Source organism: Schistocerca cancellata, chromosome 6, assembly GCF_023864275.1.
Source record: "Schistocerca cancellata isolate TAMUIC-IGC-003103 chromosome 6, iqSchCanc2.1, whole genome shotgun sequence".
Lineage (NCBI taxonomy): Eukaryota > Metazoa > Arthropoda > Insecta > Orthoptera > Acrididae > Schistocerca > Schistocerca cancellata.
In genome coordinates this window covers 242,781,961-242,903,856 of record NC_064631.1, presented here as the reverse complement: position 1 = coordinate 242,903,856, position 121,896 = coordinate 242,781,961, and the positions used below count along the sequence as shown (strand labels likewise).

General features: G+C 42.0%; 1 protein-coding gene across 1 annotated transcript; it reads left to right on the top strand.

The window, feature by feature from the left end:
* Positions 1-5,027: 5,027 nt before the first annotated feature.
* On the top strand, positions 5,028-63,394 carry LOC126191474 (cytochrome P450 6k1-like). Its single transcript, XM_049932356.1, has 4 exons — positions 5,028-5,922; positions 12,952-13,188; positions 58,462-58,713; positions 63,114-63,394. Exons 1-4 carry the CDS (start codon positions 5,031-5,033, stop codon positions 63,290-63,292), a joined length of 1,560 nt encoding a protein of 519 aa, XP_049788313.1. The 5' UTR covers positions 5,028-5,030; the 3' UTR covers positions 63,293-63,394.
* The last annotated feature ends 58,502 nt before the right edge of the window (positions 63,395-121,896 follow it).

The following is a 121,896-nucleotide window of genomic DNA, read 5'->3' as shown; positions in this document are numbered from 1 at the left end:
TTAATTGTGTCCATCCCAAACCCTGTATTATGTCCGTGACACTCTTCCCGCTATTGCGCGATAGTACAAAACGTGCTGCTCTTCTTTAAACTTTCTCGATGTAGTCCGTAAATGCTATCTGGTAAGGATCCCAAACCGAGCAGCAGTGCTCCAAAAAAGACGGACAAGCATAGTGTTGGCAGTCTCTTTAGTAGATCTTTTACTTTTTCTAAGTGTTCTCCCAATAAAAGCCAGTAACTGGTTTGCCTTCCCCACAACGTTTTCTATGTGTTTTTCCAACATAATTGTTCGTAATTGTAATTCCTAGGTATTTAGTTGAATTTACGGGCTTAACATTAGACTGATTTATCGAGTAACCGAAGCTTAACGGTTTCCTTTTAGCACTCATGTGGGTGACCTTACATTTTTCATTATTCAGGGTCAATTGCCAATTTTCGCGCCATTCAGATATCTTTTCTAAATCGTTTTGCAATGTGCGTTGTTGTGTACAAAATAAAATCGAATGTCATGAATAATTCTGAAAGGTTCATTATTTTATCTTGTATGTACAATCATTCCTAATGTACAGGGTGACACACAAGGTCGTTAACATTTGAAAATGCAGTGATTCAAATAATGTAGGTGGACAGGTAAAAATTGACGCACATACCTGAAATGACATGAAGTTTTATTGAAACCACGAGTGCAAAAACTGGCCAGCAGATAACTCTGGACACCAACATGTCAGTGGGGCCCCATGAGAATCGCGTAGCCGGCCGTTGTGGCCGAGCGGTAGCAGGCGCGTCAGTCCGGAACCGCGCAGCTGCTACGGTCGCAGGTTCGAATCCTGCCTCGGGCATGGATGTGTGTGCTGTCCTTAGGTTGGTTAGGTTTAAGTAGTTCTAAGTCTAGGGGACTGATGACCTGAGATGTTAAGTCCCATAGTGCTCAGAGCCATTTGAACCATTTGAATAGAATCGCGTATAAAATGAGCTGTAGTGAGAGAGGGAGTCAGATGCGCCAGCAATCGCGGCGTGTTGACTGTGCCAGAAAAGACACCGTTAGTGAAGGTTCACTATCACAACTGCAGCTTGACGACCCTGTCGCCATGAGAAGGGTATGAAGAGGTTGAAGGTCCTGTGGCAAGTGTCGCTGTGAAGAAGATGATCACGAAGTTCGAAGCCACGGGTTGTTTAGACGATCGGCCCTGTAGCGGGCCACCAGACACCAAGTCCTACTACTGCTCGAACAGTTCAGGAAGAAATGGAGAGCTTAGCGGTTTCATTTTCGCATGGTGAAATCAGCTCGTTAAGTCGCCCGTCGCACTGGCATTCCAAACCCTACTGTCTGGAGAGCAGTATGGCGTACCCTCCAAAACAACACGTAGAAAATCCAGTTTCACCATGAACTGTTGGCCACCGAATCTGTGAGGCGGCCTAGGCACTTCAAAAGACGGGCGAAGATGACGATTGGTTACCTAACGTATTCTGGATCGACGAAGCCCATTTCACACTCCGAGGGTGTGTCATACCCCACAATTGCAGAATTTGAGCTGCCGAAAACACTAGAACTGTCGTGAAAACCCACTGAATGACAAAAAAATCACGGTATGGTGTGGAATTACCACGTCAGTCGTGTTCAGGCCCTTTTTTTTTTTTCGAGGAAATGCGGGGAGCTGAGCTGCTTTTCACTCTGTCAGCGTGAAGTGTGCGAGGTACGCCGATATGTTACAGACTCGCATCATCCATAGCCAGACAGAAAAACACCTGCTCGAACGTACGACTTTTATGCAGCATGGCGCTCCACCTCGTATTGCTACATTTGTCAAAGTTCTCTTGTGCACATTGTTTGGTGAAGGTCGCATCCCAAGGCGCCACTTACGCCGTGCTTGGCCTCCCAGATCCCCAGACCTCAATCCGTGGGATTTTTGGTTGTGCGTTTACCTGAAGTCACAAGTCTACCGCATACGGTAAGAAAAAAGGAATAAAAGTGAGATAGTGTTAAAACTTTCATCCTTCTTTACCTCCTCTGCATTACTGCAGATGACGTGTCACTGAGCACATTTGTACTGTGCATGTAGTATACGTGAGGTGCCTAGTTGTTTCCACTGCCCTGTGTGGAATACATAAGTTCTTGTACACTTCACTAACCTGCTGTCTTCATGATGATGATGTCCCCAGTGCAGAAAACAGCACGCAGCTCGTGGATTCTTTTTCTTGAGGTTGAAATTAACTTCGCAAGGAACTGCTGCTACGAATAAACTATAACTCATTTGGGATGCCACTCGCGTTTTTATTGATATAGACACGAGAAACTATTCTTGATCACAACGTATTGAACATATGTTTCCACATTCATTATAACTGGCTAAAATAACATGAAATACATCCTGCCACAGACAACATGTCTGTGTACTGGAACCGTCAGAACTGGAGAATAAAATTACATGAATCAAATACTACTATTACAGACAACATGTCTGTACCTAGCGACGGTCGGAACTGTAGTAAATAAAATTGCATGAAACAAATACTGCTATAACAGAAAACATGTCTGTCTACTGGAACGGTCAGAAATGGAGAGCCGGACTGCCCGAGACACTTCGCGCGCCAAGCCAGCAAGGCGTGACCCGAACGCCACCGAAGTACATCGGCAGTAATATCGTCAGTCTTTTGTTTTAGTAATACTTTGATTTTAATAATTTTGAAATGACTGATTGATAGCTGGATGTTGAGAGATGTTTATTTAAAAAAAATGAAGTAATTTGGATGACAGGTTTAATTAATAATAGCAACTAAAGTTTAACGTTTTGGCGCCCTACCGCCGAACACAGCAGCCAATCACAGAGCAGCAGCATCATGCAGGCGGTGTTTCTCAATGGAATGGTACCGAATCTAACATCTGTCACCGGTACCTCATCCCGCATTGCGTCATCTCTATGCTTCTTGCATCTTCACTGCTCTGGGAATAGCTTCCTGGAGCCTAATATGATGGCTGAATAAGCCAGAAATATTACACGCGACCTGCCTCATTAGGGATTCTAAAAGACAACATCTGAGGCAGTTTATCACCGTACATGCCCATATGATGTACACTCCTGTTCACAACATTGTCTCTCGACTACATGTGCTGTTGATGAATTACGCCCGAAGTGCTGACCATAAGTTGTAAAGAATATCGTCTTTGCTAAAAATCAATTGTTATGGTAATTAATGCTTATGTATCATATGAAGCACTATCTGTTGGTAATTTGTGCACTTTTTTGGTATCAGTAAGATCCTGTGTCATTTCAAGTATGTGCGTCAATATTTCGCTCTCCACCTTGATTATTTCGTCAAGTATTAAATTTTCAAATGTTAGCGTACTTCTGGGTCATTTTTTATGTCAAGGAATAGACTCACTAAAGGGGCCACAAGTAAAATATATTTTAAATTAGTAGGTACAAATCAATATGGTTGTTCAGTCACTGGAATACAACTAAAGTCCTCTTTACTGTTACTACTAATAAGGAAACGTCACCAACTCGACCTCACATGTTAAGGAGGAAAAAAGCACGCTTTCATCGGCCTCAGCAATCAATTCCGCCCGAAGATTTGGGGGCATAATTTTAACAATACGCAGTTAAGAACTTCTGGAAGTACAACTTTTAAACTTTCACGTGGACCGGTTGTTTGTCACTCGCTCCGCCCCACTGCAACCGCCTAATGCCTGAACAAGAAGTTCTGTACAGTGGAGTGAGTAACAGGTGTGCTTTGACTTTGGTAACATTGTTCATTGTATCAAAGTGCACGGTGTCTAACCCGCAGCTGGTGCCAGAGATCTCTTTGCTTTGAACATTTTTATGTTGCGACTCACAAGCACAGTGTAAATGAATTAAACGCATTAGAGTGTCATTAAAAGAGTGGGGTAACGCTATTTCATTATTAACCTAGCTGTTGTGCGTCATTTTCTTAGGATTTTAAAGATGGTTCTCAGAAAGTGAAGCACATTGCGGGAGATGTGCTGTTCATAAACGTGATTTGTATGACTAAACTGTAAATCTAAAAACATTAACTCCGTTTCATAGTAATTCTTCATTTGCTTAGGTTAATTCATTTTGATTTTGAGGCGTATTTATAGCTGCAGAATATCGGTACGAGAACAATGTTAAACTAATATTGAGCATATACTGTATAGGCGTGAGGTTGATATATTGTCTACACATATAACTTACTGTTTTTCGCATAGAACAAGACTTCAAATCAGGTTGGGCAGGTGGCTCACCTGCCCTTATCGCATCCCTCACCGTCAACAGCCCGTGAACAGGACTCCGGTTGTCACTCTGCTGCACAACACTTCGTGCGCGGGCATTAGGCGTCTGCAGCGGGGCGGAGCGAGTGACACTCAAGTAATGCTCCCAAAAGTTTAAAAGCTGTACTTTCAGAAGATCATAACTACATACTGTCAGAATTGTGGCCCAAATGTCCGCGCAGGATCGAGTGCTGGGACTGATATCTTGCAATTATGCTTTTTTTTCTCCTTACAGTATCAGGTCAATTTCGTAATGTTTCCTTGTAAGTTGTGGTAGTCAAGTGCTTGAACACACTGGCTGGCTTATAAATGGTAATAGATTGTGATGGATATAGTCCAGTTATACTAATTTTGAAATTAATTATAAAACAATCTGGATCGCAAGGACGTTTGATAAGAGGCGACCGGTTTCGAACGCCTAATGATCATCTTCAGACCTTCAACTGTATTTACAATGTCTGTGCATGGAACAGGTACTGCTAAATGACGACTGCAAATTGCAGGAGCATAGAGTAGTTGACTATCATCATTCAGCGGTTGCTGTTCCATGCAGAGCCACTGTCCTTCAATATGGTTGAAGGTTTCGAGATGACCATAACAGATTGAAAGTCGGTCACCTTTTAATAAACGTGCCTTGCAAGTTAGACTGTTTTACAATTAATTTCAATTATTACATTGTGATCACTCATTTCCTCCAACAATGTTTTCAAAACAGTTATACTAATTTTCCATTCCTCCTTTTTGTTTCCTTAGGAACCAAAATGGCTATCTTCTTTGACTCGTGGGTGACTGAAATGTTGGCACCCCTATCAACAGTATTAGCGATACTATACGTTACATTTAAAATCAATTACTCTTACTGGAAGAAGAAAGGTCTACCATATATGGAGCCGTCTTTTCCGTTGGGAAATGTCTGGAACACGACACTAATGAGGAAATGCCTTGGCGAGGATATGAAGGACATATATTTTGCAGCAGAAGGCAAGGATGTCGTCGGTATTTACTCGCTAAACAATCCGCTTCTCGTCCTACGGGATCCAGAGCTGATCAAAATGATCATGGTGAAGGATTTCAACTACTTTCCCGACCGGGGGATCTATGTAGACGAGGAGAACGATTACCTGTCGGCTCACCTCTTCTTACTTGGAGGCAGCAAGTGGAAGTCTCTGCGCCAGAAGCTGACGCCCACGTTCACATCGGGAAAAATGCGCGCAATGTTCGGCATAGTGCGCGACTGCGCGCGCATTCTGGCTGACGTCACTCCTGCGGGCAGTGTCGTCGAAGTCCGCGAGCTGGTTGCCCGCTACTCCACTGACGTCATCGCTTCCTGCGCCTTCGGCATCGACGTGGACAGCCAGCACAACCCTGACGCGGAGTTTCGCCAGTGGAGGCGGCGCTTCTTCAAGTCGTCGCTGCGCACTTATCTTACTCAAGCTCTGGGGTTCTCTAATCCGAAACTGCGCACCCTGCTGCCGGTAGCCTTCACGCCAAAGGACTTCACAGAGTACTTCACACGTGTCGTCGACGAGACAGTCAAACACCGAGAGGAAACAGGCGTCATTAGGAAGGACTTCCTGCAGCTGATGATTCAGCTGAAGAACAATGGATACGTCGATGACAGCTTCTCAATCACTGGCCAGCCGAAAACTGAACGTAAGCAATGTTCCTCACTGTATATGATTTTTACAAAAGCATCAAAGGAGAAAAGAATAAAATTTTCAGTCTGCAGTGGAGTGTGTGCTGATATGAAATTTCCTGGCAGATTAAAAGTATGTGGCGGATCGAGACTCGAACGGGGCACCTTTGATTTTGACAAACAAGTGCTCTACCGATTAAGCTCCCACGGAAGACTCACGACCTGCCCTCATAGCTTTACTCCCGCCATTACCATGTGTCCTATCCTCCAAATTTCAGGCAAGTTTCACTCTGCAAGGAAGTCTGCTCTGATATGTTTGGATAGTTCAGTCGGTAGAGCACTTGTTCTGAAAACATCCCCCAGACTGTGGTTAAGCTACGTGTTCGCAATAGCCTTTCTTCCAAGAGTGTTAGTCTTGTAAGTTTCACAGGAGAGCTTCTGTGAAGTTTGGAAGGTGGGAGACGAGGATGTCAAGAGAGAGGGCGAGTCATGAATCGTGCTTGGGTAGCTCAGTTGGTAGTTCACTTGCCTGGGAAAGCCAGATGTCCCAAGTTCGAGTGTTAGTCCAGTACATAGTTTTAATCTGTCAGAAAATTTCGTAGAAGTTCAAATGTTAAATGGTTCAAATGGCTCTTAGCACTATGGGACTTAACATCTCAGGTCATCAGTCCCCTAGAACTTAGAACTACTTAAACTAACCTAAGGACATCACACACATCCATGCCCGAGGCAGGATTCGAACCTGCGGCCGTAGCGGTGGCGCGGTTCCAGACTGAAGCGCCTCGAACCGCTCGTCCACCAGCGGCCGGCTCTCTCCTTTGGGCAGGAGTGCCTGTGGTTCGGAATAATCCCCATGCACGTGAAACAATACTGTCAGCAAAGCCAAACTATTGGATTACACTCGTCATACCTCATCCAGCTTCCCGATGATTCTTCTCCTTATGGAGCCATCAAAATGTCGTTTCTGGGTCATCTTCTGATGAAGAATACCACAACAGTGCACTGTAATCACTCGCCGATTGACAAACACTGTCTTTTCCCGGTCCTTCAGCGACCTCATGTTGCTGGGCCAGTCCCATTGGGCGCAACAATCGCGCTGACCTCATGCCACGTGACGTCCAGTTTTCTGCGCTAGAGTCACACTCGCCTATTGTCATGTGACATTCAGCTTTCTGTGCACGATTGGGAGATCTCTGGCTACATACTCTCCCACTTTCACTCATTTGTACCCAGTCATTACTTTATCTATCTTGTCCTCAAGTTTTACAGAGCAGTGTAGTTTGAGAGAACATTCGTTTCTGAAATCGTCTACCAATAATCCATACTTTGAGGGCGATTTTAATACCAGTTGGTTGTCTTCAAGTTGTCAGGTACATCTTCACTTATCCACCCCTACACTTTCCAGTAGAAGTAAGCAGTAGGACAAATAAAATTCTTTGATAATCTCCATGTATAATCTTTTTTCATTGTCAGCTGTTGTGTGAGAAACCGGCCGCTGTGAACGAGCAATTCTAGACGCTTCAGTCCGGAACTGCGCTGCTGCTACGGTCGCAGGTTCGAATCCTGCCTCGGGCATCGATGTGTGTGATGTCCTTAGGTTAGTTAGGTTTAAGTAGTTCTAAGTCTAGGGGACTGATGACCTCAGATATTATGTCCCATAGTGCTTAGAGCCATTTGAACCATTTTTGTTGTGTGAGATGTCGGGCATCATGAAGCAAAGTTTTTTCCACTTATCAGTAGCTGGCATGTTATTTCCTAGGGAACGTTGTCTTTGGAAAAAAGATTTACAGCGTCATCCATCTAACTGGTTTTGTTGCACCATTAACAGTGTCTCTTGTCTCATTCCACGCCATAATATGGGGAGATTTTGAGATGTTACGCAGAACAGTGACACTAGCACTGTTGATAAGAGTCTTTCCAGTACCCTTGTTGATGAATTAATAGTAATCACAATTTCTGCAGTCACTAACACTAACCAAGCTCTCTCCAGGTCGAGAGTCCACATGTAAATATATCCATTAGTGACCTCAGAAATGCAGGAAGATAAAGCGTATCTTGTGAATTGTACAATGATGTTCGCAAAAGGTAATCCAAAGAGCGCACTTTGTAGTGTATGCATATGAACATTAATAGTGGTGCGGTGGCGCATTTAGCAACTATTATCACCTCTTCTTACGGGCTGGGGCGTGGACCAAGCCTACCTATTTGACTACAGTTCTGTAACTTTTGCATCAAATGTCTTAAGTATTACTGTGTTACTAAACAAGACAGTAATGGGAGACTGGTGCCTGCAAGTTTGTGTTTGTATTACTGATGCTCATGAGAGTGGAAACATTGAACCTCAGCATGTTGAAGAGACAGTGCAATCACCTGATCTTAAAACGGCGCTCAATGTGTTTACTACTCACCCTTACCCATCCCTCAGCACACCTTCTCAAAGACTGATGTGCTCAGGAGAACAAATTGGCATGCCGTCGGATTTTGTCACGTTGTTGTTAGGTCAATTCATTTGTCTCCAAAGCCACAAATCTGCAGGATAAAAGTCTGGAGCAAACCATTGTTCGTATGTATGTATGTCTTAAACCGGGGACCAAGAAACGACGGAGAGGCTTCGTCCCGCCGTACCCGTCAGTGGTTGACAACCCCACAACAGGCCACAGCAGTCCTCCCACCTCACAGACGCCCCACACCGAACCCAGAGTTATTGTGCGGTTCGGCTCCCAGTGGAAACCCCCCCCCCCCCCCCCCCCCCAGAACGTCTCATATGAGACGAGTGTAGCTCCATTGTTTGCATGGTAGAGTAATTATGGTGTACGCGCATACGCGGAGACAGTGTTTGCACAGCAATCGCCGACATAGTGTAACTGAGGCGAAATGGGGGGAACCAGCCAGCATTCGTCGGGGCAGATGGAAAAGCGCCTAAAAAATCATCCACAGGCTGGCCGGCACACCGGACCTCGACACTAAACCGCCGGGCGGATTCATGGCGGGGCCCGACACGCCATCCCGCTGGACCGCGCGGCAGGCCGGGCGGGTGACCAAACCATTGCTCATTAAACGTTTCTGTTGCGTGCTGTCACACGAGATACAGAAAACTGGGCGGTACCCCGTACGTTGTCTTGTGAAAGGCAAATGTTCTCCAACAGCGTGGGTACTTCGTCGCGCAAAAATACGCTGGTGTACATAACTTAAGGACGGAAGTAACTTTCGCAGGGTATGCCACTTACAAGTAGCAAAGCTCGCTGAAAACCGAACCATACGTAGAAAGAACAGTTACAGCGTAGTACGGGAAGAAACGGAAAAAATGAGATGCACAGAAATGACACTTTCATTCAAAGACAGTACTTACACGGAAGTTACCAAGATTCATGAAGCCTCCTGGACGTTACAAATGGCGGGATAAGATTCTTAATAGGGTTTGTGATCACAAGAGACAACAATGCACGCTTTGCACGTGCTACTTTGCTGGCCACAAGCACAATAGGTTCGAATGGCTCTGAGCACTATGGGACTTAACTTCTGAGGTCATCAGTCCTCTAGAACTTAGAACTACTTAAGCCTGACTAACCTAAGGACATCACACACATCCGTGCCCGAGGCAGGATTCGAACCTGCGACCGTAGCGGTCGCGCGGCTCCAGACTGTAGCGCCTAGAACCGCTCGGTCACCAGGCCGGCGCACAATAGGAAGTAACTACGGTAGGGCGCTCCATTCCCTCACTAGTGCAGGTGACATCTGCTGGACGATCGTTGGTGAATGTGAACGTGCTACAATACGTCTCTCCAACGCGTCCCACATGTCTGCAATGGGACTGAAGTAGGAGGAAGAGGCAGGTCAGTCCATTCGCCTAATATTCGTTCCGACAGCTTCTCTACCTGTGTTGTGATCGGCCGCTCATTGTCATGTTGGACGTACCCTCGTGCGGCGAGAAGTGAGAACGCGTAATGCACCTATGAACGATGTCTAACATAACAATTTTTGTGCTCCGGATGTTACAGTGTGGGGAAGCATAATAATGCACGGGCATACTTACCTCCAGTTCTTTGAAAACAGTACACTCACCGGTCAGTGTTATTGTGACACTGTATTCCTTCCCCATCTGTGTCTTCTCAGAGATACATTCGCCCCTGACTTAATTTTTGTGGATGACAATGCGCGAGAACATCGAACGGCGAAAATTGCAAATTGAGGAGCTCTTGGCGCGAGAGGATTTTCGGCGAATGATCTGGCCTGCCCGTTCACCCGATTTAAATCCCACGACAATGTTTGGGATTCGCTGGGGAGTCGTACTACAGCACGTCCTCAGGCTTCAAGGACCACCCAGCTGGTGTCAACAGCGCTGGTGGAGGTTTGGAAATCCCTGCCACAAGAACTCCTTATGAACCTTGTTGCCAGCATGGGAGGACGCTGTAGATCGTGCACCGACGCCCGTGGTATTAAGAACAACGTCCCCCCTTTTGTAATATCCGCAGGAAAGTCGTAAATCGCAGTGTAATTACTGACTTTGAATAAAAGTATCATTTCTTTTCATCTCATTGCGTATTTCTTTCAGTTACAAAAAAATGTTCAAATGTGTGTGGAATATTATGGGACTTAACTGCTAAGGTCATCAGTCCCTAAGCTTACACACTACTTAACCTAAATTATCCTAAGGACAAACACACACACCCATGCCCGAGGGAGGACTCGAACCTCCACCGGGACCAGCCGCAATCTTTCAGTTACATTCTGTACTATAATGTAGCAGTTCTTTCTATGAATGATCAAGTTTCATTTTGCTGTGTTACTTGGCAGTGATGCATCATGCAGTAGTTACTTTAGTCCTTAAGATCTGTACACCAGTCTAGGCGATAAGCACCACTTGAAAATTGCTCTGGTATAGTTATGGCCTTGTGAGCCTAGTCACTCACTCCTTGTGGACACACACTGGTACTAAATTGAATGTGACGCTCTGATTCCAAGATTAGACGAAGTTATCACCTGACCACACACGGTGATTGTGGTAGTTTATCAAACAATTCTGTGTGAAACCCGACTGATCTATAAATAATAAGAAATCACTCAACTGCAGATATTCAGTACTTCGCTTCACTACTTAGTCATTCTCAACATCTGGCCATAACTGACATTAACAACACAGAGGACTACATACAGACACAATCAGCTGTAAGAAATAACCAATGAACGTCATTTTTGAAACAATTAAAATTGTCCATAACTTAACAAGAGTTTGTTTCCAGGCACAAATTTGCAGGTCTTTTTTTTTTGTTTACTCTAACCCTACCTCCTACAAGGATTTCTGACACAATGTTTTAAACAAGCTGTATAAACGAACGTGTATCAGCTTTAAGAGTATGAAACATTTTTTCCATAATTATTATGAATTTATGGATAGTATGAGTTAGAGGTATGTTTTTTTGCAATTATTTTTGCTATTCAGTTCTTGGTAATATAAGAACATTTTGAAAGCTTATCTTTCTCCTCTTTACTATGACAGAGTGGAAATTATTAGAAACACTAATTTCCCACAACTCACAGCAAGAAGATAGCTCGTAACCTTAAGCTGATTCGTTTTATAAGGTACACTCCTGGAAATTGAAATAAGAACACCGTGAATTCATTGTCCCAGGAAGGGGAAACTTTATTGACACATTCCTGGGGTCAGATACATCACGTGATCACACTGACAGAACCACAGGCACATAGACACAGGCAACAGAGCATGCACAATGTCGGCACTAGTACAGTGTATATCCACCTTTCGCAGCAATGCAGGCTGCTATTCTCCCATGGAGACGATCGTAGAGATGCTGGATGTAGTCCTGTGGAACGGCTTGCTATGCCATTTCCACCTGGCGCCTCAGTTGGACCAGCGTTCGTGCTAGACGTGCAGACCGCGTGAGACGACGCTTCATCCAGTCCCAAACATGCTCAATGGGTGACAGGTCCGGAGATCTTGCTGGCCAGGGTAGCTGACTTACACCTTCTAGAGCACGTTGGGTGGCACGGGATACATGCGGACGTGCATTGTCCTGTTGGAACAGCAAGTTCCCTTGCCGGTCTAGGAATGGTAGAACGATGGGTTCGATGACGGTTTGGATGTACCGTGCACTATTCAGTGTCCCCTCGACGATCACCAGTGGTGTACGGCCAGTGTAGGAGATCGCTCCCCACACCATGATGCCGGGTGTTGGCCCTGTGTGCCTCGGTCGTATGCAGTCCTGATTGTGGCGCTCACCTGCACGGCGCCAAACACGTATACGACCATCATTGGCACCAAGGCAGAAGCGACTCTCATCGCTGAAGACGACACGTCTCCATTCGTCCCTCCATTCACGCCTGTCGCGACACCACTGGAGGCGGGCTGCACGATGTTGGGGCGTGAGCGGAAGACGGCCTAACGGTGTGCGCGACCGTAGCCCAGCTTCATGGAAACGGTTGCGAATGGTCCTCGCCGATACCCCAGGAGCAACAGTGTCCCTAATTTGCTGGGAAGTGGCGGTGCGGTCCCCTACGGCACTGCGTAGGATCCTACGGTCTTGGCGTGCATCCGTGCGTCGCTGCGGTCCGGTCCCAGGTCGACGGGCACGTGCACCTTCCGCCGACCACTGTCGACAACATCGATGTACTGTGGAGACCTCACGCCCCACGTGTTGAGCAATTCGGCGGTACGTCCACCCGGCCTCCCGCATGCCCACTATACGCCCTCGCTCAAAGTCCGTCAACTGCACATACGGTTCACGTCCACGCTGTCGCGGCATGCTACCAGTGTTAAAGACTGCGATGGAGCTCCGTATGCCACGGCAAACTGGCTGACACTGACGGCGGCGGTGCACAAATGCTGCGCAGCTAGCGCCATTCGACGGCCAACACCCCGGTTCCTGGTGTGTCCGCTGTGCCGTGCGTGTGATCATTGCTTGTACAGCCCTCTCGCAGTGTCCGGAGCAAGTATGGTGGGTCTGACACACCAGTGTCAATGTGTTCTTTTTTCCATTTCCAGGAGTGTATATTACAATTTGCTTAAAAACATATTTTGTCCCTGCTAGAAAAAAGCAAGACTCTGACGACCAAGGAGGTGGCAGCACTGGCGTGGATGTTTTTCATCGCTGGGTTCGAAACTTCCTCTACCACCGTAAGCTTCTGCCTGTATGAGCTTGTTAGACACCCGGATATCCAGAAGAAAGTACAAGAAGAAATCGACGACGTACTGAAAAAGACCAACGGTGATGTGACATATGATGTCATTATGACCCAGATGCCATACTTGGAAAAGGTGGTGAACGGTATGTTGTTTGCCTCTGATTGTTATTTTTCATACATTATGATAATCGAAGGTTGGTTCAGAATGCATTAACAATCATTAAGACAAGAGAACTTAATTTACTACAAAGAGTGATTGTGAGCTTTTAATTATTGCCTCATAAAATTATAATCTCATAACAGTAGTACTTTTCAGACTATATATATACTGTATCGTATCCATGCCACACCCACAAAATCACAAGTGCAGATTGTGCAGGAGAGTTGTGAGATGAATTGTAAGCAGCAACCTGACACTTTCATCTGCAAAAATTCTGCCTCATCAGTAGCTTTCATTTCTCTCTCTCTCTCTCATACACACACACACACACACACACACACACACATACACACACACACACATGCACGCAAACATTTAGATCTCGCAGTCACAGCCCAGTATTTTATCACCCACTAAAATGAAACAGCTGAACAGTATATAGCCCAAGAGCCACTAACTTGGCTATGTTCATAAGTATCTGAACGATCTGCATTGGGTAAATAACGCCACATTCAAAAGTATCCAAACAAGCTGAACTGCGTAAAAGAAACAGCTAGTCAATATGTAGCCCAGAGGGACCATCCTGGCCATATTTAAAAGTGTTCAATCGACATGAATAGCGTAAATTGATGGCATATTCAAAAGTGTTCGATAGACCTGAATTGTTTATAAAAAATACATAAAGATATTGACAATAATGGTGTAACTGTATTTCCAAGTCCAAAGTGTCTGTAATATTTATCAAAAATATGTAAGCTTCATCAACAAAACACACAAGTGTCACAATGCTATTTCCAACTATAAAATATCTGTCCAAAACAAAGATATTTACAATACTAATGTAACTTATAGCAGTTCATCATATAAAATATCTGTATCACTTATCAAACATACATAAGTTTCATTAGCAACATATTTAATGTTTATTTGAATGCCACAATGTTACTTCCATATCTAAAATGTCTGTAACAAATGTGTAAAGAGATTGACTATACTGGTGCAACTTACAGTATATCCACATCTAATTACTTTTGAATACATTATGGGAGTGGCAGTGATCATTGTGTTACAAATACTTACTATTAAAAACAGTCTTGATCACGATTTATATTTATTAAGGTCACGCACTGCTGCGATCATCTTCAGACCTACAAGTAGTATACAAAGCTGTAATTACAGGGCTACATACATTAAAGAAAATACATAAAGTTATAAAGCTATAAAACGATGAATGACCATTGAGTAGGAACCTCTTTCAGCTGGAGGATCACTACTGGAGAAACCAGTGCACGTCTTACTATATATAATGGAGGCTCCGCCCACTTCTGACAGCATGATGTCATTACTAACCAATGAGTTATAAGTCGAATAACAATGTAAAATTTCTTAGTTAAAAGAACATTGTCAAGAATTAAAATAAACACACACTAAACTTAGCTTATTAAACAGCTATTGTCAATTAAGAAGCGTTAAATATTTAAATATGTAAGATAAATGAACTTCGGTTTGGCAGTACATGGGTTGCCCTCTCAAGTCCTGTTAGTGAACCATTTGGAACCACTGCTATTGTCACGCTTGTATTCTTAAATAATTTCTTTATTTTATTTTTAAACCCAAAATTTATTTATTCAAACCAATAACCCACTACATATGAAATTGAAACACACAATTGGTGAATCAAATATATACCAAAAGTCAGGCGTTTACAAAATAATATGTAATGACTGTGAGAAACAATATATATAGTAAATATCCACATCTAAAATGTCCATATTATTTATCAAATAAATATAAGCTTCCAGAATGAGGTGCAGCGGAGTGTGTGCTGATATGAAACATCCTGGCAGATTAAAACTGTGTGCCTTTCGCGGGCAAGTGCTCTACCAACTGAGCTACCAAAGCACGACTCACGCCCAGTCCTCACAGCTTTACTTCTGCCAGTATCTCGTCTCCTACCTTCCAAACTTTACAGAAGCTTTCCTGCGAACCTTGCAGAACTAGCACTCCTGAAAGAAAGGATATTACGGAGACATGGCTTAGCCACAGCCTGGGGGATATTTTCAGAATGAGATATTCACTCTGCAGCGGGGTGTGCGCTGTTATGAAACTTCCTGGCAGATTAAAACTGTGTGCCGGACCGAGACTCGAACTCGGGACCTTTGCCTTTCGCTGGCAAGTGCTCTACCAACTGAGCTACCCAAGCACGACTCACGCCCCGTCCTCACAGCTTTACTTCTGCCAGTATCTCGTCTCCTACCTTCCAAACTTTACAGAAGCTCTCCCCCGAACCTTGCAGAACTAGCACTCCTGAAAGAAAGGATATTGTGGAGACATGTCTTAGCCACAGCCTGGGGGATGTTTCCAGAATTAGATTTTCACTCTGCAGCGGAGCGTGCACTGGTATGAGTAAAGTTGGGGAGGCAGGAGACGAGATACTGGCAGAAGTAAAGCTGTGAGAACGGGGCCTGAGTCGTGCTTGGGTAGCTCAGTTGGCAGTCTGCCTTCGACAGTGACACAGTGCGGACTGTGTTGCCTGCCGGCCGCACTGTGATGCGCGCACCTGTTTGTTTGCGACGGAGCAGCTTCGCGTGTGCGGTGTTGTGAGTCTAGAACAAGATGGCACACTCGTACAGAAAAACGACTTTGAAGTTCAGTTTTGCGACCGACTATACACGACCAAAGGCACACGAGATTGAACGTTTCTTAAGAGAAGAGGTAAAATCGATCCACAGGAAATCGTGGGAATCAGTTTATCGATCGTTTCAAGCGTCGTCTATGTCAAGCTTGTTGACGAGGCTGCTTGCGAAAGACTTCTACAACGATCACCGAACGGGTATCGTTTCTGTCATGCCGACGGGAATGTTGGTGCGGTTACGGACGATCACGCGGGAATGGGGATCCGCACTATACGAGTCTTCGAACTTCAGTTTGAGGTCCCGTCAGAACTTGTTACCGACGCCTTTCGACCATACGGTACAGTTCTATCCCATGTGGCCGAAAAATGGACGAGTTTTACCACGTACCCCGTTTTAAATGGTGCGAGACAAATATGGATAGAACTGCGAAAGCACGTCCCCTCTTATTTGTACATAGGAGATTGTCGAGCGATTATAATCTATGATGGGCAACCTCGCACTTGCTCGGGGTGCGGGAAAGAAGGTCACGTCCGCTCGGAATGCCTCCAGCGACGTTTAGTGCAAACCCCACGGGATGACGTTCAGGCGCCACAACAGATGACTGTCTTACCGTTGACCTTTGTGGATGCCCTGAGAGGGGACGTGAGGGAGATTTCCGATGGGCCCCAGCAGCTGCCTCCTATAGAGAACATGGACACCAACGGACTGGAACTCCGACCACCGGTTCCACCACAGCAGACCCAGGACACCACACAAGAGATGCAGCTGACGGCCTCTCCAGGCTCATCCGTGGTGGCTGCCAGTGCTTCCACCGAGAACGTGATAAGCCAGGCCCAAGACGGAGGATACGCAACCCAAACAGCCGATGCGGAAGCAAGGCAACGGAAACAGCGTTCGCCGAAGAGAAGAAAGAAGCGTCGACTGACTTCTGCTGACGATAGCCATAGTCCCGAGGGGACAGTGGACGACGACGGCAGTGTCGACCTGAGACCAGTGGATTCAACAGATACCGAGATGACGATGCAGGAATTGCACAGCGACGATAACTTGAACTCTCCTTCTGGTGACCGGAAGGCAGAAGTGGAGATGACAATTGTCCAGCATCAGAGCGGTGACAACGTTGCCTCCCATCCTTCGACCAGTTCCGGAAATATACTGGGGGACTGGGCGCAAGAAATGGACCAACAGCAACAGAATGAAAATACGAACGCGACGATTGGGGATAGTCCTGGCCAGAGGCCGGGAGGGGTCGGGAAATGTTGAACAACTTAGTGTGGTGAGGAGCGCCGGGGGTGCAGATAGACGCTTAATGACACCGCCCTACAACTGATGAACACACGCCAGGCGTACCGCTTTGCAACGATAAACATTAATGGCATTCTGACACCGCTTAAAATTCAAATGCTGAAAGATATGTTACGCCCTGCGGACGTGGATATTGTCCTCCTACAAGAAGTGCGTTTCACATCGCCGCCAGAGTATTCCCGGCGGGGTCAGGGATTTTCTCTGCCTCGTGATGACTGGGTGTTGTGTGATGTCCTTAGGTTAGTTAGGTTTAAGTAGTTCTAAGTTCTAGGGGACTGATGACCATAGCTGTTAAGTGCCATAGTGCTCAGAGCCATTTGAACTATTTTTTGAACCGCCAGAGTTCTACGGCTACGAGGCACATTATTCAGTGCACGATGAAAGTGGATGCGGTGTGGCGATTCTCACCAGGGAAGGAATAGGACTGGAGGACGTCATGTCTCTCCCTTCGGCACGTGGCATAGCGATCACTGTCGACGGCGTACGTTTCATCAATTTATACGCGCCATCTGGCTCCACAAAACGAAGAGAAAGGGCGACCTTTTACACCGAAAAGATAGCACCGTTGTTCGCTGGACGCTATGATAACTATACAGTGGGCGGCGACTTTAATTGTGTCGTCGACAAAAAGGACCAAGTACCTCATTATGTGCCATGCATGGAACTGCGTGCGTTGATTACCGAAATGGCGCTTCTGGATACCTGGGAACTGCAGCATGGCGACAGACCGGGTTATATGTTTGTAACGGGACACGTTGTTTTTTGTTGTCGTTGTCTTCAGTCCTGAGACTGGTTTGATGCAGCTCTCCATGCTGCTCTATCCTGTGCAAGCTTCTTCATCTCCCAGTACCTACTGCAACCTACATCCTTCTGAATCTGCTTAGTGTATTCATCTCTTGGTCTCCCCCTACGATTTTTACCCTCCACGCTGCCCTCCAATACTAAATTGGTGATCCCTTGATGCCTCAGAACATGTCCTACCAACCGATCCCTTCTTCTGGTCAAGTTGTGCCACAAACTTCTCTTCTCCCCTATCCTCTTCAATACTTCCTCATTAGTTATGTAATCTACCCATCTAATCTTCAGCATTCTTCTGTAGCACCACATTTCGAAAGCTTCTATTCTCTTCTTGTCCAAACTATTTACCGTCCAGGTTTCACTTCCATACACGGCTACACTCCATACAAATACTTTCAGAAATGACTTCCTGACACTTAAATCTATACTCGATGTTAACAAATTTCTCTTCTTCAGAAACGCTTTCCTTGCCATTGCCAGTCTACATTTTATATCCTCTCTACTTCGACCATCATCAGTTATTTTGCTCCCCAAATAGCAAAACTCCTTTACTACTTTAAGTGTCTCATTTCCTAATCTAATTCCCTCAGCATCACCCGACTTAATTCCATTACATTCCATTACCCTCGTTTTGCTTTTGTTGATGTTCATCTTATATCCTCCTTTCAAGACACTGTTCATTCCGTTCAACTGCTCTTCCAAGTCCTTTGCTGTCTCTGACAGAATTACAATGTCATCAGCGAACCTCAAAGTTTTTATTTCTTCTCCATGGATTTTAATACCTACTCCAAATTTATCTTTTGTTTCCTTTACTGCTTGCTCAATATACAGATTAAATAACATCGGGGAGAGGCTACAGCCCTGTCTTACTCCTTTCCCAACAACTGCTTCCCTTTCATGTCCCTCGACTCTTATAACTGCCATCTGGTTTCTGTACAAATTGTAAATAGCTTTTCGCTCCCTGTATTTTACCCCTGCCACCTTTAGAATTCGAAAGAGAGTATTCCAGTCAACATTGTCAAAAGCTTTCTCTGAGTCTACCAACGCTAAAACGTAGGTTTTCCTTTCCTTAATCTTTCTTCTAAGATAAGTCGTAAGGTCAGTATTGCCTCACGTGTTCCAGTATTTCTACGGAATCCAAACTGATCTTCCCCGAGGTCGGCTTCTACTAGTTTTTCCATTCGTCTGTAAAGAATTCGTGTTAGTATTTTGCAACACTCGGCGAGTAAACTCGATAGAGTGTATGTGATATGAGGTCTACGGACGGCGATACTGGATGCCGAAATCCGGCCAGCGGCTTTTACGGATCATATGGCGTACGTCTGTACGATTTCACTAACGCGTCAGAAGATATGATGGAGTAAGGGTCACTGGAAAATGAATTGTGCACTTTTACGTGACACTGCATGTCGCCGGTCGATAGAGGCGGCCTGGGAGACCTGCGTTCGCCGCCAACGAGCATACACCTCGGTTCTCCAGTGGTGGATCAAATGCGCAAAACCAACGTTACGGAGTACGTTGATACGATACGGGCAGGACAAATCGCAGTGGAACCGCACGACGGCTGATTTTTATTTTACAGCCCTGAGGGAGCTGATGGCCCAACAACCATCACCGGAAAGGCACACGGTCATGCGCAGGATAAAAGCCAAGTTATTACAGCTGACGAGACTAAGAATGGAAGGTATAATGGTCCGGGCGAGATTGGCGGACACAGTTGCTGCCGAAACCCCCTCCATGCACCACGTAGTACGTGAACGCCAACAACGATGCAGGACATTGATCAGGGAACGAATCTCTGAAACTGGCCAGCAAGTTGTGAACCAGCTTGATATTGCGCATGTGTTCACTGACTATTTCCGCCAGTTATATGGACCTGTACAAGTGAACCACGAGACACTACATGATGTCATCTCGGAAATGCCAGATAGAGGACCACCTCTGGATGCAGAGACTTTCATCACAGCGATAACAGACGACGAGCTGACAGATACAATTGCCAGGGGGGGCTCCGAACAAGTCCCCAGGACAGGACGGCTTCCCAATTGAATTTTACCGCGCCTTTGCATACCTCATGGGACGGACCTGGATTCAGATGTACAACGATCTCCTGTTACCGCAGACTGAGATACCTGCCGAATTCATGGAGGGTATCATCATCCAAATACCCAAACCACGCGGTGGCAGAAGGCCAGGAGATTATAGACCACTCACTCTCTTGAACTGCGACTATAAGATTTTCGCGCGCATCCTTGGGGCTCACCTGCGGTGTTCAATTTCTGATAGACTCCTCATAGATCAAACTTGCCTCGGCGGTAAGAGTAACGTACTTACGGTGCTCGGTGACTACCGAGATATCATTGCATTAGCAGCGGCATGCCGAGTGCGTGGGGCACTCGTCGCTATTGACTTCTATCATGCGTTCGACAGAGTGGATCATACCTTTTTGCATGCGGTGATGGGCAGATTGGGAATCCCACAGGCCTTCATTCTAGTGAAAATGCGACTGTTACACGGCGTGCGATCAAAGGTCTCGGTGAATGGACGGGGCACTGACTACATTGTTATTTCAAGGTCAGTTCGTCAAGGTTACCCCCTTTCGATATTTTTGTATGCAATGGCTTTGGAACCCTGTCTATATGGTCTCCGAAGACGGTTGGAGGGAGTGCCGTTGCCACAACTGACCTTTCATTGCCGCGCTTATGCTGACGATGTGATGCTGGTGGCAAGGACAGGCGACGAAGTACGTACGGCGTTGGCATGGATACAGCGATACGGGATGGCGGCAGGAAGCGTGCTTAATGTACAAAAATCACGCTGCTTGAATGTCGGTCGAGGATTACAACCGGGGGAGGAAGGCCCGCTCATGTCTTACGTTCCACACGGATGTGCAGCGGACAGCAGCGGATAACTACCGACGCATATTGAAGCTGATGCGGACAATGGTGCTGTTACAGAAATTAAGAGAGTTGGATATGATTCAGAGAGTGACCTATGTTAACGTATACCCAGCACCGAGACTCACTCACGTAGCGCATGTCCTGCCTTTAACGCGCACAATGGCATCACGGATACAAGCAACTTTCGGAACCTACGTGAGTGTGGGACACCTGTTTAAGATCCAATACACAACGCTTACGCTACCACCTGGAGAGGGTGGACTTGGTCTAGTGAACGTATATGAAAAGGCACGGGCGTTATTCGTCAGTACGATTTTCCGACAGTGGCGCGGTCAATTTCGCAATATTTCGGGTGCGTTGGCCGATGTACTAGCGCCGACTTCAATGCTGCCCCCAGTCAATGTGGGCCATATTTCACCGAAGCTGTCACATTCCAAGTCTTTTTTTTTTTTTTGGAGCTTAGCTATGTCAGAGATTCCTTCCCAACAACACGACTACCGACGACGCGAGATGTATACCAACTCTTACTGCGCCGGTGCCCCAGGAATACCCTGGAAAAGAAGTACCCAGACAAGAACTGGCGACAGATATGGCGCGTTATACGGAACGTTTACCTCCCAACGTCGGTACGCTCAACATGGTATGTGGTGGTAAATAGGAAGTTCGCAACGAATCAACGGCGGCACGCGATTCATTTGGCAGACACTCCACTATGTTTAGGCTGCGCAACAGTGGACACTGATGAACATCGTTTAGCATGTAGTGGGACGGCTCCAGTGTGGCACTTGGCACAACAGATATTGGCGTTCCTGTTACGCTCCGCCCCTCACACAATTTCATCAGACACACTTTTTTTCCCCCAAGAATCTTATTTTCCGGTCCAAAAAACCAACGCAGTGACTTGGGTACGGGGAATGGTGGTGGGCTACATGTATAACGAATCGGAAAAGAACAAAATTGATTTTTGGCACAGCATAAGAAATATGGACAAGACTTCGCTAATTACTTGCGACTTACATTTACCGACCCGCCGGCCAGATGGGGTGTGACGGGTGAGAGATGAGATAGACGAAGAAGCCGAGATAGACATCGATCACACTTACGGATCCTTAGTTAATTTCGAGAAGACGACTCAGTCTTACACCAAAGTCTGGAGAACGAGTCGATAGATGGCTCCCTTGCTCTGTCGAACGTCGGGTCGTGAGCAGGTGTCGCCCCCGACACGAATTTCATTTCATTGCTACAGGAGCATGTTTCTTTTGTATTTGTACTATCCGCAATGTCTTCATGTCTTTCATTTGGGCCTTTTCAGTTTTATTCATTTCCTTAATTAATTAATTTTCTAATTAGCCACTATTTGTCAACATATGGACATTGTAGACACTATTTATGCGGTAGTACAACAAAATGCATGTCAGGAAAGGTGGTAAGCCTGACATTGGGAAAAAAGTGGTAATCGCCGTAAAAAAAAAAAAAGTTGGTAGAGCACTTGTCCGCAAAAGGCAAGGTCCCGAGTTCGAGTCTCGGTCCGGCACACAGTTTTAATCTGACAGGAAGCTTCATATCAGCGCACACTCCGCTGCAGAGTGAAAATCTCATTCTGGAATTTTGAATCGCACCCATCATGGCTGCATTTCAACTGACGGAATGTTTTCCTATTGTATAACTGAGTCTTTCATTTCATTTTCTGCACCCATCGTAAACTTTACGCAAAATTGCCACTTCCTGAACTTCCTCTTCAATATACAGCAGGGTATGTTGTGCTGGAGAACGACTTCTAGTTTTATATACGTGACATAAAAGAATGTGATGAGCACAAATGTAATACAAGACATAGCAAATGTATTTTAATAAAACACTATACAGCCTACAACAGACAATGTTTCCTTTTTTTAGACATTGTTTCATTAGCATGTAAATTACTGCCAGCCACTTTTGAAGCTAGCAAGGAAACTAATAGCTATGCCAATTCATTCAGATTATTCTAGTGGATACAGCCGATATGTGCTGATGATTTGTTGGAGACCATTTTCCAGGCTTCAGTGTCAGCACGTCAGTGTAATTTTCGTTCTTTCCATGCTTATACATTCCCATACTGATATGCACAATGTCTTCTGTCAATAATGATTTGCCACTTTTATATATTATAGGCTTAACGATGTTAATATACACGTAGCATCTGTTGGAAATTGTCTCCAGGAGAGATAGTTTCGTTTATGAGCTCTGATAGTCCTGAGAGTGTCAGCTTAATTTTTAAGATCATATGTTGTCTAACCCTTTTTATTGGTTTTAATTATTTTATATATTCTCTCATTCCTGATTATCTTACATTGTGATTTATTAAATCATCTCAATCAGTATCTACCATTTAACCAACTGTCATCCACACTCTTGCTATCTGATTGAATCTGAGTCCATATACAGTATCATTACTTTTTCTAACGTTTTTTTTAATTATACTGCCGTCTACCCATTCTCTCTTCTATAATTTTCTTCATAACTCTTCATTCTCTTTTTCATCATCATTGTCATAATTTTTATCATCATTGTCTTTCTGGTTATATTCATTTTCTTCTCCTCCAATGTCTCCACCTCCTTCCTTGTTTCTGACTGTAGAAATACATTGTCTTCTTTGGTTTTAACATCTTCATCTTCTTCATATTGGTTTTTCTCCTTTTCCTTTTCAAATAGCTGCCCTTCGTGAATCAATGTCTGTAGGGTTGAGAAATCTGTTTAAATGCTTATTTCAGTACAGACTCTATTTCAGGCTTCCCACTTTTGCAGCAAAGACAGCTTCTTGCAGACGTTTCATCAAGACTTCAACGCATAACTTTTAAGACTAATCTGACATTCAATGAAATTGTGAAGCATGTTGCTGTTGTTCACAAATACAGCTCAATTAGCGTCTGAATTAATTAAAAGCAAGCATCTCAATTTATACCATAAGACATTTCCATGATGTCTTTTCCCTTCTGTTACTCTATTAAATATCAATATACGCATCAAAATTAATATGATAATGCCCTTCATATGATCTTTCTTATCATAGGCAATGTCATCAAAAAAATTGAAAACGGTAGCTGTTAATTGGGTGATATTACATCCTCCTTACGCGAAACTGTGGAACATCCAATATGATTCAATTTCGGATGAGAGCTCACAAAAATGATGTTAGTATATACAGCACTGTGTGTCCTAGTGATGATAGTATTTATCAATTGAGAGAGTTAACATATTTTTCACTTGGTTGTTGTTCTTCTTCGTGTAATTCGTTTTCTTCTCTTCAGACGTAATATTCTGCAAGCGTATGATACCCATTACATTTCCTTACTTTAAATCGAACAATTATTTCTTCATCATCGAAATCCACAAAATTTGCGTTTTCATCTGTGATTGATATACTTAATTGTGAATGGCATGTAAGTGGGCGGATTTGGTGATTCCACAATCTTATATCCAGGTGGTACTGCAGATCAGAACTGATGTACCATGTACCTAGTAGCAGTGTTGTGGAATGAATCGTCAGAAATGTTACAATTAAAGCATAGGACGTTAACTTTCTGAGAAGAGCCGGGCAATATATTACTTTCATCCACATGTGTCTCGCGAAATGATCACTTCGACAAAATTCGAAAAATTAAAGCTAATACGTAGGTTTACCGACAATAATTCATCCCAAGCGCCATTCACAAATGGAACAAAGAAGGGGGGATCAGTTAGAGGTACAAGAAGTACGCTCTGCCATACACTGTTAAGCGGCTGGTGCAGATGTAGAGTTTTTATTGGATGTTATGCCGTCTTTAAGGAACGTTTTGAGTTAAATTTCTTTCAAAACGTAATACTTATCATGTATTATTATCCAGCTTAAAATAAACATATACATTACTCCTCATCTCGCATCGTTTGAGAGTTTTATTGTAACAATGGTTGCGTGTTAGATATTTTTTTTTGTTTTCCCCGCAAAATCTTCCTAATCGTTTTTGACGTTTTATTACCCTGTCGCCTACAACAAGGTGGAATTAATCTTATTACGCTCAAAAGTTCCACGTTTTAAAGTAACTCAGTCCAGAATTTCCATCTCGCCTGATTACAAAAGTAGAAATTATTTTTTCTTGGCATTACATTCGCTATTGAATTATAGGTAAAGAAGTCGGGTACGGAAATTTTTGAACATATGAAAAGACAAATTCAACGTGGTGTTAAACACAGCAGATATTATCGACTTTTTACCTAATGGACTAAAAGTTACATTGTTTTTCAAGAGTATCCATCGTGATGCTGTTAGTACGTTGAGAAAGACCATGTGCCGTGCACCGGCAAGCGCCGAGCCGAGCAGATGCACCAGCGGCGATAGCAGAGCGGCAGTCGCCTGAGGCACAGTAATTTAGTTTAGTTTTAGTTTTTTTTCACGTGCTTCTGCAAAGAAGTGAACTATACTTGTGTACTTTACTTTGTACTGTAGTGGTTAGGAAATTACTGTAAGTGTTTGTTTTTGCGTAAATCTTGGTGCGTGTCCTTGTGTAAGGCGGCTTCCTAATGTAACTTTCCCCCCGTCAGACCGCCACGCCACGCCACGAAGTTCAAATCTCGTACTGTTACATAGTATGTAGTTTAGACCAGTGCATTCTAGTTTGCGTACTTATCTCACGCAGTAACTTTCGGGTAAGCAGAGTTTCTAGTAACAGATAAATGTAGATACATCCACTTCAGTAGAGAAATTCGTCTTTGTTTAAGAGGTTTCCGTCTCTGGGCATAGTGAGAAACCTGTGTAGCAGTTTTTAGTGTTTCCTTATTCTCTTCGTTATATTTTGCGTGTGTTCAAAACTCAATAGCGCCATTTGAAAGCTTATAACTATTTTTACACACTACTATATGGCTAGGGACTGTGCTTGTTGTAAGCAGACACAAGGAGAATTGGCTGCTGTCCGTAAACAGGTGGAAGCAGCGTTGGCTACCGTCGCCTTGCTTCTGGCTAATGCTCAGTGTTGCGGCCACATCTGAGCTCTTAGTGACGAGACACGAGACCTGTTACACCTCTGTGCCGTTGGCATGCCCTGGTGACACGGGTGTCGCTGCATCTTCTGATACATGACATCTGACCGATCCGTCCACAATCGAGAGTAGGTGGCAGACAGTAGTGGGTTCTTGTGGCACTGGGTGGAAGGTGAAAGAGGGAACAGATCGCGCAGCTGGCTCCCTTCGCCTTAGTAACAGGCACGAGGTGTTACCCAGTGTTGATGATAACTCTGAGTCAGCACGGGGTGCCTCTCATGTTGGTCCAGCGGACGATTTTCCTGCCCAGCCCGGACAAGTGCAGAGAGTGGGAATGCTTGTCACTGGGAGATCCAACGTTAGGCGGGTGATGAAGCCGTTCAGGGAAAAAGCCTGCAAGGCGGGAAGAATGCCAATATGTACTCGGAGTGCAGCCGTGGTTTTGAGGTAGCGTCTTCGATTCATAATCAAAACATCTTCCGACCCACGTTCGAATCCCGCCGCTGCTTAAATTTGGATTAATAATCAGCATTGGCAGCGGAAGACTTCCGGCATAAGAAGTCACCCTCATTCTGCCAACGGCCTTGTTAAAGAGGGCGGAGGAGCGGACAGAGGTTCAGGGCACTCTTGTCCGAGGAGTGGGAAACTGCCCCTGAAGGCGGATAGAACCAACAAAGATCAACTGCATGACGATGCAGAAGGCAGTGGAAATCACTGCATTAAAGACACGTAACTTGTATTCACAGGACATGTGGCCTGTAACTGAACAAGTGTCATGATGCTCTCTCCTTTAGCAAAAGATTCCGGAATAGCCCCCCATTCGGATCTCCGGGAGGGGACTCCCAAAGGGGAGGTAACCATGAGAGAAAGATCGAATAATCAACGAAGTAATAACATTCTACGAGTCGGGGCGTGGAGTGTCAGAAGCTTGAACGTGGTAGGTAAATTAGAAAATCTGAAAAGCGAAATGCAAAGGCTCAATCTAGATGTAGTAGGGGTCAGTGAAGTGAAGTGGAAAGAAGACAAGGATTTCTGGTCAGATGAGTATAGGGTAATATCAGCAGCAGCAGAGATTGGTAAACGGGAGTAGGATTCATGAGAGTGTGTTACTGTGAACAGTTCAGTAACAGGGTCGTTCTTATCAGAATTCACAGCAAACCAACACCGACAAGGATAGTTCAGGTATACATGCCGACGTCGCAACCTGAAGATGAAGAGATAGAGAAAGTGTATGAGGATATTGAAAGGGTAACACAGTATGTAAAGGGGGATGAAAATATAACAGTCATGGAGGATTGGAATGCAGTTGTAGGGGAAGGAGCAGAAGAAAAGGTTACAGGAGACTATGGGCTTGCGACAAGGACCGAGAGAGGAAAAGATTAATTGAGTTCTGTAATAAATTTCAACTAGTAATAGCTAATACTCTAATCACAAGAGGAGGAGGGTCGGGTGGTACAGTAAGATTTCAGTTACATCATGGTCAGACACAGATTCCGAAATCAGATACTGGATTGTAAGGCGTACCTAGGAGCAGATATACGAGTAGATTCAGATCACAACACAGTAGTGATGAATAGTAGGCTGAAGTTTAAGACATTAGTCAGGAAGAATCAATATGCAAAAAAGTGGGATACGGAAGTACTAAGGAATGACGAGATACGTTTGAAGTTCTCTAAGGCTATAGATACAGCAATACAGCTCAGTAGGCAGTACAGTTCAAGAGGAATGGATATCCCTAAAAAGGGAAAAACAGAACTTGTGAAGGAGAACAGAGGTAGAAAGAAGATAACTGCAAAGAAACCATGGGTAACAGAAGAAATACTTCAATTGATCGATGAACGGAGGAAGTACAAAAATGTTCCGGGAGTCTCAGGAATACAGAAAGACAAGTCGCTGAGGAACGAAATAAATAGGAAGTGCAGGGAAGCTAAGACGAAATGGCTGCCTGAAAAATATGAAGAAATCGAAAAAGAAATGATTGTCGGTAGGAATGACTCAGCATACAGGAAAGTCAAAACAACCTTCGCTGACTTTAAAAGCAAGGGTGACAAGATTAAGAGTGCAACGGGAATTCCACTGTTAAATGCAGACGAGAGAGCGGATAGGTGGAAAGAATACATTGAAACCCTCTATGAGGGGGAAGATTTGTCTGATGTGATTGAAGAAGAAGCAGGAGTCGATTTAGAAGAGATAGGGGAACCGGTATTAGAATCAGAGGACTTAAGATCAAATAAGGCAGAAGGGATAGATAACATTCCATCAGAATATCTAAAATCGTTGGGGAAGGTGGCAACAAGACGACTATTCACGTTGGTGTGTAGAACGTATGAGTCTGGCGACGTACTATCTGACTTTCAGAGAAACATCATCCACACATTTCCGAAGACGACAAGAGCTGACAAGTGCGAGAAATATCGTATAATCAGCTTAGGAGCTCATGCATCCAAGTTGCTGGCAAGAATAATATACAGAAGAACGGAAAAGAAAATTGAGGATACGCTAGATGACGATGAGTTTGGCTTTAGAAAAGGCAAAGGCACGAGAGAGGCAATTCTGACGTTACGGTTAATAATGGAAGCAAGACTAAAGAAAAATCAAGAGACGTTCATACGATTTGTCGACCTGGAAAAAGCGTTCGACAATGTAAAATGGTGCAAGATGTTCGAAATTCTGAGGAAAATAGGGGTACGCTATAGGGAGAGGCGGGTCATATACAATATGTACAACAGCCAAGGGGGAATAATAAGAGTGGACGACCAAGAACGAAGTGCTCGTATTAAAAAGGGTATAAGACAAAGATGTAGTCTTTCGCCCCTACTGTTCGATCTGTACACCGAGGAAGCAATGACGGAAATAAAAAGAAGGTTCAGGAGTGGAATTAAAATTCAAGATGAAAGGATATCAGTGATACGATTCGCTGATGACATTGCTATCCTGAGTGAAAGTAAAGAATAATTACATGATCTGCTGAATGAAATGGACAGTTTAATGAGTACAGAGTATGGATTGAGAGTAAATCGAAGAAAGACAAAGGTAAAGAGAATTAGTAGAAATGAGAACAGCGAGAAACTTAATATCAGGATCGATGGTCACGAAGTAGATGAAATTAAGGAATTCAGCTACCTAGGCAGTAAACTAACGAGTAACGGAAGGAGCAAAGAGGACATCAAAAGCAGAGTGGCAGTGGCAAAAAGGGCATTCTTGTCTAAGAGAAGTCTACTAATATCAAGAAATTTCTGAGAATTTACGTCTGGACTACAACATTGGATGGTAGTGAAACATGGACTGTGGGAAAACCGGAACAGAAGATAATCGAAGCTTTTGAGATGTGGTGCTACAGATGAAAGTTGAAAATTAGGTAGACTGATAAGGTAAGGAATGAGGAGGTTCTGTGCAGAATCTGAGAGGAACGGAATATGTGGAAAACACTGATAAGGAGAAGGATGATAGGACATCTGTTAAGACAGGAGGGAATGACTTCCATGGTACTAGAGGGCGCGATAGACGGAAAAAACTGTAGAGGAAGACAGAGGTTGGATACATCCAACAAATAAAAAGAGGACATAGGTTGCAAGTGCTACTCTGAGATGAACAGGTTTGCACAGGAGAGGAATTCGTGGCGGACCGTATCAAACCAGTCAGAAGACTGATGACCCAAAAAAAGAAAAAAATGTGTTTGCCGGGGTCTCGTCCGTGATGTGGAAGAGGCCCTGCCGGTGGCTGTCGAGCGCACACAGGGTGCAACCGACTACACATAGTGGCACATGTCAGCACGAATGATACCTGCCGCTTGGGTTCTGAGGGCATCTTCGGTTCCTTTCGGCGGATGGCTGATTTGGTGAAGGCAACTAACATCGCACATGGGCTGGAGGCTAAGCTGTCTATTTGTAGCATCGTACCCAGTGTTGATCGCGGTCCTCTGGTTTGGAGCAGACTGGAAGGTCTAAACCAGAGGCTCAGACGGCTCTGCGACGGTATCGGACGCGAATTTCTGCACCTCCACTATCGGGTACAGAATTGTAGTGTTCCCCTTTATATGTGCACTACACGCAGGAAGCGGCTACTAGGGTACGGAGTATATAGAGCGTGCACATGAGGCTTTTTTAAGTTAGAGAAACCTACCTGGGATCAAAGACGATTTGCCTGATAAATTAGCCACAATATCCTCAGAGAACGTTTGTCGTCGCAGATCACAGATAGAAAAGCTTAATATAATTTTAGTAAACCGCAAGAGCAGCCAAGGAAAATTCCAAGAATTAGTATAGCTTTCTGAAGGTTACAATGCACAGATAGTATTAGGAACAGAAAGCTGGTTGAAACAAGACGTTAATGACAATATATTAAGTTCGTATTGGAATATTTGTCGTAAGGATAGGTTAGCCGCCAATGGTTCAAAAATGGCTCTGAGCACCATGGGACTTAACATCTGAGGTTATCAGTCCCCAGAACTTAGAACTACTTAAACCTAACTCACCTAAGGACAGCACAGACATCCATGCCCGAGGCAGGATTCGAACCTGCGACCGTAGCAGTCGCGCGGTTCCGGACTGAAGCGCCTAGAACCGCTCGGCCACCGCGGCCGGCCCGCCAATGGTGCCGCTGTTGTCAGGGATTCCGATCGTGAATTATGGGTGAAGTTAAGTATCGAAGGTTGGTCAAAAATCGTAATCGGATGCTTTATAGACGGCCTGGGTGAGGAGCTCTAGTGGTAGAGCGCTTCAGACAGAACTTGAAAAATATCGTTAGTAATTTTCACGACCATGCCGTTGTAATAGGGGATGACTTGAGGTTTCCGTTTATAGACTGGGAGTATCATGCTATCAAAACTGGTGCCAAAGACAGGGGTTGCTGCGACATTATTCTGGATGTCTTGTCCGAAAATTACTTTGAGCATAGTTAGGGGACCAGTTCGTGAGGGTAACGTCTTAAACCTCCTGGCAACAAACAGATGTGAATTTATCAAATCAGTTAACGCAGGAGAAGGTATGAGTGATCATAAGGCTGTGATAGCATCTATGACAATGGGTCTGACAAAGAATTTTAAGACAGCTAGGAAGATACTTTTGCTTAGCAAGAGTGACAGAATAGAGTTTTCAGAGTATCTGAGCAGTCAGTGTCAAATATTCAGTGATGAGAACGAAAATGTGGAAAACAAATGGAAAAAATCAAAGGAATCGTGCAGCATGCACTACACATATATGTTCCGCCTTAAGGAATGGGAAAGATCCGCCATGGTTTAACAGCCGTGTTAGAAAACTGCTGCATGACCAAAGGGAACTCCATCTCAGATTCAAGAGAAGTAAGAACTTAGCTGACAAACAAAAGCTGAACGAAGCGAAAATGAGCGTAGGGAGAGCAATGAGAGAAACGTTCAATGGCTTTGAAAGTAAAACTTTGTCAACCGGCCTGAGTTAAATCCCTAAAAGGTTTTGGTCGTATGTAAAATCAGTAAGTGGGTCAAAATCATCTATTCATTCACTCAGCGACCATACTGGCATGGAAATGCAGGTTAACAGAGAGAAGGCCGAAATACTGAATTCGGACTTCCGAAATTATTTCACCGTCGAAAATTTAACACGGTCCCGCCTTTCAATCGTCGTACGAACGTCGAAATGGCAGATAATGAGATAACCGATCGCGGAATAGAAAAACAACTACAAACACTTAGTAGTAGAAAGGCGTCAGTACCACATAAGCTATCTGTAAGATTCTACAAAGATTATGCGAACGAAGTTGCTCCCCTTCTAGCAGTAATTTATCGTAGACAACTTGAACAACGTAGGGTACCTAGCCACTGGAAGAAAGCGCAGGTCATTCCCGTTTTTAAGGAGGGCCGTACGCAGATGCACACAATTATTGATGTCCTCCTCGCCGTGTCCGGCGACAGCGACTCCGTCAGTCGTCTCTGTCCTTGTTGTGGTAGGCTCGGATGTGGCTCGCGAATCCGAATTTCGCTTTGAATATCCTGTTGCATGGAGCACAGTGAAGTTGACCAGCAGAGTTGTAAGAATACGTGTAGACAGGCTTGAGCTGAGATTTTCGGAGCTCTCTATTAACATCCAGTTTCATTAGACGCTTTTGCTCGAATTGCTCGATGCTCTTATGTACAGTTGATCGCCACTCCGATCGGCGCAATGCTAGCTCCTCCCAACGGTTGCTTGGAATGTCACAGGCTGCAAGGTGGCGTTTGATGGTGTCTTTATATCGCAGGTGTTGACCACCTTTCCTCCTCTTCCCGCACGAGAGCTGCGAGTAGAACACCGCTTTAGGTAGCCTACTGTCATCCATGCGTACTATGTGACCACTCCATCTCAGTTGATGTTTCATTATTAAAGCTTCAATACCAGCCAGTTTCACGCGGCGCAAAATCTCCGTGTTTGGGACACGGTCTTCCCATTTGATGCGCAGAATTGATCTCAGACATCGAAGATGAAATTTATCTAGCTTCTTAATGTCAGCTTTGTAACAGCACCAGGTTTCCGAGGCATAGAGTAAGGTGGATAATACTACTGCTTTGTAGACTGCAATTTTTGTTTGTAGTTTGAGATCATGTGATTTCCATACTCGGTCATTAAGCTTACCGAAGGCTGAGGCTGCGCTGGCTATACGCGCTGCGATTTCCGTTGTCAGGCTGTTGTCACTTCTAATTTGGCTTCCCAGGTATTTGAACTTTGACACATTTTGCAAGGGTTTGTTATTTATCTCAATACTAGAGTCATCTGCATTAAGACCTCTAAGTGGCTGTTTGAGAACTTGCGTCTTAGTGATGCTAATGGCTAAGCCAAATCTTCTGCAGGAGGCATTTAGCAGATTTATGTAAGTCTGAAGAGTTTCGCAAGAATTAGCCATCATGCATACATCATCCGCATAGAGAATCTCTAAGATGGATAGTTTGGTTACGCGACTTTTTGTTCTGAGGCGAGAGATGTTGAAGACACTTTTGTCTGTCCTTGTGTCGAGACTAATTTGATTACTACAGGCTTTGGTCGCGTCTCTCATAACAACTGCGAAGTAAAGTGAGAAGAGTGTGGGAGCCAGAACACAGCCTTGTTTTACACCACATGTCACGGGAAACTGTTCTGAGAGCTTGTCCTCATGGCGGATTTTTGCCATCATGTTTTCATGAAACTGCCGAATCAAACTGACAATTTTGTCAGGGCACCCAGTTTTCTTTAGTATGATCCAGAGAGCTTCCCGTGGGACACGATCAAAAGCTTTTTCCAGGTCTACAAAGCACATGAACAAAGGCCGATGTTGCTCTAAGCTTTTCTCTTGCATTTGTTTGACAACAAATATGGCATCCACTGTGCCTCTGTTTGGGCGAAAGCCACTCTGGGTCTCTGGAAGCAGTTTTTCTGCAAAGTGTGTTAACCGGGTGTTAATTATGTGGGCAAGGACTTTTCCCGCTGCTGAGAGAAGAGAAATGCCCCTGTGGGAGCTGCAGTCTGATATGTCACCCTTGCCTTTATAGATCTTGGAAATACAAGCATCTTTCCAGTCTTGTGGAATCATTTCATACTCCCAAATCCTTAAGATCAGAGCAAACAATGGTTTCTTGATGTTTGGCCCCCCATATTTATATAGCTCTGATGGCAAGTTATCTAATCCTGCTGTTTTGTCATTTTTCAGCTTAGCCAGTGCTGAAATGAATTCATCGTAGGAAGGGGCATCCGCAAGTTGTTCCTCAACTGGCAGGTCTTCAAGTGCTTCTATGTATGGAATATCGGTTGTCTGATGGTCGGGATTAAGAACGTCATTAAAATGTTCCGCCCACCGAGACAGGATGTCACTCTGTTGCGTCAGCCGACAACTTTTATCTTTGTTATAGACTGGTGCTATCTTCCCAACTCTTGGACCAAAGATAGTTTTCAGGGACTCAAAGAATCTGCCCGTTTGGTGCGTGTCGGCATATAGCTGTATTTCATTTGCTTTATTTGCCCACCAACTGTCTTTGAGAGCACGTACCTTCACTTTCAGATTGTAATGCGCTGCTCTACGCTTGTTATCATCAGGGGTGCGAAGAGAGGTTCTGAAATCATTAATTAGCTTTCTGATCTCTGGATCTGAGTCGTCAAACCAGTCCTGGTGCTTCTTCTGAGGCTTTCCCAAGACTTCTGAAGCACAGCCACGCAGTCTGCCAGCGTATGCACTCCACTGTTCATCTACAGGGGCAGATTCAGATATCAAAAGGCCATCGACACCAAATTTTTCATCCAGTTTTGCTCTCATAGTCTGATCATTGGCCAAGATTTTGCAGGACAATTTTGTTGGTATTTTGTGTGAAGCTCGGCGTGGTGCCTTCAAAGTTATCTTTAATTTGGACCTCACGAGTCGATGGTCTGTCCATCCCTGAGCGCCTCTCATTGCACGTGTGACCAGTACGTCACCAAGATCTTTTTTCCGTACTATCACATAATCCAGAAGGTGTCAGTGTTTAGATCGCGGATGCATCCATGTCGTTTTACATTTTTCAGGCAGACGAAAATATGTATTTGTCAGACAGAGTTCAAACTCGGCACATAGAGTTAGAAGATCCAAACCATTCGAGTTGCATTTTCCAATCCCATGGCGACCGAGGACTCCATTCCAAGCACTGAAATCATTCCCAACACGAGCATTAAAATCACCAAGTAACAGAAGTTTATCTGCAGAAGGAATATCCCTAAGGACATGTCGGAGGTCTTGGTAGAACTTGTTCTTCTCTTCATCCGGAGATGGCAATGTAGGTGCGTATACATTGATCAAGTGAAGATATTTCTTGGATGCCAGGTGAAGTCTGAGTGTTATTATTCTGTCACTGATACCTTTTGGGAGTTCTATTAGTGAACATGCCAATTTATTGCGTATGGCAAAGCCTACCCCACTTTCCGCCCTTTCAGTGGATGATTTTCCACTCCAGTAGTAGGTATAACCTCCGAGCGGTTCACATAACTGTCCAGAGTCACTAAGATGTGTTTCACTTATGGCAGTAATGTCGATGTTATATTTAGCCAATTCCCTTGCGATAAGTCCTGTCTTTCTCTCTGGGCACTGATTATGCTCGTTATCCTGTAAAGTACGGACGTTCCAGACTCCAATCATTAGATATTTAAGGTAACTGTTTATTTTATTATTTTTTTGACCGCATATGTTAGTGAACAAGTGACCTCAGTTTGCCACTTGTGCTGGTTTGAGACGGACTATGTTTAGGCCACCTTTTCTAGGCCCCTCCCTGGATTAGGGAAAGCAGAGCGATCCTAAATAGGGCTGCTTTGTCGTCTGACGAGCTGCCGAACCAGTCCTCCCGTCTCTCACGAGTACCAGAACGACCATCACCGTCTGACCGCCTAACGTGCAGAGCACCAACTAAGGTTCAGGTACACCAAACCCTTGCCTCACCATCAGTACTCCATCGCCGCAGGACTTTCAATGCTCATAGTCCATTGAAACTTTGCCGGAGTCATCTGCGCGTGAAGGTATTTAAAGTGGACAAGCAGTTGCGCAGATGCAGATCCACTCTCTCGTCCTCTGCTTCTGGTTGGCAGTGGATCGTAGGGCCGATACAACTGGCAAGAGGCAGGGGATGCAGTGAATGGCCATATGTCACTGGAAGTATCCTGACATACGCCCTTAAGGCACATCACAGGTGCCTTGCTTCGTCGGTACAGAAGCCGTGAGTGTTTACCTATCGATATTACCCGCCTCCTACACCGATGAAGAGACTGACAGAAGGGAAGAAGGAAAGGGAAGGGACTGGAAGGGAAAGGGAGGAAAGGACTTATATTGTCGTCAGTCTGTTGTAGAATTATGGAACATGCTTTGAGCTCAAGAATTATGACGTTCTTGGAGAGCAAAGATCTTTTGAATAAAAATCAACATGGATTCCCCAAACAGAGATCCTGCGAAACTCAGTTCGTTCTGTTCCTCCATGAGATGCACAGCGCCGTGAACAACGGCGCTCAGGTTAGATTAGATTAGATGCCGTGTTCCTTGATTTCAATAAGGCACTTGACACCGTCCCGCACTGTCGTTTAGAGAAAAAAATACGAGCTTATCGAGTATCGGAACAGATTTGCGACTTGATTCAAGACTTCCTTGCAGACAGAACTCAACACGTCGCTCTTAACGGAACAAAATCGACAGATGTAAAGGTGATTTCCGGTGTACCCCAAGGAACTGTGATAGGACAAAAATGGTTCAAATGACTCTGAGCACTATGAGACTCAACATCTGAGGTCATCAGTCCCCTAGAACGTGGAACTACTGAAACTAACTAACCTAACGGCATCACACACAGTCATGTCCGAGGCAGGATTCGAACCTGCGACCGTAGTGGACTCATTCTGAATCTGAAAATGCTTAATAACTGCTTCATCAGCTATGATGTAAAGTTGTTGCCCTGATCTCCAGAATACTCTACTTTAAAAACTAATTATTTACCACTGCGCGTGCTACTGCGTCCATCTGCTGGTTTGGAATAGCAATATTTGCAATATAGCAAGAAAAAAGATCTGTAATAGCATACAACAGTTCTCCACTGATGTTCGGCTAAAAGGTACTAAAATATCCTTTCATATCATCTCAATAGGTTTAGTTGCCTCTGACAGTCTCTGTAGTAGCTGCTAATGACTTGAATCTGTTAATGTGCACATGGCACATAGTTTTTCACGTACTTATCTACATCTTACTTTAGTGTTCTCCATCAATAATGTTCATCTACTCTCTGATCTGAGGTTGTATGATCCTCATGTCCAGTTTGTTTGCTTCCCTCACTACTTCCTCTCGCAAAGGGGCAGGCATTGAACATGTAGCTCCTGTCTAATTGTCCTACATAACACCTTTCATGAACTGTGATTGTGTTTTTTTCTCTGCGTCAGCAGCTTGTGCTCTCTACCATTTCATAAGGTTACGACCCAGTGCTGATACTACGGAAATTTTTCTACTAAGCCCATCTTCATTACCATGCTTCCTACTGGGTTTGTTAATCACCTAGAAGTCAAACTCACTGCGTTTTAATGCCCATAGTGTAAATCTATTTGATGGATACTTCAAACGTAACAGAACTTCAATGACGGATGATCTGTCAGTTCCTCAAATTTCTTACCATACAAATAACACTGAAAGAATGTTATGCTATTTGTCAAGCTTAACGTCTCCTTCTCAGTGTAAGAGTAATTTTTCTCAGCTTTGTTCAGTTGTCTTGAAGTGTAAGCAACTGGATGCTCCTTGCCCAGCTCTTCCTGACTTAAGACACAACCTACAGCATTGCTGCTTGCATTGCATGATTAAATAAATTCATTTTCATGATCCAGGTAGATTAACACAACACTAGCTGTTAATAATTCTCTCAGTTTTTCAAACACTTCTTGACATTCTGCTGTCCATTGGAACTTGATGCCCTTCTTCAACAAATGATTGAATGGCTCCGAAATATCCGCAAAACCCATTACAAATTTCGTACAGTAATTAGCTAGTCCCAAAAAGGCTATAATTTCTTACTCCTCGCTGGTATGGGTATAATTTGTACCACATGCATCTATCTCAGATATACTTGAAAAAAGAGACAGCATTGGTCGTATATTTTTTATTATCGCAAAATCGATTTTCTGTCACTGAGTGACCATCTTCAGTGCTAGAAGTTAAAAAAATTTTCACATTACGATCAGAGAGTACAACATAGAAAATCACAATTACATCTGCATATGAACATAACACTTGTTAGAAACAAACCTGTATTGTATAACTTAAATTAGGATGCACTGTTGTCACTAAGCTTACGGCAATGACATAGACTGAGGTCGCTGTTTACCTGCACTTGTACAGCAGACCTCGGTGTGACGGGGCTTGACACGCCCTCTATGTGACATGTGTCACGTGAAGACATAGTATTACTGGTTTTGCGAATTATTAATACTAAATAACTCTTGTACTTTAATGAATGGTGTAGTAATTCAAATTGAAAATGTACGTACAACACATAGCAGACGCAGGGGAATATCTAAAATACATTGGCGTATTGTTTTTAAACAATAAACCATAAAATAAATCGATGATAAGTTGTTAGAGTGCAGAACATATAAAAAGCAAAAGATAATGCAAAAGAATAATAAATGAATAACATAAAAAGAGGCGTAACACAGGTTTTTTAAAAAACATAATACCCACCATCTGACGTGGGAAGTCAGAAGTACAACGTTCGTAATTTATGTAACAAACGTTAATACCAAGGAGTCAAATATATAAAAATAATAACGTTAATACCAAGGAGGCAAATATATAAAAAATAATAACAGTACGAAACTGTCGTTGCTTAATAATTAAAATGCCGTGCAAATATAAGATACGAACAAGTAGTATACATCAATCATCGAGAAACCATCATGAGGAAGGACAAGTAATAGTGTCACTTTAGAGAAATTAAACATAGACTATGCACGATATCCAGCACTTATTCAAATAGCAAAGGAATTGTTAACATACATTAAAATAATTACGTAAAGTGATAACCGGTTTGTATTACTTTGTGTCAACGCCTACGAGATGTCGACTGTAGTAAAATTATGTTCAGTAGGCGTCCATAAGTTCTGCAAATTACAGAACAAAAAAGGAAGAAGCATCTTTTAAAAACCGAAATTAGTAATGTTATTAAAACAAACTGAAAACATGTGTGTCAATGTGTTGAGATAGTTGAAATAGCGGCCATTATACGTGTTCTCGTAGCGACTATGACTGAGGCGTTGTATATAAGGGATAACAAGCAGCTGACTATTAATTGCTAATTGTGATAATTGACCACAAGTTGACTTTATTTCATAGGAAATCGGAGAAGCATTCCCAAAAATGTGTGCTTCTCGATATCGTTTGCTCGTTAAGTAGCGCGATATCTGGAGCTTTATTATGACAAAAGATCTCCATCTCTTCCATAAGGTCGAGGAGGCGACCTTTTTTACCCTTGTGTAACAACTTCAATTGCGATGTCAAATCTGGAGTTGTATGACCAGTTGCTATGACTATCGCAAAATCGATTGTGTATAATGTAGTTAGTAAAGTAAGAGCTAAACATGTCAAAAAAAAAATAGCTAAGCTAATGGGACAAGGGAAAAGACAAATGTTAAATGGCGAACATAAATATAACTTCTATCCTAGAGTTAAAAAAATTTAACGGATATAATATTTAATCAGGAAGAAAAGGAACTTTTGAATAAAGGTTTAAAGTACAACATACATAAACAATTAGATAGGAGGGCAATTAAGAATACACTAGTGCAGGTAAAATTCGGGATGGACAGTTGTAAAATAAATAAGGTAGAACAGAATAAAATGGCTGTAGCGGTAGAAAAGCTATTAAAGAACGAGGTAGAAAAAGAAAATAACCAAAACAGGAGGGACCATTTGACAGTGAAAAGCTTGAATAATAAATTACAAGAAAGTAATGCAATTGTCACAAAGGCAGACAAAGGGAATTCTGTTATTATTGTTACAAAAGAAATGTATGTAGAAAAACTTTACAATTTTTTCAAGAAAACGGTATTACATCAATTGCGAGAGACCCAACGAATGAGATCCAAAGAAAGTTAAATGAAAAACTTAAATCACTTTCAAATATAATAACCCCTCGTGAGTTACAGTATCTCAAGATAATGAATCCAAAAATTCCTAAGCTATGATCACAATTCAAGGTTCATAAGCAATCTAATCCCGTTAGATCGATAGTTGATGGGAGAAGGGGCCCGTTGGTGAATATTGCGAAAAAATGCCTAACTATTTCGAATAAACATTATAAATTTGTGCAACAGTTCTCGATTAAAAATAGTACCCAAGTAGTAGAGAAAATAAAAGATATACCTATTACAGACACTATGACGTTTCTTTCGCTGGACATTGTCAATTTATATACGAATATCCCGATTGATGAAACAATACAAATTATTGACGCTAATCTCAGAAACCACAGTAATATGTCCAGCGTGGAAATAAACGAGTTCATAGAATTATTATCATTCTGCTTAAAATATAACTACTTCACATTTAACGATAAAATTTATGTCCAAAAAGACGGACTCAGCATGGGAAACTCTGTATCAGGGATTATGGCAGACATCTTTATTAATTATCTTGAATTGAAATTACTAAAAGATTTTCCAACATTAGCTAAAAAGATCGTATACTACTATAGATATGTAGACGACACGCTATTGCTTATTAATGGTAGTCAATCTGATATTGACGAAGTCGTCAGTACATTTAATAGCTTACACAACAAAATTGCTTTCACAGTTGAAAAAGAACAGAATGGAGTCATTAATTTTTTAGACCTAACCATTGGAAGGGAAAATGGAAAACGTACATTTGACATTTACAGAAAATCAACATTCACAGATATCATCTTAGATTATCGTTCACTACACCCAGACCAACACAAAAAAGCGTTTTTCCACTTTGCATTTCATCGTATGTTCCGATTACCATTATCTAATGAAAACCATGAGAAAGAGTTAAACATAGTTAAACAAATTGCAAGAAATAATAATTACCCGTTGAAATACGTCATGAACATTTATGAGATGACATCCAAAAAATATAGTAAAGACAATTTAAGGCGGAGTGAGACAAGCGAAACTAAAAATAAAAAATTTATCACATTGCCTTTCTATGGTCCCATTAGCAATAAAATTGCCAGTGTATTCAAGAAGAGAAATATTAATGTAGGTTTCTCGACGGCGAACAGACTGGGCGTGCTTTTAAGGAATAACATTCATGAACGCAAAGTCTTACATGAATCAGGTGTTTACAAACTTATGTGTGCCACGTGTAATGCAGGTTACATAGGGCAAACCGGACGAAAATTAGAAACAAGGTTCCGTGAGCACGTTGCACTTGAGAGGAAAGATATTGCTGAAAAATCGAATTTCGCAGCCCATCTGGTAGCAACTGGTCATACAACTCCAGATTTGACATCGCAATTGAAGTTGTTACACAAGGGTAAAAAACGTCGCCTCCTCGACCTTATGGAAGAGATGGAGATCTTTTGTCATAATAAAGCTCCAGATATCGCGCTACTTAACGAGCAAACGATATCGAGAAGCACACATTTTTGGGAATGCTTCTCCGATTTCCTATGAAATAAAGTCAACTTGTGGTCAATTATCACAATTAGCAATTAATAGTCAGCTGCTTGTTATCCCTTATATACAACGCCTCAGTCATAGTCGCTACGAGAACACGTATAATGGCCGCTATTTCAACTATCTCAACACATTGACACACATGTTTTCAGTTTGTTTTAATAACATTACTAATTTCGGTTTTTAAAAGATGCTTCTTCCTTTTTTGTTCTGTAATTTGCAGAACTTATGGACGCCTACTGAACATAATTTTACTACAGTCGACATCTCGTAGGCGTTGACACAAAGTAATACAAACCGGTTATCACTTTACGTAATTATTTTAATGTATGTTAACAATTCCTTTGCTATTTGAATAAGTGCTGGATATCGTGCATAGTCTATGTTTAATTTCTCTAAAGTACGATGTATATTTTGGTATAAGTGACACTATTACTTGTCCTTCCTCATGATGGTTTCTCGATGATTGATGTATACTACTTGTTCGCACCTTATATTTGCACGGCATTTTAATTATTAAGTAACGGCAGTTTCGTACTGTTATTATTTTTTATATATTTGCCTCCTTGGTATTAACGTTATTATTTTTATATATTTGACTCCTTGGTATTAACGTTTGTTACATAAATTACGAACGTTGTACTTCTGACTTCCCACGTCAGATGGTGGGTATTATGTTTTTTAAAAAACCTGTGTTACGCCTCTTTTTATGTTATTCATTTATTATTCTTTTGCATTATCTTTTGCTTTTTATATGTTCTGCACTCTAACAACTTATCATCGATTTATTTTATGTTTTATTGTTTAAAAACAATACGCCAATGTATTTTAGATATTCCCCTGCGTCTGCTATGTGTTGTACGTACATTTTCAATTTGAATTACTACACCATTCATTAAAGTACAAGAGTTATTTAGTGTTAATAATTCGCAAAACCAGTAATACTATGTCTTCACGTGACACATGTCACATAGAGGGCGTGTCAAGCCCCGTCACACCGAGGTCTGCTGTACAAGTGCAGGTAAACAGCGACCTCAGTCTATGTCATTGCCGTAAGCTTAGTGACAACAGTGCATCCTAATTTAAGTTATACAATACAGGTTTGTTTCTAACAAGTGTTATGTTCATATGCAGATGTAATTGTGATTTTCTATGTTGTACTCTCTGATCGTAATGTGAAAAAATTTTTAACTTCTAGCACTGAAAATGGTCACTCAGTGACAGAAAATCGATTTTGCGATAATAAAAAATATACGACCAATGCTGTCTCTTTTTTCAAGTATACCTGTTATCTGGTCGTAGTGCACAAGACAACATGGAGTCGCCAATCAATAATATCTCAGATATGTTTTTAATCGATCTCGGCTAATCATATATCCTAAGTAATTCACTTCTTTTAATGCAGAAAGGCACTGTTTGATGCTTAGGGTAAGGTATGCAAAATGTAACCCCTAAACAAACCCTTCAGCTATTGCACATATACTTCCCAATCTTTTACAGCTACTACAGTATCATTGAGGTACATCATACACTGTCTCGGTTTCAGCTGCTCTAAACTCTATCCAACAGCTGTTGAAATACGGATGGTACATTTTAAAAATAAAACAGCTTGCCAATACTGGTAATAACATCAAGGAACACTAAATTTAGTTTTTGATTGGCCCTCTGGCACTACTTCTAATTGATGATATCAACTTTTCATATCTACTGTGAACAAGTATCTACACTGTTACAAGTTGTCTGGGGCTTCCATAATATTCTTAATCCCAAATGCATCTGTAACTGCCCTACTATTCAAATAGCGATAGCTAAAGTAGAATCTCTGTTTCTTTGTCCCATCTGAGAATTTTCCTGCAGTGATGACGACAGTTGCACTCCATGGATTAATACTTTCCTCAACGATGCCATTGTTCAATGTTTGGTTAATGAATTCTTCCATAATTGGTTTTTAGTGATAAGATTCCCTATATGGCTTCTGGGACCAGGTGATTTATCTCTGGTTGGAATACTGGTCTGCAATACTGAAGTTACCGGTAATGGGCCAGGAGGATTAAGTAAGTCCTCAAATGCTAACAATAGCTTCTCCATTGGTACTCTCTCCGCCCCTTCCAAATTTTCCACTTTCACGTGTAATGCACTTATTTCTGCGGTTTTCTTATGGCTAATGTCCTAACTTGAGCAATTTATGTCATCCTTGCCTCCAACACCTAAATTGGCAAATGAAAATCCTTGTGACAAATTTATATCATCAGAGTGACAGCCAATACTCGCTGACTGAATGCACAGTACCGTTCACTTACATTAAACAAACTTCCATAATTTCCTGGAACTTTTTTGCTCCAACCTAAACACTTGACATCGCTGAATCTAGCGACTATACAGCATTACCCCTCATTCATGTGACCAAGAGGTCCCAGTTCACCACAGGCATGTGGGCCTCTTTATCTAATAATAACCTGTGCTCTCTACCATCTATTACTTCCATTAAGCAATACTCTGTACCTGCATAAATCTTACTGGGAACGTCATCTGGCGGTTTTGGAGCTCCTGTTGGTGTTTAACCATCGGTTATTCTTACTCTGTCACTCGATGTATACCCTTTACTCCTATAGATCTTTCAGTGCCTGATAACTCCACACTTTTTTCGCTGTGATTGGCAACACTCTGCATGTGACCTGAACGCCAACATCGATAACACATCACATCAGCAGAAAAGACATTCCTTCTGTCCACACTCTTGTTAATATACCTCTCCCTTCAAGTCCTGTGGCCATCCTGCTGGCGGCAACCAGGTCCTTTGAGCATTTTGCCCGCATCCTTCTTAACATATCGGGTGTCACTCTTGTTAGGAATACATGTAGGATCCTGCGTTTTGCCTCCTGTAGAATAATTTCGTTCGCTCCGTCGTTCGCTGTCAGTTCATCGAATCTGGTAATAATCTGTCGCATTCTATCCACAAAATTTTGTTCCGTCTCATTGTGCCTTCACAAAAATACAACAAGGGAACAAACGAAAACAATAACAACAAAGGAAATCGTGACATTAAACACAACTTTGAATTCTTAAATCTAATCATGAGCCATCTTGACTACCCACATTACTTCCCATCTTAGTGTTTTTGGAGATTAAATTCCAGAAGAATGCATATTAACTTCCCATCAGTTCTATTACTGCTTAAAGTGAATTAAAACCACAAATTGCTTAAATGATGATCTATATCTGGTCATTCATTTTCAGGAAAACGAATTTGATAATTAAACTTCTCCTTCATGAAAATAGTCCCAAATTTAAGAACATGTGTGTAAATATTCCAAATCTCTTCAGCAATATACGTATAAATTTCTTGGATAAGTATTTGAAACTTGTATGAGACTAGATACTTCACATTCTGAAGTAATCATAATGTAATATCGCCTGATGAAGGGCTGCTATTTTCTATCTCTATTTTTGATGATATTGACTATGATAAAGATTATCATACGAAACATATTTTTCTGTCTGTCGCCATTATAGTGTAGACAGCTTTTATCGATGTCAGACGCATGACAAAATTCCAAAACAGTTAATTAGAGACAATGACAATGTCCTTTCCAGAAAAGGAGAACGTAATTTCAGGCATACATTCAGCAATCGTGTCAACCCCAAGATGACTTTTAATGCATTCCTCGAAAGTTGTAAATGAGCATGGAGGGAGAATGCATATAGTTTTCTAGTTTTAATCAAAGATGATGATTTAAATAATAGGCATTATCATATTAATTTCGATAACTATAGCCGAATCAGAGATGGGAAAGGGGTGACCCTTCTTCAAATTACGTTTACTTTAGAAACCTTGTCTGGTATAACAAGGGATCATATCCCAACAACAGAAATGCTTGTTAGAGGGCTACTGCGTTAGAAACGAGGTCATCTGCTATCAACAAATGGGAAGACAGAATATACACTCCAGAGGTATATGAAACTTTGACATCTTCATCGTCTCAGAAGCAGAACTGTGGTGTCATAAATGTGGAACCAGAAGACATTCTGGACTTCAAGGTGGTCAAACTCTTAGAAGAGGGATGCTACCTTAGTATGCTCTTATGATACCAAACAAAAATCAAGTTTCAGATATGTACATACAACCACTTCGTGTTCCACAGTGAATCTCCAGCAATAATTGAAACTGATTGAAAGACTCACTGCTATCCAGTTTCCACTGCTCAAAGCAGAATGTAAGGTAGAGATTCCAAATAAATAAGGATATAATGGATCTGTTCCAATAAGAAAGAAGAAATTAGACTATTTAAAGAAAGTTCTACAATACATATCTTATGAACAGAAACCATTTTACAACAGTACCTGCCAGAAGCTAGTGAAGGATGGATAAGATATAGATGATTGAAGCATACCTAAAATTTTCTGCTTAGCTATATTTTCACCGTGAATGTGTTTTGGGTATGTTATGAACAAACCTGTATGCCCATAACACATTCTTTTATTGCTATAAAAAATATGAACAATATAAACTTGTCTAACACAATACTTCTGCTGCAAACAGAACGTTTTTTGCCTCATCAGCATTATCAAGTTCGAAAAACGGTCATCTCTAGTACATTCAGACTGGGTTACTAAACACACTTAATGGCTTAAGTACGTTTTTAGTGGTGTAAATTGTTTCACCTAGGAGCTAATTGGTACATAGTAACTCCACGATATCATGCTCAAACCCATTGTATAACAAAATAGGTTTTTGTGTCTTTTGAAAAACTTACTTTCTGAAACATGACCCCATTACCAAGTCACCGATTCATTTCTATTTATTATAGCAAGAGAACAGGAAAGACATCTGCTACAAATGAGCAGTTTAAAATTATGGTATATATATTATTATCAATTCAGACACTGACTGAGCTGTGGTTATCAACAGCAGCTACATGCTCCCTAATTTCATTGTATGGAAGATCAGTCTTAAAAGTTGGATGTTGAAATTTTGCTGAAATACCCACAAGAAGCCGTCACTGCTGTAAAAATGGGAAGATGAAACAGTCTTTTCTGGGAAAACCATTTAAACCCATTCTTCAACCATTATGGAGATTGAATCAAGAAAGGCAGGTATTCAGAAAGAAGAAATAGACCAAGACAAAAAAGGTGGAGATATTAAAACCAATGAAAAATAATGTGTTTATGAAAGGTGAAACAGAAAAGGAGATGGAGACAATGTAGGAGAAGGAGATAAATGTGATGATGAAGATTATAATGATATTAATGAAAAAGAAAATGAAGAACTGTTGTAATAGAAAATTATAGCAGAGACAGGCTGTACAGCATAATTTTTTAATAAACTGTTACACAAAATATGTGATACATTATTAGATTTGATTGAGTAAAAAGAGTGTGGATGATTGGTGATTTACTGTTAGATGTCGATGTAGATGATTTAATAATTCACAGTGTAGGATGCTGGGAAAGAAAGGACAATATGAAATCCGTTGTTTGAAAGTTAGGCAAACAAAAAGAGTTACACAACATGAGATCTTCGAAACTATTGTAAAATTATCAGGGTTACCAATGCTTATAAACAAAACTATCTCTCCTGCAAGCCACTAAATTCCAGCAGAGGTTACATGTATGTCAATATCGTTAAAAGCCTGTAATAGACGAAAGAGGCAGATCATTATTGATAGAAGATGGTATGCATATCAGCATGGGGATGTATAAACATGGATAGAACGAAAATGAAATTGATGTTCAAGACTGGAAGATGACCTCCAACCAATTTGGGGTGCACATATCGACTATATCCACTCGAATAACTAGAATGAATTGGTACAGTGATTATTTTTACTGTTACCTACGACAGTAGCAGGCAATGATTCACATGGTAATGAAATAACATCCATTGAAGAGGAACCCTGGGAAGTAGCGATTGTTGCTTGAAGTTTATGATGGCTGTGGAAAATGAAGTGAAAGAATCAACTACAGAATGGGAAATTGTGTATGAAAATATTCTGTCAGTCAAAAGACAGCCACAAAAGATGCGACTCAGAAATTTGAAAGATAAGCCAATAGTTCACATAATTAGTACGTAGCTTTTCGTATATCGAACAGCACGCTTTGGATGTTGGTAACAGTTGGCAGCAGACTATATTCGAATTCCAAGGAAGATTGAATATATGTCCAGAATTCTAGTGCCAATTTTACAAGCTCCTCATAGAAGGCGAATGTCTCTGAGAGCTTAGCAGGAGCATATGGGTGTTATCTGCTAGAGTCAGCTATCATGTTACATGTGTGTCTCTTATCTTACCAACAAACGCAATCAAATCTGCAACCTCATCGCATTTGTTGGTCAGCTGTTGTCATCATCACTGGATGAGACTGATATCATGCCTTGTCTTGAAAATGAAGCAATCTGATTGTAGATGTGATGTTAACATACACTCCTGGAAATTGAAATAAGAACACCGTGAATTCATTGTCCCAGGAAGGGGAAACTTTATTGACACATTCCTGGGGTCAGATACATCACATGATCACACTGACAGAACCACAGGCACATAGACACAGGCAACAGAGCACGCACAATGTCGGCACTAGTACAGTGTATATCCACCTTTCGCAGCAATGCAGGCTGCTATTCTCCCATGGAGACGATCGTAGAGATGCTGGATGTAGTCCTGTGGAACGGCTTGCCATGCCATTTCCACCTGGCGCCTCAGTTGGACCAGCGTTCGTGCTGGACGTGCAGACCGCGTGAGACGACGCTTCATCCAGTCCCAAACATGCTCAATGGGGGACAGATCCGGAGATCTTGCTGGCCAGGGTAGTTGACTTACACCTTCTAGAGCACATTGGGTGGCACGGGATACATGCGGACGTGCATTGTCCTGTTGGAACAGCAAGTTCCCTTGCCGGTCTAGGAATGGTAGAACGATGGGTTCGATGACGGTTTGGATGTACCGTGCACTATTCAGTGTCCCCTCGACGATCACCAGTGGTGTACGGCCAGTGTAGGAGATCGCTCCCCACACCATGATGCCGGGTGTTGGCCCTGTGTGCCTCGGTCGTATGCAGTCCTGATTGTGGCGCTCACCTGCACGGCGCCAAACACGCATACGACCATCATTGGCACCAAGGCAGAAGCGACTCTCATCGCTGAAGACGACACGTCTCCATTCGTCCCTCCATTCACGCCTGTCGCGACACCACTGGAGGCGGGCTGCACGATGTTGGGGCGTGAGCGGAAGACGGCCTAACGGTGTGCGGGACCGTAGCCCAGCTTCATGGAGACGGTTGCGAATGGTCCTCGCCGATACCCCAGGAGCAACAGTGTCCCTAATTTGCTGGGAAGCGGCGGTGCGGTCCCCTACGGCACTGCGTAGGATCCTACGGTCTTGGCGTGCATCCGTGCGTCGCTACGGTCCAGTCCCAGGTCGACGGGCACGTGCACCTTCCGCCGACCACTGGCGACAACATCGATGTACTGTGGAGACCTCACGCCCCACGTGTTGAGCAATTCGGCGGTACGTCCACCCGGCCTCCCGCATGCCCACTATACGCCCTCGCTCAAAGTCCGTCAACTGCACATACGGTTCACGTCCACGCTGTCGCGGCATGCTACCAGTGTTAAAGACTGCGATGGAGCTCCGTATGCCACGGCAAACTGGCTGACACTGACGGCGGCGGTGCACAAATGCTGCGCAGCTAGCGTCATTCGACGGCCAACACCGCGGTTCCTGGTGTGTCCGCTGTGCCGTGCGTGTGATCATTGCTTGTACAGCCCTCTCGCAGTGTCCGGAGCAAGTATGGTGGGTCTGACACACCGGTGTCAATGTGTTCTTTTTTCCATTTCCAGGAGTGTATAACTGTATCCTACATGTTGTAGATGGATTATTACAATACGATTGTAACACAGTTGTTGTACATGCATTACGAGAAACATAACGAAGAGCTGCCATAACATGTTATAAGCTACGTAGCTCAGGGTTTTTGTGTGATCTATTCCCATCATGTCCTGTTTTAAGTTCTACAACAGACAGAATATTCTATCTTCTTCTTGGACTGCCTAGATTATATCATGCAACAGCTTTCAGAGTAAGGATTTGGACTGCATGCAGACAGTCACATGCAGGTGCTACACAGTGTGTGTATGTGTGTGTGTGTGTGTGTGTGTGTGTGTGTGTTTCGCTGATGAAGCTTATGTACTTTTAATAAATATACAGATATTTTATATGTGGAAATACTTTGAGTTGCACCAGCATTGTCAATATCTTTACATTTTTAGACATGCGTTTTACACGTGGAAATAACATTGTGATTATTTAAATGAACTTTGGGTGTGCCACTGACGAAGCGTACATATTTTTAGGAAGTAGTACAGACATATTACACGTGAAAATACTTTAAATTTCACCAGTATTGACAAACATTTTCAGATCCACTAGCAGAAAATATGTTTATACATCTAATATTTCAATTACATTTGACCACTTGACCAACAAGGTTAAAAAAATGTAAATGTTTTCAAAAATTTATTGGTTAGATTTCCAAAAAACGATGTCATATATGACACTCTGGTATTCAGGACAAGCAAAGCATGCAGTTATAGTTGGGTAAAAAAATGGTTCAAATGGTTCTGAGCACTATGGGTCTTAACATCTATGGTCATCAGACACCCTAGAACGTAGAACTCCTTAAACCTAACTAACCTAAGGACATCACACACATCCATGCCCGAGGCAGGATTCGAACCTGCGACCGTAGCAGTCGCGCGGCTCCGGACTGAGCGCCTAGAACCGCTAGACCACCGCGGCCGGCTATAGTTGGGTAATATAATGATTTAATATTTTAGAAACTTGTAATGAAAAGGAAACCAGTACATAGAAATCATTTAATTACACCATGATACAAGGAAAAATAGCTATACTTTCTTACAGAAAACGTTGTGTACACTCTAAGATAGCAAATATATGACATCTGAATAGATATTTAAAAAATACCTTTATGTTTTCAGTTGTAGTATTCAGTGACTTGCCAGTACGTATAAATAACATCTGTTTGTACATGTGGAGATCAGTTCAGAATTCTCTGAGGTGATGTATCTTATGAAGTGCTGATGTGTTTGGTTTTGTTTTCGTTCCCAAACTGCTTCTTCAAAATCTGGAGCAGGTGACAAGGGCTCAACACATCTGTACGGCACCGAGGAGGATTACTTCGTCTTTGTGCCAAAAGTAATTGAGGATCCGTCTCGTTTGAGTCGTCATCGGACGACAAAACTATACATCCTGTGTCAGTAGATGGGGCAAAGGTCTCATTGCCCTTACCATCGCTTTACTTTTCATCAAGTTTTGGTAGATTTCCACCAAAGTCAAATGACTTCTCCAGTTCACGACGTATCTCATCTTATGGAATTATCTAAAATTTTTTACTTATTTTACCTATAATCACTTTATTATTCTTTTATTATTATTTTTATTATTTATTGTTGTTATTATGGCTACTTCACATATTATCATTTAAATTAGCGAAATGTGCCAAAAGAGATAGCAAATTACTGCTGAATAGTTACAAACGAACAAGCGTTTCACAAGATACTAATCCATTATGTCATACACGACACATACCTAGAACTACTGCAACAAAATGTTGGAAAGGGATAATATTCCGTTAACAATCTGTTGACAATAAATTAGCATCGACTGAAGGTAGTTAGGAGGTGAAAAAATTATTAAAACCACACACTTACTGGTTCACGGCAGCATTTCGCTGTTTTCCACTGCGGACGTTAGGTAAACGATAGATGACTTCAATAATTACCCACGCAGAAAACGAAACTTGCTGTGCTAGGTCGTGATACCTCGTGGAAGGTACTATCAGGTGTATTTTTGCCGTACACATGGGTTCCGTACGCAGTCAAAAGTTCCCAGTTCCATGTGTCGTATATGAGATGTGGCACATGAAGAGGTTTTCTTTAAATATTTTCAGTAAACTCACTGAAGCGTCAAAGAAACTGGTATAGGTATGCGTATTTAAGTACAGAGATATGTAAGCAGGCAGAATACGGCACTGCGATTGACAACGCTTATATAAAACAACAAGTGTCTGATGCAGTTGTTAGATTGGTTACTGCTGCTACACCGGCAGGTTATCTAGATTTAAGTGATTCTGAACGTGGTGTTGTAATCGGCGCACAAGCGATAGAACACAGCATCTCCGTGGTAGCGATGAAGCGGAGATTTTTCCGTACGACCATTTCACGAGTGTACCGTGAATATCAGGAATCCGGTAAACCATCAAATCTCCGACATCGCTGCGGACGGAAAAACATCCTGCAAGAAGGGGACCAAAGACGACTGAAGAGAATCGTTCAATATGACAGAAGTGCAACCCTTCCGCAAACTGCTGCAGATTTCAATGCTGGACCATGAAAAAGTGAAAGCGTGGGAACCATTCAACGAAATATCATCGATATGGGCTTTCGGAGCCGAAGGCCCACTCGTGTACCCTTGAAGACTGCACGATATAGAGCGTTACGCCTCGCCTCCCGTCAACACCGACATTGGACTGTTGATGACTGTAAACATGTGGCCTGGTCGGACGAGTCTCGTTTGAAATTGTATCGAGCTGATGGACGGGTACAGGTATGGAGACAACCTCATGAATCCATGGACCCTGCATGTCAGCAGGGGTTTGTTCAAGCTGCTGGAGGCTCTGTAACTGCGTGGAGCGTATATAATCGGAGTGAAATGTGATCCCTTGTACGTCTACATACGACTCTGATAGGTGACACGCACGTAAGCATCCTGTCTGATCACATGCATCCATTCATGTCCATTGTGCATTCCAACGGACTTCGCCAATTCCACCTGGACGATGAGACACCCCAAACGTCCAGAATTGCTACAGCATGGCTCCAGGAACACTCTTGCGAGTTTAAACACTTCCAATGGTCACCATATTCCTCAGATATGAGCATTATTGAGCATATCTGGGATGCATTGCAACGTGCTGTTCAGAAGAGATCTCCACCCCCTCGAACCCTTACGGATGTGTGGACAGCTCTGCAGGATTCATGGTGTCAATTCCCTCCAGCACTACTTCAGACATCAGTCGAGTCCACGCCACGTCGTGTCGCGGCACTTCTGCGTGCTCGCGGCGGCCCTACGCGATATTAGACAGATGTACCAGTTTCTTGAATACTTTTGAACATGATGCCAATTTACGCTATTCACGTTATTCGGATACTTTTGAACATGGCGCTAATTTATGCAGTCCAGATCATTCGCGTGCTTTTGAGCATGAGGCCAGTTTACGCAATTCAGGTTATTCAGATACCTTTGAAAATGTCCAAGATGGCAGCTCTACGGCTACATACTGATGGGCTGTTTCAGTTTAATAGTTAGTAAAATGGTGATCTGTTGTTGTGAGATCTAAATGTGTGTATGTGTGTGTGTGTGTGTGTGTGTGTGTGTGTGTGTGAGAGAGAGAGAGAGAGAGAGAGAGAGGAATGAAATTTGCTGATGGGGCAGAAAGTTTTTTGATGAAACAATACCAGGCTGCTGCTGACAATATATCTTCCCGCTCACCTGCTCCTGCACAAGGACGTAGGTAGGATTTTTTCAAAAGGGAGTCCAATTTGTTAAAAAGGACCTTAAAAAGACTCATATTTTTCATTAATTTTGAAAACTTCCATATAGGACGATAACCATTTTATCCGACAATAATCTAGGAGTTTTCACCAAGCAGAAGTATAATCTCGTTACTTGGGAGTGCTGTATTTTGGCAAACCACTAAGAAGCAGTCACGCTCCACTCTCCCTTCGCCCTCCAGGATCATTTTATACTCTTCTTTCAGTCTGGACTTGACCTGAGAAATGATCAGGAATGGACGAACGCTAATTTTTCTGTACACGTGATTATTAGCGACAGGGATTCTGGAATGAGGAGATATCTGTTCGACAGAGCAGGTAGAACTATTTTGGTGGCGAAAATGCAGGGGGTCTGGAATTATTCAAATTTTTTCATTGAAGTATGCATCTGTCGCTTCTTGCAACGTAAGAGAGATCATTTTCAGCATTAAAGAAAGTACCAGCAGACAAATGCATGAGCATAATGAGGGGAATTTGAATTTTTTCTTATTAATCATATGGCTTTTAGTACCTGTAGTCTTGAAGAGATGCTCGGCTCTCTTTCAATGCTTCTCTTTTCACTTAAGCAGAGGGTCTGCATCTTTACAGGAATTGGAAACTGTCATGAAAGAAAGGATATTCGGAAGGAATTGTCTATAGCCTACGGTAAGGGACCAACCCCAGTATTCGCCTAAGCTGAAAATGTGAAACAACAGAAAACCACTTTCAAGGTCGCCAGCGGATGGTTTAAAACTACCTCGCTTCCCAAATCCAGGGATTGTTAGCTCAACAGCTCAACACGCAGACCTACCCCACGTCATTGGCGAATTTGGCAAAACTGGTTGATGTACATTGCTTTAAAATTAAATGGATCACAACAAAAGATAAAATTCCGACATTGCATGTTTTTCCTTTAATTGTGCATGTTTAGTTGTTTGATAGTGCATGAATGCAAGCAAATTTTAACATTTAATTGTGCATGGAATTGTTGGCTTCAGTTCTTATAATATTACAAGAGCGTAAATAGATTTTGAACGAAAGGGGAAGTGAGGGATGCAGGGCGCAGTCGGCTTGGACTAATTCAAGCAGCCCGCTGAAAAAGTCTTTTAGAAACGAACGAATTAATAAATGTGATGTCATCACATTCCCCGTCCGCTCTCCGCAAACTTCTCCCCATCGTTCTGTATCGGAACTGATTTTCATAACTGAGTACTGCCCAGGTGACTCAGAACGGGCGATGTTTTCCCATTTGGGTTACTAATGATAGCATACTGAGTAAATTTTTTAAACAAATGCAACCATCACTGTTTGGGCAATATTGTTGTTGATAAACGCGATTTTGGGGTTACACAGGCAGTATTTTTATGCACTCATTATAATTTAATATTATTTGTAATGATATTTACCGCTCCACTGCCTTGTGAATTACTGAAATATTGCAACCCGTAAGTACTACCAGACTCCAACAACAATTCCAGTGCTAACATTAAACTGCTATAGATATGTAATTAGGCTATTATAGAAGTGTGTGTGCTTTTAACTTACCACAACACTAGCGGACGAATCAGAATCGATTTTCCTCTTCTTTCTTCTTACAAACTTATCCGTAATTATAAACTATCACAGTAGCACACAACACAAAAAAACAATTAACGGTAATACATTAAATTCAGCTGCAAGTAAGAACTGAGTTCATTAACAAACAACAACTGAGCTCAAGCAAGGACAACAACCGGTCTCGGCTAAAATAGGGATGGGCGATAGCCGATAGTGCTATGGATGTGTAGATAGTTTAAATCCATGGTTGGTCTTGCTGACTATCGATAGTTTGTATCCCGTTTTCGTCGTATGACTAAAAATCAAAACATCTTAAGTTTCCCTACACGGCGACTAGATCGTGCGTAACTTCATTTGGGTGATATGGGGCTCCGGACCCCCTGGACTCTCCTCTGTCTACATCGTTGTACTGCATGCAGGCAACCTGTGCCTCTGACGTCATGGGTGCGGTATGTTTACGGTACGACACGTCCGAGAAACTGGTAGAAGCCGATCTCAGGGTAGATCAGCTTGGATTCCGTAGAAATATTGGAACACGTGAAGCAACACTGACCTTACAACTTATCATAGAAGAAAGATTAAGGAAAGGCAAACCTACGTTTCTAGCATTTGTAGACTTAGAGAAAGCTTTTGACAATGTTGACTGGAATACTCTCTTTCAAATTCTAAGGGTGGCAGGGGTAAAATACAGGGAGTGAAAGGCTATTTACAATTTGTACAGAAACCAGGTGGCAGTTATAAGAGTGGAGGGGCATGAAAGGGAAGCAGTGGTTGGGAAGGGAGTGAGACAGGGTTGTAGCCTCTCCCCGATGTTATTCAATCTGTATATTGAGCAAGCAGTAAAGGAATCAAAAGAAAAATTCGGAGTAGGAATTAAAATCCATGGAGAAGAAATAAAAACTTTGAGGTTCGCCAATGACACTGTAATTCTTTCAGAGACAGCAAAGGACCTGGAAGAGCAGTTGAACGGAATGGGCAGTGTCTTGAAAGGAGGATATAAGATGAACATTAACAAATGCAAAACGAGGTAATTGAATGCAGTCGAATTAAGTCAGGTGATGCTGAGGGAATTAGATTAGGAAATGAGAACTTAAAGTAGTAAAGGAGTTTTGCTATTTGGGGAGCAAAATAACTGATGATGGTCGAAGTAGAGAGGATATAAAATGTAGACTGGCAATGGCAAGGAAAGCGTTTCTGAAGAAGAGAAATTTGTTAACATCGAGTATAGATTTAAGAGTCAGGAAGTCGTTTCTGAAAGTATTTGTATGGAGTGTAGCCATGTAATGAAGCGAAACATGAACGACAAATAGTTTGGACAAGAAGAGGAAAGAAGCTTTCGAAATGTGGTGCTACAGAAGAATGCTGAAGATTAGATGGGTAGATCACGTAACTAATGAGGAGGTATTGAACAGAATTGGGGAGAAGAGGAGTTTGTGGTATAACTTGACAAGAAGAAGGGACCGGTTGGTAGGATATGTTCTGAGGCATCAAGGGGTCACAAATTTAGCATTGAAGGGCAGCGTGGATGGTAAAAATCGTAGAGGGAGACCAAGAGATGAATACACTGAGCAGATTCAGAAGGATGTGGGTTGCAGTAGGTACTGGGAGATGAAGAAGCTTGCAAGGGATAGAGTAGCATGGAGAGCTGCATCAAACCAGTCTCAGGACTGAAGATCACAACAACAACGTCCGAAAAGTGGACCAGAGGCTTACAGCTACATTATTATTCGAAACTACTGTTTTGTTTGTTTGCAGATGCTCGCCCGCAGTCCTGATAAACAAAGAAATCCCCACGCCGCTACAGTATACAGAACAAAATGAGGCAGCCCATTCCCACTTCATCAGTAGCAGGGACTATTTTGCTTTGACTCCTCTAGTGGCGTTCTGTTGTGACGAATTCACTCCGTACCGGTATTGTGGGCATACAACTGGAAAAAATAATTGTGTGACTTAATTTTTTGAGGTGATAATTAATGCTTTATAGCTACGCCTCGTAAAAATTAGGCTAAAACACTGTGGAATTACGCAACGTCCTGCATACATTCCTTGTTTACTTATTACGACATCATTCGGTACATAATAACTGTTTATTGACATTCACTTGTACTTCATACTCATATGTTCATAATATAGGCTGACGTATGATCATTGGACACAAAAGTCAAAGCATATTACAGAAGCAATGACAATTTTACAACGGGAAAACTAAAATAGAAACAAAAATGCCAAACAATCCACAACTCTTACTTCGCCATCATCCTGTCCCAGCGTTAGAAGTTGCCTACGTGTCCAAGAATGCCCTGACTCGTCGCTACCTGCATTAGCCGATTCTATTACAGATTGTTTAGGTACACACTAATCTCATACAACTATATCCTACGTCCTACATACACGTGCGCACACACGCACCCAACCACCAGTCCACCCGCAAAGACAGAGAGAGAGAGCCTTTTTTATTCGTTCATTTATTCAGCACCGAACGTTTGTAACTGTTTTCCCACAAAGTGCCTTATGCACTCATGTTTTCAGCCACAGAGTATAACAAGGTTTGCTGTAACAGCACCTTAAACCACTTATCAGAACATTTTGGATCTCAGTTAACTATTATAGTTTCTAGAAGATATGGTTTACAGTTTTTTTCCAAGTTGTTATTAATCATCTAAGGGCACACAAGTTATTACCGTGTGGGACGAGAGTGGGCAAGTTCATTATAGTGTTAAGATTAAGAAGAATTGCGTGATTGCAACAATGCATATGGATCATAAAGGGAGAATATGAAATGCTGCAAAGAGATATTAGCACCAGTTACAGTTCCTCTCCGAACTTTTATGGTTTTCATTTGAATTTCTTATTCACTCACTGCTTTTGATGAGTATCCTACTCTCTAGCAACCTTACTTCGCATCGGCTACACTGTAGTAGCATTACAGTCGCTTAGGACAGAGGTCAACAAACTCATTAGTCGGCAGAGCCAAATATCAAATTTCTATTTAGAGTCAAATTTTTTAAACCTAAACTATATAGGCAGGTACATTGTTATCAACTTAATTAGAGGACCTCAAAGTTGGGTCTTGCTAGAAACGCGCACAGTCTGATTGAGGTACTTTCGCTGAGGTCGACCCGTTCACTCTCCCATCTACACTCACCTTGTATATTTGTTTCGTCTGTCTCATTTCGTTCATCCTCCCTGTGTGTCTAAACCATCTCAAATAGCTCTCTCAATACTTCACAATGCACCCTAAAACAATTTAATAAACTTTGTATAATGTTTTAAGTCTCAGTTAAACTATAGGTACTTTGAAACAATCTTGACACAATACATAATAACGACGTTATTTATCGATAAAATTAAACTGTAATGCATCCATAAAATTAAATCATGACAGTGACTGACAAACACTAATGTAAACAGTGGCCTTGCATCTCCTAGAAAGTTCGTAATTTGTATTTAATTTTGGGGGAAGATTCCAGGTTCTCATCAATAAGACGATTTCTCAATTTACTCCTGATAGGGTTCACGCTTCAAAATGATTGTTTGCACAATATGTAGTCCCGAATACAACAAGAACAGAAACTGATCACATGAGTCAGGAGTACTATTCCAGTTGTCAAGAATCTTCTCCAAGTCTTCTAAAGCAGATCCCTTGTGCTGAGAACTAAGTTCACCTTTTTTTTCTAAAATGTTTCTGTATCAGTACAAAGGCATTCAAATTTCGAGTTCCGCAATTGTTTGTTTTTCAATTCTAGCAACTGCATTTCAAAGTTGCCCATTTAAATATTAAAAGGAGAAAAACTTAATTGTGTTACAGCAGCGTAAAGAGGTTGTTATGCCACCGCACGTTTGTATTTTGTGGAAGAGCCACACCGAAGGGTTGTGCCTCGCGAGCTGCGGTTTGCCGACCACTGGCTTAGGACAATCAAATTTCTATCGCCCTTACCCATTTTCTCAGTTGCTCTATTTCCACATATATTCTCTCTCTTTTCTCATCATCAGTGTGTGATATGGACTTGAAAACTTGCTCGATAATGGCTGGTGTTGGCTCATTTTCAATCCTCAGGAGAATAATTCGATCACTGTCTCGTTCATAGCGTCCCACTTGGGTAATTTCCTTGTTGATCGTTGAGAAGAAAAAACTTGTTATATCAGATATACCAAATGACCATATACCAAATGGTCTACAAACTAGTAACTAACAGTTTCCCCTTGCCGTAGTGAGACTACGCAATCATATATTTTCTGTGATTCAATTTCAATCTACAAATTAACTATGGTCGCCATGAGACGATTTAAAACTTAACATGGAGCACCGTTATAGAATACTTATTAGGACATCTTTTTGACATCCGTCCTTTTTTTCAGAAACCCTTCGTATGTACCCGCCCGTTCCGGTTCTCAATCGCGAGGTGGCGCAAGATTATAAACTGTCAAGATATGACTGTGTGTTGGAGAAAGGGACTAAGGTGGTCATTCCAATCTTGGGACTCCATCATGACAGAAAGTTCTTTCGGAATCCTGAAAATTTCGACCCGGAACACTTTTCCGACGAGCAGAAGGTATCAAGGCATCCCTTTTCCTATCTGCCCTTTGGGGAAGGACCACGCATCTGCATTGGTGAGTTTCTCCAAGTTTCTTCTTTATTGTTTGTTAATTTTTTTCATAATTTATATGAATATGTTGTTGCATATAGAGTAACAAATACAAAAGTATCGAAAAAGATCAGTTACGCATGTGTGCAACACGTTGGTGGATAACTACGTTTAATGTAACTCCTAATAAAACGACAAATAGTGTCAACTACGATTTTTCCAAAACATCCAGAAAAGTAAGTACCTGAGATAAATATATTTAGTGCACTGGAGGTAATTGTGAAAAACTACAATACTAAATCACGCCAAATGTTCGAACACTAATACTGCTATTGTTGTTGTTAATGATGTTGATGATGATGAGTATGATAATGATGCAGCTCTCCGAGTGTCTCTGAGTATTGCTACCTACACTCATCTGATCCTGTTCACTATATTCCAGCCTTTGTCTCCCTCAATATTTTTTATCCCTGTATCCCTCATCATATACACACGCAGTCTTCTCCATTACCTATCTGACGGTTCTTTGATGTCTCAGCATGTATTCTACTAACTGATCCTTTCTTTTAGTCAGGTTCCACCATAAATTTCTTTCTTCCCCAATTCGATTAAGTATCTCCTCATCTTTCCAGAATGAGATTTTCACTCTGCAGCGGGGTGTGCGCTGATATGAAACTTCCTGGCAGAGTGTGCAGAGTGTGCCCGACCGAGACTCGAACTCGGGACCTTTGCCTTTCGCGGGCAAGTGCTCTACCATCTGAGCTATTGAAGCACGACTCACGCCCGGTCCTTACAGCTTTACTTCTGCCAGTATCTCGTCTCCTTCCTTCTAAACTTTACAGAAGCTCTCCTGCGAACCTTGCAGAACTAGCACTCCTGAAAGAAAGGATACTGCGGAGACATGGCTTAGCCACAGCCTGGGGGATGTTTCCAGAATGAGATTTTCACTCTGCAGCGGAGTGTGCGTTGATATGAAACTTCCCGGCAGATTAAAACTGTGGCCGACCGAGACTCGAACTCGGGACCTTTGCCTTTCGCGGGCAACGAGATACTGGCAGAAGTAAAGCTGTGAGGACCGGGCGTGAGTCGTGCTTCGATAGCTCAGATGGTAGAGCACTTGCCCGCTGTTTATTGTCCACGTCTTACTTCCATACATGGTCACACTTCAGAAAAGACTTTCTAACAATTAAATATGTACCTGATGTTATAAATTTATCTTCTTCAGAAATGATTTTCTTCCTGTTGCCAGTCGGCCATCATCAGGTATTCTGCCGCCTAATCTAAGTCCCTCAACACTGCCTGAATTATCTCGACTACGTTCCATCACCCTTGTTCTACTTCTGCTAGTGTACATCTCATAACCACTTTTCAGGACGTTATCCATTTCGTTCATCTTCTCTTCTAAGTCCCTTGCAACAGATTACAACGCCATCAACAAACTGCAAAGTGTTCATTTCTTCTCCCTGAACTATAATTTATTTTCCAAATTTCTCATTTGTTTCGTTCACAACCGAGTCAGTGTACAGATTGAATAAAACTGAGACTATCTTCAGAGTGTTATGCACAAATAGATTAGCAACAAGTCGTCTATCAACACCTGTCATAGATAATGTTGCTTTGTGCACAAAATGTTACAACTGATTCACTTGTATTAAAAAGGGGAGAAGCGCTTCTTACTGGTTAATTGGATGAAATTTACTCAGATAAACAGAATGGAATCAACGGCGATACACTAAATAAAATGGAGTAACATAAAGTAACATCTCTGAAATCAATTTAGAAATTCTGAACCAACAGTGTAATGAATGTGATTCGACAAACAGAAATTTGGGCAACACTGGTGTGTTGGGAAACTGTGGATGCACATTTATTTCGTAAAAATAGAACGAACAGCGTTTTTAATCTCATTTCTTCAATTGAAAAAAAGCTAAATTTTTCTTTATTTGTTTGTTGAAAATTTCTTTCTTTCCTGACGCTACCCACCCACGGTGTATTACTTGACAGATTTCAACCCGTCAAATGGTCATATTTAGAACAACATGTAGAATTGTGGTCTTGTAACTCTTCCAGGAACGTCAATTGTTACTCAATGAGCGACAATAAATGCTTTTCATTGAGTCTAAGACCACAGTACTGCCTACTGTTGCTCAGATGATCATCTGACACGTTTAAAGCCAGTCATACAGGAATACCAATGTGACTGTTTAAGAAAAAACATAATTTCTTCTACACTCCTAGTTTCCAGTTTTCAGTACTCCATAAACTTCTCCACCATATTGCCATTCAGTTTCTTACATCTATGTTCTTTCTTAAGTTTGTTACGTTCACTTGGGAGACTCCTAAATTCAAACGAGTTTCTGTCTATAATTTTAATACTTTAATGTTTCTTTCCAGTTCTTTTCTTCTTTTCGTGGTTCAGGTACCGTTGACTTTGTTTTCCAGAACTACAGAATATTTATTTTGTTAACCTGACCTCTTTCCTTCGCCAAGGATGCCCAGAAATGTACTTATTTAAGGAGCCCTTCTTTTTAAGTTTCCTGTTTTGTCTTTTAAATAATGAAAATGTCTACCAGAAAATTATTGTGAGGAAAAAACTCAGAGCGTTGGCTTTTTTATTAGGGAAGACGAAAGACGGTTCAGACAGAACAGATGCTGTGCAAATAATCTCTTTCTTTTACGACAACTAATGGAGAAACTTATAGCAGTAGGAAAGGACTTACATATCGCCTTTGTAGATGTTGCAAAAGCTTATGACATACTTCCTAGAGGAAAACTGTGGAAAGCACGGAAAATTTAGACATGTATAACCATATTTTACAGATTATTGTCGAAATGTAGATAGATTATAAGGTACAGATTAACTGTGGGAGGCTATGAAAAATATAGATAGGGATGTCCATATTTTACTCATTATTATTGAAATCTACAAAGACGTTAAGGTACAGATTAAATTAATGATGAATTAAGAGCAAGAATGAGGGCAAATATAAGAGTGATAGATGGAACTGAAACAAAATCATTGCTGAGGTACGCCGAGTTGTTGAGAATGTCGGGTTATTGGTAGGGTTTGAATGGAAATCGCCTGGTATACATAAACGCCACAGACCACGATGTTCTTGGAAATAACACATCAATGAAATACTGGAGCATCGCAATGTTTGTAATGAGAATGCCCTGAACAGAGAGATGTGGCGGAAGATAACAGGAATACAGCAAAATGTTGTTATTGTCGAGCTTTGTATTAATTAATTCTGATGGGTAATAATACTAATCAACCATACCACAGCAACTAAGCCAGATCAAAGACTTTACGTCTTGTTTCATTTTCTTTTGATTTTCTTCTTGTGAAGTAAGCCAAATTTCAGCGTGAGAATCAGATCACTGCTAAGTCAATTGGTAATAAATCTATTAGAACTGATGGGTATTTGAACACAAAATTTTCATTAGGTGGAGCCATATTACCGACCTTTCATGTTTTCATTCACCTGTTTGAAACAAACACTTTCAATACGTTTCTTGTTTGTGTGCTATTGTGTATACTTCATTTTAGAAGATGAAAAGACCACAGATCCTCAATATTCATCTACAACAGGAAGTAGTGGAAGTTGATTTTGAGTGGAGAAAAAAAATTAAACCATGCTCCCTATACTACTGCAATAACATTTGGCGTTGTTAACCTGGGCAAGTGATCTATTTAAAATACGCTTCTTTTTCACGAATTTGTTGCTCGCATTTTGTTGATTTATTACAGTCAATTATTTTCGGTTCTACTGAGTCATCATTATAACTATAACTAGCCATAAATAACAAAAACGCAAAATTTATGTTACATAGAAACAGTTGAAAATGTTAAAAAGTACAAGATAAAAAGAAAAAAGCCATAAACACATACAAGGTAGCGGGTATACTTTTTTCTCTTTATCTTAACTTTTTTAATACCTTTTTAATCATATTTAGTAGTAATTTTTGTTTTCTTCTGGAGTTCTAGTTCTGATGTAACTGGTAAACTGTCATAAATCCAACAAATGCAATTAAGACATTTATGAATGAAAGAAGGTCATCGTATCGCATTGTTGAACAGTATATTTTATCAAAAGCCTTACTGCAAACGATGGAATGAAAACACAAGACAGAGTGATTTTGTTACAGTTTTCGAAACAGTACTGTCCCTACAGAGAATGGATGCAAGTTTCCGTACGCCCTTAATAAATTTAAGAAGTTTTCCTGCAGGGCCTCTTTGGCCTCTCTACGACTGATACAATTCCACAAATGTTCAATATAAGGAATTATTTCAAAATTTTTTGCAGTCTTATGTCGGTTGAATGGGATTAAGTTTCTGACTGATTCTGGAAATTCAATGTTGAAAACATTTGGCATTATCAGTCACACCTACAAAGAACGGCTGGCACATCTATTTTGTTGCAGGCATGCGTTTCGGATTCATGCAGGTGAAGTTGGCGATGATACATCTACTGTCAAAATTTGATTTTCTGCCTGTTGGAGACAAGCAGGTAGAAGTACGCATGGATCCCAACAACCTCTTGCTGAGACCAATCGGCGGAATCGATCTGAGAGTGGAACGACGACAAGTGCCTACATGGTGAAGAGCTGCAGTGGACATCTTATACCATAATAGGATGGCGGCCGTCTTATATTGAAATAGTATAAAAGATCATGTAATCAACTGGTGACCTAATCTCGTTGTGTTAGCTGGAAGAACTTAAGTTTGTTAATTAACAACCAGTAATTCCATTGTGGGATTCTGTGCCGAAGGAATGAAATAAAATTTACTGTGCAGCTCAAAAGCAATAAAACCATATTCAAATACTCTCCCTGTATCTTTATTCAAACATTCAAGAAGCAGGATCAAGAACATTTAATAAACATCATTCTTTGACATTAAATATAGGTCGCACAAGTCAATATTATCAATTTGGTTGAATAATGAGTATCCACAGAGCGAGGCGTGTATTTAATACTCGCAATACACTGAGTGCAAAACCCAAGCACCTCGAGTAATATTATAAACAAACCAGCCCCAAACGCGTCTACATTAGACGTCAGTTTCAAATAGCTGCGGGTTGCGGTTCTTGGCCAATCATAACAGAGCAAAGTTATTGCAGGTTCATGCAATGGTGGTTTGCAAATGTGTTCAGAAAAAAATTTTATTTACTGTATGAGAAATTTGAATGTGTAAAATAACGTTAATGCACAGAACGATGGGAGCACATGTGAGTACTTTCTTCGAAATAATCAGAAAAATTGTAGGGAAGTATGGGGAGCAAGCAGTATATTTACATGTTGGTACTGTTAATGCGCCCGTGTTGTCATAAATCGACAAATTACAATTTTACGACTGCCTCAATACTTTATTTTAAAGATAAAACTGGTACTACACAATTTTTATAATTTAGAGCCGGTTTTCATGAAGCAGTATTTTTTAAAAATCTCCACTTTTATTGCACCTCACTTCGTTGCAAGATTCCATGATAGTGTAGCGACGATGACGCGCGATGCTGGTATTTAGCGAATCAGCGTTGAAAATATGGTCACCAGATTCGTTACACATCTGTCGCAGGTGTAGGACTCCTGCACAGTCGCAGCGGTCGTCATGAGCTTTATATCGTGGGACTGAAATTCCGAAGTGTGCACCTTAAAATACGCGACACGGACGTATTTATGGAATATATAATAGTTCGTGACACCCTCGAACAATTTCGGTTCCGTGACTGATATAACATAGTTCAATGCTTATTCATATGAAATTACAGTCCTTAGACTGTTCAAACCTGAAATGTAAGCAGTGACGAATCGTGAGTATACATTCTGGCCGTTCACAAATTTTTAGATTTAGATAAATTTGAGAGTGGAATAGAATATGTCGTAGGCCTATCACAGTTATGCGTGTGAACAAATTAATACCACTGCAGCCACTGCCAATAATAATAATGGTAGTAATACTAATAATGAGCATAAATTGCCTGACAATAAAAAGAATTGTTTTCGTGGAATTTTGTTGTTTTGAACGTAATTCAGTTTGGGGAAAGAGCGAAATAATGTGTAAACTTTCGTTACTCTCTGTTTCGCATTTTCGTGTGAGTGGGAGTTTTCGTGGTTATTTGTTTTTCCAGACAAGTGTACCGGATCCTTAACGAGAATACTGCCACGGTTACAAGCGAAAGCGAACCATGAGTGACGATAGTTCGATAGCGGTCGATAAGCAGCGCAGCACAGTCCCTCAAGACTCACAATAATGTGAGCACCGCCGCAACCGTGACCGACAGAAACCGCCGAAGAAAGGAAGGAAGTACTAGTATTAGTCCACGAATTAATTTCTGGGCTGAAAAGCAGACATTCTTACGTTGCACCCACACAACCATTTATGCTTATATTTGAAGATGGTATCTGTTCTTTCGGACACGTGGTTTATCAAATCCTTATGTATTTGACCCATAAGGCAATTACGTCACGCCAGTGTCACATCAGCAAAATCTCATTCAAAACGTGCACAGCTGAAGGTGTGCTCGCTGCCCTGATGCCAAGTTTCAGTGAGTCTAGAAGAGTAGCAATGTAGCAGAGCACGGTAGATGTAAGTGCCGTATACAGCCTCTAACAATAAAGTCTGGTGAATGAAGTCAGAGCGGTCGATCGGGCAACACGGGCGACTGACAACGCTGCACCAGCGTAGCGGCAGGTGTTGACAGCTTGCCCCTATCGTAGATCAGTTGAGCATCGTGTGTGTTCCGTGTTAGACCTTTTGGACGAAGTGGTTGTTTAGTGCGTTGGTTCTGAACTGAGAACTGGACAATGAACGAGCAAAAGACCAATTTAAAGTTCTGTATTAAGCTTGGCACTGAGTGAGGTGGCGCAGTGGTTAGCATACTGGACTCGCATTCGGAAGGATGACGGCTCAAACCCGTGTCCGGCCATCCTGATTTAGGTTTTCCGTGATTTCCCTAAATGGTTTCAGGCAAATGACGGGATGTTTTCTTTGAAAGGGCAGGGCTGATTTCCTTCCCCATCGCCGAGCTCAGCGGTGCATAGTTATGGGAGGTGACTATTTCGAAGGACAGTGACATAACTATAGTTCGCAGTTCATCTACGTTAATGTTACAGGACTATTCCCCAAACTTTATTGTCAGAGGTTGTATTTTAGGTTAGTGCATGTGTGTTAAGTTTAATAGCATTCAAGGAAAAATAACCAATAAATCTACAAGGTGCTAAAAATTAGGGTGTTCATGTGCTTTTGTGCTGTCACATGGCAGCAGCCAATGAATGTAAGCCCAGGATGGCTTGCCATGAAGGGCAACAAAACGGGGAGTAGAATATCTTTGACGTACCGCTGTGCTGCAAGAGTGCCGCGGATAACAACTAAAGGGGTCCTGCTATGGAAAGAAATGGGATCCCAGACCATCTCTCCTGGTTATAGGGCTGTACGGTGGGCGACAGTCAGGTTGGTATCCTAGCACTGTCCAAAGAGTCTCCAGACACCTCTTCGGCAAGGAATATCATTAACTGTAGTAGAACTGTCTTCAGTGACGAGTCCCGCTTCGAAATAGGCCCAATGACCAGTAAAGACGTGTCTGGGAACGCCCCAGAAAGCAGGAAGATATCAGCCTTACTGCCGTCCACCATACAGCCCGACAACCAGTAACGATTGTCACGGGTGCTTTTTCTTTTCATACTGGGACCCCTTTGGTTGTCATATCTGAGGTACCCTTACAGCACAGTGATATGTCGATTATACTCTGCACCACGTCTGTTGGCCTTCATGGAAAGCCATCCGGCGCTTACATTTTCAGGAATATAATGCCTGCCTGCAGATGGCAAAAGTTGCTGCTGTTGTCTTTGTGCTTACCAAACCCTAACTTGGCCATCAATGTCGCCAGACCTCTTTCCAGTTGAGAACGTTTGGATCCCTATGGGTAGGGTCCTCCTAACAGCTCAGGATTTTGACGATCTATTGCACCAATCGGACATAATTTGGCAGGATATCCATCAGTAGGTTGTCCATCAATTCTATCAATCAGTGCCAAGCCAAATAACTGCTTGTATAAGGGCCAGAGGTGGACTAACACACTATTGACTTGCTCAGTTTTTCTAAAATTGTAATCATTTGTTTGTCTGTACATCTGCACATGTCCATCACATTTACCAATCTCTGTCCCATTCAGATAATTCCCTCATGGCGCTTCTTGTTTTTTGTCTTAGAGGGTATTTGGCTTTACACCATGAACAATGAATTTTATAAACGTCTGACTGTTCATATTTACTTCCCTGTTGCCAGCTTCATTTACCTTTCTCGGCATTGTAAACAGGAAACACATACACCTAAGAGCCCTACTGTGTTCCTTTTGAAACTCGATAGTTAAATCTTTAGGATTTCCATTGCTCTGTGTTCACCAAAAAGTTCTAGTGTTTTGCTGATGTATTCTTCTTCTTTAACGATCACTAACCCCTCCCCCCCCCCCTTTATTTGACTATGCTCTAAATATACAATAATGCAGATGAATAGGATAAACAATCTTGTTATGGTCGAATATAGCATTACTAGTGTTCAGCTAGAAATTAGCCATTCTTAATGTATCATTTTTGATCAATGCATGCAATGCCTGTTGGTCTGGCTTCATCCATTCATTGATCAAAAATGAGACATTGAGAATGGCTAGTTTCTAGCTGAAATCTAGATCTGCCAATAAAAATTCCAAAGGACGACTGATGGTTGAAATCTATTAATTACAAGTCAATACAACAGTTGCTGCATGCAACAGCCTCTGAATGGGGGTAACCTGATTACTAGTGTACTACTTGATACCGCCACATTGGTTCAATAATTGGCATAACATTGCAAAGCAGATAGTACAGAAGGGAAATGTCTGAGTCTGATTTTTTGGGAGTTTTAGGAAAGTGTGATTCATCTGTAAAGGAGACCACATATAGAACGCTAGTGCAACCCATTCTTGAGTACTGCTCGAATGTATGATTTCCACACCAGGTCAGATTAAAGGAAAACATCAAAGGAATACAGTCGGCCTACAGACAAAAGCACTTCTTTGATCATGTTAACTGAGTCTTCTATCGGTTCTTGGTAGAACAACATTATAATAAATGCAGCATATGTTCGCTTTATCGGGCAACAACAAAGTTATTGACTGTGGATGGTATCGTCAGAATGGAAATAATGAGGTCACTGTAAAAAAGGCATTAATTTTGGCACTTATCTTGAATGGATTCCCACGTGGATTTCGTCCAAGTTGTTATGGCTCATCTTGTTGGTTCTAGGGTGATTCCACTTTGAGTGCTAGAAGGTCCAGATCTGTATTTTAGCAATATTTGAAGACCTAACAAATGCGTTTTTCAGGAAATTCTTAATGATCAAACAATCCCAGATCAGAAGAATGGTATGGTAGAAATAATTTTTGACTTGGTGTTCACGATCCACATTTTTATTAAACTTCTTATAAATTCACATATACTTCTTCTTAATTGTCACATCATCAAGAAAACGGTTTTGTATCAATTTTCATATATTTAATTTTCACTTTAACCAAACACAAGACTTGACTGTTCTTTTACAAAGCGTAATATCAACTTAACTTCTGCAAAGTGAAACAAAGACTGCTCTGTGAGCATTCGTGCCAAAACGGCTACAAGTAAGTCAAAGATTATGACAGTCTTACGGAAATGAATACACACAAGAACCATATCACTGTAATATATCGATACATCGAAGTACCTATACATTAACAAAACCAAATGTGAATATTGTCACAAAAATATGTCTGTTACTTCACAGAAAAGTAGTACGATATTACTGGTATCAAGAACTAGGGCTGGAGTGTCATAATGGTCACATAAATAAAGAACCATTACAACCTGTAATTTGTTTTCTGCCAGTATATGTCTAAAATATGATAAACAGATAGAAGAAGTTGATAGCGTTATATTCTTGAGATTACAGCACGATAACAGATTCAAGTGGGAGGAGCGTATCACAGAACTGGTGAAGCACCTGAACAAACTTCTATTTGCAATGTGAATGTTCTCAGACATAGGTGGTATAAAAATAGTAAAGCTGCAAACCATGGTTACCTATGTACCAAAATATCATACACGATTATTTTTCAGGGTAAATCATCAAGCCATGCTTAAGTTTTCCAAGTCTAGGAACGTGTTATAAGAATTATTTACAGTGTGAACTCAAGAATATCCTGCAGAGGCCTGTTTAGGAAATTAGGGATACTGTTTACTGCTTCCCAAAATATTTACCCCTTAATCAAATTTATCATTAAAAATTTATCTCTTTTCCAAACTAACAAATCAATTTATGGAATCAGTACTTGAAATGAGAATAATCTTCAAAAGGATTAAGTCCCTTACTTTTGGTCAACAAAGGTGATCAACATTCAGAATATGTTTTTAATAGCTTGCCAACAGGCATACAAAGCTTAACCACAAATAAAGTCTCTTTATAAGGAGCCTAAAGGATTTATTAGTGGCCAACCCCTTCTTCTTGATTGATGAATTTTTAAGTAGAATCAACTGTTGTGTGTAAGTTACCAATAATATCAAATAATGCAAGTGCATTCTGATTGCTGTTCAAATCCAGTCAATAATGTGATAATTGTAAATAGTTGTTGTAAAATAATTTTTTTGTACCATAATGCATGGTACATACAGCCTAAGATTATAATATACATCTTTATGTATTGAACAGTTACCTGTTTTGTGACATATTATTGATTACCATTTAAATGAAAGTATGTTTAAGATTTTATTTTACTTTTTTCATATCTATGAGAATTATTTCACTTGGGATCTGTGAAAGATTCATTAGCATATTTTTTTCTTTTTTAATATTTATTGTGTATTCATGTTTTTCTGGCATGTCCTACATCCTGAAGGATATCATCACTATGGATTTATGGAACGAAATCTAATCTGACAGTTTTCCTGGGTGGCGATGCTGTCCTGGGTCAGCAGCTAGTGAGGTAGCTCAACCTGATTAGATTGCAGCTTAGGTGGATGGCAGACTGCCTCAGTGTATGGTGAATACCCAGTAGACTGGCTGCTGGAAGGGCCTCAGTTCGGCCTTCAACCTATCGGTACTGCACCTAGACCTCCTGCCAGGGGTTCCTATCAGGGTGGCAGTTGAGTAATGATAGTATGACAGTGTAAATCCTCATTACAGTGGGTGCTGACTAGATAGCTTGCACGTTCGATTGCACAGCATGGCTAGGTGGCCAGTATTTGTATATGCCAGGGCAGGCTTATTGTTGAGCAGTACCCCTTGTGTCATATAGACCTCTTTCTGCTATGCTGCTAAAGCGTTCCAGGTCGTAGTAATACCACTTGTCATTGACCCAATGGTTATGCTGGTATACTGAGGCAGGTGGGGTGGCGAAACGCTGTGCCAGCTGGTTACAGTAAGCAGTGTGAGTACGACAATGAACCATCACCTTGGCTCACGCTGTTACGCTCTTCTCCCCACTTAGAAGAGTTCAGCCCTTTAAATCCATGGTATTGGTGGAATCTGTAGCTAGTCAGCTTTTCACATAGTTCATAGTGGAGAGGTTCTATTGAGTATTTAGCTCGCACTGTTTACAGGAGTTACACCATAACATTTTAGCAGCTAAGCTGCTTCCTCATGAGAGCCGCCGCTATTGGTATAGACCTACACGTGAAAGCATGGTAAGATGGTAGGAGTGGGATGTGTGTGACTCTACACTTTACGTAGAAGACACCTACTATGATGAATATTAGGGGTTGAAGTGACATGGAAATTCCTAATGTAACGAGTTAACGCTAATGTTCTTTATGGTGCTGCCTTATATACCGAAAGAGTTGCTATATTGAAATCCGACCATTCTGGCTAGCATTGGCCCAGGGAGGCAAGAAAATTTGAATCCAAGGTAGCGTTCAGGTAGGTCATGGTTTCTCTAGGAAGGTTTTTGAATGGAAGATAGAGTAGCGAATAGGTGGTGTTCGCAGATGTTGTTCTGGTAATAGTTGTAGGTAACCAAAATGTGAGACCAGACAGATAGTAAAAAGTGCCATTAATTTTTAAACCATTACCCTTTAGGTTCAAATGGCTCTGAGCACTATGGGACTTAACATCTGAGGTCATCAGTCTCCCAGTCTCCTAGAACTTACAACTACTTAAACCTAACCTAAGGACATCACACACATCCATGCCCGAGGCAGGATTCTAACCTGCGACCGTAGTGGTCGCGCGGTTCCAGACTGAAGCGCCTTGAACCGCTCGTCCGCTCCGGCCGGCTTACCCTTTAGGTCATACAATTGTGTGATATTTTAGTCGCCCTGGTTGTAAATTTGCAGATGGTAATCGCCAGTTCTGCCACTGAAAAGAGCCAATGTCACCCCACTCTTGAAAGTAATCGGCTTTATTCATAACCACTTCCTGAGGACATTCAGAGTAGGGCTTCCCTGCATGGAAAAGGTTGATCTCGAAAGACCATGGAGCAGTATGTTTAAGCTTTGTTGACCGTACTGTGACTCGCTCAGCCCTACATTGTAGCAGTTCTGAGGCAGACAGTAGCACATGAAACTTCCTGCTGGTCGTGACTAGTAGTGTGTCATGCGCCCTCAACCCTACGAACTTCCCCAGAGACCGCATGGTAGAGTGTATTATCTAGACTCATTCTCTAAACATCTGGTGCTTTCGTAACTGAACCTGTAACCGAGTTCCATCCTTAGTTTATCAAAGTTTTACATATGGTAATACAAGATAAGTTAAAAAATGGTTCAAATGGCTCTGAGCACTATGGGACTTAACATCTGTGTTCATCAGTCCCCTAGAACTTAGAACTACTTAAACCTAACTAACCTAAGGACATCACACACATCCATGACCGAGGCAGGATTCGAACCTGCGACCGTAGCAGTCGCGCGGTTCAAGATAAGTGTAGCTGATAATTCCAGAGGAGCCAGTATACTGATGCTTGGAGAATACCACATTTGATTGTTGGTTGAAGACTACACCGCAATCCAATGGACATACCTTAAGGGCCCTCACTATCTCGTAGCTGCGAAACAGGTTAAATACAAACTCTATGGAAACACATCACGGTCCTCTAGCTCCCATTGACTGAAGTGATGCTGCTATTGTCGTCCTCTGGGCTTCGCCCCTGGGTTGTTTCTGGATTACGCCCTAGAGGAATGGAAAATCTTTAGTTAGCTTGCAAAATGTGACCTTAGGGCATATGGATAGGTGGAGTAACTGCAGGGCAATTCGCTCATTCCACCGGGCCTTACCACTCTTCCATACCATTTCCCTCCCCCTTTCAAGGGAGCTGCCATTAACTGAGGTAGGGCAATCTTAAATGTATGAATTCATCCTACATGTAGCACAGTGGCATGAATCGGTAACTGTGATTTCACATTGACTGTGAACATCATTTGGGACTCTGGTACAACATAATGAATTTCTTTGTCTTTTCTTTCCAATCTACTACTTTTATTGTCTCATTTCGTAATCTAATTCCCTCAGCATCGCCTGATTTAATTCAGCTACCAGCTACGTTCAATTACTCTTATTTTACTTCTGTTGATTTTCATCTTATAACCTCTTTTCAAGTCGCTAGCCATTCCATTCAACTGCACTTCAGCCCTCTGCTATCTCTGATAGAATTACAATGTCATCGGCAAATCTCAAAGTTTGGCATGCTTCTGCAGATTGCAAAGTCTTTATTTCTTCTCTCTGAACTTTAATAGCATTTCTCCTTGATGTCTAGTACTGCTTACGCAGTGTAGAGATACAACAACACTGGGGCTAAGCTACATCTACATTTACTTCTACAGCCCTGTCTCACTCCCCTGTCAACTACTACTTCCCTTTCATGTCCGACCTTTATAACTGGGGTCTGATTTCTGTACAAGTTGTGAATAAACTTCTGTATTTTGTCCATTGTACCTTCAGAATTTCGAAATGTGTGGTCCAGTCAACACTGTCGAAAGTTTTTTCTGAATCTACAAGCGCTATATACGTAGTCGCCCCAAGCAGAAGACGTGCTTTGTTGTGCTCCACACTCTGCATCGTTTTTATGATATATGCTGACTCTAGAGTCTTCCGGTAATGCCAGCATAAAAGGTGTCACAAAACCAGGCATAAGCAAAATCTGTGCGATTCGCAATTTTAATTTACTTGTATTTAGTTGTATAAGCCGACTTCTGGTATTTCCTCTGTGTCCGAGTAAAATCGCGAGTGTCAAACAAATACGGCACGACACGTTAGATCCAAAAACTGACGTAAAATTTAAATGAGCTTCTCGTGTCGATTGTATGAAAACCATAACGAGTGTCGTGATGTACAGCGTATTTTCGTACCTTTAGTGCAGTGAAAAACATAGCGAATGATTCATCCCGAATTTCAGTGTATATCAACGTGAATAAACGTACATTTTTGAAATATTTCGGGAGTTACTAGCATTGTGCATAACATATTTCATGGTAAATCAATCTTTAAAATTTAGTTACTGTAGCACATATAGTAACTGACATATCGTGAACTTTTCAAAAGGAGTGTATATATCTGCACTGATCGTACATTAACGCTGTTTTGTATGTGTTGAGAGTATAACTCAACAGTTTCAGGAAATTACACTGGAGTCCAAAATTAAAGCTACAAACGGAAATTTTGCAAGGTTGCATTTATTTTGCCACAGTAGGAACAGGTGATAATATAATAGAAACGATCTAAAGAAGACAGAACGTAAAAAATTACAACATGCATAACGGTAGACAAAATGTTCTTGGTTTTTTCCAACTTGTGGATTTGCACACACATTCCGACAACTGGTTAAAGTGCTCAGATAGGATGTGACCACCTCTGGCAGTCAATGCAGACCTGACAACGACAGCGCGTACTGTGAATGATGTCATCAATCTTATGCTGAGGCAATAATGCCCGTTCTTCCTGCAAAACAGCTCGCACTTCTTCGGGAGTGGTTAGTGGATGCTGACGTGATGCAACCCGTCTCCCTAATGCATCCCAGACATGCTCTACGGGATTCAAATCTGGAGAGCGAGCAGACCACGCCACGCGTGCAATATCCTCAGTTTCCAGGAAAACATCACCAACCCGTGCTCTACGAAGTCCAGCCTTATCGTCCATCAGTACGAAGTCTGGGCTCACAGCTTCTCGCAACGACCGCACATGAGGTCCCTAGATCTTGTCGCGATACCTGCCACCAGTTAAATCTTGCCGATTCAGCCATACAGTTTAACGAAAAGCTACTCGAGTGGTCAACGTAATCCTTGCCCACACCATTGGGGATCCTCCTCGATATCGGTCTCCATCTACAATGTTTGACAGGCCTGGATCTATGGAGGGGTGGGGGGGTCAACCGGTATATCTGACCCAGGTGGCAATTTCAGGGGGTGCCAAATTCATATTCTTGAAGAAAAAGAACTTGTTTCACAAATTGCCTAGAGTCCAGCGCACGTTAGCCTAGCGATTGTTCATATGATTTTGAAACACTCTCTGTTGGTTTTTTAAGCTTTTTGAGCACATTCTAAGTTGATATCTGAACGAATCATAAGTTGATTTTTGAATGTGTACATAGTGTACGTGGTGTCTGTGCCAGGGGAATCCCCATCGCATCTAGATATAAATAAAACTTTCCCGCAGACAAAAGGGTACGCGGCTACACGAGCTGAGCCGAATAAACCCGAACAGGTGAATGCCAATAACTGTTTATTTGTATGGTTGGTTGGGTGCGCGGATTATCAGTGTCATTATAATTATTAGTGAAATCCGTAGATTCGATTACCAGAGAGGAAATAAACGAATAACAGGTAAGAAAGACCACATATTATCCTCTCGGTGTATCCAAGAAAATGAAATTTTGATAGAAAATTTTTGCCAGGTCATTACCCGACTAAGGACCAGTTCTCGGAATAGCGCGGAAAACGCGTTGTACGAGCATTTAATAACGCCTAACCGGAGAACAAACGCTGGTTAACTAAAACGATAATTCTGGAAGGTTTAGTGAAGGTAGCCGGAGAATACGTTTTGACGTGGCAGGAATAGTAACAGAATTAGTGATGACAAGATTGTTTGTTAGAACAAGGAAGGAGAAGAAACGGGAATACCACACAAATTATATGGAAGAATATGACGATTACAAATTTATGCAAAAATTTCGTACCCCTACTATTTGTCGATCTCATGCAGCATATGAATGAAATGTGAAACTACTTACTAACATAAAACTACAAGCTTGTAGTAAGCCTAATGGGCATGTGATATTGGTACTTCATGAATTATGTTCTGTCGTGTTATTTTTGTACGTGAGGTGGATAAAAATGACAATTTGTGCCAAAACAGTCTCGGTCATTTAGCATGTGTTACAACTGCTTTAATATTAGCAAAGCCTATTTCGTTTTATCTAGCAGATAGTGACAAAATAGACGTAATGAAATCGAGAAACCACACCAGTCTTGGGTACTATTCGTATTAACAGTTTTTTCAGTATTAGACAACAACGTTTTGATTTTTCATGTAGCAAAACGATTGACGAACTTTGATGAAGTAATAGTTTCTTTTGCAGAAAGGAAAGCACTCCGTGTAAAGCTGTAGCACGATTAGAGAAAAAAATACTGGGAGCTAAAGATTGAAGAAATGTATACCGTCTTGCTTGTCTTTTTGTTTTTAGTACTTTTATGTTTCCTACACTTAATTTTGTGTCACACAAAAGAGAAAGTTATTAGTTAATAGGCAATAAAGAGCGGAAATTTTCTGAAGCGTTCTTATTCCTCCGGTCACACATAATCCCACCCAGTGTTAATTTTGGATTTTTTAAGGGGGTAGGATGCAAACTGGCAGATTGGGAACAGGAGAGGTACCACAGGACATTTTAATATCCATTGTCGTGAATATTGATTTGATGGCTTCCATTACAAAATATAACGTTGTAACCTCCCCACAAAATAAAAAAATAAATATTATGGATAATGATTCTAATTTTAGTGTAACCTCAATACAAAATTCTTCCTCATTTGCAACCTCCCTAAAAAATTCTTTTCACATTAACCTCAACACAGAATTCTTTCTGATTTAATCTAAGCTCAAAATTTATTCACATTTAGCATAACCTCACAACAGAGAAATTCCTAAACCTCTCAACAGTAAAAATTATAATTATGTCGTTCACTTATGACTTTTCAATAATTCACTGTGAATTTAACCTGGTAAATTTTGGATGACAGCAGTGCTGCGTCATGGCCCTGAAAGATCATTCTGAATAAAAAAAGGAAAAATTCTTACCTCAATAAAGTCGCCGGATATATCTGCTCTTACAATAAATTTTTCCGGCACAGCTCTGTGCAATGCTGGCCGACCTATCTGTCATTTATGAAAAGGAGCAACCGATTTTTCTATTGCAATAACCGGGATGATCATGGATGGGAGAAATTAGTAAATTCTTTAAATTGAAATGAATGGTTGTTAAAAGTTACTTTTTATGAGGAAGATTATTATTACGAGAGTTTTAAAACATTTACATGCGACTTGAGATAACATTACTACATATGCGCGAGGCTGCTTTTTACCTTATACAATAATACTCAGGCTCCGGCATCGCTGCACCGCGACCGGCCAGCCAACACGATACACCATACCAGACCAGAGCAGACTCCAGACAAGCAACAACTTACTGCTACAGCTACACAGTTCCTACTGCAGTCAAAACTGCTCTCTGGTCAGCAATTCTCTTATACCTTGCATATTGCAGGCAGCGCATGAACAATACATCGAAATTACATCTGCTCGGACCTCTTACATAACCCTCCACTGGGGGGGCAAAAATTTGGCAGCGATGGTGAGTCAATTGGACTTGCATGAGCAACAAATTTTTCTTAATTAACTAAGTTTACAGTCACAGAGTATATACATATATATATATAAGTGCAGAACATAAAATGAAATAGAGTGCACATGCACTGAGTACAGAACATATCCAGAAATGACAAAATATATACGCAATGAGTTCAAAACATATTAACAAATGACATAAACTGCACACGCACTGTATATATTTTTTACCATTTTACAAGAACTAGGATATGCAATGAGTACAAAACATATTAATAAATGACATAAAGTGCACATGTACTATATATATATATATATATATATATATATATATATATATATATATATATATATATATTACCATTTTATAAGAACTAGGAAAGGAAAGGGATATATATATATATTACCATTTTATAAGAACTAGGAAAGGAAAGGGAAGGATTGGATCATGGTTGTAGCACAGTAGGTTGCATGTAGGTGCACTGAAAGTCCATATCTTTCTACAGAAGCACAACACCAAGTGAGAAAATCTGAAGTTCTCTTCCCAGAAGTATTAATCAGTGTAGCCAAGACACTGAAATGTCGTATTAATATTCAATGTTATCATTTTGGTAGTACATTAGGTACACCAAACAGTGGGACCATAATAACATCTCCATCGTTCAAGGTGGTGGACAGCATGATGTGTCAACACCACATTCTTGTAAGGTACACCAACGTAGAATTAGTGCAAAAACCAAATATAGTGCTCCATGATCATGAGGATAGACAGGACAAACGGATATTGCAGTAATTTCTGGTAATTAGGTCAGAAGGTGGAGGACATTAAGTCTTATGCTAGTCATCACTGAGAATTACACTAGTCTATTAACCGATTTGAGTAATTGTTGGCACTCATTGCCTAGTTACTAAACATTTCTGTACTATGTATGGAGTATTACAGAACATTATTCATAAGTCATCAAATTACGCTAAATATTGGCACTCATTGGCCAGTTACAAACCATTTTTATGCATTATTCAGAAGTGATCATTCAAAACAAGAGTTAATTAATGGCATAGTATTTACATAATTCATCTAATTATAGTAATCATTGGCACTCATGGCCAGTTACAAACCATTTTTATGCATTATTCATAAGTCCTCATTCAAAACAGGAGTTAATGAGTGTAGCATCAGGCTACTGGTATTCATATATAATAACATGTAAGTGACATAAGACAAATTTAAAATATAAGAAACAGTGGCATTCATTGGCCAATTACAAAGTATTCATATAGTTTTATAAAACATTATTCAGTATTATTCAGAAGTCATAATTCAAAATGAGAGTTAATTATTGGCATAGCATTTATAGAGTATAACAAAAATATTATTTACAGAAATTATTAGCATAGCATTTATGCATTATTACAAAACATCATTCAGTATTACTCAGAACTCATCATTCAAGTGACATAAGACATATTTAAAATGTAACACACTATAACTATTACTCAAGGTCTGTGGTCCAATAATACATAGATATAATGGATTCAATACATCTGACAAATCTGCATTATATTTAGTACTATAAATATCTCTTAAACTAGTAGCATTATTTGGGACTGGTAATACATTTTTTTTGTGCCAGCAACGCATTGCGTTGGGATCGATAATTAATTGCTGGGGCATGAAAATATTTGCTTTTGACTTATTGCTGCAAATAAGGATTAGTAACGTCATTCGTCATGAGTCAGCTATAGCAAGGTTATGAAACAAGTAAAGTATATGTGATCACATTCATGAATGACACACACAAATGAGTAAAAAAAATGCAAGTGCTAGGACAGGTTTAATAATTAACTGCTTATAGCACATTAATTTCATGAACAGCTTCTCCTGGAAAAAATACAAAATGGATTATTAAGCTGAAAGAAGAAACGCATATTATGCTGAAAAGTAGTGAACTTCGAATTAACAGGTAATGAAACGTGTACTCAATATGTATGTACTCTAGCTGTCCTTTCCAAAACACTCAGTCATTATACCAAGCGATATAAGACATATACTTAAATAACTACACAGCATTTCTTAACTAACAGTAAATATATAAACTTCATCATTAATCTCATCTGCAAAGAAAAACTTGAAAGTGGTGCGTTAAGTGGCCATATAAAATTCATCACTATCATCACCTGCAAAGAAAAACCTCATTATTCATATTAGCATATTCTTCATCACTATTCATCATCATTCATTATCATCTGCAAAAAGACACTTCATTATTCATATTACCATTTACTTCATACAACTATTCATAGTATAGAGTTTCTTATTTCTAGCACATTTCATCACTAAAACTAAGATGTGTGTTTCTGTCTAACAGCCTGCATCAATCGCCTCGTATTCTGAAAGAATTAGTTAAGACTGCTATCATACGTTATGTAAAGTATATTCTTGTTAATGCTTGTTAATTCTGATCCATTTACTCTTCATGACAAGGTATTGCATCTTCTTTCGTTCATTCGGAAGGTGAAATTCCCATTTCATAATAATGCACTGTGGTTTGCTTAAGTTATTTCTTTTACACGTTATTGCTTTCTGAAAATGATGAATAAGGATTAATATCTTGCATTTAAATCATATACTCATTAAATAAAAACTTGTTTCTAGTGATATAATTAAGCATACAGCATAGCATGACAGAAAACGTATTATGTCAAACATATAGAGAGTGTTCGGGTGCAAAAATGTACACACAGTCTCATAATGTAGTAGCAAAAAAAATGTAAAATAGTCACGATGTTGAGATATCATAAGGCAAAATGTCAAAGTCAACTGGTGTTTGTTATATCTTAAAGATTTCGTAGTGCATACAAACAAAACAGGAAAACAATCATACATACACGAAAAATGGAAAATGTGCACGGTCTGATATATAACGACAAGAAATGACTTTCTTTGTGTTCAGCTTGTATGTTGTGTAGTTGATAGAGGCGAGAGTTGAAGACTTTAATGGAGAAAGAATTTGATAAAATTAATATGTCACTAGATCGAATTGCATAATTGGTCATAAAATATGTAAGTTTATTTGGAAAAATGTGCACGGTCTGATGTGTAACGACAAGAAAAGCGACCTGCTAACCTTACCTTGCAGGGCACTTGCCAAGAAAAAAATACAATAATCATCAGTAAGAGTTCATATAAATATAATTGCATAAGTGGTCATAAAAAATCAGAAAATGGCATTACAGTGTGATAAATCATAAAGTATGTTCATTCAATAAAGGGTTTAATATTGGATACATGGTGATTGCCTTTACTTTTTCTGGTTCTCAGAGTTTCGACGTGTACTACATTGGGGTGAGGAATGCTGCGAATTCTGTATGGACTTGCATATAGAAGCTCAAATTTACTGCATCTACTCTTTCCTCTGTTGGATAAATAATGTGTGCGTACTAATATCTTCTGTCCAACGTGAAAGTCACAGCGTGTACAAACCTGTTTTTGCTGTCTTCTCCGGCGCTCTGCGGCACGTTTGATGTTGTTGAGTGCAATGTCAATTATTTCATGGTGTCGTAGTCGACGAGATGCAGGAAAGGATACTAATTCTTTAATTTTGTTAGGTGGTTCAACATTTTTCAGTATAACAGTCGGAGATAGCATAGTAGATTCATTTGGTATCGAGTTAATTACATCCTGGAATGACAATATGTGTGTGTCCCAATCAATATGTTTTTTATAGCAGTATATTCTACATAGTTTACCAATTTCTTTCATTAGACGTTCACAAGGGTTCGAAGAAGCGTGATACTTGGACATATAAATCGGAGAAATGTTTCTTGCTCGTAACATACGTGTGCATATAGCAGATCGAAATTGTGGTCCATTGTCGGAAATTACTTTCAATACATGCCCTGCATGAAATAGAAAATGTTTTACAAATGCATTCGAAACAGATTTAGCAGTAGCTTTGCGTAACGGAGTGAAGGTAACAAATTTCGAAGTGAGTTCAACAGCGACAAAGATGTAACAAAAACCTCTATTAGTTCTGGGAATCGGACCAAAAATGTCTAAGCGGCCATGTGTCTCAATTTAGCAGGTACAATGGGATGTAACGGAGGAATATGTGAAGTCGTGTCTGACTTGGCTTTCTGGCAGATTTTACATGACGCTAAAACTCGTCGAATACGTTTCTCCATGTTGGCAAAATAACAGTTCTGTCTCAGCATAAGAAAACATTTTCTGACTCCGTAATGTGCGTAACTTAAATGAGTATACCAAATTAATTTGTTAACAAGTTCGTCAGGAATGCATAATAATCAGTTGTTGCTGTCACGGTGAGAGCGGCGAAACAGAATGTTATTGCGTACAGTGTAATGGTTTCCGATGGTAACATTATTCCTATCTTGCCAAAGGTGTTTAATTTCTTTCCATACGTTGTCTTTACTCTGCTCTTGTGCTATGTCTCGTAATGACGCCGAAATAAAATTTTCGAATGCAACTTGTTGAATATACATGACGCTAAAATCTGCTTGGCAGAAGTTGGTTCCGATGTCTTGCTGATTGTTGCTGAGAGAACGGGATAGTGCGTCTGCTACAACATTTTGTGTACCGGGAATCTGAACAATTGTAAAATTAAATTCCTGTAAATAAAGTTTCCATCTGCTTAATCTGTCATGTGTAAATTTTGCGGAAAGTAAAAACTGTATAGCTCTATGATCTGTGTAAACGGTCGTATGTCTTTCATAAACAAAATGCCCAAATCTCGTAAATGCCCATACAACACATAATGTTTCAAGTTCTGTAACAGAATAATTGCGTTCAGCAGGTGACAGAATGCGACTCGCAAAGGCGATGTTTTTAATTACTGTAGTACCATCTTCTTCAATTTCCTGAAAAATGTGTACGCCTAAAGCGGTGTTAGAACTGTCGGTGGCAATGGAAGAATTTCTAGTAAGATCTGGATGTGATAAAAGTGGTGCATTCAACAAAGCTTGTTTCAGATTAACAAATTCAGACTATTGGTTTTTCATGTAAAAGTGTGTCTCAGATGTCGTCAAAAGTAATAACATTTTCGTGAATAAGTTTCTCTGTGTCAAAAGTATTGCTTGCGTTGCTGAAAAATTCATTCTACACTGTATCTAGTCAAATTCTTTCTGACGTGCTGTTATTTTCGGGAGGATGCTGTGGCATTTCAACTATTTTTACTGTTCTGTTATTTCGTCCTGACGTATTACGTTCGGGATGATATCTACTGTCTGGTTCATTCATGATAATTTGTTGTTGCGGATGATTCTGCTGCTGGTAAGACCGACTGTTATTAAACATACGCTGAAAATTGTGCTCATTACTTTTACGCCTGTCATGATAATCATTGCTATACGGCGCGTTGCGATACGAGTTGAAATGATGTGTTTTCTGTACGTAGTGATTTACTTGTTGCTGTGTGTTACTGTTTGGCGGAGCCGACGCTATACGTGTGGGTGAGGAAACATTAAAGCTTGGTTGACCTTGCACATTACATCGTTGCTTAGGTATGCTAACCAGCTGGTTTTGTTGCTGTTGCGGAGAAAAACCTCTGTTGTTACCAAAATGCGTTTGCTATTGCTGATAATTATGACAATACTGATGATTAAAATTTTGTCTGATATTAAAATTATGCTGATAGTTCTTGTCATTTCTGGAGTGTCTAATGAAAATTTGTCATATCGGGTTTTCTTTACTCATTTCTAATTCTAGATAGATCGATAGTTGAAGAGCTGTTTTGATAGATATAAAGGATAGCAAAAGAGAAGGCAGCAGTGCAGAAAACTAAAGATGAAATAGCACTACTACGGCTCGGGGCCCTGTGCACGCTACGGCACATATTCATCGAAGTGTAATGAATCCCCTGAGGTCTATTACGCGCTGCAAATAAATTTTGGTTTCTGCATTACACGCAATGCTGGTGAAAATTCAAAAGCAGGTTGTGGTATCCAATCCAATTCTAGTTTCTGCATTACAGGCCAAGCTGATGAAAATACAAAAGCAAATTATCGTATCCAGTCCAAAGCGTGAATCTGTCTTCTGTCATTTTTAAATGCTTTAAATTTTCTCACTGATAGAAAGTGCTTGTAATCAAAATTATCGTCTCTGTATGTATGAGCAGGTTCATGGTTGTATGCAAATCTGTTTGTCTGTGACTGTTCGAAATCTAAGTCACGTACTCTCTGTAAATTACCTAAATTACACTGGCTGTGTGAGTGTGACAAATGTTCGGAATGTGGCATATGCTGTGACGTGTTAGACTGAAACATTTTTCATTTCTGTTACTTTAATACGTTCGTCAATTTGGCTGATCTGTTGTTCAAATTTCTTATCGACTTCCGTATCCAGAGTGCGTGAAACTTCTGCTGACATTAATTTATACTCGTCGCGTATCTGTGTTGCGTTTTCTGAACATTGTTCAGTGACTGCACTAATTTCATCTCTAAGTAATTTCGTTGTGGCTACACGTGTACTACTTAATTCTTGTGCAACAGATCTAATTTCTTCACTACTGTTCCCAGCACAAGTCTTAGTATCCTCACGTAATTGTTCTTTAGTATCATGACATTGCGCGGCAACGGCTGTAATCTGTTCACTAAGTTGTTTGTTCTGTTCATTAAAGTTGTCGTGTTTTTCATTCGACTGTTTGAAATTTTGGTTAAGTTGTTCGCTCGATTCATTAAATTGTTTATAACTGTTGTCTTGTTTTTCATTAAGTTGTTTGAAACTGTTGTTTAGTTTTTCACTCAGTTGTTTGAAATAGTTGTCTTGTTTTTCATTAATTTTTTCATTTAGTTGTCTGTTCGATTCATTAATTTGTTGTTTGAAATTTTCATTAAGTTGTAGCAATAATGCCGTAACTTGATCCATGCCAATATTACTTACTCTATTCTCTGTGCTGTTTGATGGCGTACCTGCAATTGTCACGTTTTGTGTAACCATTTGGTCATTCTGTGATTCTTGAAAAGGTTTGCCAATCGGACGTGTACTGTGGGTCACTACCTCGGAATCAAATAAATCTGACGTATTTTGACTACATTGCTCATCTTCGTGAGAAAAATTTATCTGTTCACTATGCAAATTTTGCAAATCGGGTGTGTCAAACTGGGCAGCGTTCATTGTAACGGAACGTGCCGCGTCATCAATTGTTACATTTACTCTGGACATAATTGCATTTGTTTGCTCATCACTAGGATCAAAATCAATACTAGTGATCGGCAGACACTGATTATCTGTAATTAGGGGATTATCATTATTACACTGAGTGTCACAAGTGTTAACGGTCAAATTATTCGAGTCGGCTATTTCACTCATTGCACATCGCGATGTACTGTTAACAGTTTTTCGCAGCATTTTTCACAAATCAAAATTAAGCACAAAATGAAACAAAGACGAAGCAAAAATGGAACAAACACAATTACAACAAAAAGCAATAAATTGCCGATGATCTGTGAAAGAAAGGAGTGACAAATTAGTAAATGCGTTGCGCCAGATGCAAACTACATTTAAGTAAATAAGAGCAGATATATGACTACTTCTCAGAAATTCACAAAGAAATACGATCCTGGCCGGTTGTCGCCGAGTGTAGCCTCCCCACAAAATAAAAAATAAATATTATGGATAATGATTCTAATTTTAGTGTAACCTCAAAACAAAATTCTTTCTCATTTGCAACCTCCCTACAAAATTCTTTTCACATTAACCTCAACACAAAATTCTTTCTGATTTAATCTAAGCTCAAAATTCATTCACATTTAGCGTAACCTCACAACAGAAAAATTCCTAAACCTCTCAACAGTAAAAATTATAATTATGTCGTTCACTTATGACTTTTCAATAATTCACTGTGAATTTAACCTGGTAAATTTTGGACGACAGCAGTGCTGCGTCTTGGCCCTGAAAGATCATTCTGAATAAAAAAAGGAAAAATTCTTACCTCAATAAAGTCGCCGGATATATCTGCTCTTACAATAAATTTTTCCGGCACAGCTCTGTGCAATGCTGGCCGACCTATCTGTCATTTATGAAAGGGAGCAACCGATTTTTCTATTGCAATAATCGGGATGATCATGGATGGGAGAACTTCGTAAATTCTTTAAATTGAAATGAATGGTTGTTAAAAGTTACTTTTTATGAGGAAGATTATTATTACGAGAGTTTTAAAACATTTACATGTGACTTGAGATAACATTACTATATATGCGCGAGGCTGCTTTTTACCTTATACAATAATACTCAGGCTCCGGCATCGCTGCACCGCGACCGGCCAGCCAACACGATACACCATACCAGACCAGAGCAGACTCCAGACTAGCAACAACTTACTGCTACAGCTACACAGTTCCTACTGCAGTCAACACTGCTCTCTGGTCAGCGATTCTCTTATACCTTGCATATTGCAGGCAGCGCATGAGCAATACATCGAAATTACATCTGCTCGGACCTCTTACTACGTTTGAACTTCACAGATCGAAAAACAGTGACGTGCAATAGAAGAATACTGTGTAAAGAGGCGTGGCACTGCATTTTGGCACACTTAAGACCAAATGTCTTACATTTCCTCGAACATATATTTTTTATATATCAAATTCTTCAGAAAAATGTGCACTAGAAAATGAAAATATTTTTGAAAAATCGGAGTTTTTTTTAAATCTTTGACGTCCTATCTCAAACGCTCGAGGGAGACGGGGCGGTGGCGCCATCATCAAGTTTTTTCCTCGGTTCGGATATCATAGCTCCAGGGCTGATGTTTGGGTCCCGAAATCGAGTTCCAAGTTCCCTCAGATACGAAACCGTCGAGAAACATTCTCCCGACGAAATCGGAACTCACCTGTGCAAAGAACATTGGTCCACTGTTCGACTGTGCATATGGCTTGTTGACGACTCCACTCTAGACGTTCCCTTCTGCGAGGACGCATCAAAGGTACACATACAGCAGGTCTCTGACAATTACAGTGCCTCTGCCGAAGCCTTCTGTGCACCGTTTGCCTCGATACAGGAATCCAGTGGACGCTGCGAGTTCAGATGCCAGCTGCCATGCAGCACTGAAGCGGTATCGTCGTGTCCTTTCAGCTAAACAACAGCCCTCTCTCTCTGATATCACACATGGACCGCCCTGCCTGCTCTTCGGGATACAGTTTCTGCCTCTATAAATTGTCACCACATCCGAGAAACAACAGAACGATTCGCATCAAAGCATCGGGCCACATCAACTTGCGACTGTCCAGCTTCAATACTCCCTTTTGTGTTAGGAGAAGAGCCAACACCGTGTTATGAGTGGAGGCCGAAATGCACGCGTTTTAGCTCACGCAGGCTGGCGTGAGGAGGGAAGAACTACACTGACGTGAGGTCTGGAACATGACAAGGAATGAGAACTCAGAAAGCGGACGTAATTAGTTTGATACTTAACTTTAATCCATTAATGATGAACGTCGCTCTTGACGGTACATGATTAACAATATTATCTATTCAGAATACATTCTTGAATATAGTAATTATAGTAACTGAATATGGCGCCTTGCTAGGTGGTAGCAAATGACGTAGCTGAAGGCTATGCTAAACTGTCGTCTCTGCAAATGAGAGCGTATGTAGACAGTGAACCCTCGCTAGCAAAGTCGGCTGTAGAACTGGGGCGAGTGCTAGGGAGTCTCTCTAGACTAGATCTGCCATGTGGTGGCACTCGATCTGCAATCACTGATAGTGGCGACACGCGGGTCCGACGTATACTAATGGAACGCGGCCGATTTAAAGGCTACCACCTAGCAAGTGTGGTGTCTGGCGGTGACACCACATTCCTCCCCCGCAAATCGGCGTACGGTGCATGGGGGCTTAATTTATATAGAATGCTAATATTTTTTTGTAGCTGCGTGCATGGGGGCTTAATTAAAATAAAGATATAAGAATGCAATGCAAATACTTTTTAATTTTCTGTCGCTGTATGTCCGATTGCGCTGTTTCGTAAACGGCTGGCCCTGACTAGTTTTAGTACGCAATCTGACTGCTTAGAATGACAACAAAGAATGTAAGAAAATTTTCGTTAACACAGTTAATTAATTAAGTCCCCAGCAACTATAAAACCTACGAAACCAACAAAGCACAAGTGTAGCTGTTCTGTATGTGGTAGTATGACTCAACGCACATCTGGCACGGTTCTTCTTCAACAAGACACGAATTTTTAAATACCAATTATACTGACGTGATAAAAGAAAATTAGAAATACTATAATTGTGCAAGAAAATCAGAATTACACTCTAATACAAGAACACACGCCAGATGCTTTGTTGACTGAACCTGTAATGACACATTATTCAGGTCACTGAAATAATGAGAAAGAAGAATAAAAGTAGTTTGTTACCTTAATTTATATTGACGAAATGCACTCTGATCATTACAATGTCTCAATTAGAATAACATCTGCTATCTCTCCCATCACATAGCTGCATAAAACATGGAACAAACACTCACTACTACCCCATCTCACTCCAACTTCAGCTACAAGCAGTGTCCACCACAACTTCTCGGCAAGAACTGCTTGCCGCTACGTCTCAATAATCACTGCCAGTGGAGGCGGCGGAACAATACTCTCTAGCGCGATCTTTGGCGCTGTGGCTCAGTGTAGCCACCTTTCATCGCTGTGGCTCAGTGTAGCCACCTTTCATATGCCCTTCCTCCACGGGCTAGAATTTGATGGTATTTTTGCCAGCATTGGTGGTGAAAATACCACCAAATTCGTCAAAAAAATACAGACAAAAATAAAAGATAATATTAATACGTAAATATCATATAACTAGATAAAATTTTGGCTTTGCACTGACCTTTCAATAGCCTAATATATAAAATACACTAAGCAATACAAATTCATTCATACATGTGACTTTACATAATAGTTTACACAAGTATTATGTGGTTAAACAGTTCAATCAATAGCGTCAGCAATGACGAATATGTACAGGTAAGAGTCTTATAACTTTTCACAAACAGTAATACACAAAAAATCAGTTTATACAAATATTCACATAAAATGTTTTACAACAAGTAGTTGACAGTTCCAGCAGTAGCACCCAGCAATGTTGAATAGGTGCTACAGCAACAAGTGACATCATCTCAGTAGAAGCAGTCCATCAGTGGCACCCAGCAATGTTGAGTAGGTGCAGACAGCATCAGGTGACATCATTTCAGTAGAAGCAGTCCATCAGTGGCACCCAGCAATGTTGAGTAGGTGCAGACTCCAACAGGTGACATCAATAGCGTCAGCAATGACGAATATGTACAGGTAAGAGTCTTATAACTTTTCACAAACAGTAATACACAAAAAATCAGTTTATACAAATATTTACATAAAATGTTTTACAACAAGTAGTTGACAGTTCCAGCAGTAGCACCCAGCAATGTTGAATAGGTGCTACAGCAACAAGTGACATCATCTCAGTAGAAGCAGTCCATCAGTGGCACCCAGCAATGTTGAGTAGGTGCAGACAGCATCAGGTGACATCATTTCAGTAGAAGCAGTCCATCAGTGGCACCCAGCAATGTTGAGTAGGTGCAGACTCCAACAGGTGACATCATTTCAGTAGAAGCAGTCCATCAATGGCACTCAGCAATGTTGAGTAGGTGCAGACTCCAACAGGTGACATCATTTCAGTAGAAGCAGTCCATCAGTGGCACCCAGCATTGTGGAACAGGTGCAGACTCCAACAGGTGACATCATTTCAGTAGAAGCAGTCCATCAGTGGCACCCAGCAATGTTGAGTAGGTGCAGACTCCAACAGGTGACATCATCTCAGTAGAATCAGTCCATCAGTGGCACCCAGCATTGTGGAACAGGTGCAGACTCCATCAGGTGACATCATTTCATTAGAAGCAGTCCATCAGTGGCACCCAGCATTGTGGAACAGGTGCAGACTCCATCAGGTGACATCATTTCAGTAGAAGCAGTCCATCAGTGGCACCCAGCAATGTTGAGTAGGTGCAAACAGCAACAAGTCACATTTCTCAGTAGAAGCAGTTCATCAATGGCACCCAGCAATGTTGAGTAGGTGCAAACAGCAACAGGTGACATCATCTCAGTAGAATCAGTCCATCAGTGGCACCCAGCAATGTTGAGTAGGTGCAGACAGCAAGAAGTAACATCATTTCAGTAGAAGCAGTTCCATCTGTGGCACCCAGCAATGTTGAAGAGGTACAGACAGCAAGAAGTAACATCATTTCAGTAGAAGCAGTTCCATCTGTGGTACCCAGCAATGTTGAAGAGGTACACACAGCAACAAGTCACATTTCTCAGTAGAAGCAGTTCATCAGTGGCACCCAGCAATGTTGAGTAGGTGCAGACTCCAACAGGTGATATCATTTCAGTAGAAGCAGTTCATCAGTGGCACCCAGCAATGTTGAGTAGGTGCAGACAGCAAGAGGTGACATCATCTCAGTAGAATCAGTCCATCAGTGGCACCCAGCAATGTTGAGTAGGTGCAGACAGCAGTCCATAATATTCACTATCACTGATCACACAGTTCATCAGCAGAAATTAAACATGTCCTAGTGGCACCAATCATGTAGAAAAAGTACAAGTAACAGTCCATAATATTTACTATCACTAATCAGACAGTTCAAGCATGAACAATAGTTTGAATGCACATACAAATGCTTTTACAATGCTCTTACACTAAACATACAAATCATAACAAACACACAAATGATATCAGATAATTGTCATATTACTATTACAAATACACAAACATCAGTAAACCTATAATATTTATGGGTGTCAGTGCAAGCCACTACAAACAAATAAAATAATATTTAGGAGATAGGTGGGTAGGATTAGGAAAGGAAAACACACAAAACACACTCACTCATCTTTCATCCACATTAAGTACTACTGTGTAATTGAATAGTGTTAACTGTGTGAATCCACTTCTGTCAAAATTTCATGTTAATCATGTGTATCAAGTAGTAGTGACAGCAATGTATAACAAACGTCATAGTCATCATGTCAAGACCAATGTTTGCCAAGCCAGATCAAAATGTACGGTTGCTGAACAACTGTCAGTGTGCCAAGATATGCAACTTCCTCTCTTCAAAAAAAAAGTACATACTGCTTAGTGATTTAACAAAGTGTGTGTAGACAATCTTCCTTCCATTTTAGTGTTCTAGTCTGCTATCTTCATCCTCCTTGTTCCATATAGACCAACAACAAACAAAAAAAAAATATGCACCTCACTTATTTTACCTCTTATACACCATAACTCCAATCAACTTCATATAATCTCAATACCTCCATAATACCTCTTCAATACGTCGATACATATAAACCTTATTGCCAGTATCATTTCACTTCCATAACAACTCTTTCCTCTAGTCAGTCTCCTCGATCGAGTACAGATAAAATCCTAATGCAAACCTCCTCATCCCATACAATCCGAAGACACACTGTCAACACACAACCTCTGTGTAATCCATCTGACCAAAATCTTCTACTCATTATGAATTATAAACAAAGAATGCATACATGACCTCTAACAGACTTAGTTCGAATAACTCTCAGTAATTAAGTACGATTACGGAGTGTGAATGATCCTAATATTTCACAGTGTGTACACCACTTCAAGAATTATGGCAAACAGAAGCAAACATGTGGAGTATTTCTTGTGTCAAGTGTCACTTCCTATTTCAATTGCTCACGAAAAATGCAGTGTAATAACTGTGTTGGTATGTCATGTCGTTAGCTTCCTTCCTATTGGCATACATTTATACAGCTTTCATAAAACCTCCAGCTCATGTGACTTCTATAAAGTTTCTTGTACTAATGTCATTCGTCGAATTATAGCAGTTCATTTTCTTATCTTAAAAATATAAAGCACTGAGCGTAAGCAAAACAAGCAATAGCGAGTAAATATACCAGTAGAGAACAGAATGTCAACAAGTGGATGCAGCACAATTCTTACAACGAGGCTCTGCCAAGCGAACAATCTGTAACTAGTACCATAGTGTAACCTAAACTCTATGTTTGTACACTGTACATCAGCATTGCTATATACCAAATTAAAGTATAGTTATGACAACAAGCAGAAATGTGTAAATGTGCAATCCATACGCATAGCAGTAAACATATATCTTACGTACTAAACAGGTCATTAGCATCGTATCTTAATAAGTAAACATGAAGGCGCAAGCAGATAAATCACAAAGTATAACTTACATACCTAACCACATAAGCACAATTAATCAGGTGACAATTATAATTTAAATAAATAAGCACAGCAGGCACATAATAAAAAAAATATAACATCAGTGAAAAAGCAGTGCAGTCAAGCGATGCATAATATACACAAGTTACAACCCAGTTCATTAATAATCATTGTCAAAATCAGTTAACGTACGCAAGCACGTCGCTTCACAAGTAATTTCATAGAACATGAAATTTAGCACAAAGTATGAATCACGTAATCGCGAGCAGCAAATTACGTCTAAAGTACGTACCTAAGTGGAAATATGTTACCTGAGAAATAAACTCAATTAATAATTACCTTTTTAGTTTATTACTTTCTTCTTCGAAATGACATTTTTCCTGAAATTTTCTCGATAGCAAGTCGTCTTAACGTCGGACACGCACAGAATTTACCTGAAGTTCTTAAATATTTTATAGAACCGTATCCTGAAAAATACTGAATGTTAATAACAGAATTCATCAACTCACTATAGCTTTATACTGAATTTAGTCGGAGAAATTAGACTGTGTATTTATTTACGGCTGTCAGTGCATTCGCACTGAGCGCTCGATCAGCTGTAGGCGCGTGACGTAGGAAGTGATTGTTTGTGGTCAACGACTGCCTTGTGCGGCGCGCAGACTTGACTGTTGCTTTGAGTATATGCCGCCGTCAAAACACAGCGCGGTATCCTTGTACTCTCCGTGTGTTTACATACAACTGTTAGTTTCTCAAAAGTATGTCATTCTACAAAAATTTTTCAAAAGTATATCATTCCACAAAAATTTTAACGTTAGATATATGATGTATTCCCTTAGAGCGTCGTGATTTAAGAGTTTCTACTTCGACAGTGTTATCATGAATAATTTTGCGAATTCTATATGGGCCGTTATAAAGCAGAAAAAATTTGCGACACAAGCCTTTTCCTTTGTGAGACAAACGATGAGACTTAATTAACACTTTCTGACCAACTGACAAGATTTTTAAACGACCAGAACGCTTAGCTGATTTCTCTCTTCTAGCAGCCGCAGATGCAATATTTCGTAGAGCCAGGTTGACAACTTCAGAATGCCGCAGTTTCCATGTAGGCGGAAAAGGAACGATTTCAGAAATGCGATTTGTCGGTGCTTTGTTTTTTAATATCAGTATAGGTGGTAAAGAAGTTGAGTCGTTAGGAAGTTCATTCAGAATGTTTTGAAAAATATGAAGATACTGATCCCAAGTTCTGTGATTCTGATGACTGTAAAGACGACACAATTTATTGATTTCCTTCATCCATGTCTCTGAAGCGTTAGATTGAGGGTGAAAAAGTGAAATGAAAATTGGTTTAATTTTACGACGCTGTAGAGTACGAAGCCAAATTTTAGAACGAAACTGTGATCCATTATCTGATATAACCTTATCAACATGACCCACTTCTTTAAGAAAATGTTTGATGAAAGCATTAGATACTGAACGAGCTGTTGCTTTGCGTAACGGTGTAAAACACACATATTTTGATGTCAACTCCACTGCTACGAAAATGTACGCAAAACCATTACTAGATCGAACCACTGGACCGAACAAATCAACTGCAGCCATGTCCTTTAATTTTGCTGGAATGATAGGAAACAACGGTGCTCTGTGAGAAACTGTCGGCGGCTTAGCCTTTTGACATAATTTGCATTTGGCAAGAACAAATCGAATACGTTTTTCCATATTATTGAAGTAGCAATTTTCTCGTAATTTATGAAAGCATTTTCTGGGACCAAAGTGTGCATAACTGAAATGCGTATACCAAATCAGCTCATTAACCCACTCATCAGGAATACAAACTAACCAAACAGAGTTGTCGACCGATTTTCGTTTAAAAAGAATGTCATTGCGAACTAAATAATGCTGTCTAATCGCTACGCTTTCCTTTCTCTTCCACTTCTCCTTAATGTCCTTCCAGATTGGATCCTTATTTTGCTCCTTAGCAATGTCCTGGAGCGAAGACGAAATAAAGTTCTCAAACGCAACATCTTGAATATACACCAAACAATAATTGTTTTCCTTGCAGTCCTCTTCAGCACTTTGTTTCAAACCCATAGGTGCACGTGATAAAGCATCAGCAACAATGTTTGAAGAACCCTGTATGTAAACAATACTAAAATCAAATTCCTGTAGGTACAACGCCCATCGTGACAATCTGCCGTGAGTTAATTTTGTTGACATAAGAAATTCCAGAGCTCGATGATCGGTGTAAACCTTAGTATGTCTGCCAAACAAAAATGTCCGAAATTTTGTAAAAGCCCAAACAACAGCCAAAGCTTCAAGTTCCGTAATCGAATAATTCTTTTCAGATTTAGAGAGAACACGACTTCCAAATGCAATAGTTTTCTGTTCTACAACGCCGTCTTCTTCTATCTCTTGAAATAAATGTGCACCTAGGCCTTTGTATGATGAGTCCGTCGCCAAACAAAAATCTTTAGATAAATCCGGGTGTGAAAGAAGTGGAGCACCAACTAAATCATCACGAAGTTGCTCAAATTCTGACTGAGCTTCCTCATCCCAACACCAATTAGATTTCTTTCCAGATAGTTCACATAAACGAGGTGTGGCCAAATCGTCCAATCTAACAAAGCGTCTAAGAAAATTACAGACACCAAGGAAACTACGAACATCACGTTTTGTGGTAGGAACAGCATAATTACGAATAGCGTCTAATTTTTCTGGATCCGGAAGAATACCTTCTGTAGAAATAATGTGACCGAGAAATTTCACCTGAGAACGACCAAATTCAGATTTTTCTAAGTTCACTGTAATGCCAACTCTTGCAAAGATACGTAACAATGAATCCAAAATTTTGTTGTGCTCACTCCAAGAATGTTTAGCAATAACATATGAAGTAATGTTGTCACGAAGATAAACAGGTAAAATTTCGTTTAAGCTACGAATGAATGCTGCTGAAGATACAGTAACTCCACATGGTAATTTCCGAAATCACTTTTGGGTAAAATAGTCATATCCGGTTTTTTTTTTTTTTTTTTTTTTTACACGCTCTCTAGATAGATTGATAGTTGAAGAGTTGTTTCGATAGATGCAAAGAATAGTAAAAGAGTAGGTAGCGGTACAGAAAACTAAAAGGGAAATAGCACCACTACAGCTCGGGGCCCTATGCTCGCTACGGCACATATTCACTTAGAGTAGTGAATCCCCTGAGGACTTCAATAGCTGCACATAAATTTTAGTTTGTGAGTTTGTGGCACATCTGGCGGAAGTGCGTACGTAAATTGATCTAACCATGAACATGGATGTATCTCATTCTTAGAATTACGAAAGATCTTAAATTTCCGAACAGTCAAAAAGTGTTTATAGTCAAAGTTTTCGCCTCGTGGCGACAAAGACCTACCGCGTCTGTCCCAGTCCGAATGTCGATTATTGTAAAGTTCGCGCGCCTGGCGCTCTCTTGTTGCATCCCGTAAATGAAACAAATTATTTTCTTCAAACCCATCTGCTAAACTAACACTTGTCAATTTATCTAAGATCTCCTCAACTCTTTCCGATGAGTCACTTAATTGTTCTTTCTGTTTATTTACGTCTTCTGTGAATGTCGCGACTCGGGTTTCGGTGTTGTCACATTTAGTAGTTAACTGTTCACACTGTTGCGTTAAGTTATTTCTTCTGTCGTTTGGTACGGATTCCTCGATTCTTTCAATTATTTCTTCCTTATCGAGTGCACGTTGTAAATTTAACTCTGAAAATTTCTGTACTATCACGCGATCTTTTTCTTCCTGTTCCCTGCCCTGTTCCTCTTGTCTGATTTCTGTTGAAATTAAGCTATTATTGTGAGCCTTCAAAATCGGTTGTCCTGCTTCTCTAATTTCTTTATTTGATTCGTCTTTCATGTATTTGAAACATGTCCCTGTTCATGAGCCTAACTGTGTTTCCATTGTTCCCATATCAGTTTCTAATTCAGATCGTAACTGCGATCCCACTGCTTTCATCTCTGTTTCAATTGTTCCTATTTTTGAGCATAACCGTGTTGTCATTGCTTTCATCTCAGTTCTAATTGTTGCTAGTAGTGATTCAAACTGTGTTTCCATTCGAGCTCCCAAATTTAATATAGCACCCATCAACTGCTCCATATCTTCTGTTGTTAATCTCGTATTCTGAAAATTTTTTGATTGCGAAAAATTTTGAACTGTTTCCGGACTATTTTCCCGACTTATTAAATGGTCTTCTACTTCATTATTCATCATACTGTTTTCCTCTGTTGGCGAGTTCACCATGTTAACAATTTCGTCAACTCACTATCCATCATTTTTGCCTTTTTCATCGATCGCGTAATCATTTACAAAACATACAAAACTCGTCACTGTACGAAAATTACACAGAATGACACTTTATCTCCAACAATACCATTCACACGAAATACTTCCCAACAGACACGCCTAACGAACAATTAATCTTCACAATTGCACAAAATTGTCAAACGCGTATACAAGACAACAAATCAAATTCTAAAAAAAGAAAATACCATTAGAAGAATGACAATTACCAAATCTACACATGCAATATAACTACAATTACTAAACTACAAATTACTACAACAATACTACTGTCTACTATTTTTACAATCAGAAGATTCCAAGGGACGATCCGAAGCAGCGGTCGCCACGTGCATGGGGGCTTATTTTAAATATATATAAGGAATGCAAATATTTTTTTGTTGCTGTATGTCCGATTACGCAAGTCCCGTAAACGGCTGGCCCTGACTAGTATTATTACGCAATCTGACTGCATAGAACAACAACAAAGAATGTATTGAAAATTTTCGTTAACACAATTAATTAATTAAGTCCCCAGCAACTATAAAACCTACGAAACCAACAAAGCACAAGTGTAGCTGTTCTGTATGTGGTAGTATGACTCAACGCACATCTGGCACGGTTCTTCTTCAACAAGACACGAATTTTTAAATACCAATTATACTGACGTGATAAAAGAAAATTAGAAATACTATAATTGTGCAAGAAAATCAGAATTACACTCTAATACAAGAACACACGCCAGATGCTTTGTTGACTGAACCTGTAATGACACATTATTCAGGTCACTGAAATAATGAGAAAGAAGAATAAAAGTAGTTTGTTACCTTAATTTATATTGACGAAATGCACTCTGATCATTACAATGTCTCCATTAGAATAACATCTGCTATCTCTCCCATCACATAGCTGCATAAAACATGGAACAAACACTCACTACTACCCTATCTCACTCCAACTTCAGCTACAAGCAGTGTCCACCACAACTTCTCGGCAAGAACTGCTTGCCGCTACGTCTCAATAATCACTGCCAGTGGAGGCGGCGGAACAATACTCTCTAGCGCGATCTTTGGCGCTGTGGCTCAGTGTAGCCACCTTTCATCGCTGTGGCTCAGTGTAGCCACCTTTCAACGGTTGTGGCATAAGGCCTCCGCCCGCCGTGGGGAGGACCCCATGTTGATGTATGCGACGAGGTGGGGAGCCTAACAACAGGCGAGGCTGTGCCACAGGCACCCTGCCATTCGGACCGCGGGGAGCTAGGGAACGCCTGAAAACCTACTCCAGGGTGCACTCCAACTTGCGGTGTATGCGGCCGTAGAGAGACAGGAGGGGCCGAAGGGTTGACCTCCATCGGGCCGGGGCACCCGACGGGCGAAGACGACATATGGTCCGGGGCGGGCAAGAGTTCCATGTCGGAGGACAACTGGTCACGGGGAGCGATCGGCGGCACGTGACCCAGGGAGGCGTCCGGCGGCTGCAGCGAAGCGTCCACTGCGGGCGTCGCCGGCAGGAGAACAGGCGGCGGCGGCGGCGCGTCGCCATGGGGCAAAAATAGAAGGCAGCGTCGGTAACACCTGGGGTAAGGCGAGTCAGTAGATGGGTCCACGGGGCGCTCACCGGACGGCACCGTCACTGAAAGCAGACGGCGAGCGCCAGATCTCGTGCGACGACAGAGGCGCAGCTGATTGAGATGCAGGCGCACCTCACTAGAGGCCCCCAAAACCAGATACATAGCGCGTCCGAGGCAGCGAAGAATGCGCCCCGCCACTGGACTCGCATTCGGGAGGACGACGGTTCAATCCCGCGTCCGGCCATCCTGATTTAGGTTTTCCGTGATTTCCCTAAATCACTTCAGGCAAATGCCGGGATGGTTCCTCTGAAAGGGCACGGCCGACTTCCTTCCCAATCCTTCCCTAATCCGATGAGACTGATGACCACGCTGTCTGGTCTCCTTCCCCAAAACCAACCAACCAACCAATGCGCCCCACTAGCCAACGCCGTGAACCTCGACAGTGGCCGGCCGGTGTGGCCGTGCGGTTATAGGCACTTCAGTCTGGAACCGCGGACCGCTACGGTCGCAGGTTCGAATCCTGCCTCGGGCATGGATGTGTGTGATGTCCTTAGGTTAGGTAGGTTTAAGTAGTTCTAAGTTCTAGGGGACTGATGACCTCAGATATTAAGTCCCATAGTGCTCAGAGCCATTTTTGAACCTCGATAGTGGCGGTAGTAGACAACGTCGCCTGGGGCAAAAGCAGGTGTCTGCCGCTGCACAGGAACCTGATGCGGCGGATATAGCAAAGACTTTAAGGTTCGATGATGGCGACCGTGGAGCAACTCAGCCGGCGAGCGATCATCTCGGGGCTGAGAGCGATACGAGGACAAAAAGAGCAATAACGCGTCCTCCCGAGAATGCCACTCTTTCACCTTCAACATTTGTGACTTGAAAATCCTGACCAATCGTTCAGCGGCACCGTTTGACCGTGGCGAAAACGTCGCGGACGTCAGAAGTTGAATACCATTGGCCTTGCAGAATGACTGAAATTCTGCGGACATGAATTGTGGGCCATTGTCGGAAACAATTGTCTATGGAATACCTTCAATGCAAAAGAAAGCAGATAATGCTTGGATGGTGGCAGATGATGTCGTGGAAGACAGCCGGACAACAAAAGGAAAATTACTGAATGAATCTATCACAACCAACCATCGAGCATTCCAGAATGGACCAGCAAAATCGTTGTGTAAGCGTTGACAATGGAAAGTGGCTTTTGACCATGCAAAGAATTTCCGCGATGGTGCTGATTGTTGTTCGGCACACACCATGCAAGAAGAGCACATATTCGTAATCGCGGCATCGATTCCGAACCAAGTACAGTGCTGACGAGCAAGTTGTTTCGTTCTCACTATACCCCAATGTCCTTGGTGGAGAAGCTTTAAGACAGAGGACTGTAACGAACGTGGGACCACGACCCTTGACTGATCATTATCAGAACGCAACAGCACAACACCACATCGAACAAAAAGTCTCTCCTTGTGAGCAAAAAACCGGCGAACCAACGGGTCCCCGATCCGTGACTTTGACAAGGGCCATTGCATAGCAACAAAACGCCGAACGGTAGCAAGGACAGAGTCGGCAGTTGTGGCTGTAGCTACACGACGAAAATCAATCGGAAACGATTCGATCACGTCATCGGCTTTTGAATCGATGAACATGCAAGCAAGTTCGGAGGAATCGAATGCCCCAACCTCAGCAACAGGCAAATGGGACAACGCATCGGCGTTCCCGTGCTTAGCAGTGGACCGATATAAGATATCGTAGCGGTACTGCGAGAGGAAAACAGGCCAGCGAATGAATTTCTGCGCTGTACGTGGAGGTACAGGCTTGTTCGGATGAAAAAGCGATATCAAAGGTTTGTGGTCTATGATTATGGTAAAGTGACGACCATACAAGAATTCATGAAACTTTGTAACACCAAATACAAGAGCCAATGCTTCTTTCTCGATCTGTGCATAATTTCTTTGCACAGACGAGAGCAATTTGGACGCAAAGGCAAAACGGCGATCGTGCGAGCCATCTGTGTGCGCAAGCACAGCACCGATCCCGAAATCCGATGCATCCACCATCAACAAAAGGGGCTTCTGGGGATCGAATGGCTTAAGGCAAGTATTGGAAAGCAACGCCGATTTCAACCGGCGAAAGGCGCGTTCGCATTTCGTCGTCCAGACGAACGGAACACCTTTACGGCGTAAGCGATGAAGCGGAGCTGAAATGGAAGAGACATGCCGCATATATCTGTGATAACAGTTGATTTTTCCCAGCACTTTGCCGTTAATGTCCAAGTCTACAAAATGCTGCTTCAAATTCAGCGGCGAAGGCAAGTCTCATATGGCACGGAGGTGCGTGGGACTGGGATGTATGCCTTGGACGTTGAGTACATGTCCCAGGTATGGCAAGTCACTAGCAAAAAACACACATTTGTCCTTCCGTAAGCGAAGACCATTTTGTCGCAAGACCTGAGATTGGCTAAATGTTCTTCTTCCGTCTTTCCGGAGATCACAATATCGTCCAGATAGTTTGCTGCAGTAGGGACCGACGCACAAACAGTTTGTAGATATTGCTGAAACAATGCAGGGGCGGATGCACACCCTAATTGCAGTCGTTTGAATCGATACAAACCAAGATGCGTGTTAATCACCTATACGCACTGGGATTCTTCGTCCACCGGTATTTTAAAGTACGCATCTGCTAGGTCCAACTACGAAAAATATGTGCCTGGGCACAGTTTGTCAAAAAGATCTTCCGGGCGGGGTAAAGGAAAAGTTTCAATCACTAGTTATGGATCCACTGTTGCCTTGAAGTTCACACAAAGTCTCAATTTTCCCGAAGGTTTTGGCAAAATTACTAAGGGTGATGCCCAGAGAGAAGCCTGCACACGTTCAATTACACCTTGTGATTCCAAATCGTGTAATGTTTTTGCGACCTCATCACACAATACGAGGGGAACATTGCACGCTCTAAAAATTTCGGTTGCACGTTTACTTTCAGTTCCAAATGTGCTTTATAGTTCTTAGCGCAACCGAGGTCGGGTGCAAAAATGTCTGCAAATTCTTCACATAGACGAGAAACACGGTCTGAAGGCACAGTCTGGTTCACTGATAGGACCTGATTTACTATAGACAAGTTAAACAACTGAAATGAATCGAAACCAAACAAGTTCACTGCAGAAGAAGAACGAAGGATGTAAAATGACACAAGTTTTGTTTGTCCTTTGTATGTTGCAAGAAGGCTGCACTGTCCTAACACAGGGATCTCCTGACCTGAATAGCTAGTTAACTTAACATTTGTGGCACGCAGCGGAGGTGTGCCCAGCAGTTTGTTAAGTGTCTTGATTGATCAGTGAAACTGCAGCTCCGGTATCGAGCTGGAATGGTATCACTTTGCTGTTAATGTCCAAGTCTACAAAATGTTTATTGTCCTGCTGACGACAAGAGCGACTGTCTCGTGCAACGTGAACTGACACTGGTACAAAATCACTTGCGGCTTGACGGGAGATCCGGCGATGTCAACGCACACTATTTGTGGGACGAACACAGTCACTGTTAGAGAGAGTAGCACTGGGCGGAGTGGAATGAAGTTTTGCGAGCATGAGTATCCTTGGTTCGATTCCGATTCCGGCGTGAAGCAAAGGGCCTGGAAAGGTTTTGAGTTTCCGATCTGAGCTTTTTCTGGCAAACACTCTGAACATGTCCTTTTTTATTACAGTAAAAACAAATATCTTGGCGTGACGTGCAATTTTCACGCGAATGTTTAGTAGCACACCGCAGGCATGATTTGAGTACTGCATTTGCTTGCCGGCGCGGCACTCGTGGCTGAGAGCCTGGTGGCAACAGCGCGGCCAGACGCGAGGGCTGTTTACTGCTCCGTGCAGCTCGCCCGGCGGGCCGGTTAACCTGACACACGGCTGGCGAAGTTTCAAATGATATACTATGAGGTCTGGAACATGACAAGGAATGAGAATTCAGAAAGTGGACGTAATTAGTTTGATACTTAACTTTAATCCATTAATGATGAATGTCGCTCTTGACGGTACATGATCAACAATATTATCTGTTCAGAATACATTCTTGAAGATAGTAATTATAGTAACTGAATATGGCGCCTTGCTAGGACCTCGCTAGCAAAGTCGGCTGTAGAACTGGGGCGAGTGCTAGGGAGTCTCTCTAGACTAGACCTGCCATGTGGCGGCGCTCTTTCTGCAATCACTGATAGTGGCGACACGCAGGTCCGACGTATACTAAAGGACCGCGTCCGATTTAAAGGTTACCACCTAGCAAGTGTGGTGTCGCGGTGACACCACAATCCCTATGGCTCCCCACCGCAGAGTCTTGAAGGCTTCTTGTCTGTGCCATACTGCACTGTCTGTGACTTTGTACACAGCGATTGTGGATGTAGGACTACCTGGCAAACACTACCCCATTTGGTAGGAGCCCTGATGTCATCGTCATCTTTATCTGGAATTGATGGAGAGTCGCCAAATCCAAAAAATCCTTGTGTGCATCCAACACACCGTCCATTACCTGGGAAACAGCCTTTGATGAGTGGTGCACAGCTAACCTTTCATCCCATTCACCGGAACGTCATTTCTGTGGAGAACACGATCATAAGGACATCTGTTGACAGTTTGATTATATCGCGCCGGACGGGAAAATAGCGGTTTGTTCCTACACCAGTTGATATCACAGTAGCTGAGAAGAGTGCTCCACCTACCATCTTGTGCGGCCATTCAGGGGATATGTTGCAACTGACCATTTGACATCACAGTAGCTGAGAAGAGTGCTCCACCTACCATCTTCGAAGGATGCCATGGGTCTGATGATGGTCATGTGTTATGACCGAAACCGGTCACCTATGTTCTTGTAACATACGTGGTGTGATCAAAACTGAATTTTAAGAAGAAAAAAGTCCTGACTATTCTCAAACGCTTGGAAGCTGCTGCAAACAGGTGTTTTGGCGGACTCCCCAGAGTCGAATATCAGAGGTACCTCAAGTACTATATTCTACAATGGATCTTATTTCCTCTACAGAAAGTACATGATTTATCACTACTCTTCCTCTTGACTGTGAGTGGGGTGTCAGTGGTAGGGACATGTTCCCAGTGCAGAAGAGATGGGGACCAAGGGGAATTCAGGGTGTTTTACGCATCAATCTAACCAACAAGTTCGAGGTGCTGTGCTCCACTGAAAGCGAAAATGAGCCAGTGAGACACACTTCACCTGTTGGGTAATACACTACTGGCCATTAAAATTGCTACATCAAGAAGAAATGCAGATGATAAACGGGTATTCATTGGACAAATATATTATAGTAGAACTGACCTGTGCTTACATTTTCACGCAATTTGGGTGCATAGATCCTGAGAAATGAGTACCCAGAACAACCACGTCTGGCCGTAATAACGGCCTTGATACGCCTGGGCATTGAGTCAAACAGAGCTTGGATGGCGTGTACAGGTACAGTTGCCCATGCAACTTCAACACGATACCACAGTTCCTCAAGAGTAGTGACTAGCGTATTGTGATGAGTCAGTTGCTCGGCCACCATTGACCAGACGTTTTCAGTTGGTGAGAGATCTGGAGAATGTGCTAGCCAGGGCAGCCGTCGAACATTTTCTGTATCTAGAAAGGCCTGTACAGGACCTGCAACATGTGGTCGTGCATTATCCTGCTGAAATGTAGGCTTTCGCAGGGATCGAATGAAGGGTAGAGCCACGGGTCGTAATACATCTGAAATGTAACGTCCACTGTTCAAAATGCCGTCAATGCGAACAAGAGGTGACCGATACTTGTAAGCAATGGCACCCCATACCATCACACCGGGTGATACGCCAGTACGGCGATGACGAATACACGCTTCCAGTGTGCGTTCAGCGCGATGACGCCAAACACGGATGCGACAATCATGATGCTGTAAACAGAACCTGGATTTATCCGAAAAAGTGACGTTTTGCCATTCGTGCACCCAGGTTCGTCGTTGAGTACACCATCGCAGGCGCTCCTGTCTGTGATGCAGCGTCAAGGGTAACCGCAGCCATGGTCTCCGAGTTGATAGTCCATGCTGCTGCAAACGTCGTCGAACTGTTCGTGCAGATGCTTGTTGTCTTGCAAACGTCCCCATCTGTTGACTCAGGTCAAGACGTGGCTGCACGATGCGTTACAGCCATGCGGATAAGATGGCTGTTATCTCGACTGCTAATGATACGAGGCTGTTGGGACCCAGCACGGCGTTCTGTATTACCCTCCTGAATCCTCCGATTCCATATTCTGCTAACAGTAATTGGATCTCGACCAACGCGAGGAGCAATGTTGCGATACGATAAACCGCAGTCGCGATAGGCTACAATCCTTTATCAAAGTCGGAAACATGGTGGTACGCATTTCTCCTCCTTACACAAGGCATCACAACAACGTTTCACCAGGCAACGCCGGTCAACTGCTGTATGTGTATGAGAAATCGGTTGATCTTTCCTCATGTCAGCACGTTGTAGGTGTCGCCACCAGCGCCAACCTTGTGTGAATGCTCTGAAAAGCTAATTATTTGCATATCACAGCATCTTCTTCCTGTCGGTTAAATTTCGCGTCTGTAGCACGTCATCTTCGTGGTGTAGCAATTTTAATGGCCAGTAGTGTATTTGTGTGCTTTGTCTAGCGGAGGCCAACAGAAAAGGGTAGGAGCCTGTGAATTGTTGGCAGTGCAAACATACGGCGAATAATGGTACTCCTTAGGAAAATGTAGCAAGAGATGGGAAGGAACACCTGCTGCACTCAGTGTGTATGCCTGAGGGCCTATTCAGCATATTGGAGATGCTATACCGGCGGCCATTCAGGGAATATGTTGCAAACCAACTGCAGACTGTGGCACATGATGAAACAAACAGTGCCCATCATCAGGGTCCGAGGTCATTCTTGGATCATCTGAGCGACTGACAGAGGAGGTTAGGAAGACGAGCCTCGCTCATAGAGTTTCAACGAAGCTCATTGTTTGCAGCATTGTCCCCAGACTTCCGGTTCGAAGTTGAGCAAAATGACTGAACAAGAGGCTTCTAAAAGACTGTGTGACAAGCAAAGCCGCGACTTCCTGGAATAGCGCAATATGATTGGGAACTGCAGGGTTCCTCTGAATGGAAGGTTAGGTGTGCACTAGCCATCAGAGGCTGTTTCCCAGGTAGCAGACTGTGTGTGGGGTGCGCACAAGGATTTTTTGGACTTGGCGACTCTCCATCAACTCCAGATGAAGATAGCTGTAGGGGACCCAGAAGCGTCAGCATAAGACCCAAAAATGCCCCCTGCAGGTGAGGGTATTAAAATCCTAGTGATTAACTGCCGTGCCATTCGCAATAAAGTGCGAATTTGAAGTGCTCCTTAAAAGCAGTGGAACTAGCATAATGCTACGAACAGAAATCTGGTTAAAACCTGAAAGTGACAGCAGTGATATTTCTGGGCAAAATCTAAGTGTATAGTGAGTACATAGGTTAATGGTAAATTGAGATTGTGTATTTGTTGCAGTTGACAAAAAACTCAAAACCACCGAGACATAAATTGAATCTGAATGCGTGATTATCTGGGCAAGACTCAGACCTTTTACCGACCACCAGACTCAACTCCAGATGTAACAGAAAATTTTATGGTGTAGGGGTCGGGGCATGACGCCTATTATGGCTGGTGGACTGGGATGCTTATAGGTCAGGATGAAGTACAGTTAACATTCTGGGCCGAGACTCCGGGGCGTACTTCCTTGTAGTCGCAGAGCGTTGTCTACTTCGACTTGCGTATCTAGTGTCACTCAGTGATTAGTGTTCGTGCTACGTGTATGAGAAAGACTTATTCTTCCTTTTGTGACACGCTAATAGGGTGCAATAGTTAACATAGGAGCCACGTAAAGTTATTTTAAACATGGACAGAGGGCCGTACGGGGAAGGCGGCTACCCAGCCTCTTTACCGGCTGCCGTGCGCAATTCTCCGTCAGATCAGCAGCCACTACTTTCAGCGGTCGCGGAGGCCGTGGAAGTTCTCGGTGATTATCCCAGCAATGTCACCATCACCTCATCCCTTTACCGGTGCTTCGGGTGCCGGCCGTACACAAGGAGCATGATGAAGAAGAGTACAGCGACAAACAAGCAGCACTCACTGTGGAACAGTAAAACAACTAAACAAGGAAACTAGCCAGCTTGTCGCAGTAGTGTGTGGATAAAGTTTTGCCATTAGAGAGCTCCGCAGCTATAGACCGAACCTGAATCTGCACTTGCCAAGCTTTTCTATTGTTGCACCAACTCGTAATACAATTCTGTTACCTCCGATCAGTCAGCTTAGGCAGTGAACAAAAATAACCTTTTTCGAGACAGTCAAATTGGCCCTTTCTGTTTGTATGTGGAAGAACGTGCGGGAAACGTTGGTAGGCTGCATCCGATGGCAATTGTAAAGCTTGTGTAAGTAATGGATTCGCAGTGCAAGTAAGATATTGCAGATATCTTATGAGTAGGACGGAAAAGAATCAAAATTGAAGTTAACGCTCCCAGAGCAGCTAACTTGCTAGGTATTTTCAGGTCATCAACTGGAGGCCTACATACCAGTTCACGTCATTACGCGCCAGGATGTAATCAGGAAAGCTGACACCAAATTAAATGAGGAGGAACTCTTGCATGGGGTAGTTTCACCATATACTGTCTTGCGTGTCAGGCGCATGTCGAAAAAATGTGATGAAGGACGGAATTACCACTACCGTACCATTTGGCACGTGTGTGGCTCAGTTTGCTTCACAAGTACTGCCAGACTTTGCTTCAATTTACGGGATGCGTTGCTCAGTGGATAAACATGTTCCTTCTGTGCGGCAATGTTTTAATTGTCTCTGATTGAATCATGTAACTAGCCAGTGCCGCCCTGCCACAAGATGCGCCAAATGTGGTGGAAATCATGCACTAGCCGACTGTCTATTCACTCAGCCGTGGTGTGTACACTGCAACCAAGCGCACGAAGCGGTGTACTGGGAGTGCCCACAGCACACGCGCCAGGGGTTCATTAAGGAAGTCTCTACTAGACGAGGCATCACTTTCGTGGAAAAGGTCGTATGCCGAAGCAGTACAGTCTCCTCCATCTCTGCGTGATGAACGAGCCTTCCCAGCTCTGTCGGCTCAGCCGCACAGATACTTTATACAGTCACAAAGCAGCTACGCCAGGCCTCTCGCCCGGTTACCACACCTCGATGGGCGCCACCTCCACATCGGCACCCGAACACTCTACCCCTGGTACCGATCCGCATCAATCCTTACCCACCGCAACAACACGCCTCCATGTCGCTGAACAACTCTTGTAACGGACGTTCCACTCCGGAGATGGGAAACAGGCAGACTGATCGTTCTGGGGTCACTCACAATGGAAGACAAACTTTTTAATCTTATCATGCAGGTCATTCACGAAATCCAAATGGCGCCACAGGGACCAGTCAGTTCAATAGCAATACGCCAGATGTTACTGGAAACTCTGACTCAGCAAAATGGGGATTAAAATTCTATAATGGAACGCCAGGTTGGTCATTTCCAACAGAGAAATCCTGCAAAGAGAATTACTTTCACAAGACATGCAGGTTGCTGCCATTTCAGAAACTTGGTTTAAACCACATTCATTGTTCTCAATCCCACGCTTACACATTTCGGGAAGACAGACACGACGGAAAAGACGGAGTTGGACTGATGGTTAGATCCTCAGTACCTGCTTCTGCTACATACGTCGGCCACATGCTGAAGTGATGGGCACTTGCTTCAAGACTTCAGACCTCTCCATAGTAGCACTATACTCCCCTCCAAGAACCAAAATCGAAATTGATGAGTGGCATAAATTGGTTAATGAGCTCAATTCCCCTTTCCTGTTTTGTGGACACTTCGGGATGCGAGATGAATGAACACTGTTCTGGACATCACATATGAATTCAGTTTATTTATTCTGAACAACGATTCCCCCACTATCAACGCAGCTCCTGGAAGACGTTCGTCTGCAACAGACATCATTCTGTGTTCATCGAATACCTCCTGCGAATTTAAGTGGAAGGTCTGCCCTACCCGCTGGGGCCTGGTCATTTTTGCTATTCGAATAACTACGATAAACGCGAGTGATCGAGGTCCATACATGCCATCATAAAAATGGAATAAGCGCAAAGCAAACTGGGAGGCATATAAAACATATATCAAGGAACACGTTCATGCAGGTTTATTGCAAGGGCCCCCCTGGCGAATGTTACAATCTGTTAATTTCCCTAGTAAATGAGGCGGCCGTGTTTTCCAAATACCAAATCAAACCGATCCGGAGGCCGAAAGGCTTTTCAGTTCCATGGTGAAATCAAAACTGTTCAAGACAAATTGCTAAACGCAAGCTAACTTACAGCATCTATAAAGGAGAACGCATCTAGGCGAATTTTCTCAAATACAAACAGGTGGTCGCCGATACCAAACTGTTTTTGAAGCAGCGAAAAAAAAAACCGTCTCAGAAACAGTTTTGTGAGACACGCACCAGAAAAATTCCGTTGTCAACGGTTTTGTCCACCATACGCAAATTCCGAAACAGATATCCGTTGAGTAAAGGTTTACATGGCTGGCTGGATGACCTCGCACAAATCGCCGCGCCCCCATCGGTCATCCCTGAATCTCTGCCAACTTCAGAAGCTGCTTCTCCTTCGTCCATGGGATCGACGCAGTCCTTAGTAACTCCAGTTCTCAGAACTGCGAAACGTCTTGAAAGGTACCAGCAGTGCTGCTCCAAGATATGACGACATCCACAAAAAGATGCTGGCCAGTTTGCCAGACGAAGCCTTACGCATATTGCTCGACATCTACAATCATTTATGGGAACTAAGCAATTTTCCGGGTGGCTGGTGCACTTACGTAATTGTTCCCTTACTCAAACCCGACAAAGACCCTGATTTGGGCAGTTCATACCGTCCCATCGTCTTTCTTCTTGCGTGTTTAAAACATTAGAAAGATCATGAAGCACCGTATGGGTTGGTGGTTTGAGAGGAACTCATTTCTGCCCCGCTCTCAATATGGGTTTCGAAAAGGAAGGCGCACTGTAGACAGCCTAAGTCTCTTAATTACCGACATATAACGTATTTATGCTTCTAATAGTTACTTGACGGCACTGTTTTTCGATGTTTCCGGTGTGTATGACAGTGTAGCCATGAACGTATTGATACAGAATATCCAGTCAGTGGGTGTGCCAGGTCTCATTACCCACAACCTCTGCTCTGTCCCATAGCAACGTGTAATCTGTGTAGGGCAGCAGGACAATTTCTTGCATGCAACGCGTCTGGTCTACAGAGGACTGCCGTATGGCTCCATCTTAAGTCCTATTCTTTATGCAGTGTACTCGGCAGACCATAACACCATTTTTGGTCCTGCAGTAAAAGTCCTAATGTACGCCGATGAGATCTGCATCTACAGGCTTTCTCTCAGCTTGAAGATGACGCCAAGATGATTGGATCGACCGGCGTACGTAGTGTATTCTTGGACGTGCAGAACTGGACTCAATCTGGCCAATACCGAATGTTCAGGGGTTGTCTTTACACGGCAGAGATGGACGACAACAGTGCCCGAAATACGATTAGGGCCTTTTAATATTCCAGTAAGGAGCTCAGTCAAATGGCTTGGCCTCTTTGTGGACAGCAGACAGACGTGGGCAAGCCACGTGAAATATTTGATTTCCAAGGTCGATCGATCACTAAAATCCGTCGGCTAGTATCTCGCATATGGTGGGGAGCTGATACTCCAGTCCCACTCAGTCTTTGCCGTGGAATGATTCGGTCTGTAGTGGATTGTGGGTGCACGTTTTATGGCAATGCTTCGACATCTCTACTAAGCAAGATCGATACTCTGCAATACTGTGCCATACATATCTGTCTTGGGGCAATGAATTGCACATCTGTGAATACGTTTTTGGTGGAAGCAAGGGAGATGCCTCTTCATATTCCGCAGGACTACCTTGGCTCAGAAATTCATCCTTAGTAGAGCAGCACAAACAGGTTATCCTCTTCTCCAAAATCTTTACTGCTTCGTTGAGAAGAGTGGGTGCGTCGATAGGATACGAAGGAGGAGGTAGCCCTCCCAGTTCAGAGTTTCAGTCAGCAGAGATATGTGATACCCTCGCCCCTAAAAGACACTCTGCCTCCTGCATTTAGTTTGGAATGTGATGAACAGCCCACGGTCTTCTATCAGCCCAGAGGGTCGGATCGAAATTTCACTACTTCTACTGGCGTTTCCCACCTGATCACATCAATGTTGCCCTCATCGGTCAAAATATTCACTGACATCTCCAAACCAAAAGAGGGCACCAGTTTTGTTTTCTTCTGCGAAGATCCACTATCTTGGGCTATGTTTAACCTACTGATGGAAGCCAACATCTTCACTGCATAAGTCCTTGCAATTAAGGGAGTCCTTCAATATGCGGAAAATCAATTCAGTAGCATCCTTACTGTCACGGATTCGAGAAGTGCACAGGAAAACCTGGAAAAGCAGCAGTGGGGCTCCAACACTAACCGACATGTGTTCGATGTGATTAAGTTACTCTATCAGTGTGAAAGTCAATATGAACGTGTCCAGTTATTATGGATCAAGGGATATTCTGGTATCTCATGTAACGACATGGCGGACCACCTACCGAAGCAAAGTATGACTGATGGCCAATCTTACTACACTTGCCTTCCACATACTGGTTTTGTTGCTGGCGTAAAGAAAAAGGTTCATCAAGAGTGACCACATACGTGGGAGATCTCACAACAGTTCAAAGAAAGGCATTATGCCGCAATGCCGCCGAGTATTCCGCGAAAAACTTGCTTCTCCCAAATCAAGATATCGAGACGCCATACCATTACTGTAACGGGCTTCCAGCTGGGTCACGGCTGTTACCCTTCACATCCATACTGCGAAGACCACCCAACTGAAACTACAGACCTCAACCATGTGGTACAAGGAAGTTCACACTATGACAGACAATGCTGTAAGTTTCTTAAGGCGTTGCTCAGGATAGGAATTCCGCAGTCTACATTTGTGACGGACTGGTTTTGACAACTGACCACAACGGACTATGTCAATGTCGCCCAGTTTCCCCAAGAAACGGATATACAGTTGTAAGTCAGACACAAAGTTTCCAAAGTTGTGATATATGGACTGTGTTGAGTGGGTGAATGTACAGACTGTTCCATGAAGTTTACCTCGAATTAATTTATGCTGTATATGTTATGTTATATACCGAATCTGCAGTCGCTCACTTCTCTGGCTAAGTAGTTAAAGCCAATGGCCAATAAATTAAAAAAAAAAGTACAGTTAACCTGCCATGGCGTGGTTTGGAGTAGTTATGGTGGCTGGAGTCGAACGCTGGACCATCAGTAAAACATCCCTGGTTAAGGAAGTCGTTTATTCGTGACACTTATAGTCATGGAATCGAAGTTCGAATGGCCGTCAGTGGCGTCTTGCGACGACGTTGGCCATGATTGCTGCAGCGCGCTGGTAGCAGCAGACGCCCATCACGATGGTGGCATGTATGTGATAGCGACTGATGGAGGTGTGCTGCTTCAAAGCAGCAGCAGAGCACTGATGCAAGGCAGCACGGGTACTTGTGAGGGACAATGGAAGGCAGGCCTGGCTGCCAGTATTCTGCTACAGCAGTGGCATAAAACCTACCGGAGCGACGAGATTAAATCGCAGTCTCTGGCATGGCTGATGATGATAGCGAGTGCCCCCCCCCCCCCCCCCGGACGATGGAGACCAACAATATAGGTCCACTTGGGGAGGCCGTCAGCAAGACGTAGTCATCCAGTCATCCAGTGAGTGACTCGATAGTGCAAAGGCGGCAAGCTGGCTGCATAGAGTCTTAGCCTGCATCTATTAGAAATAACGGCTATCGATGGTGGCTGGCTGCTTCATCTCAGATTGCAAACGATCTTCTCCTCGTGTTTATCGGCTGGCATCGACTGCGTCACCGGGCATACTCTGCACAAGTGAACATCACTGAACACACGGAGACTGAGGATCTAAGTTAGGTGGCATACAGGGTGTCCAATTTTAATCTGCATCGGCCGATATCTCTGGAGCGGCACAATTCTGCAAAAAAAAGTCTCTTGTAAAAGTTGTAAGGTTTGCAGGGGGTCATGGTATGGTTACCTCGAAATGACGTTGAACCTTGTTTTCAAGATCAAACCAAGGTCAAAATCATTTTTGCAAATGGTAACCACTGTTTTTTATTCCATATTCGTATTCTAGGTGAAAAAACGCATTCTTTATAGGGGACTTTTTTTTCGAAAAACCAATGGTTTATCGACAGAGGGCACTTCATTGTAACTTTCTACGTTACTAGTACCCCGAAACGAAGCGAGATCGGGAAAAATTTTCAGTGAAAATCTTGTATGGTTTCTGAACTCTGACGACTGGTGAAATTTTCGCGAACTTGAAATGACCTTGAAATTCTTCAGTGGGGATTAACCTGAAAGCAAATACCTTCGGCAAAAACAGACAAAATGTCTTATGGGATAACAGCAATCAGTGATTTTATAATCCGTCTTGATTGCAATTTTTTTTATTCATATGACCGGTTTCGGTTCATTCAGAACCATCTTCAGATCTGATATTTCAGTTACAGGAGTAACCCGTCCAAATCCAGCAACTTTCACATGCTACGTCACGTATGCTGGCCGGCTTCTTCCGTTTCATCAGCATACTGAATGAGTGTTCATGCATACTGAGTACGCACTCTTGCTCTATAGCACCTAGTTAACGAACTGATGGGCACTTCTCCCCACTTGACGTCTTTCTACTGAACCGACACAGGAGCAGTTCGTTACACCAGGGCAAGACGTGGTGCAAAACTCCTCTCCCTTCTACGAACCCCAGTCCATGGATTGTGACCTGTTTACAGTACTGAGAAAAAGGATCTTAACTCATGTTTCACAGACTGACATAGAAAATACAATATTCTCTGCTTTTCTTCACTCTAATTTTGCGGAAACTGCATGGTTCATTAGCTGTTTACTCACTTAAGTGATATTTCCTGATATTGAACGAACCTGATGGCAGCAAGTGCACTGGGAGCTCAACTGGTCGGGCAGTCTTTCGCCTAAGGTAGATACAAGTTATAGAAAGTATAGTCAGAACCACTGTGGTCCAGAAACCGAGACACATTGTCATGATTCTATTGCACTGTTCGTGTGGTATTACCGTACAATCTCCAGCATTTGGTCAATGGTGACGTGTCCTTTCTGCGTAGCTGTAAGTTCATCCAATGAATTTGGGGAGGGGGGGGGGGAGGGAGGGGGAGTGGCTTTCAAATGTTGTTTGGGTAATTTAGGTTCTGAGTTGGTAGTGACTGCAACGCTTTTTTCCGGCCAATACTATGAGGGCTGTGTCAGATTTATTATAGTGGTCTCAATGACAGTAGCTGGAAGGCGAAAAGTGGTTCCTACTATGTCAAAGGTTGTACAAATTATCACTAACCCACTACCTAATAATTCTAGCTTAATCCCTGCTTGTAACAATTTTATCAACTATTTCCGGTGTAAAAACTGAGTAACTCCACTGAAAACCAGCCCCTTGGAAGTAAAGGTGCAGATCCAGGACGTCCCTTCCCCCCCCCCCCCCCCCCACTGCATATGCTTCCCCTAGAAGTACTGTATCTCACATGCCTTCGTGTCGGTCTGGACCATCGAGGTTGTCCGTATTCTCTTTGCTTCTGGCATGGACGAAGTTCATTCACTGAGTTGAATGCATAGCTTGCCTTATTGTTGAAGATTAACATGTGTTTTTATTTGTATGTATTTTTCCAGAGCTTTCTGCTATACTGGCTACGGTTGTATAGAAGGGTTGGAACTTAAATAGTGATGATGTTTGGATTGTGGGGCACTCAATTGCGCGATTATTGGCGTCCATACAAAAACCCAACCTTTGCTTAGTCCAATCTCGCCACTTGTATGAATGATGATGAAATGATAAGGACAACACAAACACCCAGTCATCTCGAGGCGGATGAAAATCCTTGACCCCGCCGGGAATCGAACCCGTGACCCCGTGCTCGGGAAGCGAGAATGCGACCGCGATTCCCGGCGGGGTCAGGGATTTTCTCTGCCTCGTGATGACTGGGTATTGTGTGATGTCCTTAGGTTAGTTAGCTTTAAGTAGTTCTAAGTTCTAGGGGACTGATGACCATAGATGTTAAGTCCCATAGTGCTCAGAGCCATTTTTGCGACCGCGAGACTACGAGCTGCCGACAACTGAAATAGTGGCAACTATTTATTCACAACCTATACAAAAGAGTTACATGTTTGCATCTATTACTGTCCTTCAAAGTAGTCACCAGCGTTGTGTAGAACCCGTTGCCAGCGATGTGGAAGGCGTAGTATACCGTTAGCAGAACCTGTTCTGTTTATGGTGAGAATGGAACGGTCTACTGCCTGTCGAATCTCTGGAACAGTTCTGAAGCGAATGCCACGAAGTGATTCTTTCATCTTCGGAATCAAATCAAAGTCACAAGGACTTAAGTCCGGGGAGTGTGGTGGATGGTACAGTACTTCCCCAGTCCCATGGACCGAACAGAGCAGCCACAGCTTGCGCTGTATGCGCCCTCGCACTGCCGTGCAAAATGATGGGTGGGTTGCGCAGAAAGTGTCGCCGCTTCTTTTGCAAAACTGGTCGTTTTTGGAGCATCACGTGCGACCAGCTTTGCGAAAGAAGCGGCGACACTTCCTGCGCAACCCACCCATCATCAGTCTGTTCTATAAAATGTTGCGCTCCTTAAACAACCTTTTCACTTTTGGCAATCCTGTACCACCGCACTTAAATCATAGTTTCAGGGCGGCATGTAGACAAACGTATGGCCTTTCTCTTTCGCCATTTCGTCTACTACATATGACCTTTTAACAGGTCTACCTTCTTGAAATAAAGAGAAAAGGGCATTCTTCTTCACGCTCTCATTGCAGGCAACACACCCTTTTCGCAGCCATTGCAACATCCTTGGTTTGGTATGAAGCCGTGTTTGTCCAAGTGTCCTTCATGGTATGGACCGTTGTCCATCACAAAGACTAAATTTGCTAGAAGATATGGAAGAACCATAAGCCACAATGAACTGAATAAAAATACTCATGATAGTCATTTCTATAACAATGCAAAACAAAAATGGTGTGTGGCAGGACTCGTACTTACTACCTTTATCATACCAGCCAAATAACTAGGTTTTGAAATGTTAATAATTGGTGTTAAATTGTAAATTTATGTTTAAATAAACGAGCAACCTCTTTTCACATAAATTTGTTGAAACTCTGTGTCTCTCTTTTCACTGGTTTTGTATCCATGACCTATAATTCTATTTAGGTAAACGCTGACGTAACTTCAACGTAAAGCTTTGACTTAATCACTTGTTTTTAAGCATATTCTATCACTTGTTGCAAGTTTTTTTTTTGCAGTTAATACTTTCCAATATCATTTAACTCTCTTAGAATTTCTTTCAATGAATTTATCTTGAGAATTACTTATTTCCAGTCACATTATTTCTTCCATTCGCTCGCCGCTGAGCGTTTCGCCATTCTCATCGAGACACATAGTTCATTATTTTCTGCTTATTCATACTCATGGATAAAAAAACTAACTAAAATCTACTTAATGACAATCAATAAAATTCAAATATAGGAAAGGCAATAACAGTGACAAAATAAGTTTCCTTTAATTTACGTCAATGGTCACAAACATTTTGTTAACAGATTACCGGTTTCGACCTGTTTGACCGATATAATATTTGTCACAGTTACTGCAGTCAATCCTGTATACACTAGAGCCATCAAATTTATTATAGTTCCCTTTCAGTCTGATGTCAGATGTGGTTTTCAAGTTAATAAAACTCTAAAACTACGAATAAAACATAAACACAAACATCTTGTGGCTAGTGTACGGCAACGGCAGCTTGTTTTAGACAGTAGTACTACTAACGACATGACTGGTGCATGTGATGATATTTATATGTATTTGACGATGCTGGTGCTGATTCCGCATTTAACTTTTGACGATGCCACTATGGCTGCAGTTCATTAGGACTTTGTCTTTATGAAACAGGTAAGCCTCTTCATATTTAAAGCGCACAAATGTAGATTTTGTCAGTACCACTTTTCATTATGGTCTGAGCTGTATACAGTTTGCGAGTGTATTTATATTTTTCCCATTTTTGCTGCAGATCTGATGATGGTCATTAAAGACCGAAACCGGTAATCTGTTAACAAAAAGTTAAAGACCATAGAAGTAAATTAAAGGAAACTTATTACATATACGGGTCACTGTTTTTCTCGACGTTGTCGCAGCTTGTGAAACAGTGGCAAAAGGCGATAACTGAGTGCAGTCTACAATAATGACTTAACAAAGGATAAAATGATCGAATCATTCCGCTCAGAACTAAGTGCAGTGTTTTCATTCGGTTGCCCATGCCACCACACCCAGTGCTGGCAGCGCTTGGTTACTGCTACGGGAGACTAGTGCATGCAGCTGCAAGTGATGAATTCGCAGCTTATTGGTGGCGTCCTTGAACGCTGAAGTATGAGAGAGCACGGCCGAGGCTACACAGCAATGACGCACGAGGGCAGCGAGCGGCAGACTTATGCTGTTGAGGTGCGGACAGGAATAACGACATACAATTCCTCACTACTAAGCGTAAGCCCACTGTGCTTCCTGAATATTTCAACATTACTTTTGTTTTATTTTATTACCAAATGAAGTTGTACATACGGTGTAAATGAGTTACATCTTGTAATGGTGTGATTACGAGTGTTCAGCAGAGCTACTGATTCCACTTTTATCCACAGTATTTCGATGACCAACCCAGTCATTTCTTTTAGACTGGAATGCAATCAACAACTCGACTGAATACTCAAAAGCACAGCCTTACTCAATCAAATCGAGAAAACGTGACGTATCACATCGCTTCGCTCTACAATGGAGGCAGCGAGTACCCTTAACGACACAGCTCAAAACACCTGAAGATGAAGACTAGGTCGGTCATTGTCCAACTGCCACCGTGTGCGAAGCAGCCAACATGTACTAGCGTGAAGACGATGAACCAATAGGCAGCTGCTTCGAATCATTACTATGCAAGGAATTTTACTACCAATTGGAGAAAACGTGGCGACAAAACGATTTCTAATCACTGGTCTGACCGAGCACCTTCATCTGAAATGGATTCCAATGCTCACTTTTTTGACATGTTGAAAGCGGTAATAGAGTCCAAAATAAAGAGCAAATAATAAGTGCGACTGGTGAATAAATTGGCCAATAAGTAGAAACATGAGGAAGGAACATGTACAATGCGGGTAAGAAGCACCCATACCCCTATTCACCTTCCAAAAAGTAGAAACATGAGGAAGGAACATCTATACTGTGGATGAGAAGCACCCATACCCCTATTCGCCTTTTATAATAGAGGCAATAAACAGTTGTTTCAATGGTATCCTTACTTCGAAGCTGACGAAAAGCATTGCTGTCAGTATTTTATAAAAGGCTTCAGATCGATGCTTGCGAGTGAATTGTCTGACAAGAGTTTGGAGCAGCTAGTAGCAGCCTGTCTGCTTTCCACATACTGTCTCCCTCTCTCTCTCTCTCCAATGTTATTTTTTGATGATATGTTGCGATATCTCGCAGTTCAAGCAGTAGGAATGTGGTTGTCTGGTCTCAGGAATATCCCAATTACGTGCAAGAGTTGGAAGGATCCCTTCTTATGTTGCGGTTTAGGCTGGGATGTCATCACAATAGCTGTTTTGATCATATTGTTTTGGAGGGTACATAAATGAAAATTATTATTTGCTCATGTTGCAGACGTGGTTAATACTGCAACTTGAAGACAAAGGAATTATGGATCATGTTTGGTAATAGCAGGACAGTGTTCCAGTACACTCCGCTGTTTAGGTTTCTGAATTCCTTGATGAACAATTTCGAGCTCCCTGGACTGGGTGTGGTTCAGGAACATCTCCATCTCCTTTGAAATGGCCACCATGAAGTTCGGACTTTACCACACCAGATAACTCATTATGAGGGATGACTGACTAATTCCCATGTTGCTCAACATCAGTGCAAAGCTAATGAAGAATTGCGCAGAAATATCGAGGTTGCTTTTGGAAGCATGATTCATGAAATACTCTGCGAGATACCAAGGACTAAATGAAGGCGCATAGATCTCTGCTTAAGGCATGATAGTGAACATACAGATCCGCTAGATGTAAAGTTTTTACATGCAAGTATTCCAATATACTGTATAATATTTCGAGCTAGGGGTGCAAAGACTTCTCAGGTACACTGTAGATAAGTAAGTGGTTCTCGTTCGCAGTGGGCATTACAGCTTGGAACGACCCATTGGAACGTTTAGCAGGGCTACTTAGGGATGTAACTGGAAATCTGTGCAATATATTGTAAAGACACTTAACAACTAAAACTAAGTGTGAGATGATGATGTTTGGTTTGTGGGGCGCTCAACTGCGCGGTTATCAGCGCCCGTACAATTACCCAATCTTTGCTCAGTCCAAATTTGCCACTTTCCTGGATGATGATGAAATGATGAGGACAACACAAACACCCAGTCATCTCGAGGCAGGTGAAAATCCCTGACCCCGCCGGGAATCGAACCCGGGACCCCGTGCTCGGGAAGCGAGAACGCTACCGCGAGACCACGAGCGGCGGACTAAACTAAAAAACTAAGTGTGTGTGTGTTGTGTGTGTGTGTGTGTGTGTGTGTGTGTGTGTGTGTGTGTGTGAGAGAGAGAGAGAGAGAGAGAGAGAGACAGACAGACAGACAGACAGAGAACACATGGCAAATCGAATGGATGAGCATAAACATGCTGCTTTAAATCACATCATGATTTTCGTATCAGATCGCCTACAACTATATTGGATGTGTCCATCACATGAATATGCTAGTGTGGGGACTATATCTGTTTCAGGCCAATGATTTATGATACCCCACGTGTCACTTTCACAGTCACACTCCCCTCCTGCCATACTGTAGGCCACTAGGTTGTTATCCGTTGATTATGTACGACTTTTGTGTGTTATCCTATCGTTTGGATGCTGGATGTTAATGTTTATTCAGGACCTAATTTTGTTATCCGTCTCATCATCCTTATTGCTAGAATTTACACTGATCAACCAGAACATTATGACCACCTACCTAAAAGCCAGTATGTCAACCTCTGGCATGGATAACAGCGGCGACCCGTTGTGGCATGGAAGCAATGAGGCCTTGGTAGGTCGCTGGAGGGAGTTAGCACCACATCTGCCTAATTCCCTTAAATTCCAGGGAGGGGTCCGATGATCTCTTGACGCCAATCACATCCCAGATGTGTTCCATCAGGTTCAGATCTAGCGAGTTGAGGGGGCCAGCATATCAATTGGAACTAGCCACTGTGTTCCTCGAACCACTTCACCACACTCCTGGCCTTGTGACATGGCGCATTATCTTGTTAAAAAATACCACTGCCATTGAGAAACATAATCTTCACGAAATGGTGTACGTTGTATGCAACCCGTGTACGATACTCCCTGGCCATCATGAGTCATGCACGAGCTCCACTAGACCCATGGATGCACACACGAATGATCCCCAGAGCATAACGGAGTCATCGCTAGCTTGTCTCTGTCTCACAGTGCAGATGTCAAGGAGCTGTTCCCCTGGAAGACGACGGATTATTGCCCTCCCAATGGCATTATGAAGATGGTATCGGGATTGGTCAGACCACGCAATGCTCTGCCACTGCGCCAACGTCCAGTATCGACGGTCATGCGCTCATTTCAGTCGTAGTTGCCGATGTCGTGGCGTTAACATTCGAACATGCATGGGTCGATGGCTCCAGAGGCCCATCATTAGGAGTATTCGGTGCACTGCGTGTCCAGACACACTTGTACTCTGCTGAGCATTAAAGTCTGACGTTAGTTCCACCACAGTTCGCCGCCTGTCGTGTTTTACCAGTCTGCCCAGCCTACGATGTCCGACATCTGTAATGAGGAGTGGCCGCCCAGCCAAACGACGACTGGACGTGGTTTCACCTTGGTTTCTCCACTTGTTGAAGACACTCACCACAGTACTCCTCGAACACCCGACAAGTCGTGCAGTCTCCGAAATGCTTATGCTGAGCCTCCAGGCCATCACAATCTGCCCTCGGTCAAACTCCGACAGATCGCGCAGCTTCCCCGTACTACACACGGACAGCACGCCCACTGACACTACATGCATCTTGCTTGTGTCTGACTAACAGCCGTTCCTCGCCAGGTGACACTGCTATCGTCTTGATGGGTTTATATCGATAGGAAGTCGGTGGTCATGATGTTTTGGCTGATCAGTTTATTACCCAATGAGAACTACTCTTCTCCTTAACATTAGAGTTTATTATTGTCAATGATATTGCCCAATATGGTTGCCACAATGGGACATGGCGCCCAAGATGACTCTGACACTATGATGCCACAGTGGAGATAACCGAGCATGAAAACGGGAGGAAATTTAAAAAAAGTCCAAGTTAGATAACTTGCACACTGCCTGGTATATTTATTTAGGAACGTTTATGGGTCCCTTCAGACATATTTGTGGTAGTATTACATTGAAAAATAGTCTGCGGCCCTTACAAGACATCACCAGTACTGTGCCAAGTATAAAATAGTATGATTTTTTTAAATGCAAAATAGTTTTCTTGTTGAAACAATTAGTGCCGTGTTTGAGTTACTTACGATCTCTCCTAGTTCACACAGGAAAAGAGGACAGAAGGGTTTACGAGAGAAGCTGCTGCCGACTCACAACACGCTTGCCCCAGCCTCACGCTCATAGTCACTTATCTATGTATATGTCTATGGAACATCCTGTGTTATATAGCAGTCAACGCGCACTTGCACTGAAACGGTGTGCAGCCCCGTGGCTACCTAAGCAAATAAACACGATACAGTATCTATCTAACCCCCAGAGAGCCTGCCCGATTAACCGTGCGGTCTTTCCGGGCAGGAAGGCGTGCCGGTCCTCGTCACGAATCCACCCAGCGGATTAGTCTCGAGGTCCGGTGTGCCAGCCAGTCTGTGGATGGTTTTTAAGGCGGTTTTGCCATCTGCCTCGGCGAATGCGGTTCCCCTTATTCCGCCTCAGTTACACTATGTCGGCGATTGCTGCGCAAACACTGTCTCCACGTACGCGTGTACCATAATTACTCTACCACGCAAACATTTGGGGTTACCTCGTCTGGTGTGAGACGTTCCCAGGAGGGGTCCACTGGGCGCCGAACCGCACAATAACCCTAAGTTCGGTGTGGGAAGGCGATGGGGTGAGAGGAATGTTGTAGCCTTTTGCAGTGTTATGAACCACTGTGGGCTACGGTGGGGTCGAAGCCTCTCCGTCGTTTCTACGTCCCCATTTCAATAGAATGCAATACAATAAAACCTCCAGACAATGGCTGCGTTCTGTATCTGCAACATGTAAAGGGACCATCACGCAAGTCCTGTTGGAGATGTTGAATAATAAATACCAGACTTTGTTTGTTTCGATACACAAAGTGACACTCCCACGAGTCCTGGCAGAGACGTTTAATAATACATACCAAATGTTGTGAAATTCATAGTGTCCCCTCATACTGGCTGGAAAAATGGTAGCGTGTTATCTTATTCTCGGGCATGGATGTGTGTGATGTCCTTAGGTTAGTTAGGTTTAAGCAGTTCTAAGTTCTAGTGGACTGATGACCTCAGATGTTAAGTCTCATAGTGATCAGAGCCATATGAACCATTTTTGTTATCGTGTTTGCTCAGTTTCACAGGGAAATCGACACCAGTAATGTTATAACGCCCACACACATTAAACGTTTGGTATTGAGTTGTACACTCTGAATGTTTCTCTTAATTACTGTTACAAGCTAGAAGCGACCAAATAAGGCAAAAGTCATCACCATTATGGAAATTAATGATGCCCTGTCTACTAGCTATATCTACTGGAAGAGGGATGTAAGAGGACCCCTCCTTCATTTAAGGAATAAAAGAATGTCCAAGTGAAAGACTCTTTTTACTTTTTTTCCAGATCCTCTTTCTTGCACTTCAGAGAACTGGGACTGAGCACTACTCAATGTGAAATCCTGAAACCACTCAGCAATTAGATGCCTCACAACATCAAGCCATTCCTCTCCCAAATACGCACAATGGTTTGTTTTTTGATATCAGCATCATGTTTTGGGGATATGTGAGTTCACAGCATAACACTGCACGACACTTAATGGCTCGATATCGCGAATGATTTACGATTTTAGGGAGTTCCATACGAAAATAAGTAGACGCGTTTAGAAAATGGACTGGATCTCGGTACCTTACTGTAGAATTATTGATGCAAGCATACGAGATCCTATCACCAAATGTGCCTTCAGTCACTGAGTAAGATACATCTGTGGTACCACATACAAGGTGCTTGTTGACTGCTAATGGGATTGAGAAACTGCCGTTAAAAAGTGGATTAGTATAGTTGGTGGATGTTGACAGGGTAGGAAAGGGTAATCATGATGACATCAGTGGTCCAGGAAAAGGTCATCATGATGACAATAGCTCAGGACGAGGTGATCGTGGCAATATCGACAGTCTCGGCTGAGCTATTGACATAAAACCCCATCCTCATTGTTTCAGTATTCCAGTGGATATGATGAAACAGGCAAATATTGCATGTAATGATTCCAAGAGAAAACCTTGATAGATAAGGATCAGATGCAAGCATAAATAATTTTTGGTACCTATGTAGGCAAACATCTCCATCATTGTTGGTCCATAGAAGTTAGGTACACCATTATCTAGGATTCCTACAAACAAAACATTTGATAAACATTGTAAGTAAGTGCAAATTATTATTATTGTAGAAAGACTTTTAGGAGTTATCACTTACAGATTCGTTCAGCCAGATTTGAAGCCCAGCACTGGGAACTTATTGCAGAGAATGGTATCATACATGTTGTCACCCAATTGTTGGTGATCTCATCATGTTCTGATTGGGCAATGTCATCTGCTGTAGCCTCAATCCATTCTAAAATAGCTTACGTCATAATTCGAGATTGCTATAAATCATACATCAGATGAGCACTGAATGCAAGTGTAAAATATTGTTATTGCAGAAAGGCCTTTACAAATTGCCAATTACACATTCATCCCTCCACAATCGGGGTCCAGCTCTGAGAACTTATGTTGCGAATGATGTCATATAAGATGTTGTCAAATACTCATCTATACGAAGGCTGCGTGCAGCATTGTCATCTAGGATCTGGCTAGCACTCAAGTGTCTTCCTTCACATGGAGCCACCCTTGCGATGTTCTAGAAG

Coding starts and splice junctions, on each gene's coding strand:
- LOC126191474 (XM_049932356.1), top strand. CDS start 5,031: ATGGCTATCTTCTTTGACTCGTGGGTGACTGAAATGTTGGCACCCCTA. Junction 13,189..58,461: donor CTTGGAAAAGGTGGTGAACG/GTATGTTGTTTG, acceptor CCTTTTTTTCAG/AAACCCTTCGTATGTACCCG. Junction 58,714..63,113: donor AGGACCACGCATCTGCATTG/GTGAGTTTCTCC, acceptor ATTTTGTTGCAG/GCATGCGTTTCGGATTCATG.